The sequence below is a fragment of the Haemaphysalis longicornis genome, unplaced genomic scaffold (genome assembly GCF_048455015.1).
Source record: "Haemaphysalis longicornis isolate Haplotype H1 unplaced genomic scaffold, Haemaphysalis longicornis Haplotype H1 scaffold_6, whole genome shotgun sequence".
Lineage (NCBI taxonomy): Eukaryota > Metazoa > Arthropoda > Arachnida > Ixodida > Ixodidae > Haemaphysalis > Haemaphysalis longicornis.
Genome location: NW_027526407.1, coordinates 96,591,285 through 96,735,463, shown reverse-complemented (window position 1 = coordinate 96,735,463; position 144,179 = coordinate 96,591,285). Strand labels below are relative to the sequence as shown.

The following is a 144,179-nucleotide window of genomic DNA, read 5'->3' as shown; positions in this document are numbered from 1 at the left end:
GCGTCATCCCCGCCTTGGGGAAGTGGACGTCAAGGGAAGCTGTTGTAAAGCACTAAAAATGCTGATGGGTGGGATATAAAATGTTTCTCGTCGTCTCTGGCGGCTTGTCGCTTGCACTCTGCTTCTCTGGCGGTAAATTCTAGGTCCTGCCTTCCCTGACGCATGCGCTTGGCGTCTTGGTCAAGAACTGCTCTATGTATTAATACTATAGTCGTCCCCAGCCTTCAAACATATTCTCCAAACATAATCTTTGCAGGAACACATGATCGGGGAGGCGGCAGAGGGGAGGATTTTTATTGTTCATGAGCGCCTTATCATCCATAATGCGGTTTCGGTGCTTGTTTTGTGTTTTTCAAAAAGAATACTTCGCACTATGCTGCGTGCCTGATTAGGCATACGCATGCGCTCGGTATTTTCCAACCAACTAGATGCTAGCAGCTTTTTTGTAAAAAGAAAGCGGGATCGGGCACAAATCTGCACAACAGTGGATCAAATGTAGGAGCCACTTCATCATCGAGAAAGAAAATTGTGACAAAAGCGTGTGAAACACAGCGTCAGACACGCAATCAGCCATATTACTTGGTAGCTTATTCCATGCACCATGGATTGGGGAAAATGAACCTACGTAAACACCAGCACGGTAGCCAATTAGCCGAATTTTCTATTCATGGTCGCGTAGCTGAGAGACAAAGTGAAAATAGTAAGAAAATGTTAGGCTCAATGCCAGTCTGTCAAATAGATCCGGTAAAGTAGTTCAAGTTTTGATGCAACCGTTCTTTGCTTAGTGGTTCCCAGCCAAACTCTTTTAAGGGATGTAATGATACTGTTAAAACTGTAATTTTTACTTACAAATTGGTCGGCGCGGTTCTGCACTCGCTGTAACGCTGCACAAAAGTTGTAAAATTCCTTTATCCAAATGGTGCTGCCGCACTGTACAACTGATCTTCCGTTGGTGAAATATGAAAGTTCCTTAACTTCCAAAATTGAAACACTAAAGTTACGTTTTAAAAATTCAGCATGCGGGAGGCTGAAAAGGCAGCCTGTTCAATCCCACGTTTCCAAGGATAGGTTTGATAAAAAATAGACACGAAGATATTTATACTTCGACACTGTTTCAAAAGGCAGGTGTCCCAGAGTGTATTTTGATAAAATAGTGCTGCGGCTGCGTATGAAGGATAAGTACTGACATTTAGCATCATTTAAAGTAATTTCTATTTTGGACACCACTTATGAATATGTTTACATCACATTGAGGATAGTCACTGTCACCAGAGATTTCCATACCTTGATCAATAACGCAATCATGTGCGTAAACGTGCACATCGCAAGTCATATTCCTTACAGCATGGTTAACATATATAAGGAAAAGCAGGGTCCTAACCCAGACCCTTCCGCAACCCCAAAATAATACGTACAGCGCCTGATGGACAGCCGTTTATTAAGACAGGCTGGGTTGTACTATGCAAATAACCAATAACACACTGGACTGCTTCATGATGTAGACCAAGAAAACCCAACTTATGGAGTATCATCGCGTACGGAACGTAATCAAATGCTTTTTATAGTGTAAAAATACGCAGCCTATCTGCTCTTTCTTTTGAAATGAAGAGAAAAGACAATGGCTAAACTTGCTAGTGGCGTTCTGCAGAAAACACCTGTCCGAAAGTCTTGTTGGTAATATATAAACTATCTATTTGATTCCCGGAGTTATATTATTGGGCTATATAAAACAGGACATAGTTTATAAGTTTCTCAAAAAAAAACGCGATGGAGAAATATACAATCTGGAAAAGCATATGATCCGACGAAGGACAAAAAGCAATCGGGAGACGAACATGAGCATTTGATGGCCTTTTTCAGCTGTACATGCCTGTCAACGTCTGCTGGCACATGCTGCGGCCCTTTCAGAGGAAGAGCTTCTTTTCCAAACATTGCCGAATTTTGTCCGCTCTGGAATTGCATTCGCGCGAAAGTAACTCTGCACCGCTTGCAAGCCGACTACGGCCTGATAGTTTGTCGCTGCCGGAGACGCCACCGCTTCCTCCCCGTCATCACCGCCATTTTTTTTCCGGAGGCTTCGTCCAGCGCCGGCGCTACTTCTTGCCATGATTTTCCACGATTTCTTCCAAGGTTATCACCCCCCACGTTGGGACGGCGTTCTACAGGCGACGTTGAGTAAAGGCAGCCGCGTTACCAAGTGACACCGTCAAGCCCAGCATTGCGTAAAAGTCGCCACGCTCACCCAAGAGGCCCTGCCGCCGCACGGCGCCTGCTTACTGCGCCCCGTGCTCAGGCTAAGTCCGCACGCACGTCAGCACGTTTTTTGTTCATTGTAAAACAGATCATAGGGTCGTGGTCGGATAAACGTTTTTAATTTTTAATTGTATTTATCGGGAAATCGCGTTATTTATCAACGTAGTAACCAGGAGGAAGCACCGCAACGCTATGGTCACAATAGAAACCGTAGTAACCGGGAAACTGTGTACACCGGGACGTATAAACGGGGTTCTACTTTATTATATGTTGTAAGATTTTGCTACAGACGCCTGTGAGAGATAGTAGCCTATAGGTCTTAGGATTGCTTTTCGGGCCTCATTGTAAATGGACACGACTTTTGCAATTTTTGAACCCTTGCCATTTACTGTGGCTCTTACCGAGCAGTGGTTTGCGGAGTGGTTTCTTGGGACAAACGAAGTGGACGGGACACGGTGCTTTATTGGAATAGAGCGCCGTGTCCCGTCCACTTCGTTTATCGTTGTTCCTTTTGTGCTTACTTATACGATGAGTGGTTTACAGTTTTGAGGGTATTTTAGCAAGTTGTTGAAACGTTTTGCAATATAACAGCTGCGAAGATCATATCGCTGTCAGTTCCGCAAGAAGGAATGACTGCGCGAACTGTGTTGCGCTGAGGGCCGACATGTCTCTATAGTTCATACCACAAGCTGCACGCAGCACTGTGGAGGTTACATTGTTGTTAGTAGAGCGTCAACTGAGGGCGCTTAAATCCCCATGAAGGGGTTTTTGAAAGGACATTCCAGTCTCCCCTCTCATCAGGTGGAACCGAAAGGCCCCGGCGCCTAATCTCGCGTTCCTTCTTGGTAAGTTAGGCACCTCTCAGTGGGTGCGCTGTTGACAACAATGTAGCCTCCACAGTGCTGCATGCAGCTTGTGGTATGAAGTATAGACACTTCTGTAGTCGAGGAGCGGGCTTTTGGAACAGGTTTTGGCTCAGTATCACAACACAATAGCAGCAACGATAGCAAGGCATAAAAGCAGCTGCAAGCATTCGCGGTGCAACAACTGGAACTGGTCACCGCTAACAAAGCGCCGCATTTCGCGTGCTTCGAAAAGAGCGTACAAAAGCTTTTTACTTGTATACGAAAGAACCGTACAAACAGTGAAACGTTAAAACAGTGCGTTACGAATGATACTTCAAAAAGAAAACACACGAAACTAGCACAGGACATTTTTCCCTTAGTTGGTAATTCCGTCGGTAATTGTTGTGGGTGATTGCAGCTGGTAATTCTATTTGAATGTTGTGTTTTCAATTTACTGGCTAACACCTGAGTTGAGCGTACGTGCCGTGGTCCGAAAAAAAAATTTTTGATTATTGTTCAGCTCATTAGAAAGTAGCGGAAAAGGAATATTTGCGTTAGCTGTCTTAGCAGCGCACTCGAGAAGTCAATCACCAACAAAGTCGCCGAAAGCGTTAAGCACTAAGTTGCTCGTTTAAACCAAGCTTGCTTCCACGGGAAGTAATAACATCGCTATTGGAAGGCCAAGCCCTGTAACATTAGTGCACTCATGATGGGTAACTTCGCTTTCACTTTGCCTTCCAGGCTGAGGAAGAATCTCCAGAACTTAGCATGACTTCGTTCCTAGCGGAACGTTTCACCACAAAATCGGGTGCCGCTTTGTGTCCTGAAACTGGCTTTGATACGCCCTAATTTCCGTGTAGACCTGCTGGAACTTCAAGTAAACGCGGTGCTGTCGCCCTTTGTGGCGAACGCATACAGTGAAACATTGTGCTTTTTTGAGCCGTTTTTACCTTGTATCCACCCGGGGATTCCATTTCGACATTGTTTTCAAGGTGTTTCGAGGAGGACAATTTGGCATCTGCTATGCTAGCAACCATGCTTGAAAGTGAAACATTGGTTTGTTCTTCCTCGAGGCCAACCCTGTATCTATTCGAGTTAAGATATGTGACGGTAGTGTGATCCCGCAGTGTGCTTTGTTTGTCTTCATTGCAAAAAATACTGGGTAGGGGTCACTGCACCAAGTAACATCGAATGCTGTCCACTTTCGTCTAAATCTAGGATTTGCCCAGCTAGGTCTCGTGATGCGTCTGTCTCACTGCTGTGCATCCCAATCTGTGTGGGGATAAAACTGTTGGTTCCTAATAATACGATGGCTACATTGAAGTGCACGTTCTGTTTGTTTTCTCTGAGTACGGTTTTTTGATACCTCTATAGTGTGCAGCAAGCAATTAAGTTACCGCCGACCACTATGGGTCAGCCAAAACGAAGAGTAGCAAGATGGAGAATCCAATCATTACCTTCTCGGTACACAGTGCCACTTTGCGGTCGATACAACAAGAATGCATTTTCCTCCGGCTGGCTGGATCCGAATCATTAAAACTTCTATATGTTCATTGCTTCCTTGGTCCTATTGGTAATGTACGGCTTCACAGTCTCTCCGAAGAAGGATGACTGCTTGGCTTTCCACTTAAGTGCTACCGTACTTGGTGTCCAGAATTTTTAGGTCCACGATTGTTTTGTGATAACGAATGCTCACGATCCTCTTGTCGTCCGTAAAAGGATTTCAAGACCATTGAAATGTCGAGTGGCACTCTGACGCGAGCAGGACAAATCCCTCAAGAAGGCATACATGACTGAAGGCAGGAAGGCGCGCCACCCAGGTATCCGCTTTCTATAATTCCTACAGTATACGGGCCTCCTCTATAATAAATATACTCAATAAATCAATCAATCAATTTGTTTATTTATTGTAAAAGCTCGTCAACAACTCTGGGCTCATCGGAGGGAGTGTACATGACAAATATGAAATAAGAACTGACAACATACAAGGAAGAACAGTAAATGGAAACAGGGGTTAAAGTAAATGTGTAAAAGCATAGAAACGTTCATTGTCAACAAAGAAGGAAAAAAATAGCCTTCAGAACAAAAAGTCTCAGGTCGTGTGCACAAGTTAACACATAAACCACATGTGAGCTATTGCCCTCACCGCCTTAAAAAGGTGGTAGGTCAATATGGTGTCAACGTCGTGCTTTGGGCGAGGGGAAAACGAGCAGTGAAGCGCTCAGCTGTAAACGGAGAAAAAAAGAGCAACCCCTGTACTGAGAGGCATACAAAACTGTTTGTTCGCTGCAAATTAGGAGTTTCATACAAGGGGCCAGTTTCCTGGTGAAAACATTATGCACGCACGTCACGATGGTGCATCAATGGCAGGCTACAGAGCACCATGCTATCTCGCTATCGGCGGGAGGGGGATTTATCTGACCATAGCCGCTGCTACCCGTCTGTTTCATTTTTCTGCAAAAGACAGGTTTAAGGCACTAAGCTAGCCGTAAGATATTGAAAGAGTGGTGTATCATGAATGCAAAAGCTATCGGTTTAAGGACAGAATCTAAGACTCTGTCAAAAAAGAGAGAAAATATAAATCAGCACTTGCGATCTGGACGTATCTGAATCACCGACGTTTGTCTTAGAATTTCCTCGGATCACTTCTTTCGTATGGCGTATTCGCTGTTTCTCCAACTTTGTGCCTGAGGGAAAAAAGCTCTATTTCCATGTTCACTTTTTTGAAGAGGCCATGGAAACAAACGCAAGTTTTCTTTATTCGAATGATTGAATCGTTAGTATAACACTGGCACCACTTTTAACGCAAAGTTCACTAAAATAAGCAATAGAATTCGTAAAAGAGAAAGTGGCCAAGGAACCCAATAGCTCATTTGCCACATTAGAACCTATCACATATTATTGAGAGCTGGGTGATTGGCTGGGGCGGCAAAACAAACACTAGCTAAGCAGGGCCTAAAGATTGCAGCACTAGCTATTTGCGCTGACATTGAGTGCAAATTCTTTTTATGGCAGAAATAATGGTGGAGAAGGCATGGATATTTACGAACACCGTAAAAAATTAAAGCCGTTCCACTCAACGTGAAAGCTGTCGTAAATGCAGAGCAGTGATTCGCCATAACGGCCTGTGGCACCGTTATCCGCTTACTGCTACTACCCATCACGCTCTTCGCCTCCCTGTCTCACTTCTCTCTTGATGAATTGAACGGAGGTTTGTCCAAAGCAGTTCAAATTTCCCGCCTTCGCAGTGCTCGCGCGCCCCCTGCCTTGAACGAACAGCGCGAGCCGTTCTCGCACGTGCCGGCACCTTACTGCGCAGTCCACAACGCGTTGTTTTTGGCGGTCCCATCTCTCCGCGAGGGGGACTCGAGTAAATGCGTCGCATAGGGGGTGGGTGTATTGCGTTAACGTTTAGTGTTTGGGGAGTTGGTGGTAGTGAATGCGTTGTATCAGCAGCTTCTAGACGTAGTTTGAATGAGTCAAGGATATAAGGCGCGTTCGTAGCCTCTCATTCTGTGTCGGCTTTGTGGCGCAGTGGGAAGAGCACCATGTACATTGCGTTCCGCCCGCAGGGTCGAGGGATCGAAACCAGGCGCCGGATAGTGTTTTTTTTATATAGTGTAGGGGGAGCGGTGCGGACTACGACGGACGTCAACGCGGGTGACATCGTGAGTTACTGAAATGCTCTGCATTTAAAAAAAGCACCAGTGCGTACAGCGCGCACTTTGACGGCCGAAGCAGCAAAGGCGCCGAGTGCGTTGGGCTTGTCTGACACAACACTGGCCAACTGGGATAGGTGACAGCGCCACATGCGTGACCCCGTTTGTCGAGCATACCGAAATTTTCACGAACGATTACATTCAATTGTAACAATAGGGAGCCAAGTAGAATCCGGCCTCAAAACGAACAAGAAAGGAGAGCGAAAGGAGAGCGAAACGAGAGCGAAAGGAGAGGATTGTGGTGCCATCTGTGAAATAATAGAGCAAACAAAAAGACGTTTCCCTGTCCGCAGCAGCTCATTAGCACTTTATCTGGATAGGTCGTACCCGTTGTCCAAAAATACATAATCTAGCAGCTGAATTAAATTTTTGTTTTAAAATATTTTAGGTTCTCGGTGAACAAACCGTTGTTTTATGCCGGTCGAACGCTAGGGTACCATAAAACACCAAATCTGTCGAATAAAAGTAACTTTTATTTGGTCGGCATGGGGCATTTAAGGTTTGTTCGTAAGGCCCTTTTTATTATGTTTCGCTTCCCCACCAGCCTAATCACTTACACTAATTTATTTAAAATCGTTCTACCTTGTGCGGGCCGTTGCTGACGTGTTACTGTTAGTAATGCTTTTATCGGGTTCGGTACCTGTTGACCTGAGTGCAAGGGTATCAGGAGGTACGGATGCACACGCGAGATAATTGGATGGCCTTCACGTGGTACTGCGAAACAGGTCGCGTGTTTGACAGTCCTGTCCGCCTCGACGGACTTAGCGCCATCTAATGAATCCCTTGGAACACACAGTCCATCCTCTACCATTGCGCCCCTGAGGCCTAAAGTAATGTTCCCACATTATTCTTGGGACTGGGTTCGGCCGCAGGAATTCCAAGGATCCCTTGCATATACAAGCAATTTCTACAGCTTCCACAGATTTCTTAGGAAAGCAACACGTATTCTTTTCAAATAAAGGATAATTTAGTATGTTTTAGGCACACTAATTAATACCTGTGGTAAACAGCCGATTGTAATTCATTCCGACCTGCCGTGTTTGCCCAGAGGCTATGGCGTAGTGCTGCTGAGCCCAAGTACGCGGTCTCGATTCCCGGCCGCGGAAGTCGTTTTCTTGATGGAGACGGAGTTCTAAAACATCCATGTGTTCAAGATTGCGGTCCATGCTAATGATCCCAAATTGGTAAAAATTAATCAGGAGCCCTGCACTACAGCGCGCCTCATTGCCTGTGTGGCGTGGGCGCATTACACTTAATACGCATTATAATCAACACCTTCCGACGGCCGTTGCAACGTTGATTTATTGGTGTTTCCTTAAAAATATTTTTGTTTAGATAGGATAATTGTACTCGGCAAGGGCATTTGTGTTTGTTTTAAAAAGGGGGTGTCTTGTTTTCGAAATTGTTTCGGCACAAGAAGACAGAATTGATGCCCAAATACACAAGGACGATCTGTCTTAAGTGAGTACGTTCCTTTGTATTGGAAAATTTACTGCACTTCTATGGCTGGTGCGAAACCGATGCAAACAAAAAACTAGGCGGAAATCAACTGGCCAAAAAAATATGGCTGTAATATAAAACATCAAGTGAGCGCTTGCAGTCTATTAACTGCTTTGCGCGTGTAAGAAACCATAATAGGTGAAGAGTTGAAAACTAATGCGGGGTACTGAAATATGTGGCAACTGTTGCAATTGAGTGGACAGGAATTCATTTACAATGAATATCCACAAGGTGTACTGCTGAACAGTTCTATACTACTCGCCAATTAAGAAAAGGCGGGTGTGAGTTACATTCCCTACGTCAGGTTATTATTAATTATTCGCACGCTTTCGTACACAGTACTGGAAGTTGGAGTGTTTCACGCGCAGCTGCTGCTGCCTTGCCTGCTCCTTTTCTGCAATTTACGACACTTTCTAGGTACCGAAAAGTGGCGCCATTCAATACATGCTAGTAGACAAGAAGAATGATCCCACTCAAGTGAGTCACTTCAAAGTACTAGTGGGAGCGTTCTCCGCCGCAGTGCGGTTTTCGCCAAATACCTTCAGTTTCTGCTTCGATGACGAATTCCCACGCGCAGTGTTGCCGACCGACTTAAACGCCCACGCGGTCAGTCGCTTGCCGGTTTCCGGTGGATAAACAGTGCGACGAGTAGAGCGGCCAAGACAAATTCCAGCAGGGCGACCGAGGCGGTCGGCTAAAATTTCGTCCCTCCTCTTGCCCTAAGGTTTTGGGAGGATTCTGAAAAATCGTTTCTACTGGCAGCATTCGAGGCTTGACCGGTACTCTTCGTTGCGCTGTGGACGCTAGCTGACGGAGTCTTGTTTGCTCTTGGCTGTTAGGTTCTTTCAGAGACATTGTCAGCAGGAGACTCTCATGCTCTTCATCTCGAGGAAACGCTCTTATTTTCCACTATTCACGAAGTACTCACGCGAAAATTTCGTGTCAGTACTCCTTTAGGCGCAATATCGGGTATTCTGGCAGCTGCCTTAATACACGTCAAGCTACTTACCGCTACGATCAGTGCTTGTAGAGGAGGTGGTCGTTCCAGAGTCAGTTTCCTTTGACCTGGCTGTTGGGAAATGCTTTGTACATTATTTGATAGTAGTGGCCAAGGAGGTTATACAACCTCCTTGGTAGTGGCACACTTTGTTCTTCAGTGAAGTACTCGAATCTTTTAATTGGGCTCTGAAGCATTCGACAACACTTTTAAGGGTTATTTTAAAAATATTTCTCTCTAATACCTTATTCATACTTCCTAATGCAAACTGAAAAATTTGAGGCGCTAAACAACGGGGACCAGAAGAAACACGTAGACACAGACAAGGCGCCTCCGGTCCCCTGTTTCTTCTGGTCCCCGTTGTTTAGCGCCTCAAATTTTTCAGTATGTTCAACCAACTTGCCCTGATCAAGCTTTTGTTCCTAATGCAAACACATGAGAATGCAAGAGAACAATGCAGACAAGCCAAGCGCTAGACTTCAAATGAATGTTGTGAAACAAGACACGGAAAAGTAAAATCGCGGTAACCCAAAAACACGTGCTTCTGCGCACATGACATTAATATGCCCATCACTACTTAGGATAATTAGGTTCCTTTGTCCACATTGCTAGTCCGGAGCCACTCCTAACAATGCAGAAAAGTGTCAAATCTAAATTTCCCGTTAAAAATGTGTGTGTTTGTTGTAATTGATAAAGATTTGATGGTTCCATAATTTTAAGCGCGAAGGCGTGATTATCCTGCCTCGGCTCTGTTCAATGTAATTACTTGAAGCGTGCTACGCTATCCTCTATTACCGTAATTTCTAGTTTATAATTCTCTTGCTCTGAGCGTGATCGGCTGCAGAGGTTCGCGGAGGCAGAGGATGATAGCATGCGGCAGCACAACAGTAACCCTAACGTCAAACTCTGAGGTCTTACGTCGGGAACTAGTGAGACCTCAGAACGTAAATTCCTTGAACAGAACCTAAATTAGTGATTCCCAACCATGCATCACCTAAGCTGTGAACGCAGTGCGTCTTCCTGCGCCTTAACAATCCCAACAGAAACATTCCAAGAAATGTGGGCGTTCTTAGAGAGGTGAACAGATTCTCTATTCCTACCGGACTAAGAAAAAAGATGAAAAGAAAAGCCAGGGAAAAAAAAGGAAGTTAGTGTTGTGAAAAACAAAACCGTTGACTACATGTAGTATCGAACAGATGACAAGGCCAAGCCAGTGTGACAGCAGGCCGCTTTATGCATTGTATATGTTTAATACCACGTTTAGTTAGTGGTACATTTTTATGTCTGTTACGTGTGTTCTTTTACGTTCAAGGCAGGCAATAAAGAAAAAAAACAAGTTCAAAGCAATCGGCTTGTACATCGGGCTGAAACTTGAGATCTGTGTTCGTGCCACACATCAGAACTAACCGTGTTTTTCTGTTTATTGTTTAGAGTGGTGGCCCTTTTGCTGGGCCAGACAACACCACCGGACATTTTTTTCTGAAATTGGGACCCTTGAAGCTTTAGCCTCAATACATAATATTCCAGTGTTCCCCCCTGCACACATCTATCGCGATGACCCATTCCCGAGGTAAAGGGTAAATGTTTCCCGGTATTACGCACATATATCAATATAAATATTTTTAAACCAACACAGTCGCGCATCTAAATTTACTAACACATCTGTTGCTTTCTTCTGTGCAGAATTTCTGATTTTTCAGCATTGAGATCCCCGGGCTGCACGGACCAGGATGGTATTCCAAGGCGTAAGTTGAGAAGTCGTTCTGTAGACTTTTCCTGGACAATAGTGTAAATTCGTGTCCGGAGGGAGCAAGCTATATGTGTCCACCTGCTTGGACGTCTGGGTCGTTCCGTTGTGGACCATCTTGACCGGGTAATATGGGGAAGTGAATTTCATATCGTCGGTGCATTGGAAAATCTTTATCGAGTGTTTACGTGTTCTTCTTGCGGCCAACAGGGTGATGTATTTTTGATAATGTCTTGAATCGTTGAAGCTTCTATTTTATAGTTCCAGTAGGCCAATTGCCAAAAGAATGGCTCAAATTTCCTCTTTTTCCGTTCTTGAGTTCATGAAGTCACGATTGCCGCAGTGGTTCACACCGACAATGGTTGCCTTCCTATTTTAAACCATGCCGCTGTGTGGGTGAACCCTAATTTCAATGTTTTGAAGCTTTCGTCAAGTGAATTTGACCCTCGCTTGTTGCCTCTCTTCGTGTTATTTTGAGTCTATATTTCTTTCTACTGGGAGGGCTTTCTTAGACAGACGCTTAATGGTGTAGTGGTCGCTTGTGTTCAGAATTTTTTTAACCGAAGGTGGGACTATATTAAAGAGTACGGGTACCAATTTTGTTTTTCCCAGGTGTGAATTTTGGGTTTAAAGAGGGGCCTCTCTGCCTTGTGCTAACGTATTGAAAAGAAGAAAGTTCAGTGCCTTTGAACATTAGAGAAGGTTGGGTGGTCGGGGGCAGCCCTATGAGTTTCCTTAATGATGGTGTTTATCCGTATCTGTTCCGTCAGTGCAGTTTTGTACTATGGTAGGCTGTGCGATGTCCGTCTCATGAAAACTGCCTGCGTATGTCTTGGTGCTTATTATTCTCATAATCCTGCTATGTGGGATCGTAAAAATGGCCTCCTAAGCAAATAGCAAATAAAAAACAGGAGTGTTGTATTGGTATTTCAATACGGACCAGAACAGCAGCAGCCCAAGGCTCTAGTAACTGCGCCATCTCCGCACTTTGCCCACATAAAACAAAAGTTGTTGTTGTTTTTTGCTTTTTTTTTCGTGGCAGAGACACACTTGATATATTAGTCAGGTACCGGGAACTTTAAGGTGCCATGTGTCTGTCTCAAAATTTGAAAAATCAGTCAAATTAAAACGTTAAAGTGTAAGTGTGTAGAATAGCCAGGGCCAAGTGACATCTGAATGGAATGGCACGTAAGTAGAACATGTGCACAGGGAGCTTTGATGTGCGATGTGCCCGTTTCAAAATTTAGAAATCGGTTAATTTAAAACGTGAAAGTTGTAGAATAGTAAGGGCCATGTGACACGTGAATGGCGTGGCACGTCCGTCTTCCTTCGTCTGTTTATATCTATTTAGCACAAGTTTCGTGATACATAATGCACCAACTAGCCCAACAGCACATTATACACGTAAGTAGAAATGTGCACAGGGAGCTTTTAGGTGCGATATGCCAATTTCAAAATTAAAAAAAATCACTCAATGTAAAACGTGAAAGTTGTAGAGTAGCGAGGGCGATGTGACACCTGAATAAAATTGGACGTAAGTAGAACATGCGCGCACGACCCACGCGGAACCCTAATTGAAAAGAAGCTGTCGTGCGTGCCATTCTGTTTGCTAACGTTATTTGCGCCATAATAAATCCCCTAGTATAACAACTCTAATTATTTACCCAATATTATTGAATTGCTGGTCACGCCAATCGACCCTCGCATAAATTTGGGCTTGATTGCAGTTACAAATGTTCCTTTTTTGGGCAATCAAAATTCAGTCCCCCCAAATATAATGTAAGTAGGGTAGAAAGAGTCAGCTTAAACGTAAAATGGATCCCTCAAAAGCACCTGCCAATCCGTGAAGAAAATAGTCAATATTCAACAGCCAATCTGTGAAGAAAATAGAGCGTTTCCGCTACCGGTAATCAATGACAGTTCTGCAGCGGAAAGGGATGCTATGCTGGGATATATAGTCAGCCTCGAAATACTGCCGCGCAGCTCAATGAAGGTTACTTCGGATTGCCTTGAAGCGCAAAGGCGATAATCCCACTCGAATTTTAAATGCACATAATCTTCGTTTGATATAAGTGCATCTGGACAAGTACCGTCTATATGCCAAATTCATTAGCTTAAATATGCCGAAAGAGACAGATTTCAGCTATAAATATCGGTTTTGGTAAGGGTCTTCCATACAAATACAAACCCAGTTTGTATTTCGCGCGTTCGGTTTTCTGACTGCCTTGATGGTAGTTCGCGTCGCCGCTGACAAATGGCGCTACCAGTCCACGGCACGCGCGCCGCTCGTGGGACCTTGTTCTCGGCGGTTGCACTCGGTCTTGCAAGAGGTAGCGTCAAACATCCCCCTCGCGAGGGGCACGATCAAATGCAGAGCATTTAAGGGGCCCACGACGTTAAGTAGTTTGCGTTACGTTAATGTTGTTGCACTTGTGGCAACTGCTGACGAGAGAGCGCTCGTCAGCAGTAATTTGAATGAGTCAACGATGTAAAGCGCGTTCATAGCGTCCCATTCTGTGTCGGCTCTGTGGCGCAGTGGGTAGAGCACCATGTACATTGCGTTCCTCCCGCAGGGTCGAGGAATCGAAACCTGGTGCCGGATAGTATTTTCTTTTAAGTGCAGAGCATTTCAGTAACTCACGATGTCACCCGCGCTGTCCCGTCGAAGTCCGCACCGTCGTTGTCCGCACCCCTCCCCCTACACTATATAAAAGAAAATACTATCCGGCGCCACGTTTCGATACCTCGACCCTGCGGGCGGAACGCAATGTACATGGTGCTCTACCCACTGCGCCACAGAGCCGACACAGAATGGGACGCTATGAACGCGCCTTATATCGTTGACTCATTCAAATTACTGCTGACGAGCGCTCTCTCGTCAGCAGTTGCCACAAGTGCAACAACATTAACGTAACGCAAACTACTTAACGTCGTGCGCCCCCGGAAACGCTCTTCATTTGATCGTGCCCCTCGCGAGGGGCATGTTTGACGCTACCTCTTGCAAGACCGAGTGCAACCGCCGAGAACAAGGCCCCACGAGCGGCGCGCGCGCTGCTGACTGGTGGCGCCATCTTTCAGCTGCGACGCGAACTACCATCAAGGCAGTCAGAAAACCGAACGCGCGAAATACAAACTGGGCTTTAACAAAAGAACGCTGTTTTTGTATAGTGTAGGGGGAGGGGTGCGGACAACGACGGTGCGGACAACGACGGTGCGGAGTCGGACTACGACGGGACAACGCGGGTGACATCATGAGTTACTCAAATGCTCTGCATTTAAAATGAACGGAAGGTCTGAGAATATGATCAGCTACACTGACCGCCATTTCCTTGCTCCCGACGCCCGTATGGCCAGAAAACCCTACTAAACGCACTGTGAAGAGGTGTCGTGGAAGTGCGGCGTCACGGCGGCCACTCTGGCAAACAAAAGGTGGAAAATCTGCGAGCCAGGAATCGTCGCCGAGGAAGGCAGAAGGAGAAGAGCAAGATGATGCCAGAAACAGAATAGGGCTGCAAAGCGGACCCTCGCTGGATTGGCAAGAGTTATGTTTCTGAAGACTGTCGTAGGACGGCCAGATCAACAGTGTCGTGCGGCTGTTGTGGGACGTACAGGCACACCGTCCCCAACATCTACCATATGAGCCTCTACAACGTGCCGAGGTGTGACCATCCTGCCTCCTCTCTTCGACTCTGCTGCTTACCTGAGGTTGAGCTCGTACCGCAGCTACTGCCGTCATGCCTGCAATGCCCAGTCGTCGCCTGCGTCTTCGATATCAGTCATATCTTCACTCTGGAATACTGAAACAGCTTTTTTTTCAATATTAGGTTGGACTGCGGCGATTGGTAATTGTGGCTGCTCTTTTCCTTTTTTTCTTGCTACCTGAACGTTCCACAGCCTACATTGCTGTGTCCTCTTTGGCCTTTCAGGGTCTGTGTCTACCCCTGCTGTTCTAAATTCTCACCCGTATGATTTCCGCAGGAATTGTTTTTTTTTTAAACCGTTAACCACCTAGTTAGCTACCATTGTAATTCTTGTAGAGCAATACTTTCCACGACAAACAGTAAATATCATGCGGTATTTATTCTGTAAACGATCCCCTATGACTGTATTAGGTGTATTTTTGTGAAATTAAACACACGTCTACGGTAGCAATTATGTTAGGGAAGTGTCGTCAATCACAATTTCTGTTTTGAGGTAAATCTTAGAAGGCACCCCCCAACTTTGTCTTTCGCTTGTGAACGACGCCGTTCCGTCATGAACTCCCAAGGCCAGCGCCGCAGCATTACTGAATCGGCTGCATACACCGACTTTTCAGGAGGATTTAGCGGCAATATATTCCCGATACAACAAACTGCAGGCAGGCTTGAAAAATTTGCACCAAGGAAAGGACTTGCACTTCCATCTTGACTTCCAGCTTGGCGCATTGAGGGTCGTTAGCTATTTCTAATTACTGAGTTGGGCGTAAATCACACCCACGGCATACGTAGTAAAGGTCACTTCCACGCTTAAGATTTACCAATATGAAAAAATTTCTTGTGATTACCTTCGCTTTGCAAGCCGCACCGCTGCAGAACGACAGAAAGCCATGCACAACAACGCTGCGCTGACCACCACCGGCATTCCACTGACGTGTGGTTTTGCACGGGCGGCGCTGTTCGCTGAAGCGATGGTGGTGCCATACAACAGCCGCCCGGTCCCGATAGCCGCGTTATATCTTCCTTTCGTTTTAAGGTGAGCCTCATGCGCAAGCGTGTGATTTTCGCTGGCGTTAAGCCATATTCCCAAATATATGTAATCTTTCACCCGTGCTATTTCTACTTGTTGCACCGATACGGCATTGTGCTCCGCGCCGTCGTTGAACACCGTGGTCTCCGATTTTTCTCTGCTAAAGGATAGCCCTAGGTGCGTCGCTTCTTCACCGCAAATATTCATCAAGCTCTGCATTCCTATCCTTGTTATCCGCCATCGACAGTATGTCGTCTGCTTACAGCAGTCCAGGAATCCGTTGTTCCACCAACTGCCCATTTTTTATGTACGATAAGTCAAACCACAGCGTACTGCCCACTAGCTTCCTCTCTAACTTTACCAGGTAGGTCATGAACAGCAGTGGACACTACAAACCTCGGGATGCCTTCACCGTGCAAATTCTACGCCTGACATTTTTTGTAAAAAAGCGAAGTTTTCGCTTCGCGCTTATTCGGGTCCTACCTTGTCCATCCCCGGATTAGCTCTGCCTCGATTATGGGTTAAGGACCCCCTGGCCTGGCTGCAGTTGCTAAGCCACTCAAGGGCCTTGGCAAAGCTGTTCGAAAGCCTGTCTTTCGTTCGCCAATTTTACTCCTGCGGAATATCCTGGTAGGAAGCTGCTGCTTGGAGTTTGTACGTAGTCTTCTTAAAAATTTTCTAGGCCAGGTCAAGGCTTTCCGGGCGACAAAGAATTCACTCAATAAGCGAAGTCTTTAATTTGTGATTGAAGTATTTATTACAGTGAGAAAGAAACTATTCTCGCCAAATTTAGGGTATAATACGTTTCAGCCTCTCTCAAGACGTAAACTTGCAACTTAAATTTCTTGCGGCCTATGCGCTTCCGCCATGGCAGACAACGTGAACGTTTACTTTTCCCGCAAAGCTTTGCTAAAGCTGTAGGGCCAACGCTTGAAGGAACGAGGTTCTAGTGCATGTTATAACCCATCCTGGCCCTGAGAACGACTACCGTGTTGAACACAAAGGTCTAGAAGGACTCCTTCGCGTCAACAAAACAAAAGCATCTTTCAATTGCAGGGCGCTCGTACAGAGGCTGTCCGTTTTACAACTCTGGCGAGAGCCTCACCATGGGTATGTGCTCGATATCACTTGCAAACTCTCATGTTCATGAACCCTTTTGGTGCCATAGATCGCTGCTTTACCTGAAGTCGATACTTGAGGCTCCCGTTCGGAAAAAAAACAATTCAAGCTACAAAATTAAGACTGCAGAACAATGGGAGACTGTTCTGCTCAGCTCCACACCGGAGGCACAACTGACAGCAGTCCGGATGGCCGAAGCCGCCGCGAGGATCCAAGGAATCCTGGCTGACGGATGAGGGAGGGAGACCGTCCAAATCGTCTACCCTTTAGAACCCATCTCGGGCATCAAATAAAGTCATCTCTCTCTCTCTCACCCCCCCCCCCCCCCTTACTCAGCTGCTAGCCGTCAGCGACAGATGAAATAGGCAGGTTCAGCTGGTGGGGCGTAAAAAACGGGAAAGAGAAAAATCCGGCTAGGGCACCTTGCAGCCTCAATGCGCCAAGGTGAGCTCGCATCTGTGAGCACCGCGTAGACGTTTTAGACAAGAGCCAAGCCGGTTCATTTTAGAAAACACCTAAATATACTTTAGATGCTACTTTAAAGGGGCCCTGGAAGAGGTTTTACCGATACATGGGTGTTCACATTTTCAGGTAAATCACTGTCTTAGTAATCACCTCCTCCAAGAATTTTGTCTGACCTACCAGTATTAGCGGAGTTTTCGCAAATCAAAACAGGCCATTTTCGCCCGCGCCGCGATTCTCCCTTGTTTCGTCAACTTCCTCGCATCGCGCTAGCGTGACTGCCCATGATTATTCGCTTCTCGGGGACATCTGCAAGAACATCCGGTTGCGGTCGTAGTCTGCTATTGCGATACTCTGCGCCGCAGTATCGCTTTGCAACGGGGCTGTCTGCCTTTCTGTGCTCCGTTTGGGCAGTTTTTTATCATAAACCTATGTATCCTGTACTACGGACACGGATAAAGAAGCTGATGGAACAAACTGGGGCGGCACTTTTACGCTTCCACACCACTCCGAAAGATCACGCGAAAAGAGAACGACCCTGTCAACGCGCATTCGCAGCCGCGGCAGATTTTACATATGGGAGGGTGATATATGTGAGCATATGAATAAAGAATGGACCCAAGCTTGAGCTGGTAGATACGTTCCGAACCGACGTCGGCTCATACATTTCTGAACAGGCAGCTCGTTCACTGCAATCTCGAGCTTGGTCGTGCTGTGGAGACGCCTTGCACGCGCGTAAACAGGCAGTCACAGTATTCCATTCCGTTATTTTGATCGGTTCTAAACATTTATAACAGTAATTAAAAGCTGCGAAAGAGTTGCACGGTACGGCAGAGGGAGTTTTTTGGAGTGCGTCGTGCATTACATTTACCCCTCCTCCCTTACTTTTAAGGATACGTCTACGCGACCGTGTACTTATCAACTACTAGACAATTTCGACGTAATAGATATTACGAGCGTTCTCGGAAGTGTGGTGTGAGTTTTGGAGCCCACCACACCTGCCTCTTTGCTGGACTGTGCATATGATCACAGAAAACAATTATTCCACCCTAGCTTTTTATATTGATGGTCTGGAGACCACTTTGTCTCTCTAAAGGCTGTTCGTTTATTTTTTGCGTACGCATTGCGGCCGAATGTGCAATGGGAAGGGTCGCGGCCGAATGTGCAATGGGAAGGGTCTGGTTGCCAGCCGTGGCCCTATATTCCCCATCCCCCCTTCCCAAATCCTACCTTGTGTCTTGTTTAAGTGGATGGGAGGGCACTATGTGTACTCTAAATAACTACATGCCAGTTTCGTAAAGTACACGCATCATTATTTCGTGATATAAAAGTACAATTGCCTTTTTTATGTATATAAAGCTCGAGTTTAAACCTTAAAACTAAGTACGTCGTGCCTACGACTTGTACACGACGCATAGAGGTTTGATATGGTAGTTCCACAGTTCAACCAAAACGCTTTATTTGGGACTCGCGAATACGATTCGCAAACCATGCTACTCAGAAGGCAGAAAAATAGCGACACTCTGCCGGTATTTGAAGTCGCGGCTCTGATTGACTGCGTCACGACATAACGGGATATGCCATTGAAATACATTTAGATCCACCGTTCGTGTAACATACACGCTTTGTATCTGACTTCAACCATTCCTGTCTGCTTAACTGAGCATTTATTGAATAACAGTGGCGCAGTAAGCTCCCATAGAGCCCCCACAATAGGTGACCTCCAGCAACAGCTTTGCTTCGGCTTCAACGGTGATTTCGCCCTGCGGCGAATGTGCTGGCCCTGTTTTTGTCCAGCGCTTTACGCTAAAAACTTCGGTCGATATCCATTCCTTATTACCTAATAAACCGTCCATCACTCCTCTTCTTCTCTTAAGTAAGCTTGTACTTTTTACAAGTTGTTCTGGCCCCAACGGATTGGCAATTAGCTAATCCCGGAAAACAAATTCTCGCAAAAGCGAGCGGCCGAAGCGTCGTAAGCCGAAATACGAATCGCATTAGCACTAGTGTTGAGTCCTATTGGCTTCATGAACCTTACTCTATTTATTACAATCTAGAAATATTACAGGACATAGCCGCATTCATTACAGCACGAATGTTGTAGGGGAGCAATTTACGCTTCTCAATAAATTCCTGACGCCCACTCGGTTGATGGGTACTGTGGGCGCCTTCGGTCGGCAAGCCAGTCACAGCACGCGTACTTTAGATCGGCCGACGTGTTCACGTCACCGTCGGCATCGTGTGAGAAGGCGCTCTGCGAACTGGGAAGTCGGTGTCGCAGTCACATCGCCGTCGTGTCCGCCTAGCCAGCGCGCCTTAACAGGAGACGTGGTAATAGAGTAAAAAAGACGCGTATGGATGAACCCGATGGCGTTAAGCGCGCTGCAGGAACCGCTAATTAACCAGCGAAACATAATAAAAAGGGTCTTACGGACAAAGTCTAAAGGTGCCTCGCTGACAAAATACCAGCTACTTTTATTACCAAGTATAGTTAAAGACCTGTTCTCATGATGTCATTGCAAACGTCGTACAAACACACGTTTTTAAGAGAGGATCAAAATATTTTAGCTTTAGTTGTTTAATTTCGCAGTGAATAGAGCATCGTTTGCTTCCGCACAAGCGTTGGGGTCCCAATATAACACGAAATGTATCGATTAAAATAAACTTGTATTTTGTCTGCATGGCCCCTTTAACTCTTCCGGGCTATCTCACACAGCTAAGCGAGAAATGTCACCGTAGTGAATCGTTTGAAGGTCACAATAATTATTTTTTCGAGCAAAAACCTGCAGAAACATTATCAGTGGTGCCGCTCCTACCTGGGGTCCGAACGACTGAGTATATGGCGTACTCTGAGGGAGAAGTCATGCATTGCGACCTATTAGTATACCGCAGACAGAACAATATTAATTGCGGAATAAATTTGCTTAAGCCCTGCCCTTCGAGACCCAAATATTCTAAAAAGAATTGGCAGCCGGTAGGCTTGAAAAAGATGTATGACTCCTAAGGGGCATACGCCGGCGAAGGAAAGGTAAACCAAGCAGCAGGAACAAGCTGTAGCAATTTTTAAAAATTAAATTGCAAGAAGGTGCAACGTAAAAATTGCTTTCCTTGCCCAGTGTGCCTGTGACAATAGCTCAAGTTTGAAAACATCGCTTTCGTGGCGTTACGCCCTTCTTATGGGTACAGTGTTATTGCCTTCATGCATGACACCATATGAATACGCAGGGTATTCCTATTTTTACCTTTTATATAAGTAAAGAGATAATTTATAATTCGTCGATAAGGAGCATCGTTTTTTTTTTCTCTTTTTTCCAACCGATTTGTATCCGCGAGTTTAAAAAACTAAAAAGAGGGAACCCGGAAGAAGACTTGGTCTAATTTCCGGAGGCAACCTAAAGATGCTGTTCAGCGTTTACCATATATATACTACCACTCCAGCTATTCCGAAGAGCTTTCACTGATCACGGGAACTATCAAACCATTCATGTCCGGATTGTGACTTTTCGGCAACCCAAACGTGACCGCAGACGCAACTCCCACCGCCGTCACTGCGTCCTCCTGATATTTTCTTTCACTGCTGCCGCCGTTGTCTATCTAGGGGTGACGCATAGCCGATCCGGAGAACGGGGGGTGTGGTGACGTTCGGTACAGCGGCTGGATCGAGAGAAGGCGCCGGATCATGGAGGAAAAAAAAAGCTTAGGAGAGGCCCCCAGCTATCCCCGCTCATTGGCCAAAGTGTGGAGGAAGTCACGTGTTTTCGGCGGCCATTGGAAGTAGCGTTAGCAACGGCGTCCTAGCAACGGCCCGCCCGCCGTCCGCCAGTCATGGAGGAAAGGAATCGCCTGCCTTGTCGCCCGATTGCGAAGATTGCTGCTTCGCTTTGCTGCGTTGTCGTCTTGCGGAACTCGAGAAGGATGTTGAGAGTTGTGACATCTGCGCCGATGTGAATACGTTATTTAATTTCTACTTGCAAGTGCACCTTGTACCTCGTCAAGCTTTTTCTCCGGTCGCGATCAGTACGCGCCTATTGAAGTGCAGATATCGTGAACCCGCCGTCCCGTCGTACGCGCGGACACCCGTCAAGTAGATTTTCGGGAAGTGCAGTGTGCAGTGCAGTGCGTAGGCGACTACGCTGAACAAGTGCGTGGGCGACTTGCAACCGAACGATTCGCAACTGAATTTTTTGGTTATCGCCGCTGCATGTAGTTTCCTAGGCCGGCGATGCGCGGTAGTGCCTTTACAATTGTTACAAGGTAGATTCCAGGTTGATATAATTCCATCGTCCTATTACCTTGGTAGGTGTCCGTCTGTTGACTGGAAGAGTGCTGGATCTTGAATCTGTATCTTTTTTGTGGTCTTGCTCTGGATTTCGCTTTTCAACGCTTCAGACTGCGAGGTTAGTGTATGAACGTTTTCAGCTCATATCACCTTGAATTTATTGACACTGAGACAAGTTGAAACTTGGCGAAAAAAAGTTTATTGACGCCACCCACCCTCTTCTTTTTTTTTTTTTTTTTTGCTCGATAAAACGTTTTGCCTCCTCCTCCTCCTCCTCCTTCGCAAAAAATTCTATCGAAGGCACGCGAACAACGGTAAAAACATTTCACAATTTTTTAGCTTGAAATCTGCGTGAAGTGCTGCTTACCTATATATATAGAACGGCCGTTTAATTGACTAGTCATCTCTGGGATTGCTAGTGAAACTGCAACGCAAACTTGGGCACTTTCCGGTCCGGTAGCTGCACGGAGTTCGCCCACTGTTTGCGGCGTTCTCCATCGCTTGGGAACCTATAAAGGGCGGCGATTGCAAACAAAGGATGAATGCACACCAATGTACAGCAATACTAGTCAGCGGAATGATGCGTTCACCGGTGGAAAGTGACGCCCAATTCCTTGGGTACCGATCGCGACTTGCAGCCTGGCACCGAGCATTGCGGCATTGTTAGAGCGAGCCGCTTCGCAAAACTGCTGCGGCCACACTGAAGGCCGTGTAACCTCGCGCTTAGGTTCACGGTCACGCGCTGCAAAACGGCCTTCTACCTGCCTCTCAGCTGATTTCCGCCGACTCGGCGCTGACAGATGCAGACGACAAGAGAGGCGATACAGCCCTATGGATACAGGACGGAGGAGGCGGAGAAGGTGCACCGAGAGAGAGTGAAAAAGAGTCCGCCATTCGACTTACAAAAATGGCCTTTCCGGCTGCGCTGGGTGTGACGTCAGGGCCTCTCCTAAGCTTTTTTTTTCCTCCATGCGCCGGATGAATTCATGCGTCAAATGAGCAACCGGCGGCTCCCCGACGAGTCGATTTCCGCCCAAAAACGAAAACCGAGCGCGTTTGGTTTGGTAATCACGTCAGTCGCCTGGCGGTTGTGATAAACAAGCGCAATGGCCTCGAGGACATACCCTTGCTGCACCGCTGAGTGACGACACTTGCTGGACGCCGGGTCCGGTTGGCGTCTGCTACAACACATTTCCTGGACGTATGCGACCGCATGTTTTTGTGTGTGTGTGTGTGGCCACCGCCTCTCCCCTCCTTGTGTATTTAACACATATTACCAAAAAAGTGGTCTGCAGACCGAATAATCCGGGCGAGCCATCAACGACTCGCTTGTTCCCGGCGACACCCCCACGTTTAAGTAGTACCGTGACCCACAGCTCGTACCGAGCCAGCGTACGCCAAGGACGATGCAATTGAAGCCGAGAAATGTACGCTGTCAATGCATTATGAAATACTTGCGACGTGACATGTACGAGAGTGTTTGTACGAGGAAACACGTTATAACAGACAGGGAAACGCGTCGCCCACTTCTGATCTCCCCGCGCGTACTCCGCGCATTGCCAGGTAAATGAATGACTACGTGAGAACGCTAATCGGATTGCTTAGCTGCACATACTTAAAAGTGCGGCTACAATTTGCAGTTTGGCTTAAGCAGTGCCTATTTTCCCTACAATGATTTTCATAGTTATGCCAGGATTTGATTAACTATCACTGCCGTAGCCTGTACTCTGCACGGCTGATAGGTTTGCTTTTCGAGACAACTTGTCCGCAATGTATGAATGGTATGAACGCAAGTTTTCAACGCCTTCGAGCGGGTTTGGACATAGCTATATTTAGTTTTCATTATGACGTCGGCGTGGGAATTTATAATTGCAACGTGGGCTTTTGTCTGTTTATAGTGAGCCTCCCTGTCTCTAGCATCAATTTCGAAATTGATGATTGCTCACAGAACGCGAGGCTGTGTAGGAGGCGAAACACGTCGTTAATGATTTGGGGTAATGTGGATCCAGTTTTAGAATAGAACGGAGCGTTGGGTGTTCCCCAAGAAGTTAGGGGATCCCAAACGCAACACGAGCGCGCGCGACAAGAGGGTCTCGTCCAACAGCTCGCCGCCGGCTTAGGGTGCACGTAATCGAATGTTCGGCACATTAGGCTTAGCGTCGCGGCGGATATTTAATTTCCGCTATCGTTACAGTTGCGAATGACAGTCCATAATACAAATTTTTACCTCACTGTCCCCCCCTTTCTTGTATGTGTAACCTTCTATCCGACGTGATTGCCGTTTAAGCGATCGATAATCAAGATACCTGCCACGGCCTCGGCCGATGCTTGCGCGCACGTATCGCCATCCTTAGGCCATTCGCCACGGCGTGCGAACGGGCCGGCGGCGCCGGGACCGACCTCCGCGGCCCATCGGCGTAGATCTCGGCAGATATTTAAGCATCGCTTTGAAAACCACAGCTGATGACACTCCCTAGCACAATTTTTCACCACACTAACATCCACTTTCACCAATGTAGAATTACACGACTAATGTGGCATTAAAAAGCGGCGACAAGTTGTTGCTGCCGCAACCTCCTTAGGTTCGTGCTGCCCCGTCGGCCGTGCGGGCATGCACGGCGTGTGTGCGGAGCGTTTCTGCGAGCAGTAAACGCTTCATGTTTTCGTGCTTTATACATTTGTTGCAAACAAGGGAAATATAGAAACCTAGCTCGGTGATCATCGTAGTCTACATTGTCGATCGGGGAAACGAGGCGCAGATTACTCTTCGGCGGCATACGTCATACACCACCACGCCCAAGCTGTTTGCGGAGACTGCACCACAGGGTTATAAAGTCCCCATGAGGTCAAATTGTGCTTGACGCACTGAGAAGTAACTTCAAACGAGGGAAATTACCCCAAAATACTTTTATAACGCGCTTCCCTAAGCGAGGTGTCACGCGCTGCAAGCCAACTGGGCAGGATAGGAACGGTGATATTGCAAGTGACGTCAAAGCGATCGCAGCGCCGGCTTCTCCAGTGGTGGGACTCGCTGCCAATAGAAAAAGCCCGCTCTCAAGCGGCATCGCCCCAGTGCCAGCGTCTCGCGGGTAGACATAACAGGTCTGCCACCGCCGGCTTGGAAGTTCGGTCGTCGTCGCCATTGTAAAGGTAGGGAAGACACATGTCAAAATTTTGTGCAGGTTTTGGTGTGCGTAGTTTGTTTGTTGGTGTGCTTATAAATTCTGTGTTCATAAAAATTATAGTGCCAGGGCCCCTATTTTGACACAGCTTTGGCAGTCTAGGCCTTTTGAGCTGCTGCAACCGCTTCAGGGGCTAACAAATATAGCATCGTCGCACTGTGCATGTGCAACTCATAGGAGGGTTATCTTATTCACCTTGTTAGCGTTTCGTGGAAAAAAATGCGGTATACATTTTGTACAGCATTGCGTGAGAGGAGCACTGAAAAAAAAAATTCAACTTATGGCTGGATAACTAGGGTGGCCCTAATTAATGTCCACCCACCACGGTGGCACAGTGGTCGCGTGGGTTTCACCCACCACTGGCACATCGGGAGGGTGTCTACTGTTCATTGGACAAGGTTAAGGTACAACTTTTGAAAATATGACTTCCAGCACAAACGCACGCCTAGGTAATGGTTCGTGGTTTTGCATTGACGGGGAGTAAACGGCGTATCTAGTGCTTGTACTCGCCGAATAAGATGCCAGGTAGGATATCTTTTTCCGTAACCCGCCGCGGTGGCTCAGTGGCTAAGGCATTGTGCTGCTGAGCACGAGGAGGCGGTTTCGATTCCCGTCCGAGGCAGCCGCTTTTCTGATGGAGGCGAAAAGCAAAGACGCTGGTGTGTACGATATTTCGCCGCACGCTGAAGATCCCTACGTGGTCATAACTAAGCCAGAGCCCTCCGCGGCGCGCCTCATCGCCTGCGCTGCGTCGGTGATTTAAACCCTAGAATAAATCAATCAAGCAATCAATCAATCATCTTTTTCAGTAGTGGGGAGCCTTATTGCAACAGTGACGAAAGTGTTGCCGTGTTCGGAGACTTCACTCTGTTTATGCATAACATAAGACCAACACTGCGCAATTTTGAGATTCAAGTATTGTAAGTTTCTGCACTATGGTTAATAAATGTTGCTTTTTGAGGTAGGAGAGGCAGTTGGTTAAGCAGGAAGGATGTTCACTCATTTTCAAGGCTGCAGTCACTCGACAGTTGATCGAGCGTTTGTTTCACTCGAAATTATACCAGAATGTAGAGATTACAATGGGCAACCGGTAACTTTCTGTGACCACTGTTGGGTTACTTTTACCTTAGGAAGCAAAAAACGCAAAAGAATCCACATGGAAACAATGTGTTTTAAATTCCTACCTAACAAGTGTAGAGATTACAATGTGCAACCGGTAACTTTCTGTGACCACTGTTGGGTTTCTTTTACTGTAGAAAGCAGCAAATACGCAAAAGAATTCACATGGAAAGAATGAGGATCAATATCCTACCTAAGAAGTGTAGCGATTAAAATTTGCAACCGCTAACTCTCTGTGACCACTGTTGGGTTGCTTTCACTGTAGGAAGCAAAAAACGCGAAAGAATCCACATGGAAACAGTGCGTTTTAAATTCCTACCTAACAAGTGTAGAGATTACAATGTGCAACGGGTAAATTTCTGTGACCACTGTTGGGTTTCTTTCACTGAAGAAAGCAAAAAAACGCAAACAAATTCACACGGAAAGAATGAGGAATAAATTTCTACCTAAGAATTGTAGAGGTTACAATGTACAACCGGTAACTTTGTGTGACCACTGTTGGCTTACTTTCACTGTAGAAAGCAAAAAAAAAAAAACCTAGAAGAATTCACACGGAAAGAATGGGGAATACATTTCTACCTAAGAAGTGTAGAGATTATAATGTACAACCGGTAGCCACTGTGACCACTATTGGGTATATCTCACAGTAGAAAGCAAAAGAATGAAACTAAAAGAATTCACACGGAAACACTGGGGATGAAATTCCTACCTAAGAAGTCTTGACGTTTCCGAAACTACGGCCACAGGGAATTGAAAAAAAAAATAGAAAAAATACCGTGCTTGCATTGGAGCCCTTCATCAAAAAAGCTTAACTGGAAGCTCTAGAACAATCACCAATACTGAAACATTGAAAACAACATGAACGAAAACATTGTGCGACAAATTTACAGGAGCTCTTAGAATAAAAGTATAGGCAGCTTTGAGCATTTAAATAAAGCATTTGTTTGCTTAAGAAGAAACTAGACGCGATAGCCACTGAGCGATACAGTGGGGTGCTAGTACGCCTTATACCTGAGAAGACAATTTCAGGAGAGCAGCCAAGAAAGCCGACATTGAGAGTTTACATAGAAACATGTGTTACAGATACCACACACGTTCAGCAGGCATTCTGTGAATATTCGTGTTGCCTTTTGGCCTAAGGCACAGTCAGGAAAAAACGTACCAAGAGCTTTGTACCGCTTGTATTTGGGCTAGTTGGTATTGCATTTTTAAGAGTGGAAAAACGGCCCCTATCTTCGTCCCTTTCTTACTGTCTTGTCTCTTACGCGCAGTTTTTCCACCCTTAAAAATGCAATACCAACGAGCCCAAGTACAAGCGGTACGAAGCTTTATTTCTTCTGCCATGGGCTTTTTTAACTGTGTCCCCTCTTCTTCCCATCAAGCGTTTGTTATAGTCAGCAACATTGCCATAACCTCGTCTGCGCCCGTCCTCTTTCTTCCTTATTGTCTTGTCTCTCATGCGCAGTTTTTCCACGCCTAAAAAAGTTCCAAAAGGTGTTTTACCGCTAATGCCAGTATTACACGCAAACACCACAGAAATATTAGAACAGCCCATCACAGTAAAAAAAAGGTAGAAAAAGCTTTAGAACAATTGAATCCAGGTACGTCGTCTGGCCGAGATGGGTTAACGGACGGGTGTTTTACAAGAAATTAACGAATGAAGCTTCCCTGCTGTTGGCAAATGTTTTGAATGAGGATGAACACGTTAACACTCCCGCACTTATTTTCAACCTCTCATACAGTTCGTATCCCGAAAACGGAAGATGTGAACAAGGTTAAAAAGTCAAATATTACGGTTCCGTGCGCTAGGAAAGCTTAGGTAAACAAATAACTACGAAAACACTTCATTGGAGGCTGCAGATAATGATGAGCCATGACAAACATTTAGGGCTCCAAAAATGGTGTGGCGTAAACGGAAGAACCATATGTTCCAACTACCACAAGGCGCGACGTCTAGAGTGTTGCAATGCTGCAGGACGGGTACGTGTTGCTATGATGAACTAACACATAAAAAGCGTTCGATACTATCTCACGTGGCCTTCGAGTCGTCGCTGTAGAATATACAAATGCGGGTTACGTGATTCCTGAAGGATTACAAATGGCCTACAATAATTGTACGCCACCCTTGATGGAAAACACTGTTGCAAAAAAATACGAGTTGAGCGATCTGTGCAGCAGTGCCCGCTTTTGATAGCCTAACTGACTGACTGACTGCTGACTGACGGACTGACTGACTGATTGATTGATTGATTGATTGATTGATTGATTGATTGATTGATTGATTGATTGATTGATTGATTGATTGATTGATTGTAGGGTTTAACGCAACGACGCAACGCAGGCGATGAGGCGCACCGTAGTGGAGGGCTCCGGAATAATTTTGACCACTTGGGCTCCTTTAACGAGTTTTTTTTTATGTATGTATAGGGCGTTTCGGGGAAGCCTTTAGTAATTTTAAATTATAGGCTTCCGGAGGTAACATAATTTTTTTTGCGCGAACTGGTCAAGGGCCATGGCAGACGCAATATAATGAGTTCAAATTGCTGTTTACCGTAGCGAATAATTATTGCTTATTAGTAATTCTTCATTATCGGAGTTAGGCATGTGATTGTAACGTGAAAATTGTGGATCATCACTAGAACTGATATACACTGTTAGATTTGGGGAAATGTAATTGCCCGCTGAACTATGGGCTGAGTACTTCAGCCCTCCGAACGCGCGCTTCTGTAGATCGGGGCCTGGATAGCGCCGCAAAGCCATGCCCCGTGTTGACGTCACGTGTCAAACGTACGCCGCGCTTTGTCCATGACTCTACATTCCTATTAATCTGTAGGATCAAAATACAACGGTAGTTGCTAAAAACTGGCTCACTGAGAAAGAGCAATTGCGGATATTTTTGGTTAGGGGCAAAGGAATAAAGTACGGTTTTCGGGAATTCCTTACTGTATCTCGTGTCCATTAAGATAGCGCAGTCCGTTTTGCCCATACTGGTAACCGATAGAATTTTTCTTCTGGAAGCAATTTTATGGCATTTTGTCCTCAGCAACCCCGTGATAAAGGTAATTTGGACTTGGGGTAAAATACGCGATTTCACTGATTCGTCAGTAAGTGTTCAGAGCGTTGATTATCTAATTGGTTTTACTTGTAAGTGTTCGCCGGAAGTCCGAATTACCTAACAAATTCCGAAAACCCATTTCCCGACATGGTCCTATCAAGCATGTAAAAGTGTGGGCGGGATTTTTGAAGTTGCTCCCCTCCCAAAGTTAATGACTAAGATGTCCTATCAACACCCAGCGCAAAATACTCTACCAGCCTAGATGAAATTTTACGAGTACACCCCTGGTATGGCGAAAGAACTCAATTCAGGTCTGTGTATGGGCTTGCTTCGCTATAATTAATCAAAAAAGAGATGATCCTTCAGCTGCCCATCCCACACGACTACTGCTCCAATCTCTCCCTCCCACCGCTGGCGCTCATTGCCTGCACCCTCCCAGCTGCTGTCGCCAAACTCGAGCGGATTTCATTCACCGCATATTCTCCTTCAAGAACAACGCAGTGTACAGTCGGCAGGAGGCTAGTCTAGAACGCTCGAGCAGCGTGCTCCGGACTGCAGAGAGGACATCTCGTGACAGCGCCTGGTGTGAGACCGGGAGAGCATGGGAGAGTGTGAGCATGCGTGTCCCGTAGCGCGAGAGAGAGAGAGAGAATCAACTTTACTGAGCTCGAAAATTCGATGGTGCGCGCAGGCACCAGACGGGGTGGTTCCCTATTCACGGGACCCATATGTATCCAGCAACTCCTGGCCCCTGGCCGTCAGTGCTAGCTGAGTTGGCAGGGCGGGGCTGGACAACAAGGTCTCCCATCGCTCGGGGGGTTGGGGATTGGGGGTGTTGGGGGGAAAGGGTGGTGGGGGGTTCTTGAGGTCTTTGCACTCGGCTATGATGTGTGCCAGAGTGCCTATTTCCGTTTTGCAGAAAGGGCAGAGTGTGTCGTGCTGCGCCGGGTACATTCGGTGTAACAGAACGGGATGCGCTAGCGATCCCGCCTGCATGCGCCGCAGGATCGTTTGCTGTTGCCTGATTAACTGTGGGTGCGGTTCGGGAAGTTTGCACCTCGCGTTTCTATACATCTGAGTAATCTCCTTAAAGCTGGTCACGGGATGCGGTAGCTCAGCCGGCTCGTCCTCGGCCCGGATGGACAGTTCTCGGGCGTGGTGGTCGGCAAGGGCGTTGCCTTCCACCTTCGAGTGAGCCGGTACCCACACGAGCTCGATGGCTCGTCCCGGAGGCTTGTGCTTGGAGAGAATGGCTCGCGCCGCGGTAGAGATCACTCCTCTTCGGAAGCTTCCGTAGGCTGACTTTGAATCTGTGACCACGGTGTCCACGCTCGGTTGCACGAGTGCGAGTGCCACGGCTGCTTCTTCCGCAACGGCTGGGTCTGTCGTCCTCAGCGACGCGCTGACGATCAGCTTGTCGATGGACGTGGCTACCGCCGTTGCTCGGTCGTCGTGTTTTCTGAGCGAGGCGTCCGCGTAGAGTACCCTAGGGTTCTCCTCCAGCTGTCGAGCCAGGGCCTTGGCTCGCGCGGTCCGCCTCCCTTCGTTCTTCCCCGGTTGCATGTTCCTGGGGAGTGGCTTGGTTTGAATGGCCTCTTTCCACTGCTCGGGAAGGGCTGCCTTGGTTGGCAGTGGTTCTATCTGCCATCCTATTTTCCGCAGGACGACCCAGCCATGCTCCGTTTGGCTTAGCCGTACCCTTTGGTTGGACAGGTGAGCCTCGATCAGCTCCTCCACCGTGTTGTGGGCCCCCATGTCCAGCAGTTTCTGCGTGGACGAGTAGATCGGCAGGCCCATTGCCTGCTTGGTTGCTTTACGCAGCATCGTGTTCAGGGTGTCTCTGTTTGCCTTCGTTAGCTGGAGGTACGGGGCAGAGTAGGTCACCCTCGACACGACGAATGCCCGCACTAGGTGCATTGCGTCGTCTTCCTTAAGGCCTCTGTTACGGTTAGAGACCCTTCGGATCATGCTTAATACCTGCTCCGAGGTGTTCTTGATCTTCGTGACGGCTGCGGACGCTCGTCCGTCGCTTTGCAGCAGCAGACCCAGGATTCTGATCTGTTGCGCCGGTTTAATGGCTGTGCCGTCAATGGTGATGGTCACGTTCGGCGGCAGTTCCTTCTTGGGTCGTCCCGGCTGAACCATGAGCAGCTCAGATTTCTGGGGAGCGCAGCTCAGCCCGCAGGTCTTTGCATATTCGTGCACGGTAGTTGCCGCCCTCTGCAAGGCTTCCTCCGCCCAGGCATCGGACCCGGCTCGGTTCGTCCCCACCGTAATATCGTCGGCGTACAGCGCGTGGTCCACGCCTTCGATTTGTCTGAGTAGACTGGGCAGGGGCAGGAGGGCCAGATTAAAGAGCAGGGGCGACAAGACTGACCCTTGAGGGGTGCCTCTCTCGCCGAGCTCGACACCAATCGAAGAGGGGAAAAGCTCTAGCCAACACCATGGAGGACCATGAGATGGCCCTGTTAAACGAGCCAGACGTGGCCACCAGAAGGGGCAACAGTGCCAATAGGGACATAACTCCGGATCTGTCATGGCTATCGGGGGCACTGGACGTGTCCTGGAGAAACGAAGACGTGGACCTGGGCTCCGACCACAGCGTAATCGGCATTACCATCAAGGGACCCCAATACCGCGCCATGCTGGGGACGGCACGCGTAACGGACTGGGACAAGATGCGGAAATACACGCACGAAATCGAAGAGGCTTCGGAGAACGATCCCGTAGCGCGATGGCCGCGTCTCTGCTCACCGTGTCCGTCGCCTTGGCTTCCCCACTTTCTTTCACCCTGAGAAGCGTTGCCTGCGGTGCCGGGCAGGGAAAGCAAATGGCAGATCATTCGCCCTAACGCGCGTCGCGCAAGTTTCCCGTCTGCATTAGGTTTGGCGCACAGTTTTGCATTGCGTCACGCTTCTGCCAATTTGCAGCGTGGGTATCGCTTGCATCATTATCCGGTTTCGGCGCTCGGCTTTGCGCCTCACTGCCGATGGGCCAACGCAAAAAAACCAAGGCAGTGTGCAAGCTGTCCTCGAGCAATGTCTGAACACTGAAGAACACCGTCAGCGATGCGTTTTCGGTGATTTCTGCACGTTTTTTGCACTTAGAAAAGTGAAATAACACACTGCCAGAGCATACGAAATTTAGTTCTGTATTCAAAACGAAACAAATTACCGGAATGTGGTGGCATAACCAACGTTCAAATATAATGTAGGCTCGCACAAAGCAAAATAAAGTCCGGATGACTCCGCCCTGTGGGTTTTATTTGGTAAACGGCACACTGTAAGCACATATCACAATGTTTGTCAATTGAAGTATAGGTGTGAGCTTTACACTTCGATTGAAAACCTAAATGCAACCTAAATAAGTATGCAAAGTTTCTGAACTGACGTCAGCGTTCTGAAGAAGCGAGGGAAGTCGACTGGTTGATATCTGCGATGACGTGGGTTACAATCCGTGTACCCACTTGGGATGCAAGTGCTCAGGACGTCGCACTGCCCATGGCGGTGATACTAGACACCTAGTACCTGGTTTGTGCTCCATAGCCAGTTTGACGCTGTGGAGCCTTCCGGGAATAGAGTCGTAGAGCGCTTCCAAGAGACTCGCGTCAGCGTGGAGGCGCTCCCACTCTCTTTCCATGGCGACCCACAGCTCGTCGTATTCTGAGATTGATAGCCCCGGTTGTTTAGACAAATTGCTTTTCATCAACCCCGCCCCCTTCCCCTCCCCCCCTCACGTTTTCTATTATGTTCAAATTCTTGCTTGTGGCAGGCAATGGAATGGTTGTTACTGCTAGGTTTTTGAGGAGAACTTGAATAACTTCGGCGGTGTGAACGCACGCGTAATCTCGTTGAAAATGATACAGCCCGTCTGGAAACGGTCCACCCAGTCCGTATGGCACAATGACATTTTGAACAATGTCGGCGCAGGTTGCTGCCGTCATTCGATCAGTGACCCCGTGGAGCGGTCCTGGGCATTGGTGGCTGAGGGCTTCCCACACGGTGATTATTGTTCGCCCGCGGGAGCGCACCTTCCAGTCATATTTGTCGTCATACGTGAGTGATGGTGGTAAAAAGCCTATTATCCCAGTAAGAAATGTGATACATGTCTAGCATTTAAACATTACGTTCAGGAAAGAGCGATCGTATTTCATTAGAAGCGAGAATGCCCGTGTGTTTGAGATTTCGGCGCACGTTAAAAGCCCCCTTTAAAGCGGCCAAAATTAATCCATAGGAGATCTCCACTACTGTGCGCCTCATCGCCTTACAAGCTTCGGTGAGATGAACCTCCTAATCGGTAAATTATATCAGTAGGCAAAATTTATTCTTATTGGCATTTATCAGGGCGCCACATCCGTTTTTTCTGGTCCCAGCGGGTACAGAACGCTGCCTCCTCGCTGAAGACCACGGCCCTCGAAGTATCCGGAAGCAATTCTTCTACAATGGAAGCAAGCTCCATCCGCTGGTCCCAGTGATTTGGTCTATTGTGCAGCCGTCATTCCTTTCATGTTGGCTTCGTGAAGTCTCGACCAGATGAGCTGGGCTGAAACGTCCAATCCTTGCACGTCTTCAATTTCGCAAGCGCTGCGGAAGGAGTTGTCTACTGCCGTTGCAATTAAACTATCCTCCTCATCGGTCGTCACTCTAGGTGGCCTGAAAGGGGGAGCATCGGCAATTCAACTTTATTTAACGAAAGCTCCAACGCTTCGATTGACATTGGCAATGGATGCCTTGCTACCGCACATATGGCTCTTTGGGACATCTTGAGTCCCATCAGAGCGATGGCTTCAATTCCTGAAAAAATTTAAGCGCGGCGCCAAGTTAGGAGCCCTTACTGCAGCACATGTTCAATCTCGTGCTGTATATACAGGATTCCCTGGGTGCGCCTTGAACATCTACGCATCGCAGAAATAGCCAGCCCCAACCGCAGGTACCACGATCAGTCACCGCCAGCCGCAGATTATCTGTCCAGCGCGAAGTGCGTCGCAGTTGCGGATTAAGTGTGATATTGAACGCAATAAGCAGAAAGATACTCCCTGCTTCCAGGTTATTTAAACCATTGCCTGAACAAACATTTCCTGAAGTGACCAGACTTGTTCCGAAAAGACATTTACCACCCCTTTGTTGAAATAAATTGTTCGGCGCACGCTTGCCCCGACTGTATTGTTTTGCTCAGTAAATTCGTAGTTTCTCTACGTTCCATCAGTTATTTCACTACTGTTTAAGTCGGCAATATTGCATTTGATGTCTCAAAGGGGGGTAAGTAATGTTTTCAAAATAAAGGCTGTCCACACTATAGTGGCTGAAGACATATTGCTCCTCATTATTCACCGCAACATGGGGATGTCGGTGTGATATTGATAAGGAACAATGTCTGTGTTGAAATGAAAGAATAGTGAAATATCTCCATTAGTATACTCAGTGTTGGGCAGTAACCAGTTACTAGTAACGCGTTACCGGTAACTAGTTACGTTTTTCAGTAACTTGTAACTGTAACTAGTTATTTTTAAGTTAGAGGAACTTGTAACTGTAACACAGTTAATGTTTTGTGGAGTAACTGTAACGAAAAATATCGTTACAGTTACTTTATTTCTATAAAAAAATATCCAACGGCGACACTCATTAACGACCGATGTACAGTTTGCGCGTTTCACTTTTTCGGCCTTTCTTCCGCAGAATCTTCGTCTACTTCATCTATGCCAGCTCACTCCCTCCTCATGGGTAAAAAACACCTGGACTAGAAATATTTAGGCGTGCACGTCTGCGTGGTGTCCAACGCGGTCTACTAAGGGCTCGAAGTTTCTAAGTCTAAGCTGCAGTATTTTCCTCAGCAGTGCGACATCGCTCTCACCCAAGCCATAAATAACGCTGCGACACGCGCCTAAACGCACGTGGATGCATGTTGATGCGCCACAGCCTATAGTCCGGCGCGTGGCAGCATCATGTCCGCCACATCTGGAGTGCAGTAAAAGTGTTTGAACCGAAGGAGAACAGGAAAACAAACGCCCACAAACGCCTCACAAAGCACAGAAACCTTTGCACTTTCGCGGAAGCCTAGAAAACTCCGGTCAGGGCGTCGCTTTCTCATTAGCGACGTGCAGCCCCGTTTGCAGGGTCATAAAATGCCGCGGGGAGTCTCTCGGTAACCTCACGCTCGTCCAGCCCTGTGCGCTATGTAGAGTGTTCGATTCACAAGTCGCAGTTGCTTGCGATCATTGTTCGCTTTAGAGACCCCTGGGCGTATTTGGGACCACGTGTTTGGGACCCCTGGTCTAGAGGCTTGATCGAGCTGTACCAAGTGCTCGACCGAGGTCGAGGAAGTAATAAATTTCATGCCCCTCCACACATACGACGACCCCAACGATGGTGGCCCCCGAGTGCCCTCACACCAGCCAGCATCTTGGCCGGCAGACGTCTAACCACACTGCCACTGCACGAAGAAATTTTCTTGGGAAGCCTCGCGACTTCGTTTCGGAGGCTGTGGCCGAAACGAAAACAGTAGCTACATCTGCTTTTGAATGTTGGGTGCAAAAAATACTTGGGTGAGCTTCGTTCGGCCTACGCCTCATATCAAACGAAGGGAGGGGTTCCTGGGATCGGCGACGTGATTTCTGTAGAAGGCTGGGATTGTGAGAGCAGTTTTTTTCAGGTCGAAAATCCGCCTTTGTGAGGACGGGGGGGGGGGGTTGTAAGGGGAGGGAGAAAGCAGTAAAGCGTTCCTTTCAGTTTCTATTCCCTTTAGAAATATCTTGTCTCATTCCGGGGATGGGGGTGGCTGGGGGTTGGGGCGGGAGATCGACTCCGAGGGCCCACGGACAAACGTCGCTTCGACAATGGCTCAAATTGGTCTCCGTCTCCTACCACTAGTACGAAATAAAAAGTTAACGAAGCGCTTTTTTTTAGTACCTTTCAAAAACACCTCGACAACCGATGTACTCCCATGTCCGTTTCCCCTTTCCTACAAGGGCCTTCCGTCGTTCCGCCACCTCCGCCCCCTTTTTCCTATTGTCTCTCACTACGCGGGGCGGTCAAGAGACGGCATTGTAGGCGAAAATAAATTAAGTTGACATTGAAATATTGTTTCGGCTGTGTTGTCCTCCAGCTCGCTATAGTATAAGTTCGGCCTCTCTGATTCAAACTTTGAAAAACAACTAATTCTATGCTACACTGATGTTTGCAAATAAATTTCTCGCATTGAGAGTGCAGCTACCAAAAAATGAAGTTCCTTATGATGGATAGCAAAACTTCCGTAATAAAAAAGTGAGGCGTAAACAACGATTGTTTCTTTGGGTATGAGATTGCATCATTTTAGGTTTCCCTCGTGTATAGCTTTACTACGTGTAATTTTTACTACCTGCATGCCTTCGAACGTTTTTATTAAATAAGCCAAATCTTTTAGCTATTACTTAGTTTTATACAGTAACGGAAAAGTAATGAACTTACTTTTTTGCAGTAACTGTAACTGTAACTAGTTACTTTTGGAAAATTCGTAACTGTAACTGTAACAGAGTTACTTTTTTGGGTTCTGGAACTGTAACACTGTTACTTTTTTCGGTAACGTGCCCATGACTGGTATTACTATTATTAAATCTCAAAAAGGCGAATGTTATTATTTTCCTACTGGATATGGTGAATAAATGTGTTATGATTTCCCATAAGATGACGTCATTATCGCACAAATTTAAATAGCAAGCCTGTGAATCCCTCGCTACAGAATCCTTCGTCAATGCGGTGAGGAGCCTTTCACCCTCATGCTCCCTCAAAACTCATACCGCTTCACAATTTTGCCTCCCCAGGTTTCGTCAGTTTTGTTGGCACGCCTAATCACTGGAGAAAAAAAATGTTTCAACCCTTCTTTTGCTCACGCGGAGAGCAAAACTGCATGAGCACCCGCATTCTAACGCTCAGAAACAAAAAGTACGAACATAACCTGTCGTCTTCTTAAGAATGGGTTGTAGTACACAAACAGTTCATTTGGAAATTTTGATGTCAGTTTCCCCTTAAATTATATAAAAAAAATATCATTCAAAACCCAACGTTGTGTTCTACAAAATTTATTGCATTTAATTTACAATGGTGTACAGGGGTATATAGCAGCGAGTTTTAAAACGCCAGTTTGTATATATAGCAGTTTTTTTCTGTATGCGAGAAAACGAGGACGAATCTCTGAAAACGCATCGCTGACGGTGTTCTTGAGTGTGCAGACATCAGTCGATGACAGCTTGCACAATGCCTTGAGTTTTTTTTTTTTTTTTGCGTTTGCCCGTCGGCGGTGACACGCAAGGCCGAGCGCAGAAACCGGAGAATGGTGCAAGCAATACCCAGGCAGCAAATTGGCAGAAGCATGACGTAATGCACAACATTGCGCCGAAGCTAATGCAGACGGGAAACTTGCGCGGCGCGCGCTAAGGCAAGTGATCTCCGATTTGCTTTCCCTGCCCGGCACAGCAGGCAGCGCGTCTCACGGCGCAGAAGAAGCGGAAGCCAAGGCAACGGGCACAGCGAGCGCAAACACAGACATCGGGCTGATACGAGTCGCACGTGCTCACACTGCCGGTTTCAGACTAGGCGCTATCACTACATGTCTCCCGCGCAGTCCGGAGCATGCCGCTCGAGCGTTATTGGCCGCGAGGCCCACCACTAGAGAGGCCGGCGCTGCGATCGTTTTGACGTCACTTGTAGGATCACCGTTCCTATCTTGCTGCGTAGTTGGCTTGCAGCGCGTGACACTTCGCTTAGGAAGCGCGTTCTAAAAGTATTTTCGTGTTAATTTCCTTCGTTTGAAGTTAATTCTCAGTGCGTCAAGCGCAGTTCGTCCTAATGGTGTCTGTATAACCGTATAAACTGTGGTAGATTATCCGCAAACACCATGAGCGTGGTGGTGTATTACGCATGCGACCGAAGTGTAAGCAGCGGCTTGTTTCCCCGATCAACAATGTGGACTACGACGATCGCCGAGTGAAGTTTCTTTGTTTGCAAGAAATGTATAAAGTAGGAAAGGGTGAAGCGTTAACTGCTCGCAGAAGCAGACGCACCCGCCGTGCCTGCCCGCACAGCCGACGGTGCGGCTCGAACCGACGCAGGCCGCGGCAGCAACTTGTCGCCGCTTTTTAAAATCACACAAGTCGTGGAAAAGAAGTTCCAGATTGGTGAAAGTGGATGTTAGTGTGATGAAAAATTCTGATAGGTAGTGTCATCAGCTGTGGTTTTCAAATCGATGCTCAAATATCTACCGCGATTTACGCCGACCGGCCGCGGAGGTCGGTCCCGGCAGCGCCGGCCCGTTCACGCACGGTGCAGCGAGCGGCCAAGAAGCCGTGCAGGTATCTTGATTGTCGATCGCTTTAACGGAAATCACCGCGCTTACAGAGTTCCCAGCGCGGTGAAACGTTCTGTTAGGGACTGTCACTCGCAACTTTAACGGCGATGAAATACCTGCTGCGACGCCAAGCCTAAAGTTCCCAACATCCGATTACGTGCATCCGAAGCCGGCTGCGCACGCGCGTGTTGCGTTTGGGTTCCTCTAACTTCTTGGGGGCCCCCAACGCTCGGTTCTCCTATTCTAAATATCCCCATTACCCGAAATCATTAACGACGTGTTTCGCCTCGTACGCAGCCTCGCCTTCTGTGAGCAGTCGTGAGTTTCGAAATTGATGCTTGAGAAATGCCGGCTTACTGTAAACATACAAAACACGCTGCAATTATAAATTACCACGCCGAGCCCCTAATGAAAATTAAATACAGCCTTGTCCGAACCCGCTCGAAGGCGTTAAAAAATTGCGTTCATACCGTTCATACATTGTGGACAAGTCGCGAAAAGTAAACATCAGCCGTGCAGATTACAGGCTCGGCAGTGATCGTTAATCAAATCCGGGCATGACTACAAAAACATCGTAGGGGAAATATGCACTGATTAAGCCAAACTGCAGACCATAACAATACTTTTAAGCATGTGCGGCGAAGCAATAGGATCACCGTTCTCGCGTCATTCATTTAACAGGCAATACGAGCAGTTCGCGCGGTGAGATCATAAGTGAGCGACGCGTTTCCGTCGCTGTTACAAACTGTTTGCTTGCACACACATGTCCCTTCAAAAGTATTTCATAATAAATGGACAGCGTACTTTTCTCGGCATCAGTTGCATCGTCCTTGGCGTTAACTGGCTGCGTATGTAAGAGCTGTGGGTCGCGATGGTAGCAACTATCTAAACGCGGCGGTGTCGCCGGGAACAAGCGAGTCGCTGATTGCTTGCCCGAATTATTTGGTTTACAGACAACTTTTTTGGTAATTTGCATCAAATCCACAAGGAGCGGGCGAGATGGTGGCCACAACAAAAAAACACGCTTCCGCATACGCATGAGAAATGCGTTGTAGCAGACGACAACACGATTCGGCGTCCTACAAGTGACGTCACTCGTAGGTGGCGCCACGGTATGTCCTCGAGGCCAATAGACTAGCCTTCTGCCTACTGTGCGTAGACGCTACCACACAAGATATAAGAAAAGGCCGCAGCGTGGTTGTAGTCATAGACTCAGACCTCCATATTATCTCCTGTGGCTCGCTACGTCATTGCACCGTGACAGACGCCGCGGAGCAAGCTGTCGCTCTGGCAGCGGCAGAAGGCTTCCGGACGGGCCGGCCATTTACAATAATTTCGGACTCGCAAGAGGCCCGTCGACACTTTTTGAAAGGACGAATAGGCCATTGCGCACTCCGTGTACTCCTTCCGACCTAAAGGCGCCGTAACCCAGCACCCTGACCATCCACCTAAGATTCAACGCGGGATCCTGTGAGACCCGGTGCACTCTGCAATAGAGGGCACATAGACGCGGACAGGGTAGCTCGAGCCTTTACTAGAAACTGATCACCGGAAGATTCCGACCTCGAAGAACACACGCCAGTCCCTCCGGAATACTCAGCCCCGTAGGTATACGGCAGGGGTATCAGGAAACGGTACCCTCCGCCACACAAATCCCTGAGCAGGTCAAAAGCCACCAATTTGGGACATCTTCTGTAAAGCATTAGATAGTGTCCTGCACAACTTATCACCGGAAAAGAAAAACGTTGTCGTAACTGGGGACATAAACGTCAACCTATTGGACTCTACCGTTTTTTCTTACATCGAATACACCTACGTTATAAATGTTTATGGTTTTAAATGCCTTGTTATCATTTCAACTCCGTTTTACAGTTACTTATTACATTTCGAACCTTACGTAGTACGTTGATCGAGCACGCCTTATGCAATCTTGTTCCCGTACCCTCCTCTGAAATGATCGAAGTAGAAATAACGAACCATTACCTTATATTTCATGAACCATACATATCCTCTAGAAACGATGGTGTGCTGTTCATCAAAGTTTAAATGCGCCACTATTTCTTGAAGAAACAGAGCCAAATCTCTTCTCAAATAGGCGAATAAATAAAAAAGCGTTGTATCTATTGGCATATACTTTGTTTAAAGCTCTTAGAACACGATGTACCAATGTCAAGTGCAAAAACAAAAGATTTGTGGCTCCACATTATTCATGGTTACGTGATAGTCTAGTGAAATGACTTAGAAAGAAAAAAATCTTTAAAAGAAAACTAAAAAACAAATATTTAACCAACGTCTGGTAGCTCGCTACCAAAAGTACTCTAAAAAATTGCGCATTTTTCTTAAAAACGCTAAAAAACCATACGCTGAGAGCAAACTCCACTGTGCGGGGAATGACGTGAGAAAGCAAGGGAAAGTCATAACCCTCTTCCTAAGTAAAGCATCGATGAATCTTTCCACAACAACAATTAATTCGGACAAGCACATTTGACAACCTATCTGACATCGCTAATGCTTTTCCAGATTGTTTAATACCGAACCTGCCGGTTCCGCGTGAATGGCTAAACACAACTTTTTATCGATTGTCTTCAAGTTTTTTTCTGCCAACCTCGCCTGAGAAATTGTACAGGGTTATTCAAAACTTCAATGACACGGGTCGAGGTTTTGATAACTTTAAGCCTTCATATATCAAGTTGATTGGGCACCTAGTTCCTGGAAATTTGCCCACGTTATGAATCACATCTGTAAGACTGGCGCATTCTCGTCCAATTTGAAAAACCGCAAGCTAACACCTGTGTTCAATAAAGGGAACAGTATTCACATATCAGACTACCACCCATAGCCGTGTTATCTTTCTTCAGCTAAATTATTGATAAGCTACTTGTTTTATGGCTCACAAGTTATATATCAGAATTTAACATACTGTCACCGAATCACTTCGTGTTCAGGGCTAGGTATTCTACTGAATTTGCCTTAATGTCGCTGATAAAGTTAAAGCCATTGATACGGGTTATCTGGTTGGTGCGCTGCTTATTGACCTTTCAAGGCTTTCAACTTTTGAAATGTAACACATTGTTTGAAAAATTAAATGCAATCGGAGTGACTGGCCCCGCTCTAACCCTTATAAAAAGATAATAATACGTGCTATTCCTAAACGAAACTCAACCGGAAAAGTAAATAACGGGGTCCGGTTCATGACGAAAAGGTTCGGCCATCCGCAGTAGATAAACCGCTGTCAATGCCATGGATTCGGGGCTTTTGTTTTTGACGCACCGTCAACTTCACAACTTATCACACACTTTCCCCTTCAGATCAGTCACAACACAACCACCATGTTCGTCTTCACAACATGAGGAAAGACATGCGCATAAATGGTGCCAAGGTGTTCTACTACAGCAAGCGCGAGTATAGTGCAAGGCTGAGCAAACGAAATGTCACACCCGGAAGTCTGAGGGCGATATGAAATGTCGATACCGCACTTCGCTCGCTGTGACTGTCTAATGAGAATCGGCCCGCAGAACTGCTGCACTGCGCAGAGGCGAGGGCCAACACCCCCGAAATGTGCATGCTTCTTGCGTTTCAAACTTCTCTTAAAAAGGCCATACACCTAGAGAGTGTAAATACGTGAACTGTGACCCTCAAAAGCTACTCGGTGTGAGCCTTTATCTACTGACCTCAAGGATGCTGGTTTGATCACCGCACCCGGCTGTCGTTTTTCGGATGTAAATGGAAAGCGACAACTTCCATGTGTGGAAATTTCGACGCACGTAAAGATATCCCAGGACCCCCCGTGGTGGCTCAGTGGCTAAGGCGTTGCGCTGCTGAGCACGAGGTCGCGGGTTCGATTCCCGGCCGCGGCGGCCGCTTTTCTGATGGAGGCGAAAAGCAAAAACGCCCGTGTGTACGAGATTTCGGGGCACGATAAAGATCCCCAGGTGGTCAAAATTAATCCGGAGCCCTCCACTACGGCGCGCCTCATCGCCTGCGTTGCGTCGGTGCGTTAAACCCTACAATCAATCAAATCAAAGATATCCCAGGTGTCTGAATCGCTCTGCCGGCCTTCAATATACGGTACACTTTATTGCACAGCAGTGGCTTAGGGAAATGAAAGGCGCCAATATAATTTAACAAGTGTGTTTCCGCGGGCTCGTCTCGTGGTTTTAAATTATTCCGCGTCGAGTTCAGGCATAAATAACGTACCCCTTTTTTGGTGTCATCTGCCATCGATTAAGCGAAACACGAAAAGGTACATTTTATTCTACACATCCCTTACATTGTCCAGCCTTTAGCTATATCAAATGTGTCATTACTGAGAAGGCCGCGGGCACCGTGGTGCCTGGTATGACCTTCAATTTTCCCGGACGCGTACAGCACACAACTTCCCGTTTTCTAACGGATCCAGTTAATAAAAGACATACCAGCGGAAGCATTTCGTGTACGGCATGCAATTTGTCTTCTTGAAAAAAACTTATCTCCCGGCCATGCAGGCGCTATGTATTTCGTTTTGGATAAAAACGTCACAAAAGAAGTAGACGAGAATGCAGAAAAGCAGGCTGGTCTCGGGTTGTTGCATTTGCACAGCGCTAATACTTCCGATTTTTTCTGTTGTTTTTTGTTTTCAGGGATGCTTCGTTTTCGATATGGGCTTCATTGACTAGTTTAACTCACTGCTCTGCTGCTGCTCCTACTGGTTCCGGCGGATGTGGCAAAACTGCCTTCGACAATTTAAAGAGCACCTCCTCAAGAGTTCCCTCCCGTGGTTTACGAGTGCCTCCCCCTCTCCCCCTCCTCCGACCTGGGGTGCGTGCCGGTGAGCTACCTTCTGAGCTACATAATATTCCCAGTGCCTTTAATTTCCTTTCTCCTATCAATCAGACCAAAAACACTGTAGTATAATCACACTTTAGTTTGCGATCGCATAATCGGTTATACGATTCCTCGGCTTAGTGGACAGAACGGGGGCGATGCTCAGGCGTCAGGGAACGCATTTATAGTGACGCACACTTTTGTCTCATAATGCATCCCGGAGATTTACGTAACAATGACTGGCTTATCGTTACCTAAAGCTCACATCTAGCAGTATTTTTGCTGAGACCCTCGAGAGGGGGCTACTAACCGGTTATCTTAGGTCACCCAACAGTCCAATGCACTGAAGCATTCTCCTTGCTGCTGAAGGATACTTTTTCTTACCCTACAACTGACGAAAAAAGTACACCGCTAGGAATTACACACTTTGTCTGCTAATGTACGGAGGGAATGCGACATACGCAGGCCTAACTCTAGACGTTTATGTTCAAGGTGATGGATGATTCCACAGAGAAGGTTGTGCGTTCAACAAAACAAAGCAAGAGGGATAGTGTATCCCACAGACATGTTATGACCCTTGTTTCCTTTAAGCAGTCCCAAAAACAACATAGGGATTGGGGGCGAAAGTAACTGGGACATCTTGACTACTTCATGTGTTGTGTTAATTATCTGGCCCTTTTTACCACTGTTCCTTTTGAAATTGCGCAAAATGTAATGGGGAAAACCAGTATTTTGAATGTACCAGAATTCTCTTTAGGTTTAGTGATACCTTTAAACTGCAAAACAATTTTTTGACTCCCCAAACCGGTTCGCGAACCAATTCTGGTTGTGATATAATCGAACCGGAACTAAGCCGGAACAAAATGAATTTATCCGAAACCGAACCTTAACCGAACCGGTAATTTTTTCGGTTCGATAAACTGTTTTGCCAGCACGGGAGTTTTCCCGGTTCCGTACAACTCCAAAGTGAGCTAATTGACACGTAGGGGGTAACTCGATATAGCTTATGCCTGTTTGTATACTGGCCCACATGGGCTCCGCAGGGTACTATCTGTACTAGAGTAGCATGATTTCTTGCTCGAGTGCTTGCATATTTTACTCGTTCCGTAGGACTGGCACGTTGACTGCCTAATTACTTTTCGTAAAGCATTCTCTGCTGTCCCTGGGGGTTTCTACAGCAGTATTTTTGTGATTTACGTCTGTAGTAATAGCAACGTGCTGTCCATGAAAAACCTACTATAGGTATCAGAAATACCGCTTCTTTGTGTTTCATACAGAAATTTGTTCTGCACAGGCTCTGTCCCCAGGCTCCTGAATCCTGTACATTACCCGTCCCCTTAAGCCCGCGTTATCAGATTGGCGCTGGCTATCAACCTCAAGTGTGAAAGATACAGCTGTACTCAACATAAATACCCCCAAAAGTGGCAGACAAAACGGCAGCCCAAATAACAGAATTGAAAAGGCATACGAAATGCAATCGGGAGGCGCGGGTTAGCCCCACTCTGAATGAGTGTTTTCCAACCTTTCTTCGATAGCATAAATAAACAAAACAAATAACACTTCTCAACATAATATCACTTAATACAGTATGACGGCTTGCAATCGATTGACTGAAATTCTGTGCTTTACTTTTCGAAACTACACCGAGGCTGCGAGGCCCGGAGTTCTGGTGGGCTCAGGTTTACTTTTTCCACCTGGGGATTTTAAACTTAATCGAAATCTCAACAAGTGCGTTTTGGCATTTTCTTTTCATTAGCCAAACAGCCGTCTCGACAATAAACGCATAACTCGCATAAGTGAATAAGTATTAAAATGTGCAGAGAACTGTACGTCAGAAGTGCTCTATTCCCACCTTTATTTTAATTACAGCCCTTCCTCTACACGCAACATATTTCCACCGCCGCACAGCAAAATAGGAATTTCATAGCTATTCGAAGAAGACGGGGCCATTTGGCGCTATGGCTAATCACAGAGAGATTGGTCGACCCATCCAGATTCTGCGGCTCGAAGATGGCAGCCGTTTTAGCTTCGACTTCGATGCACTGAAGCGAATACTGCTGGCTGGACACGTCAGGAACCTGCCCGTCGTGGTGATCTCAATAGCAGGCAAATTCCGGAGGGGCAAGTCTTTTTTGCTCAATTTTTTTCTCCAGTACATGCGGAACAGGAGACAATACGACTGGATGACGGACCCTAATGACCCAGAACTAGGATTTCGATGGCGCAGTGGCTCGGACAGAGAGACTACTGGAATTTGGATCTGGAGCGAGATCTTTGTGGTGAGGCAATCGATTTCTGTGAGCTGGTCGACTGCGATGCCATCGTTCGGCTTTTGCAGGTGACCACGACCGAAGGAAGGAAAGTCGCAGTGATTTTCTTGGACTCTCAAGGCACGTTTGACTGCGAATCTACGGTCAAAAGCTGCTCCACAATATTCGCCTTGAGCGCCATGGCAAGCACGGTGCTGATATACAATCTTCAGCAAAACATAGATGAATCCGACCTGCAGCACCTACAACTATTTACTCAGTATGGACGACTGACTATGGAGGTGAGCACATGGTTCCGTTCTCATGTATATCTCGCGTGCTCTATGGATATTAAATTTTGAAATGTTTGTTCACTTTCATGGGTAAATAAAAATATATCTGTTATTTACTTAGCCTCGTGGCCACACCTTTAATTACGCAGTAGTGAATACTGAAACGTCTTTGCATAAGTGTAAATGCTTTAGTGTTCTCCAAAGCAGAACATAGCAAACAACACAATAACGCCTCAAAGAGGTACGGTTTCTAATTTTTGATACATTACTTCAAGTGAGATGACGTAAAACTAGAAACAAGGGGCGGTTTTGTTGAGGCAGCCAAAAGATCACATACCTCGGGAGTGGTAACACAGTTTTTAATAAAAGGCAACTGGGGTGTACAGGTGCCGTCATAAATGGAAGGATTTGTGAATAACACAAAATATTACTTACTGGCTTTATGACAACCATTACTAGTTTACAGGAAGCTTTTCGATTAGGGAGGGCTCCTTTAAACGCACACCAATGAAGAAAGCAGTCTCTGGAAGAAGAAATTCTTGTAAATTTATGAGACCGTGTTCCAAGTAGTTTTGACGGCACCAGTACGTAATGTATAAATGGAGAGTTAGCATTCCATGACGACGACAACAGCGCGACAAAGAGCCTTTAGTAAAAGAAACTTGCTTTGAGACGTTACAAGGGCCAGTTCCGTTAGTTAGATCAGTTACGTTAAGGTTAGGTTGCATTATGTTCTCTTTGTTGGTAAGGACAGGATACGTTAGCTTAGGTTGTGTTAGCTTAAGCATAGCGTGTTTTGATTGGCCGGTGCAGAATGTTGGGGAGTTTAAAGTTGTGCTAGGAACGGCGTAACGAACGATAATGCGAAGGTGCGTCACTTCAGTGAACTGGTTATACTGACATCGAGCGGCATTGCCTAGACAGGATTTGGTGAATCGTTCGTCAGTTTCGCACGACAGAGGTTATCCAAAATCCCTCAGTATGTTAATTTTGCCGCAGGATGCGAATGGTAATTGAATTCAATAAACTTTTTTGCTCGTTGCTTTCTCGCGGTGGTCTTGTGTTGGCGCCTGCATAAAGTGCCTCCTGCTTTGACACGCGGTATAGAAGCTCGTGTTTCTGCTCTTTCTGGCTGGATAGCACCCGTTCCCACCGTGCTGCACTAAGATGTTGTATGTGTGGTGTAAGTAGTGAATTGGTACATCCCCACCTGACGTGGTGATTGATTGATTGATTTATTGATTAATTGATTTGATTGATTGATTGATTGATTGATTGATTGATTGATTGATTGATTGATTGATTGATTGATTGATTGATTGATTGATTGATTGATTGATTGATTGATTGTGGGGTTTAGCGCACTGACGCAACGCAGGTGATGAAGCGCGTCATAGTTGAGGGCTCCGGAGTATTTTGACCACCTGGGGATCTTTAACGTGCGCCGAAATCTCAAACAAACGGGCGTTTTTGCTTTTCGCCTCCATCAGAAAAGCGGCCGCCGCGGCCGGGAATCGAATCCGCGTCGTCGTGCTCAGCAGCAGAACGTCTTAGCCACTGAGCCACCGCGGCGACGTGGTGTAGTGTGTGCGCGTTTCTGCACCATGGACCGACCAGACTATACTTTTGGTCGATTTACTAAGAAAATATACTACTTGCGGAGTACCTTAGGACCGCACAATGTTCGTCCACGTCCGTGCGCAGAGAATTGACAATCGCAAAAAAACACACACACAAGCACCGGCAGGATTCGAGACAGTGTCGGGTAGACCAGAGTTAGTGGCAGTCGCATTACCCATTGGGCTACGACCATGTGTTAGTACCTGAGAGTCACACGGCTTACTCCCTCGCCTGTAACGGTGCGGAGTACCTTAGGTCCTCCCAATGTTCGTCCGCGTCCATCCGTGGGCGCACCAACATCAAGCGAAATTCAACCAAAATTCAATTTGAGGCGTGAGTTGCAGTTTCATTTAGGGAACAATCAAGGTGCAACTCACGGCTCATATCGAATGACGGTCGGGGCGCAAATAGGATGTTCCGGGGGGTGCAACTTGGATGACATTTCGAGTCCCCGCAATCCGCACTCTCACCATCATCCACGGAGTCGAGATGCTGCCATTTTTGCTATCCGTTCGTTAGGATTTTTATCCATGCTACAGCCTCTTTTTTTTCGTGTTGTTTGTGAGTTCTGGACATCGGCTCCTAGTGTGTGTGTTTGTTGAAGTTACTGGCTTCATCTGAGGTCATGAGGTTCTGAGCGTATCCTTGGGCTACATCGTCAGGCCTGCAGTTTTCTTGTTTTCTGGCGTCTCCCGACATCCACTGTAACACGCCTTTTTTGTAAAGTTCGTATACGGCTTATTATTAGCCAGGCGATGGGGAGTGTATATTCATTTTGGCACACACACTAAGCTTTTTTACACCCTTTTTGGCAAAAAAGGGTGTAAAATCTTCTCCCATGGCTAACACCGTTAAAAGTTGTTTTGGCAAAAAAAGGTGTACGGATAAAAAAAGGGTGTAGAGCTCAACACCCTTAAAAAAGGTTATTCAGAATGCACAACACCATAAAAAAGGGTGTTGAGCCTCACGCCTTTTTTTAAGGTGATGGCATGCGCAGTGGCAATGTAAATCGGCGGAGCGCGCAGCATTCAACACAAACAGTCAAGATGCACAAGTTACAGTTGGAACACAAATGAATTGAGCAAGAAAACCAACGAGATGCAAGCGGCACAGAGAGTGCATACTTACTGAGTAATACATGTGCACTTTTTGCTTTTATATCCAGCAGACGAAAGCCCCCGATCGAGCCGGTGGGTAGTGACCAAAAACATATTTAGCGCTACTTTTGGAAGCATGGATTTTACTATGAGAATATACAAATCAACACGCGGATTTTCAAAAACGTTTCAATTACGAGGTAGTATTTGTGTTTCATAACTTCTAGAATGGTATTAAATACCAAGCAAATCTTCCCCGCCACCTCAACACCCTTCAAAAGGGTGTTCATTATTTCAACACCCTTTTTCCAAGAAGGTTGAGGTGACTGTGAGAGGGAAAGAGGTTCCCAGCCTGCACCACATCCCAGAAGGGTATAAAGCTGCAAATTAGGGTGTTCGAAACTAAGAAAAAGGGTGCAATGAAAAAAGGGTGTAAGACAAAAGGTGTACGAAAAGACCGCCAACTCAGAAAAAAGGTGAAGTGATCTCCAACTTTGGAGGCATTTTGTACCTGTTTACACGGGTGGACTAAACATTTTCTAGAAGCGGTGGGTGGTTTGCACCTCATAATATTTAAAGCATTATAAATTGTCATAATTTGTTACCAGTGAACCTCTTCAAACTTGAGGTAGTTTGGGGGGCCTTAGCAAACAAATACAAAGAAAAAGAACTGCGGTGCCTGTAAAGGGTGCACCACCGCAGATAGGGTAATATTACCGTAAAGTCGGCTTTCGAGCTTGTTAGAGTGTGCGCAAAAGGGGCGTATGCGTATGCGCACCTCTGACTGTACCATTTCAAAGGTACTAGTCTTTTGTTGATTCTAAAAGGCAAAAAAATTGGCGCAGCTTAAAAAATGGTGCGAGGCTGAAGAAACAGCATGGCTGGGGGCCGACGTTTCCCCCTTGTATCCCATGGCAGTTGGGGGGGAGTACACACACACTGGAACAGCCTTGTAAAATCCGGTTAAACTTGGCCTCACCCCTCAGCGGTCATCCTAGTTTAGATAGAACATTGCAAAGCTTAGCAAACATAACAAAACTTAGCAACACCAGAAGAAACTAGGTCTACCCCCGCTCCTCTGTTCTTTTTTTGCAACTGAATACCTATTTCACAACGTTTCAACAACCTACAGAAAGCCAAGCGTGTTGCAGTCGGTAAACACCCTTTTCGCCACACGACTATAGTCTTTTTAATTTTGAAGGTTCAAATTGGTGTTTCACGTGCCAAAGATATACTTGGGGCATGAGGTGCACCGCATATAGAAACAAGCGATCATTGCATAAGAGCAATTTTTTTGTGTTTCGAAATTTATTGCGAGTAGAGGGGCACATGACGGGATGTCTTCTTTACAGTGCTATTATGCCTCCAAACATGGCCTTATTCAATGAACAGCTGGACACCTTTTCCACACCTTTTCAACACCCCAAGCGAAACCAAGGGTGTTGAAGTTAATCAACACCCTTTTTGCACACAAAAAGGGTGTATAGCTAGGAAAAGTGTGTTGGAATTAATGAAAAAGGGTTTAAAGGCCTCCCAACACCCTTTTTTTCACCTATGCTACACCCTTTTGGCTAAAAGGGTGTAAGTCAACTTAGTGTGTAGAATAAACAGGATATCTCCTGGCGCGTGCGCTTCTGAGCCATCGGAGTTTGCTTTTTTTCATCATTGCTATATCCCTATCAGTAAGTACTATTGCGGGTACGCTGATACACTTGCGAGTTGTTTCACAGAGCATGCTGGTGGCCTCGTTCACTTCCACAGCATCCGGTCCTCTGACAGTCGCCACAACTGCAGGGCCCTCAGGAGTCCACTGGACTAAATGCAGATGCAAACCGAAGCAGGAGCCAGCAACAGTGCTGTCACGCTCAAAATTCAAAGGAATCGATTTAGCCTTCCAGCATGCTATTTGATGCCCCTGGCGAATGGATCAGCGTTGCCGCCACAGCGCTAATTCATAAGGCTATCGCAATGATTATGAAAGCGAAATCCGATGGCTCATGAGCGCACGTGGAGTAAGATATACTGTTTAGTCCGTTTCAATATGAACGAAGCAAGATTATATAGAACAATCGAACTTTCAATAAACCAGTTGCTAGTCTGCGCGACGTCAGGTTTGTCGTTTTCAACTGTCGATATCAAAATAGGCAGCACACGATAAATTTCGTTTCAAAGATTGTAGCGCTACAAAATTCGTGCAGCTTGTAGTTGGCTACGGCCGCCGCACACCACCTAGCGAAAGCAAGTCTATCATTGCATACCATTTCTTAGAAATCGGTGTACGGGGAGGCAACAAAATTGGTAAATACGTTCAACATTGTACCATGGCGAGAAGGAAGACGGAGGAGAAGAGCAGACTGGGAGACATTCCGCCTCCAAATAAGTCAGGCCGGTCTGTTGTGGAGCAACAGAGGATTTTATTTAGCATGGTGCCAGGCTCCTGTCCAGACCTAAACTGGCCTAGTTGTACTAAATCAACGATATTGATATAAAGTACCATATCACGCTTGTTTGTCAAAAGAATGCATGTAACTGGTCTAGGGTGCATTCCCCCCAAAAAACATGCAAAAAATAATAAAGTACTTGCTCGGACTTGAACGTACGCATGTAAGGGTTGGAAGCCAGGACGTTACCCGCTGGGCCACAGAGGCACAAAAGCCAGCTGGTTTTACCAGTTCGCGTGCGTTCGCGCCTGAAGTTGGGAGCACCAACGCCGAGTTCCCTCTGGAGACGCCTAGTTTGCGAAGAGGGCTGTCGCGGGTTCTAGCAGTGCTGACGCGGTCTATTTAAGTATAGACGTGAAAGGCTGCGAAAAAAACGGTCCTAGCCTACCAGTCATGAAGACCTTTCAGTGGCAAGTTCTGAAATCCATGCGAGGTCTCCGACAAAGGGTCTCTGACAAAGTGAGAGAAACCCCCAGACCGGCTGTTTTTGCAGCCTTGCACCACAGGGGCAAGCCGGGCGAATTTTTTTCAACCCTGTCTAATCTTTCCTTCCTTAACCCTATGCTGTTCTCTCCCCGATCTTTATAACCCTGCAACGAGTTGTATGCACGTCACTTGCAAGCTGAGCTCATATTTTAACTCAAATCACTTCTCTCTCTCCCAGTGTGTATGTGTATCACTCTAGATATCCTCGGTAATGGAAAAATAATGTGCTACCATCTAAACGGAAATACTCCAGATAGGGAGTAAATTGCTTGTCCTCTAGCGTGCTCCGTATACGAAGTTTTATTTACTCCACTGAGAGGGAGTATTTAATAAACTCTCCTGACGAAGGGAGCTTTTTCAGGCATTTAGCGGAGTACTTTTGCTTTGATTACTCCGCTGAGGAGGGAAGCTTTTGCGGGTATTTTGCAGAGTATTTCGCTGTATATATTACTATATTGAGGAGAGGAGTTTTTTGTGGCATTTGGCGGAGTATTTTATGTAATTAACCACACCCTGAAGGAGGGCGTGTTTATGCGTCCGGCGGAGCATTTTATTTTACCTGAAGCTCCGCCCGAATAAGTGTTCTTGAGTGTCTAGTGAAATATTTTGTTTCTAAGAACCACGATGAGCAGGCGAGTACCGAGACTTGCAAAGAACCAAACAAACATTTATTTCATTGTCCGAGTACGGCCATGTTAACTTCACAACAGAACGAAATATTTGAGTTCAAAATACATCACCCGATACCCAAAAATATATATGCAACACGAACAAATACGATAATGGAGACTAAGTCACATCGAGAGATATTTCGCATCAAACTCATATGAAATACCAATCAGTTAAAACATAAAATATGGTAGAAAATATACGCGGCTACCAGCCATACGGTGGCCCACTGATGTTGTGCTACTGAGCCCTAGCATGGTGATACGATCCCGGCAACAGTGACGTTTTTCTGAATAACGCGATAAACAACAAATCTAGTCTGCTGATATTTTCGCCAAGTAAAAAAATTGGGCCCATCTCCCCGTAAGGGGGACTCGAGTAAATGCGTCGCATAGGGGGTGGGTGTATTGCGTTAACGTTTAGTGTTCGGGGAGTTGGTGGTGGTGAATGCGTTGTATCAGCAGCTTCTTGACGTAGTTTGAATGAGTCAAGGATATAAGGCGCGTTCGTAGCCTCCCATTCTGTGTCGGCTTTGTGGCGCAGTGGGTAGAGCACCATGTACATTGCGTTTCGCCCGCAGGGTCGAGGGGTCGAAACCAGGCGCCGGATAGTATTTTTTTATATAGTGTAGGGGGAGGGGTGCGGACTACGACTACGGACGTCAACGCGGGTGACATCGTGAGTTACTGAAATGCTCTGCATTTAAAAAACCCAGACTGCCAAAAATACTCCATTACGGTGCCCCCCATAGTCATACAGATTGGGCTTGTTGAAATCCCAAGATATTTTATTTGAAGCTCCAAAGTACACCCATCACATCTGCGCCTGTTCTACTAACTAATTAGTGCAAATTCCGAAAAAAGGGAAAAAACGTTGCAAAGCAAAAAACATATATTCCCTCTTTAAAGGAGCCATGAAGAGAAAACACAAGTTTGGTTCATTCGAAAGGTTGCCTCGTTAGAACCATAACGACACCACTTATAACGCAAACTTCGCTCAAATAAGCTACATAATAAGGAAAAAAGGAAATGACCATGCGACCCACCAGCTCATTTTCCCCAACAGAACCTATGATGTCACTCGAGAATGCTCTGCGATTGGCGGAGGCCGGCAAAAGCAAACGCATGTTAGGCAGGGCTTACAGTTTGCATAGCGAGCTATATGTCCGTGAAACATACTGCACATTCTTTTTATGACAAAGAACGGTGGAGTAAACTGTTGAAGTTCCGAATGAACACGCAAGCGTGTGTGCCAATGCTTACGAAACAACCGCCGGCCGAGCTCGACATCTTGCCGTCGCGCAGACGAATTTTCGGGTTCGAGGCTCTTAGGGGCCAACGAACCGTTCCAGCACGTACAGCCGCGACCTTGCTTGGTATCTTTATCCCTTGACAAGAGGTTGGCCGTCATATCACCAACCAGCAAAGGTAAAAATATAAACGAGGGGAGTAAGGAACAGCAAGAAGCGACGAGATAGTGCCAGTCGTCGCATAAGTTTCGAATGGTGTTGGCTTGCTGTTGTCGTTACCAGCTCGTTTCTAGTTTACAACTACTGAAAACTTGTTTGTTCGAGTACTTTACAATGAAATTTCGTTGCTGCGTTTTGAAATGCCCATGTAGTACGGGCAAATCGTCAAGGGAGTGCGACATCTCCGCCGGTGAAGATATCTCCTTTCATGTGCTGCCAAACGACGAACCGCGGCGAAGCAAGTGGCTACGTTTTGTGAACTTTGCAAACGGAGGAGAAAGGGAGCTAAAGGAAGTACGAGTGTGCTCGCTTAATTTTCGACGAAGTGATTACGGCAGGGACACTTACGTTGGCTCACTCCATGGACATGCTGGCGCTCGTCGCCAACTTCGTCAAATCGCCGTCAAAGCGCTCTGACCTTGGGGCAAAAATGCCGTACACAGCGTGCATTGACGCTCGTATCTTTCTGGTCGGAGCAGAGAGCTCGCGCGAACGGCTTTCCATACACGACACTGGCCAACTGGCATAAGCGATACTGCTACTAAAGTTGAACTATTATTAACCGTAATAGAAATACGGCACATACGTACCAGTCTGTATTCGTCCGTCGCGACGGGGCTGACGAGGCAGCGGTGCCGACGGCAGGGCGTTCGTCTGTTATGGCTATCGCGGAATGGTCGCTTTCCCGTCCACCGGGTATCCCACAACTCCTGCCGCTCGTGCACTTAGAAGCATTGAGCGTTCAAGTGGTGTGAGGTGGTTAAATGCGATCCCTTGCTCCTCGGCGAGAGTTTAGTTCTCCGGATCAGGCGATTCCATGACTAGGGCTGCGGGTGCACTAGCTTTTACTAGTATTTTTAAAATGGCCGCCGTCTTGGTTTCGGCACGAGTTTCGGTTCCTGTCTGATTCCCGCGTGTGGGTGCTATATGGAGTCGACATACTAAGTATCTGTTTCATGGACCGGCTCGTATGACGCCATTGTTCACGTCATCAAATGTGCAATTTTAGCGGAAGATTTAAAATTTTGTCTTAAATTGCCTTATTTCTCAGTGAATAAAGCATCATTTGCTTCCGGGAAAGCGCTTGGGGTACTATGAAACACCTAGTCTTTCGAATAAAACAACTTTTGTTTTCTCTTCATGGATCCTTTAAACCATGCGATTTCTGTAAAACACAGAAATCGATAGGGAAATCAGCACCGTATTTGGCGATTATCCTTATCACCAAATTTGCAAGAGTTTACAAGAATGACATGACTAGCCCCGTTTGAAAAAGGAACCACGGAAAAGTTAACGGAATTCAAAAAAGCGCAGTCGAGACGGAAAGGCCACAACCATACGACATCTCAATAAAAAAAACCGAGAACTCACTAAAAGAAAAAAATTTTTAAGCAGGGTATTCAGAGATGACGAAAATGAAGAAATGTCACGAAGCCCGAAGAAAGGAAGATGTTTAACTACCAGAATGTAAACAAGATGACGACATTGGAAAGGGCATAGGAACTTCCGTTACGTGCACATGTTTTCGGTGCAGTCAACTTGCTTTCTGTGCGTATATCCCTCCTTCTTGTAATCGCCTTCCCTAAACGGCAGGGGCGGACGGCAGCGCCTTGGTGTGCACGACACGGCGTTCGTGAACGTTCCCAGAAAACGACGGGGAGATTTTCTCCCCGAGTGACGGAGGGCGAACGGGCGATGTATGCTTGAAGCAACACCTTCGCGGAGTGTTTACGGCAAATTTAGAGCTTTTGTAGCACTGGAAACTCATGATTATAAAGGATGGGGGACGATTTTACACAGGAAAACAAATAAAAATAAATAAACATGTGTAGCTACTTTGTACAATCATGTGCCGTATACAATGTAAAGAATTGTGAACTGAACACTACAAGCGATGGGGCCATTGCGGAAAAGGCTAGCTTCTTTTTGGCCGACTCCTGTTAGTTTAAGCAAAGTGCAGCTCCTGGAATATTTTTTAATGAAGAATGAAGGCATTAGGCGGGTCGGTCTTAGCAAATGATTGCAGCCAGACACAAACATGTTCAGGTTTACGCCACCACCACCGCGTCACAGTCCGCGACGGTAGCATCTTCACGGCGTTAGTTGACTACATCGACCCGCCGCGGTGGCTCAGTGGCTAAGGCCTTGCGCTGCTGAGCACGAGGTCACGGGTTCAATTCCCGGCCGCGGCGGCCGCTTTTCTGATGGAGGCGAAAAGCAAAAACGCCCGTGTGTACGAGATTTCGGCGCACGTTAAAGATCCCCAGGTGGTCACAATTAATCCGGAGCCCTCCACTACGGCGCGCCTCATCGCCTGCGCTGCGTCGGCGCGTTAAACCCTACAATCAGAATCGGTTGACTACATCGAGTATGCACGTACCAAATTACAAAGTACAGGCCAGAAAGCCTCCCTACCGTTTTCGACATCCACCTTGCTCTGTAGGAAGATTGGTTGCTTTCACACCGCAACATTTTTATGCGCGGACGAGTCCTACGCTCGTTGTTGATCCGATCGGCACTTGAAGTATCCTGTTCGATCTTCTGCGCGCACCCACCGCCCCATTCCACCGCCGCGAAGCGAACGCGCGCACCCTACAAAGCGTCGGGAACTGTCTTGGTTAATCGTGCTGAGACATCCCTTTCTTGTATGCCCTTTAACCTTCAAGACTGTCATATTTTGGAAACTGCAGGCGACAGGCCACGCTTTCTATATCTGAGCGGTCCACCGGCGAGCAGCGGCCATCTTTACGACTGCCCTCTCGTTTGCGCCGAGATCTCGCGAGAGGCTCTTCCTTTAACTCCGCTCATGGACGGAGCTTTTCCGTGCATGAATCTTTCCAGCCGGAGTTTTTTGAGGTTATGTGCTTACCTGCGTCCTCGGTTGGAGCAATGGTGTGTTATCGCTGCGTATTTACGCCGTCACTTGGTTGACGGCGCCTTATGCGTAGGTTGCTTTACACACTCCTCAGTGCGGACTAAGCATTGTACTGCTGGAGGATTTACCAGACCATACACCCAATGAATATCCCCACCCGGCTCGCTTTCATTTACTGTGTAGTGGCGTATTACATTGCATTTGTGGCAACCGTGTCTTGTGTCTGGAATATCTTTTATGTGCGATGGATTTTCGCATGAAACATGGGAGCTCAGGGTTCAGTGCTTGGGTTAGTCTGCTAATCGTTGCGTGAGAAACTAGCGTCCCTCAAATACCGAAAAAAATTAAGCACAGCAGCAATACTCGTCGATATAGCTTGCTATGCGAAATTTAGGTCAGTGGTCCACACCTCGCTTGAAAGTTGCATTGTAATTGCAAACTGTTTTCATAAGTGGCACTGCCAAGAGTGGCCGGCGGAACAAACTGCTCATTGCATTGCATCTCGTGTTACAGGCTACAGGGAAGAGACCATTCCAAAAACTGATGTTTCTCGTCAGAGACTGGCCATGCGCTTACGAGAGGCAATACGGCTTTGAAGGGGGTCGCAGCTTATTAGAGCAGCGCCTGATGGTTTCCGAGAAGCAGGAACCGGAGCTGCAGAATGTACGGCGTGACATCCGGTCATGCTTCTTGGAAATGTGCTGCTTCCTGATGCCGCACCCTGGAAAAAAGGTATACCTAATGTTTTTAAATGGCACCAAAACAGGTCTGGTGCTCCGCAGGTCGCGTCGACGAAGTCTTTCGTAGGGCTCCTATCAGACATTGACGATGACTTCAAGGAGGGGCTGCGGGAGCTGGTGCCTTCAGTGCTACACCCAAATATGTTGGTAGTCAAGAAAAACGGTGACTTTGAAATCACTTGCCAGGATCTACTCGTTTATCTTGAGGTATGTTCGCCAAGTACGTTTGTCCCTGTCTTACCTTACCGGTTGTTCCAGCGGCAAGTGGAAATATTCAACAAAGGTGCCCTCCCGGAGCCCCGATCTATGTTCGAGGTGAATGACCATTGTGTGTTTGTGATCGTTTAGTTGTAGCGTATTCTCACCTTCCAGGCAACCGCCGAAGCGAATAACTTGACGGCTGTGAGCAAAGCTATTGAGCACTACAGGAATGGCATGGAGAAAGTGAGTTGTCGCAGTACGCGGCATGCGTTCTCAATTCATATGCTTCGTATTGACACACAGGGGCTTCGCGGAGACAAGTCGTACCTGGATAGCAAGAGTCTGCTTGACAAGCATCAGCGAGTGGAAGAATCAGCACTGGAGCTTTTTGATAACGCGCCCAAGCTCGGAGGGGTCACTTATTCCAAGCATCACAAAGATAGACTCAAAAAGGTAAAATATTCTTCCATTAAATGTAGCCTTTCCTTTTTGAGGACGAAGCGAAACTCTTTATTGAGCTCCTCAAGTCTTGAATGTAGGTAAAGGGCATTACAGATTCTTCTCGTGATACTTTGGAGGAGGGGAGGAAGAAACGTGTCTCAAAAGCAGACAGCCCTGTGGATACGTCCTCATTCCAGGACCCCTTAAGTCCGTCTGGCTTCTTGGGCTCACTGTCCCAGAGCCAAAGCTGGTCGTCAGGGTCCAAGCTGGACACTGCTCTCTCACAGTGCTCAGGGGAAGGAAGGGCAAGGGGGTAGGGGGGGTTCTTATCACAGCCCCACATCATATGGTAGAGAGCGCCAAGAGCCTCGCAGAAGTGGCATTGCGAGGAGGACAGGAGGCTGGGGGCCAGAATGTGAGCTCTAGTGGGTTGGGAAAAGTTTTGTTTGGATGCCTCGGAGGCGGCGCTCTTGTTCTTTAGTGAGGCTTTTGTGTGCAGGGGGATATAGTGTTCGTTCCAGGCGATAACGCTGGGTGATTTCTTGGAACGACAAGAGGGGGCCGACCTGCTACTTCTCGCTGAACTCCTGGCTTGCCTGGTGGGTCAACTCTCGGGCACGCTCATGGGCAGCTTCGTTACCAGACATGACGGAGTAGGCTGGAGCCCAAATAATCCTCACGGGATGTCGAGGAGAATGCTGGAAAAGAATTGTTCTGGCAGGTCATGATATGCAACCACTTGAGAAGGTTCTATAGGCTTGCTGGCTGTCTGCGATAAATATTTCTGCAAAGCTTTGTGCAAAGGCTAGGGAGATGGCCGGTTCCTCCGCCTGCAGAGAGTGGATGGTGGGAATTGATAAGCATGTTAGGGAGATGGGGCGTAGATTTTCTGTGCTCGATAACCTTCCAGGCTTTGGAATAAGGCGCACTTCTGCCATCTTCCATTCTTCCGGGAGTCGACCTGACCCCCACACTGTGTTGAGATGGCCCGTGATGTCAATATTAATCTCGTTATCTAAGTTGCCAAGTAGCTTATTTGTTATGCCGTCCCCACCTTGAGCCGTGTTGTGCTTGATGATGTGAAGGGTCGCCTTGACTTCGTGGGTGTAAATGTCTTCATCCAACATTTCGCTGTCCTGAATAGGAGGTAGTGGGATTTTTGAATAGGCTGGGAGGTTTTTCTCCTAGAAGGACTTCATGAGGTCAGCAGAATTTTCTGGGTGGGTCTGGATTACCCTTCGCATGGTGTGATTGGATTCTGTCTTGCTTTTGGAAGACTCTATTATATATCACAGCAGTCTGCAGGTCTTTGATGTACTTAGCGTGCCCTGTCGACTGTCACAAAGGGATAACCAACTTTCTTTACACAGGCGAGCCGCATAGCGGGCTGCTTCCGCCGTCAGCAGAGCTATCCTTTTTTTCAGGCGACGATTGAGGCGCTGGCGTTTCCATCGTTTGATTAGGATCCTTCTTGCTTCTTATAAGGGGAGAAGGTGTGGATCTTCACAGGGATCCGTCGTGATAAGGTGAATATTGTTTGTAACGCGATTCACGTCTTTGCGAATTTGGGTGGTCCACTCCTTTAGCGTGAGGTACTGGGTGGCTGCACATTTTAGCCGGGCTTCGTCCCTTTGTTTGCGAAATTTCGGTCACTCCGTTAGCTTGGTTGTACCTATTGGGGCAGCGTATAAATTTCCAAGTATTGTGGTGGCAAGGACTGAGTGGGCGCTTCCCAGAGTTTCCTCCGTGGGAGACCACATAGCGTTGACGTTTCCTGTGGTAGTCGTGAGATATGGACGTTTCTTTGGAGACACTATTGCCCAAACACGTGGGAGCATGCGGGTCTGATAGCAGAATCAAGTTTTACTCTTGGAGGATGGAGTGCAATGTGGTCCTTCTTTTGTTAGTGTAGCTGTAGCCCCATAAGGTGTGTGTCGCGTTAAAGCTTTTGTGATAACAAGTGGATGAGAGAATGCAATGCGTTTTGCTTCTTTGATGACATGAGAAAGATTACTTTCTTGGCCTTGGGGGCGAAAATATATGTTTAACACGTATAAGCTCTGTGCAACTAGGTTTACTTGGTACGATTTTAGTGAGTATTCCAATTTGCTCCGATTGCTGGAGTGAGTGCTGTATAGCTGTGAGTCGGTTGCTTATAGCGTGGAGAGAGAGATCGTGGATCCATCTTCGTAGGTGTCGAAGCGAGGAATTTTCGCGGGGGAGTTTGTTTCCTGAAGTGTAATAATATCGGGTAAATCCTCAGTGGTGGAAATGTACTAAGCTAGTGAGCTTAACTTCTTCTTGTAGCCCCTACAGTTTTATTGCCATATGGTAAGCTTTGATTGCTGATGGGAAGTGCGCCTATTTTTTGGTAGGTCCATCTTGAGAGGTGGCGTCGTCTGTCAGGGTTGACGGCTTGCTGTAAGGCTTGAGGTCTCGGGGACAATGACAAGCATGGACTGCCTGCCCCTGTCCTACTAATTTATCTAACCATTGTGTGATTTGTTTTAAAATGGCTATCATTTGCTTTACAGTTTCGGCGATTTGGGTATTCTTTTGTGCAGGCGGGAATTCTGCCATATTGGCGGGTTGGGAAGTTAAACTTAAAGGGGGTATTTGTGCGGGCTCTCGTGTGGTGGGTTCAGGTTTTTTGCGTTTTTCTGGCGTATGGTTTATCCCTTGCCTGATTTATGCCTTCAGTGTGAGCAGCTTATTATGGGGTTGTAGGTTTGCCTCGCATTGTTGTTTAATCTCGGCACGAAGCTGAGCGTTTAGTCGTTTTAGCTCCGCCAGCTCCTTCGGTGGATTGGGGGAGAGCAGGGGAGAGACGTGGAGAGAGCATCTGAGCCCAGCTCACCTGCACCGACGTGGCGTCTTGAGCGGATCTTCGCTTGGCGCTGGCTGGTCTCTCTTAGGACGTGGAGATGGATCGGGTCTTCCTTGTCCCCCTGGCGGGTCCTTTGGATCTGGAGCGGGATCTTGACTCCCAGCTTGTGCGGCGAGCTTTGGTGACCTCGCTTGGCTTTTTCTCCCACTGACTGGTGGAAGAAAGCGTTTCGGGCACTCCCTGCTAGCCGCGACGTGTTCCCGCCGCAGAGTGCCGATTTGGGCTGGCAGTGGTGCGGGACGTCCTTTTGTCAACAGGCCACAGCGCTTGCAGTGAGTGTCTGTGAAAGCGTTAGGCTTGGGGCAAACATCGGCTCTGTGACCTGTTGAGGGGCACAAGTGGCAGAGGGTGTGGGTGCGCTTTTACAGTAAGCACCTGGTCTCAACTCCCTTGATGTACACAAAAAGGGACGCTCTTCCAAGCAAATGTGATCAGTATTGTGCCCGTCTCGCCAAGTCTTCTGCACGTGAGAGGCTCACAACCAGGGGCAGAGAGAACCGCCATTATTTGCTCTGCTGTGGCGTCAAGACAGATGTTGTGAATCCCCCCTTCAGGAATAGTCGGGTGAGATTCCGTAGCTGGTTACTGGAAAAATTGTGCCTGCAATCTTAAGCTCTTGAAGTTTAATTAGCGCTTTCACCGCCGCTATTTACGGGGTACTAACAACCAGCGTGTTTTGAACCTCATTAGTTCTGATCTTCAAATCCGCTTCTGGCCACGTGAGCTTTGCTTCGTGCAGAATGCAGCTGGCAAGGGTTTAAGAGCTAATTTTAAATGCAGAGCATTTCAGTAACTCACAATGTCACCCGCGTTGTCCCGTCGTAGTCCGCACCGTCTTTTTCCGGACCCCTCCCCCTACACTATATAAAAGAAAATACTATCCGGCGCCTGGTTTCGATCCCTCGACCCTGCGGGAGGAACGCAATGTACATGGTGCTCAACCCACTGCGCCACAAAGCCGACACAGAATGGGACTGTACGAACGCGCCTTATATCATTGACTCATTCAAATTACTGCTGACGAGCGCTCCCTCGTCAGCAGTTGCCACAAGTGCAACAACATTAACGTAACGCAAACTACTTAACGTCGTGCGCCCCCGGAAATGCTCTGCATTTGATCGTGCCCCTAGCCAGGCGGATGTTTCACTGCGTCGCCATGCGAACAGTTTGCCACGCTTTAGTTGCAGTTCTTTCTTTGCTGGGGTGCCGACGAGTGGCGCCACCTCCTCGCACTTCGCCGTGGGAGTATCCGCGGCGGGGGCGAGAGATGGCGCTGGCGTCTCCGCGGCCGCGTCTGCGGACTTTTCATCAGTGCTAGGCCATTTTGTGGGCAAATGACCATCTTATATTCATTCTCCTGAAGTGGAGGTGGCTTTGGCTCCCTTGAAAGTAGGCTGGAGTTCCTGGTCGGTTTCATCGCCGGCTTCAGTGGGGTTGTGCCTTCATATGGAGTTGGAGGATTCTGCTTCTTGCGTTGAGCACGTCGGGTGGCTTCTATTTATGGTGCAGTTTTGTTTTCGTCGTCTTCTTTAGAGCGTAAAAATGCTTCCGATGACTGCTGGTCTATGTTGCCGACATCGTAAGGCAATGGTATTTGGCTTGGAACGACGAACGACGAAGCCCCTGGGGCTACCGCATGTGGTGACGTGACATCCATAGGCGACGCTGAGCTACGCTGGTATTAGAGGTAGTGGTGCACCACCACCTCGCAGCTTCAGAAGACCGTAAAATGGCGAAAATTTGACTTACGGCCTAAAGTATGATATTGGCGCGATCCAGATGAATTCACGTGCACGGTGGCAACGCTTTTAGGTGACACTCATGGGCATTTCGCCAATTCTCCCAAGTTTTCTGTAGAGCTCTTGAGAACTGGCCAGCTCTCCTCTTCTTCTTCCGTCCATACTTTGGACGTACACTTTCGATGCTTCTGTGAACCAGCCCATACGGCAAGGAGAAATCGTAGCCTCTTTTTCAATTGCCGATGCGCTAAGAGCCTGTCTTGCTCATAGGCTTCGCCGTGCGGGAACCATATTGCTTCACTAAGCTTTGGGTACGAATTACAATAATTTGACAAATTGCATGCATTTTGTTAACATTTTTTTAATTGAAACTATAGAACCATTTCAGAGAGCTTGTAACTTCCTCCGTAGTGGTACAAATTTCTTATTTCATTTCATTATTCCCCACTCTCACTGCCCTAGCGATTGATGTAAAAATAACCTAAAGCCAAGTTTTATCCCCATCTTTGACTGCTTTTTGGGCGCTTTTGCATATGATCGAGTTTCTATGCTGAATAAGCCGCGGGATGCCGCAGACTACTCGCCTCCGCTCCGTGGGCTAGGAAGAGCAAGACGTACTGTTGGGCTAGTTGGTAGGACATCATTAGAATACTATAGCGCAATGAACGGGAACGAAAACAAAAAAGACGACGAGCGAATAGCGCTCGTCCCGTCGTCTTTTTTGTCTCCGTTCCCGTTCTTTGCGCTATAGTATTTTAGGAAGAGCATCCCGGCACTTACCGGCAGTTTTCTACAAAACCACCATAGAATGCTTGTCTTCGCGAATATCGGCCACCGCCGCCGCTGCGGGGGAGGCTTTCGCCGTTTGTGCGTTGCTGTGCGCTTGGAGCTGGCGCGAGAAGTGTATCCTGGTCACGGTTGCTTAGGGTCGCGTACATTTGCACCAGCAAAAAGACTAGATAGCCTTTCCCCGCATGGGGCACCTTGAGTATTCATGGTGACTGTGAGCAGTGACACCGCGGACCCCCCGCTTCCATACATAACACGTGTTCAACTGTAGCGAGGTGCTGCAAGGTGAAGGGCAGAAGCCGTAAACGGTGGCCGTCGGAGCCTTGGTCAAGCTCCGGCCTATGGGCTCCCTGTCTACCAGGCAGGGAGCACCGTGACCTCTTTTACTGCCAGGGTAACGTCAAAGGGGAAAGTACCCCTGTTCCCGGTTCTGTACTATGGCGCATGATATTTTTAAAAAGTCCTTTCCAAACTGATCGTGTCCCGAAAAGGGTACGCAGCGAAACAAACAAGTCACTCCTCAACAGACAACTCTTTTGTGCACCACACAACTTTACCAAAGTTCTTATGATTCACTCACTCGAAGCTGAAATTGTACTCACGATCAAGTCCGTGTTCAAATTGGCACGACTCCTGGAATTCATTGTCGCTAGCAAATATAAGGCAAAAAAATTGTCATCAGGGGATGTACACCAGTATACACCAAGAACCAGTGAGGCAAACTTCTGAACCAGACTAACATGTGTGATCTCAAAAAAGCTGTCTCAGCGTACCGCTCCCTGAACACTTCACAGGGGGTCATCTCTGAATTAAAATTATTGAGCGAAACACAACGAGATCTTGTTCAAGCCCTCCATCACCAAGGTGTAACAGCCTGGAAGCGAATTACCATTAGATACCGATGGAAAAGAGATCAAAACTAAAACTTTTGTCCTGACCTTTCACAGAAGCACCCTTCCTCAGACCATCAATGCTGCGGTTCTTACGTTGTCAGGTTCGACCATATATTCTTAACCCGCGTAGGTGCTTCAAGTGTCAGCGTTATGGGCGTGGTACGAACACATGCCGAGGGAGGCTGACATGTTGGAAATGGGCACAGCATGGCCACCCAACTGAGAACTACACCAGCAAGACATTCCAATGCTCAAACTGCGAAGAACCCCACTAAGCCTTTTCCAGGTCTTGCGACGTCTTCAAAAATGAGAAGAAAATCATACACCCGAAAGTATCTGAAAGCGTCACTTTTCCGGAAGTGCGCAAAAAACAGTCTATGTTTTCGTTCAGTGCATATGCCGACGCAGCTCGCTGGGGGACAATGCCGCGTCTTGTCTCGGCAGTGACCTAGTACTGCAGTGCAGATACGGTCCTTCCCCCTCACTCCCGCTGGGTTGCCGAAAGCAGCCCAGGACACTGCTGCACCGACTGGGGAACCTCCAGTGGCAGTGGCGTCCAGCAGCACTGCTGGGAGAGAATCTGCGGTTACGACTTCTGCTCCGCTGGCCCCCGAAGGCACGGTGAGCAACGATAATGAAGTCGCCGGTTCTGTTTTCGCAGACACTGCGCTGCTGCAGCCACCTGTAGCACGCGCAGCCAGCCTTTCTAGGGGGCACGGCCGAAAGAGCCTGATCCGTCAGATACTCCTTTGCCATCATACGATGAGATGGAGGTGACGCCGGCGTGACGGCTTCACAAACCAACAAAGAAAGGCGCCCATCCCTTGAGCGCCAGAAAAGGCCACATCCAAGAGTTGTAGCACCCAAGAACAAATGATACATAAGGAACACAATAACAATACAAATAAGAAACGATCGCATCCATAGTCCGCTGGAACTTCAAGGGATTATTACATAACTTAAATGATCTCAAACACATTTGTCGCACGCTCACCTCTGGCGGTATGTATTCAGAAACAAACTTGGGTGCTAAGCACAAAACATCCTGCAAAAATTATCAGGTCTGCCGCCGTGACCGAAAGCAGACAAACAGATTTTCTGGAGGTGTTGCAATAATCGTTCAAAATGGCTTTGCAGCTCGAGAACACAACATTACAACTAGAACAGAAGCAGCGGCTGCCACCTTGCTTGCATTCAAAACAATTATTTTGATGTGTGGACTTGGAGCCAGAGCTCACAATATGCCGCAAGATTTAAAAGACACACTAAGCCAGCTTCCTCAACCAGCTACCTGAGCAAGGTACCTCCGCTGCAATGCCGAGAAAGCCTCATGGCAAAATTGTCTCCTCCATCAACAGCTCAGTTACATCAAAAACCGGTATGGGAGCAAGTTCGTCAGCTAAATTTAACTCACTCGGCCTACACACTCGCTCTGTTAACAGCACCAGGTATACAAACAAGCATAACAGAGGATGCAGATATACTGACGGAACACTTCTCCATAGTTTCAAGTTCTGCACACTACTCTGAAGCGTTCTTCAAGTGCAAAAACTCAGCAGAAAACCAAAGACTGCCAACATGCGGGGGCACAAAAAAAACATACAGCACTTTAATTGCACTCCAATAAGTAAAAAGAGCTCTGTTGGCCAGTAAGAAGACCGCCCCCGGCCCAGATGAAATACATTACGAAACACTCGCATATCTCTTCGGTCCTTCTGTCGAAGCACTTCTGAAGTTTTTTAACAAAATCTGGGCACTGGGAAGAATGCCAGAAGGTTAGAAAAAAGCATTTATTGTAGCATTCTTTAAACCTGGGAAGCCGCCAACCTCTCCTAGTAGTTATATACCCATTGCCCTTACCAGCTGTCTAGCTAAAACGTTTGAACGCATCATAAGTACCAGACTAAGCTTAGTTCGGAACACAAACAAACTTCTCGATGTTCACCAGTGTGGTTTTCAAAAAGCCTGTTCAACAACTGACTATCTTGTCCGCATCTAAAGTACCATATGAGAAACATTTATGCACAAACAACACTGCCTTGCTGTCTTTTTGACCTTGAGAAGGCGTACCGCACCACATGGAGGTTTGGAGTCATGCGTGATTTATTAAAATTAGGCATCCGTAGAAAAATACTGTAGTGTCTAAACCACTTCATGGTAAACGGTTCATTTCAAGTGCACCAGGGCTCAACCGTCTCAACGAACTTTGTACAGGAGAACTGGGACCCTCAGTGGTGTATTCTAAGCACAACACTGCGTGTCCTAAGATTGAACTCTATATCCAAAATAATTCCAAAATCGAAGATCTATTATCTCTATGTTGATGATTTTCAAATAGCATGCACATCCTCCAATGTAGCCACATGTAAGAGACAGGTACATTTAACCATAAACAGACTAGCTTGGGCAGACAGAAATAGTTTCCCGTTTTCACCACACAAAACAGTGGCTATTCTTACTTCACTCAAACGAGGCTTACAAACGAATCCCACCATACATCACTGGAAAATTGACTTACCCATACAAAACGAACATACATTATCTGGCGTAATGTTTTATAAAGAGCCCACTTTCCTACCTCACATCAACATATTGAAAAGCAAGCATCCGGAGCTCTAAACATGGTAAAGCCCTGTCACGCGAACACTGGGGTTCGGACAGGGCTTGTTTTTAACAAATTTATAACTCTGTTGTACGTTCCTCCTTTGACTCTGGTAGCATTGTGTATGCCTCAGCCAGACAATCCTATTTGAAAGGATTAGACCCACTTCACAATTTAGGTCTAGGTCTCTCGTCTGGGGCATATAGGACGTAACCCATCAACAGTTTTTACGTCGAAACCAATAAACCACCACTCACAGACTGAAGAAAGATGCTGGCGCGCTCATACATCCTTACGATCTGTTCACTGCCAAAACATACCATAGTTACAAAATACTCGTATAGGACACTGTTTATTAACAAACCCGAAGCAATTAAACCATTACTTCACGGGTTTGAAGAAATATGCCAGAAGCTGTACACATTACCTGAAATTGCCAGAGACATATGACCGACTACCACCTTGGTGTACTTTTCGTATTGTATGTAACTTTTCACTAACAGATTTTCAAAAAAAGAAGTCACCGCGTGAATACATGATATACCAGTTTTTATCACTAAACGAGACATATGAAGGCGACATCTTTTTTGCACAGATGATTCAAAAACATCACGCTACATTGGGGCTGTAGTGGCACAAGGAAAGTGTGAGAAAGTAATCAGCTGCATCCAGGTGCCGCAATTTTCGCAGCTGAATCTTACTCCATTGCTCTGGCTGTAAAAAGAGTGATCCAACAAGCAATCAAAAACAGTATTATCTACACAGACTCGCTCAGCGCCGACACCGCACTGAGTTGCAGAAATCTGGCCCAGCCTATAGTAGGAGACTAATACACAATGTAGTAACAGCCGAAGCTCTAGGACGCAACATTAAACTTTGCTGGTTACCTAGCCACGTGGCAATTAATGCGAACGAAAGAGCTCATGCATGCGCCGCACAGCCCAGTATTGGAACAACAAATAAAAATTCATCACAGTGACTGCATGAACTTTATACGCAGTAAACTCGCAGCCAAATATCAGTCCTCATGGGATACCGAAACTAACAAACTTCCCACGGTTAAACCCATTATATCAGAACGGGAACAAATCAGACCGGAAGATCGCCTCACAGAAGACATTCTATAGGACACACACATCTGACACATAATTTTCTCCTGATGAAACAAGATAAGCCTATGATGTGAAGAATGTGACCAAGATGTTACAGTAAACCATATTTTACTCTCATGTGCGAAATTTGCGATCTTGAGAAAAAAAGAGGTGTTTCTCTTTTTGTTTTCCTCTTTCATTTTCTTTTCACTCAAAGTGCCGGCGATATTACCCGCTGCATCTAAAATGGGTAAGCTAATGTAAACTGGATACAGAGGCATTTGAAAAGCATTCATACCCAGTTTCTGATTTTAATGGCGAAATTACCCAATCGACTGTGGTGTACAATAAAAATTGTGGCTGATCCCTGTTTTACAGGAATAGATAACTCACGAAAGTTCAAAGTGCCTTCACAGTTTAATTAGAATGTAAAGGGGACCTCCTTCATATGCGAAGGGTTCGCAAGCCTGCCCACGGAGACGAAGTGACGCCGGCACGCAAGAAGCAGAAAAGATAGCCGGTTTATTCCGGGACAACAAAACTAAAAATCACATGCATAGAAACAGCAGCTTAAAACACAATGGTCATGAGAACAACGCCACAGATGAGGGTGCCTCAATTCACGCGCGTCTTCCATGAACGAAGGCGCTGGCATCGAGACGCCAACTGTCGGCGCTCATTAGCGTCATGATGCGCTACTTCCCTTCGCCTCTCCTAGACGACAGCACCATCCGAATGAGTCATAGGGAAGACCATAAGGCGCATTCGCAAGTCTCCGCTCATATTGCAGTCGGTAGAGCGCCACGTACCTCCTGTTGCAGTAAGAGGGCCCGAAAGTGCATGGGCTCAGATCCGGGCGTCGCAGCGTCAATGGAACTTTTTCTGGCGACATCACTTCTGTGACGGATATGACGTGACTGAAATATTGGTGCACCCGAGCGTAAAACACTTCATAATTAAAAACATTTTAAACCCTCCTACAACGAACACACCGCCTTTCACACCAGTGTACTCCTGGAAAACGATGTCTTTGTTTGAAATACCTCTGTTTTTGGTTTTTTAGAAGAAGCAAAGCTCCTAAACAAGCTCTAAATCTCCTAGGCACAAGTAAGAACACACAAAAGTAAGCACACAAACTTCAGTTTGGCGCATGAGGGCCTTGGTCGCTTATGCGCCATAAAACTCGACACAACACAAACGCAACACAACTAGATAGCCTTTCCTCGGAGTCTAAGGCATGTGTTGCGGAAATAAGAGTCAGGCTTAATATACACGCCTGCACCACGCAGCAAAATGTAAGATGGGAGACGTCGTAAGGACTGCGTACATAAGCGAGTAGAGCTTGCAGAATAAACTTAACTACAATCACTAAAATGTGGGCTGGAGTCATCAGTCCAGGACTCCATTGTACACTCCTGTTACAACGGCCCTTTACACCAGCCGACGGTAGGGCTAGGGACCGGAGCTTGAGAGGTGTGCGGTATTCTTGGAATCTAGTAGTTTTAAGAACACTTGCATCGTAAGATTTACTGAGTCCGGTAGAACGGAAAACTTTGCACAGCGGGAAGTACTTCGTATGATAAAAGCAGTGCAACTTGGTCAGTTTGGGAATTATATGTGTTTGGAGGAGCTGTAGGGAGTGCTGCTTCCTTTTGCTTAAGGATTTTTGGGGGCGAGGATGGGCCCTTCTGTCTGACTTATATTGCTCTGTTCTTCCTTAACAGTAAAGCAAAAATTACGCAGATTTTACTCCATCAGGTCACTTGGCGTGATAGATCCCTGATGATTTCGGGGCCTGTCATGTTGCTCTGAAGTTGGAGTGGGCTGGTGTTTATGCATTGTTGACTCTTCGTTAGAATGACGGTGCAGCCGGATATCCAGAGCCGCCATGAAACTCACTTCACACAGAGAGGCTCTACATGCACGCGGCGAGACCTTTACGACAGTCTCTTCATTTGCTCTGGGGATGGTCTGGGCAATGGCCGCTTCCTCGTCCTATGTAGTCCCTGAAGGGCAAGGTGATACTAGTGATGTTTCATGGGTAAAGTAGCTACGGCATTCATGGGTCCCTTTGTGCCATAGCCGGCAGAACCGGTGCAACTCATGCGGTCTCTAGTCTGGTGTGGTTCCTGCACGCCCTTGCCTCTATCATCCCTGCTTGGTGAATATGATCCATCTTGCGACGTATATGGATAATTTGAATATTTATTCTTATCTGTGGAAGTACGTCTCATAGTTTCAACGATCTTTATTCGTCAAGCCGAAGAGACATTCCCCACGGACATTCGTCTCATCCCAGTTATGTCGAGAAACCCGCCCGATATATTGAAAATCGCATCACTTGAACTCCATTGCACAGTTCAGAGCACTGACGTTAAAAGCGATGTGAAAATCATGAAAAACGTCGCTTTACGTCGGTACCACATATATTTGGGATCCTCCCGTTTTTTCTCCTGAGGTCACTGGAGTAGGCGAAGGGGTGTTTTTCCTGCTGCTGGGAGTTTTGCGGTCGAACTAACGGACATTTGACGCGTTGCCCTGTCTTTGATACGATAAGGTGTTTCTTAGGCGGAGCAATTTCTGGCACTTCGATGAAGGCTAAGTCCGCCTTAGCAAACACGTGATACTTACTTAGAGCGCCTACGAGAACTTGCTGGGAACACCTGGGGCTTATAGTGGCCGTGTCACTGGCGCTTCCAGTTTGGAGAGCTGTTGCCCTATGCATACGTCGTGTTCATGGACGTTTCTACACGCACCTGCTCGCGGAAGCTGATAGGGGGTTTCAAAGTGTAGCGCCCACAGAAAAAGCAGTCTCAGATATTGACACCAAAAACGTTCTTGTCTTCTCCAAGGTATTCTTTGCACCTAGATTTGTAAGAGTGGTGCAGCGAGTGTCATGTTAAGTTCATCGGGAAATCAGCACGACGTTGTGTTCTCAAATACGTTTTACTAGCCATCGACCGGGCAGCTACAGTTGCGTACAGCACTGTCAGCGCCAGACATCACAAGTTGCTGTGGTAACTGTGCCGCGACACACACCCTGGATCTTTCTCACTGCCCTTCGCCACCACCTTGCAAGCCTTCGATGCGAACTGCTCAGTTGCGAAGAGGGAACAAAAAATGAGCGCAAGAATTCAAGGTGACCCTTCATGCACCGGGCAAGATGAATTTACAGTAGTTATTTTCACTGCTACTCTGCGATTGTGCCATGAAGTTAAAAGACGTAGGCAATTTTTCACTAGGCATGTGTGATTTGTAAAAACATGCAGCACACACGTGCAATGATAAAACACGTGTCTCAAACCATTGGTAAATTTCCCATACTTCGTGGAGTCATACGAACTGCCATTTCTCTACATTCTCTTTACATCCAAGCAAATTGCGCTCCCATACATCGTATCGAGCGCATCATGACAATGTCAGCGTCTACACAAGCGGGAGATACACAGGCATCGGTCACAAACGAAGATATCTATACTAACCTAATGTCTGTTAAAACAGGAACTTGAAACTGCGCTGCCATTTTTCAGCGTGAAAGGCCTCCTAGCAACCACGGAGTCCCTCATCTTCCTTCTTACGCGATTGACATTTTACGAGCGCCTCTCGATCTCTGCCCCACTTTCCCTGCACTTACAGCCTGACTTCGTTATGCTCTCCCCTTATTCACCCTTGGGGGAGAGAGAGAGAGAGAGAACGTTTATTTGAGCTTTCTAAAGTGGGAGTGGTTCCCTAGTCCGGGAATCCATCAAGTGAGCAGAGAGCCTTCGCTCTGGATGCCAGGAGCTGCTGGACGTCCAGACGGCCGCTGGTCACCAGGTTCTCCCACAGCTCAGGGTTAGGAAGAGGGGATCGGAGAGGTGGACGTTTGGGATTGCACACACACTGTATTATAATATGAGCTAGAGTTCCGGGTTGTGAGCAAAACCGGCATACAGCAGAGTATTGAGTTGGAAATATACGATGCAGGCGAACTGGGTGAGGAAAGGTATTGATTTGTAGTCTGCGGAGCAGCGATTCTTCTTCCTTGGATAGTGCAGGGTGAGGAGGAGGGAAGTGTTGTCTGTCGGACCGGTAATATTGCGTGATGTCCTGATACGTTACGAGCGGGATTGACGATGTGGTTTCCACGGAAGCCTGGAGAGAAAGGGCGCAGGCTTGCTGATGAGCAAAGTTGTTGCCCGTCAGGGAGGAATGGCCAGGGGTCCAGGTGATATTACCTTCCGGCTGGGTTGGTGTGGTAAAAGTAGCTCTAAAGTAGAAGGGGCCACCCACCCGGCTAAGAAGCTTCGGCAGGCAGCTTGGGAATCCGTGATAATGATTGGGTACTTCGTGTGTATGAGGGCTAAGGCGATAGCTAGCTCCTCGGCAACCCAGGTTGATGATGTCTTCATTGATGCACAAGTAATGAGGGCGCCATTTGTGGTGACTACGGCTACTTTGTGTTGACCGTTAGGGTAGGTACTAGCATCCGTATAGGCGACATCTGTTCTTTTTCCATAAATATTCTCATGTGCTTGGCTTCGGGCTTGTCGGCGGCCGGGATGGAGGTCAGGGTGCATATTTTTGGGTAAAGGGCGAACTTGGATGTTACTTCTCTAATGGTCAGGGAAGGGCTGACAGACAGTCGATTGCGGGCATGGGATATGAAGGCTGTTTAGGAGGGCTAGCCCTGCAGGTGTTTGTGTTAAACGGAGCCGTTGGCTTGATAGGTGGCCTTCAATAAGCTCGGATACCGTATTGTGGAGGCCAAGTTGTAGGAGCCGGGCCATCGAAGTGTTCATAGGTAGATTTAATACTTACTTAAAAGCTTTGCGGATTAAATGATCAATGCTTTCTGTGTCACTTTTGGTGAGGGTAAGGTAAGGTGTTACATAGGTTACTCGCGAAATCAGGAGAGCTTGAACCAGTCGAATGAGATCTTTCTCCTTCATGCCCCGGCAGCGGTTCGAAACGCGTCGAAGCATGTTGGAGACTTGCTGAAACGCCTTGAAGAGCTTCATAAAGTTTGATCATTACGCGTGTTGGCCTAGATGATAAGGCCTAAAATTCGAAGTGAGGAGCTGGGTCGTATGGTATGGCCGTCAAGGTGGATACAAATCGGTTCAATGTGTGAAGCAGGGGGATGTTTGCGTATGACGATAAGTTCCGATTTTTGTGGCGAGCGTTGAAGCCCGACTGATGAGGCATATTTGTTAACGACATCCGTAGCCTGTTGAAGGGAGTCTTGGATTTTTCCTATGGAGTCAGTGTCTGTCCATATTGTGATGTCATCAGCGTAAAGCGTGTGATGAACGTGTGGGATGGCGTCGAGTTGATGGGGTAAGTCCAGGAGGGCCAGATTGAAAAGTAGTGGAGAGAGGACGGAACCTTGAGGCGTGCCCCGATCACCAAGTGCAATAGGCTAAGATTGAACGTCTCCTACACGGATAATAGCGTGGCGTTGAGTTAAGAAGTCAGCAATGTAGGAGTACGTGCGGTGGCCGCAGCCTGTTTGATTTAGACGGGATAGTATGGATCAATGTGACACATTGTCGAATGCGCCTTTCAAATCTAAGGCAAGAATTGCTCGCGGGGAGTGACGGGTAGCCGGGGCAAGGACCTCTTCTTTAATTCGAAGGAGAATATCCTTGGTACTCAGATGCTTCCTGAACCCATACATGGTGTTGGGAATGAGACCCTTGTTTTCAAGGAAGGTTTGAAGGCGCTTCAATGATAATCGTTCAACCAATTTACCCACACAGGAGGTTAGAGAAATGAGCCGAAGGTTATCTAGGTCAGGGGACTTATTAGGCTTGGGTACGAACCGGATCTCAGCTGTCTTCCACTGGGGAGGGAGTTGGCCTGACCCCAGCATAAAATGATGTGATGGAGCAGATGATCGAGAGAGTCGCCATCCAGATTGGCAAGAAGCCGGTAAGTGGCTTGGTCTGGACCGGGAGCGCTATTTTTGTTGCACTCGGAAAGAGCTGCTTCTAGTTCGTACAGTTGGAAGTCCTTATCCAGGTCATTGTTTGTCGACCCCGTGTAGGAGGATCGGGTGAAGTGGCGGGAGGTGTTGAGGTATTTAGCCGTGAGCGCTTGTATGAGGTCGTGGGCCGATCCGTTGAATGAGTGTAGGGTACGGGTAATAGAGCGCTGAGTTTCATTCTTGCTGTAAAGTGGGTCCATAAGATACCTTAGCAAATGCCATGTTCGGCGAGTGGTTAGGGTACCTTGGAGGCTGCCGCATAACTGAAGCCAGTTCTCTTTGGAGAGGTGTTTGGCGTATTCAGTGGCTTCTTTGTTAAGTGCTGCAATTCTGAGGCGGAGTTTGCGGTTATGTCTTTGCCGTTTCCATCGTTTTGTTAAGCTTCAACGGGCCTCCCAGACATGTAAAAGTTTAGCATCCCCTCTAGGGGTCTCTAAAGAAGTGGCTATGGTTTTTGTGTTCAGTCGGACTGTTTGAATTATGTCATCAATCCAGTCGGCCAAAGGTTGGTCCGGGTCTATGGGGCGCGATGAATTGGCCTTGCGAAAAGCATCCCAGTTGGTGAGGCGGATGACCCCTGTCTTGACGTTGTAATTATGGTTGCGAATGGTGAGTTGGATAATGTCATGGTCAGATCCAAGGTTCTCGTGAGTTGATGATCATAGTACATCCAAGGCGCCCTTGAGGAAAGAGAGGTCTGGAGAAGTGTCCCTCGCTGTGCTGGTTCCCGTTCTTGTTGGTAAGCCGGGCTGATTAAGCAGCAAGATTTGAAAATAATCGACTGCTTGCGCCAGGAGGACGCCCCTTTTTGTTTTGTACGTGTAGCCCCATTGGGGATGTGCAGCATTGAAATCGCCGAGAATAAGTAAAGGCCCAGTTTTAGCAATAGCGATGGCATCGCGTACTGTGGATGAAATATCGGGGGCATCTTGGGTAGGGCGGCAATAAATGTTCAGAACGTAGAGGCCTGATTTACGTTTGATCGATGGAGATAGGAGCTCGGTGAACACATGATTACATCCTCGTTGTGGGGTGACGTGTGCAACTGCAGATATGGTGTTACGAATTAGTGTGAGGGTGGAGCAATTATTTGGCGGGCCGTAGGGGATATACCCAGGGAGCTTGATGTGAGAATTCGCTTCCAAGAGGACAATGACTGCTGGTTTAGAATCAAGGGTGGTGATGTATTGAGTAAGGGCCACAGCTTTTTGTTTGAAGCCTCTACAATTCCATTGTAGGAGTGTCGTTGAAGGTGGGTTAGGCTGTCTCCGCGCCTTCAGGTAAGGAAACTGGGATGGCATTGTCGGCATTTCGGGCGTATGGGACGGCGTGGGTGTGGGTCCTCAAAGAACCTTTTGTAGTCCTGTCCTGCCAGATGGGGCCGAGATCATAGTTGTGCTCGAGGGAACTGGATGGAGTGCTGATTGAGGTGACGTCTTTCCTGAATGTGTTATATTCCGTGCGAAGTGATGCAATTTCTTGCTGTAATTTCTGATTTTCTTCCCGAATATTGTGAAGGTCTTGGTTTATGGTGGCCAGCTGTGTAGCGAGTGTAGAAAACATGTTTTGGATTTGCGGTGGTGGCGGTGGCTGTTGGGTCTGTTTTGAGGGGTGTGAGTTACACGGTTCTGGCGTTGGACTAGGAGGGTTAGGTTTCTTGCGCTTTTCGCTAGCAGTGTAGTCAGCTTTCTCGAGGGCATCAAGGCGAGCCTGGAGCGAGGCTATTAAAGCGTTTTGCTGTTCCAAAATTTGAGTAAGGCGCTTACATTCAACACAGGCAGTTGTGTGCTCGGATTGTTGTTGAGGGGGCGTCGATAGGTACTGGGGTTGAGCTGTGGGAGAGACCCTTTGAGCCCAGCTTACTTGTTTTGGCTGGTTGGACTCGGTCTCGGGTGAAGGCTTTGAATCCCGGGCCTGGGCGACTTGTTTGCGTCGAGAATGGCTGCGTCTCCGTGCTGAAAGAGTTGTTGAACGGTCTCGCTGACGGCCACGAAATGGGGAGGAGGCTCGAGAAGTATCAGATGTGCTGGCATGGGCTTGTCTGAGTCGTCTTTCGAAGAACAAACTGTTCGGCATAACGCTTAGGACAGCCAGGTGCCCCGGACAGGTGGGCGCCAGCACAAAGGTCACAGGTAGGCGAGCATAGGGGGTTCGGTCGAGGCTCTTTGATCCCGCAATTATGGCAGACGGGAGTGGTTGGGCGAGGACAAGCCGTGGCTCTGTGGCCGACGGTATGACATGTAGAGCAGACTGGGATAGTTTTCCTGTAGATAGAGCATGGGTATTCGGCGCCGTACACCCGGACTGTGTAAGGAACCCTGGGCCCTGCGAAGGTCAGAACCACTGTAGATGAGGTGCCAAGTCTTCGTACTGTGTAGATTTCATCCAAGGACTCATCAATGTTGTGGAGAATGTGTACTTCAGTGAGTCGGACCGGGACACCACTGATGACGCCTTTGACGGAGTCGTCGGGGGCCAGGCCGTAAAGTTGGACGGGGTACTGCTTGTTTTCAAGGGTTAGATGTTCGATTTGACTGAGAGCTCCTGCCGCGTCAGAACACGGAGTAAAGATGGGGGCAGTGTTTTGAGTTACGTCCACTCGGAGGCGCAGATTTGCCTGACGCCACGTGACCTTGATGGCGTTCAATAGTGCCAGGGAGAGATCAGCATATGAATGTTGCCAAGCGGGAGTCCATCCTGGGGACGCAATACTAGTTTGAAATCGTCCTTGGGCAAGGGTTTAGGCCTGACAGAAGGCTTACTTGTGGATGCCGGGGCTTGCTTGGTCTGTGGTGGTGACATGGGTGCGGCAGGGTTTCCTGCGGCGACACTGCGCTGCCGGCGACGTTGAGCTCGGGAGACCACATCGATGAAGTCATGCTCGTGATGATTACATTTAACTGAGTGATCTTCGGTAATACCGGGGTCCAGTTCAGTGTCCGAGGCTGTGTTGGTTGAAGGCTGAGGTTCTTGATTACCGACTGAGCGACCTTCTTCTGTGTTGTCAGAATCCATATCTACTTCCGAGGAAGTGTTGTCTAAACGCACAGGCACGGTGCTAGAGGTGTCTTGCATGATGAACTCCTTGGCTGCGCCTACCGAATGGCGGTAGGCATGGCTCGGGAATTATGAACAGATAAATCAGGAAATATTCAACCCACGTGGTCAAGGCGGGTGTCCAGATGATCACAAGAACTTGATGAGTCGGGTAGTCTTGGATGCAAGGCAAAACGAAACGAAATTACCACATTACTGGGCGAAAATGTGTGGAGCCAGTGGAACACACGTCAGATCAGCGCAGCTCTTCTTCTTCTTCCCCCCTTGGGGGGGACAGTGGCCGAAGGAATGACGTTCTACAGTATAGTAGACAACAAAATTACCAAAAAGGAGGTACTCGACCAAAACCGACCTGGAACAAAATGTTCATGAGACACTTTATTATTCTTATGTGCGGTTAGGCACAAGGCGGGCGTGCAATTATGACGGGTGCCTTCTATACATACGTCCGCACGTCGACTCAGCAACTAGGTTATTTTACCGTCGTTATTTTGTGTGAATCCACTTTAATCTTTTCTAACCCACCTTAATCAATCTTAATCCTGCAATCCAACCTTAGTAATCATTACTCTCAAGCAGTATCAATCACTATTTACCCAGATATACTTATTCCAACTTAATTCATCCTAATATATCTGAGTTCTCCTTAAGTTAACATTTTTCAACCTAATAGTTCATGTCAATCATCACAATCGATCCCTTATCACTCACTAGTCAGTCCATGCTTTGGCCACCATTAGCCATCGCTATACTCTCCTGACCTGCTTCGATTTCCTTGTCGACTAGCTTGGTTCACCTAGGCTTCTGCATCATTGGGATTCGGCGTCATTAGGCGTCAACCTTCGATATCGTACATGTAACGCTTTCGCCCTAACGAAGAGTGTAATGACGAAAGTTCAGTTAGGTCCGCCTATCGAGGACGGTTACGATGACCCGCTGACTGCAACCACAACCTTACCATCAGACAAGAAGCTAGGATCAGCAACTAACCAATAAAATTCTCGCCATTCTCCACGATTCTCCATAATTCCAGGAACACTCCCGGGCAACGCACCTCATTTCATTTTATGTATATAGTACGCAAAAAGCCGAAACAATCACCTAAGTGAACGCGACTAATTGTGCCGTTGTGGCCGCTCCTATTTGCATCGAGCTTGCTTGTATTGCAGGTGATCAACGAGTTGTTCGAGTGGTTTACCCTGCGCAACGAGGGTGCTCGGATCGCAGCACGGAGCCAAGAGATCATGGAGGAGGCCCGCACAAACGCAAAGCAGCTGCTTGATGAGGCACGCGCTGAACACGAGAAAATATTGGAAAAAGCCCGTGCTGCGAGCTCGAGGGCAACTTCAATGTGCAAGGCTATGGGACTGGTAATCATAACCGCCGCAGCCTTCCCTTGGTTGCTACCAGCCGCCGTGGCAGGAGCAGCCGGATTAGCAAGCGGTGGAGCAGCCGGTTTAGCAGCTGGTGGAGCCGCCGCTTGTGCTGCCCGGGTTCTGCCCTTGGCTCTGACAGGTGGGGTTACTTCGTCCGCTGTTTTTCTGGCGAAGATGAGGTCAGTGCTCCTGAAATGTCTCCGCAGCGGCAGGAGCAGCCGGTGCAGCAGCCAGTGGAACCTCTGCTCGTGCTTCCCAGGTTCTGCCATTGGCTGTGACAGGCCTGGCTAACTTAGTCAGCCGTCTGGGTAACAGCGAGGTGAGTGCTCTGAAATTGTCTCCACCGTGGTCCAATATCAATCAAAGGATTTATATGCGGCTGTTTCTAATACAACGTTGACAACGGTGAGTACATTGTCAAAGATATCTGCTAGGGTCACGAAGTGACCGCCTGCCCTGATGGTAGTGCACTTAGGCAAACGGCGCTCCCGCTGGAGCAGTGTACTTCGAGGGGTTTTCGTAAAATTTGCATTATAGCTACCATACCTTCACAGAAGGCATCAACGTAAGCACAGTCATGACCCTGTAGTCCGGAACAGAATTACAACATTGTGCAGTATATTGAATTGGAGAGCACGAATGGGGCTCGAAACAAAAAGAGCAGCGTGGATCGGGAAGGTTGCAGCGCGTGAAAAGGCATTGGACAAGGCGTTGGGCTGCTGAGCATAAAGGATCGAATTTGATCCTGGCCCCGCTGGCCGTTTTCGTGATGGAGGCGGGAAATAGAAACGCTGGTGAGGAAAAACTTAGGGGTGTATTACAATTCTCCATGTTGTCGATATTTTTTGGCAGACCTACCCTAGCCCCGCCTCACCTCCGAGGTTGAGCTTAGTTCCTTAAAACCTTCGAAACGGTTGATTGTGTCACCAGCGATGATGCCTTTTCAGCTGCAATAAAACAGAAAACGTGTCCAAGACAGAACCAGGGTATGGATAAGCTAAGGTCTTTTCCATATGGTCGTACTCTACCTATCCAGTGAGTGCCGCTAATACAGTCTCTATTGGCACGCAATCTATCCCTTTGTGATAGTACAATATTAATATTATATTCTATCAATCAATCAATGTTCATTAGTGGGCCCAGGAACAGCCGAAGTGCCGTGGGATGGCACACGGAAAAAAAAACAAAAGGAAACAGGCGACGGAAGACGTGCACATCTCACACACAAAAAATACCATTGGTTACACCGAACGACCACTCTACGGCATGCCAAGAAACGAGGCACACTGCGATTGAGTGCAAGAAAACTCTTCAATAACATGGAGCTCACACTCAGTACAGCATCCGGACACACACCAGAAAAACCCCCTGGCCTCCCGAGTCCGAGTCACCACCAGACGCTTCTCTCACCCCACTGCCTGCCCCTCCACATCGCTGCCCGCTGCTCCGTGTCCACCAGCACCATCTCTCAGGCGCCGGTGTCTCCAAGTCTTCCGGCCCGGTGGCCGCCCGGCAGGCGAGGAGGGCGAGGGAAGGGAGCTCGCGGTGAGGGGGCTCTGAGCAAAACCCTCCAGCCAAGAAGGTGTCGTGCCAAGGCGCTTCCCACAAACAAACACACACGTACACACACATACACACACACACACACACACACACACACACATATATTAATATATATATATATATATATATATACAAGAGAAGAAAAACTTCGAACAAGGTAAAAGCACGATTGTGGCCTACGTTTCAGCAAAGAGAACTTGCTTTCCTCAGGTAAATAAAGAAAAAGCGGACGCTCCACAATCGTGCTTTTACCTTGTTCGAAGTTTTTGTTTTTCTTCTCTTGTGTTCTCTACCAACTTCAAAGTTCTACTACTCCCTATATATATATATATATATATATATATATATATATATATATATATATGTGTGTGTGTGTGTGTGTGTGTGTGTGTGTGTATACCAAGGTTGCCGTCGCCATTGCCGGTGCTATTCGGCTGTTTGCGAAATATTTAATAGTGCCGAATGACGTGTGTTTGTGATGTTTCTTTGATACAGTGATAACTAAGCAAGACTATAAGTCGAGAAAACTCCGCCGTTTTTTCCGGGAGCGGGAGTCGAACACACATCTGCGAATAACGCGTGCGGTGTACTGACCAATTATGCTATCCCGCAGCGCTTCTCTCTCGACTTTACAGCGGGGGTTTATATTTACAAGTGCTCTGAGGACGGACAACTACCGCCGCCCCTCCACCACCGCGGGAGACGTTGAACGTCTTTTTTCCCAGCGGCCGTCACGTAAGACGTGGTCGGAGGTCGGGGTTAGCAATTGGCCTATTCGAACTGTTGGAGCCAGAGCCCTCGTAATGCATGCAGAAACAGAAAGATACGGGACGACGGACTCGGTAACGACACAATCAAGGTTGCAGTCGTCATTGCCAGTGCTATTCGTCTGTTTCCAAAATATTTAATAGTGCCGAATGATGTGTGTTTGTCCCGTTTCTTTGATACAGTGATAAATAAGCGAAAATATAGGTCGACAAAAAATCCGCCGTTTTTTCCGGGAGTGGGAGTCAAACACACATCTAAGCATAACGCCTGCAATGCACTGACCAATTACGCTATCCCGCCGCGGCTTCTCTCTCGACTTTACAGCGGGGGTAATATTTACAAGTACATTGAGGACGGACAACTAGAGCCGCCCCTCAACCACTACGGGAGACGTAGAACGTCTTTTAGATGCGACTGCATCTCATTCGCTCGCCTTGTCCATGCAGCGTCGCCGTCGTTGTCGTCCGCCACTTCCCCCTTCTCCTCGCCGCGCGAGCTGCGCTCTCCGCCGCTCACCCCCTCTCCTCTCCGATGCCCCTCTCTTGTCCACACCCCTCCTCCTACACTATAAAAAAATAACAGTTAGCGGCGCCCGGTTTCGACCCCACGACCCTGTGTGCGGAACGCGAGGTACACGGTGCTCTTCCCACTGCGCCACAAAACCGAGACAGATTCAAATACTACGAACGCGACTTATATCCTTGACTCATTCAAACTACGTCAAGAAGCTACTGATACAACGCATGATGGGGCAATGAATAACACTTGCAAAAAAGAAAAGAAGCTCCCACTTACAGCAACAATGATGTAGTAAAGGTCGTTGCGACAGCGAAGCCCCAAGAATACCACATAGAGAGATTGACCAAGATTGTCCAATAAAACATAATAATAATCGTAAAACATTATAATCATACGCGTTCCCTACACGTTTCACGCGATGTCAGAATCAATCCAACAGAAACACCAGGTAAACCCAACGATGCGTGGCATATACACAGGGTTCCCCTCGCGGGAAGGTGGGCGCAATTTTTTTCCTAGCGGCCACCACGTAACACGTGGTCGGAGGTAGGGGTTAGCAATTGGATATTCGAACTGGTGGAGCCAGAGCCCTCGTAATGCATGTAGCAGAACAGAAAGATACTGGACGAGGGACTCGGTAAGGACACATATCAAAGTTGCAGTCGTCATTGCCAGTGCTGTTCGGTTGTTTCCGAAATATTTAATACTGCCGCGTATTACATGGCGGCCGCTGGGAAAAAAGACGTTCTACGTCTCCCGCCGTGGTCGAGGGGCGGCGCTAGTTCTCCGTCCTCAGAGCACTTGTAAATATAAACCCCCTCTGTAAAGTCGAGAGAGAAGCCGCTGCGGGATAGCATGATTGGTCAGTGCAGCGTACGCGTTGTGCGGAGATGTAAGTTCGACTCCCGCTCCCGGAAAAAACGGCGGATTTTATCTCGACTTATATTTTCGCTTATTTATCACTGTATCAAAGAAACATGACAAACACACGTCAGTCGGCACTATTAAATATTTCGGAAACAGCTGAATAGCACTGGCAATGACGACTGCAACCTTGATATGCGTCCTTACCGAGTCCCTCGTCCCGTATCTTTCTGTTCTGCTACATGCATTACGAGGGCTCTGGCTCCAGCAGTTCGAATATGCCAATTGCTAACCCCGAACTCCGACCACGTCTTACCTGGCGGCCGCTTGGAAAAAAGACGTTCTACGTCTCCCGCCATGGCCGAGGGGCGGCGCTAGTTCTCCGTCCTCAGAGCACTTGTAAATATAAACCCCCTCTGTAAAGTCGAGAGAGAAGCCGCTGCGGGATAGCATGATTGGTCAGTGCAGCGTACGCGTTGTGCGGAGATGTAAGTTCGACTCCCACTCCCGGAAAAAACGGCGGATTTTATCTCGACCTATATTTTCGCTTATTTATCACTGTATCAAAGAAACATGTCAAACACACGCATTTGGCACTATTAAATATTTCGGAAACAGCTGAATAGCACTGGCAATGACGACTGCAACATTGATATGTGTCCTTACCGAGTCCCTCGTCCCGTATCTATATATATATAGATATATATATATATATATATATATATATATATATATATATATATATATATATATATATATATATATATATATATATATATATTCTATTGCCTCTAGCAATAGGGCACTGCACCCGAATGGCTATTGCGCATGCACACATATTGACAAGATAAATATGAAGTATGAATACTGCTAGCCGCACAAAAAGGGAGTGATGTACGATGGCTTTCTGTTGCAATAATAATAAAGTCAAACCCGGTTATATCGAACTCGCAAAAAAACGCCCGCGGGTTCGATATATGGCATAATTCGATATATGCATGCTGAAGAATTGGACTGCATAAAAGCACCTACCGTTTATGAAAGCACTTTATTAATGAAACAAACTCACTTCCGCACGAACTAGTCATGAATTTTCTTCTGTTTAAGCAGCTTCGCTACCTGCGAAGCTGGCAGCGAAGCGCGTCGTCGAAGCGCGTCGTCGACTGCGAAGCGCGTCGTCGCGAAGCCGCGCCGACGACGGACTTCTCACCACGTTCCACTCTGTTTATAATTTCCAGCTTCACGGCGAAAGGCAGGTTCTGTCGCTTCGCGCTAGCCATCACGGCTACACAGTACAAGTCCAACACATGCCGACAATTCGAACACTCCGAACGCAAAAACAGCAAAAAGAACAACGCGCGCCTCTCCAGCGACCAGAGAACTGGAGTGTCAACAACCGGCGATTGGCTGTCTTAGCAAATGGGGCGGGAGGGCCAGGATCTTTTTTATTTGGGGGGTCGACGGCGGCTTCCCGACGCGGAAACAGCCCGAGAGAGAGAGGAAGAAAGAGCGAGGTGAAGGAGCTGCACAGGAGCTGCCGGGCTAAACCACTTTTCGAGGGGGTGTCGGCGGGTTTCTCCTCCTCCGCGAGGGAAAGCCAACTTGGGGGAGGGGGGGGGCACTTTTGCGCCGCTGGCGTTCGATATATCGGTAGTTGCTGCTATTTCTGTTCGATGTAAGCGTAATTTTTGCTATACATTCTCATAGAATACATTCCGTGCGCACAAATAGTTCGATATAGAGGATAATTCGATGTAAACGGGTTCGATATAGTCGGGATTGACTGTAATAGTAATAATAATAATAATAATGCTTCCGCAAGTGCTTAAAGACCAGTTCCTTGCGGCCAGCAACTTATGCCCCAAACACCTGCATCCAATTGGCACAATCACTATGGAATAATTAACCGAAGAGCAGCAGTATAGCTAAAAGTATCAAAAGTTATTAGACAACAGTTCTACACTGAAGGAAAAAAGCATCACTAACATTGACAGAAGTAAAATTACTTTTCATCTGCCTTCAAGAATTTATAGAAAACAGGTCGTGTAGGAAAGAATGGAGGACAATTGGGACATAGTATACGGGAACATGTTCACCAAATCGGCTTCTAGTTAGTGGAAACATACAACGAGTGCAAGGGCGTAGATAACGCACAGGAGTGTAGAGTTGACAGAATTGTCTGGACCAATCCAACAGTTTGCTTTAGCATTATGGTAAAATTAGGCATCACAAAACAAGGCTGACATCGCTATTATCAAGATCTTGCGTACATTTGAAACGTGGTGGAGTATCTGTCGCGCACAGAACGCCAGACGAAACTACATAACGGCCCCCGACTCTCAAGCGCGTGGTGTGTTTACGTTTCCGGGGATGCGGCCTCTGGGATGCTCCCTGCGCGGCGGACTCTAGGAGGGGGGCTTTGCCCTGCCGCGTGAGCGGCAAAACACCGGGAGAGGCAGCAGGCTGTCGCCATTCAAGCCGCAACGAAATTGCACCATTTGTACAACGTTGCGTTCCCTACAATAAATAAGTTGTTTGAAACCACAGAAAACGCAACGCGTATCTGTCCACCAGTCCTATGCCAACCTGTAGAAATGCTTGTTTGATATCTGCAACCAGCGCGACTCGGTGTCTTCGGAAGTTAAGCAGTAGACCGACTAAATCGGCGGTCAGATTCGGCCCGCTTTCCAAGTTCACCAAAACCGGGTGAATCACTTCCACCGATTGCGACTTGGCGCATGACCCGTGTACCTTTCGGAACGACGGCTAGCCCAATTCTGCAATTAGTCCACACCGCTTCAACACCACTTGATGATATGCGAAGAACGGTACCCTCAAACTGCGAGTCTGGTCAAGAACAGTCTTTAGGTGGATGACTTGTTAACGGAGGCTGAAAGCGAGGAAGCAGCAATGAAGCTCTACAACGATGCGACGGACATTTTTGAAGCTGCGAAAATGAAACTGCACAAATGGTCGTCTAACAGCGAAATGCTACGCCAGCAATTCCAGCGTGACTCTCGGGCCGTCATTCATCTGGGCTATCTGTCGGGAGTACTGAAGGTTTTGGGACTTACTTGAGACCCATGTGCTGACCAGCTAACGTTCTCTACATGCACGAATCGCCTTCGCAACGTAGAACCACCCACAAAATGGTCAATGCTGCAAACAACGGCGCGGATATATGACCCACTAGGGTGGCTTTATCCTTTCATTGTGCGGGCCAAGATCCTATTACAACAGCTGTGGCGGAGGAACGTAGACTGGGACGACACGTTACCTGACGACATCGCGGCGGCCTGGACGGAGTGGATAGACGGACTTCAACATCTTTCCGAGGTTCAAGTACCAAGGTACTACGAGTCGCAAGCAAACGGAGGGAGGACAGTCTGCTTTCACATTTTCGCCGATGCCAGTCCACTGGCATACAGAGCGGTCGCCTACCTCACCGTCGAAGTTGAAAACGGTACAAGCTCGACAATCCTGATAAGTTGTTTAGCTCATCAAAAGTGCATATGTTTCTGTTTTTTCTTAACGTCATCATCACGAACAACAGTATCTAAGGTGAAAGGAAGTCGGCCTTTTTCCAGAAATTAGAAGGAAAATAAAAGCAACCAATTCCGTACTAGAATGGGGAATCGGACAACACAAAATTACTTTCTTGGCGCACAGTTACGGGACAAAGTGCTCTTGACCCGTACATCAAACAGGCGGTTTACCTCAAGACAGATTACATGAAGGCCAGATCGGTGTTCTAAGGCATGTTAGAATTTAAAAAATATCCCCTTGTATATGACAGAGCCGACACGCAAAATGGGCAAGCATTTACAGGTCGAATATCCGGGGCCGCGCGGAAAAAATTGAGAGAGACACAATCAGCTTTTACTGAGCCCTTAAAAGGTTAGTGCACGCAGGCACCAGAAGGGGTGGAACCTTCTTCTCAGGTCCCATATATGTCCAGCGGCTCCTGGCCCCTCGCGGCCAGCGCGAGCTGGGTCGGTAGGTCGGGGCTGGACAACAAGGTCTCCCATCGTTCTATGTGGTTCGGGTTGGGGATGGTGGGTGGTTCGTGAGCTTAGTGCACTCGCCAAGGATGTGTGCTAGAGTGCCTTTGGATCGTCTGCGAAACGGGCATGAAGTGTCATACTCTACTGGGAAAATCTTGTGCAAAAGCACGGGATGCGCTAGCGACCCCGCTTGCGTGCGTCGCACAATCGTTTTCTGCCTTCGGCTAAGTTGCGGATGCAGACCGGGAAGCCTACATCGGGCGCTTCTGTACATTTGGGTAATGTCTTTGTAACTCGTCACAGGGTGCGGTAGCTCTGGCTCGTCCTCGGCCCGGATTGACAGTTCTCGGGCATAGTGGTCGGCGATTGTCTTGCTTTCCACCTGCGACTGAGCCGGGACCCACACGAGCTCGACGGCCCGTCCCGGTGATTTGCGTTTGGCGAGAATGTTTAGTGCCGTGGGAGAAATCTTCCCCTTGCGGTAGTTTGCGTAGGTGGTCTTGCAGTCGGTGACCACGGTCCTCACTCCCGAAAAATTTGACGTAACAATGTGTATTGGCTTAGACCTGTAATGAAAGGAACCAAACTGCGATTCAGTGTTTATTCGAATGTCATTCCCAGTAAACCATTCATTAACTGTACCAAATCATGCTGTAGATTTGCCGCGGCGATATCGTAAGCACCATGCCTCGAAAGCAGCAGATCGTCTTCTGCGTACCGAAATGCTCCTAATGAAGCACATGTCGGTATAATATTGGCGTATAGATTCAAACGCAAAAAAGCCAGCCGCCCTTGCAGAACACCACACCTTGATACCTGCAGGGAGCTCATAATTTTATCTAATACTGTATTCCGCCGACGGTCACGAACGTAATTTTCCAATATACCCATGAAAGGCCCGCGAAAACCGTACTGGTACAGCTTGGTTAACTTTATGTCAGGATGTAATTAATCAAATTCTTTTGTCCAATCGAAGGAAACCAAAATGATCATTCCGATCAATAGCATTGTAAAGTCCATCAGAACAGTCCTCTATGCATTTTGTGTTCCTCGACCAGCAATAAACGGTATTGCGTAAGCGAAAATATGTCGTGTTTTTCGATAACTGAGGTCATTGTAGGAGGCAAATATTTTTTCTAGTATCAGGGAAACCTTTGGCAAGGTAAATAAACCTCGGTAGCTTTCGACATAATTTCGTACCTCTTTTTTGCAAAGTGGTCAGCCAAGTGCACCTTTAAACCTCGACACACGTTTTGTGTTGGGATTTTTAGGTAATGATAAGAACAAGTATTCCAGGCCATGAAAATGGTTACAAATTAAATCAGCGTATATTCCGGCTAGCCCTGGCGATTTCACTGATTAAGACCTGAGAACATGCTCCTTAAGCTATCCGGGGTGTATGGGCGAAGAAAATCGGAATTTACAGAATTAATATTTTGTGGCGCATGACTACTACCCGTTCCATAAATAACGGAGGCGAAGAAACGGTTAAATTCGTTATTGAGGGTGCATTACGCCGCTCCAAAGTTTTGAGAAACAAGGCAAGTTTAGTGTTGCGCCTAGTAATCGAGTAATTGTAGACCATGTTATAGCCGGTCTGTGTCTGGAATCCTTGAAGACCTGAAAATATTTTTTTGTACGAGCGATGCACAGCCTTAGCTTTGTGAAAGGCTCTTTTAAATTGCGCTCCTATAGGATAATTCTTGGATGAAGGTCTGCAGCGGGCCCATGGCAGCTCTGTTAATGCTATTGATGCAGGCACCGAAGGATTATTCACGCAACAGTCAACTCCGTTTTAAAATCAGTGTTTTTAATACTCCGAGAATACAAATCAAACGTGCAGCAAAGCAATACTAAATATCAGCCAGAAGAGTAAAAACTGGGAAACAATTTTAGTCAAAGTTCACTAGGGTGCCTCCATGCCAGCACCACCATGCAGGTTGGAGACAAACTTTGAGCGGTCCCGTGCCGCTGCTATTGGGTCAAATTGCTCCACGTTCTGTTCCTTTCGTTTCCACAAGGTCGAGCAATGCGGAAGACATTAGATTATTCAAACCCCGTTAGTACACCGCTGTGCGGCGATAATTATGGCGGGGTTTTGACACAATGACTTGCTGCAGGGGCGAGCGAGTGACCCAAAATGGCGGTGTCAACGCATACGTGTTTTCACCCTGCACAGCAGACGCGCGTGAATCGAGGCATCCCCAACTTTACTACAGTTAAGTCTAGTTGCTCTGTGTCGACGATTACAACAGAGGGGGATTTCTGCGCATCACCTACCGCAATATTAGGCACAAAAGATACCCGTCATCGTCGAAAAGGGGTGGACATTGTTTTCTCGAAAAGAAGAGACTAGTTATTATGTTCGGCGGGGATATTCACGTAATCAATGCATAATGACGCTATCTCATCACCTCCGTGCTCGACACGCGTTGGACTGTTGTCGTGGCTTCAATTCCCCGGTCGGACAGTGTTTGAATAATCAAGAACTAAGGGCTGCTTACTTTGTATTGTGCTGATGTTTACGTCACCGACCATATAAAAATAACCGGATGGAAATCGTAGTTCATATATTTCTTCAATAAAACATCGAAGCTTTAGGCTAGGAAGGCGATAACTAGGGAGGCAATACCATGTGTCATATCAGGCAAGCAGCCTGATATCAGACATAGTATTGTAAAAATGAATCTAGAGAGATACGGCCGTCGTAAGCAAGAAAGCGAGCTGTACAGATGGCCAGCTATTCTTCACAAGTCCGCCCCTTGCCTTAAAATTACGAGTTAGATGCATACTAGCGTATACTGCTGGCGATAACTGCTGGGGGATATTCTCCGGCAGGCCTATTTTGGTTAGTAGGAAAACATTAACTGTATTTTAAATTATATATAATACCGCACAGATCTCTCGCCCTAGCGCTTGTGTAACCTTGAAATGTTAACATCGGGGCATGTAAAATAAGCAGCCGCGGTTGAAAAATATGTTAGAAAATTTTGAAATCCTTGAAAATAAGAAAATGTAGTTTTATATTAAGGATCTTGTAGGCAAGGCTACCTGGTCGAACTAAACGGTCTGTTTGAAGACTGCTGAGGGCATAACCAAGATGCTAGGATCACCTTCTTATGGAATTTGATGCTGTTCCTAACCCGGACGAAATGATAAGATTTTTTTTTTCTTTTTTAGGCTTACAGGCTACATTTTCCAGGGTAAAACTTTACAGGCTCCAACCTTCGGCATAATGATGGACGCTATTTGGCTAAGTGGTGAATGTAGCTCTTTCGCTCTGCGCAGTTTCCTCTATAGGAGCCAGTTCTTTTGATTCCTACGATTACGAATAAACAATCGTGCACTTCTTATGGGGAATTTTGAGTATCGCGGTCGTTGGTAGACCCACTAGTTTATGATGACCATGATTGCATTACCTCTGTGTTTCTCTAGGCAACTACACAAAGGAGATACACCCCTTCGGCAGTCAATCCCCCTTTCAGAAGAAATCGGAGCGACAGCGAGGATGATGCCCACAGCCACAAGGACCATTCGAAGCACAAGCAGTCTTGGCATAAGTAGTGTCGACATGAGAATCACTGAAACGCAAGCCACGAGCGCGTCCACCTTCTTGCTGAAACAATCAAGGCGTAACTTAGCAACCTTCGTTCCACACAAGCTACTCGCATAAATAAATATTCAAGTTTATTTGCAACATGGTCTGGTGCTTTGCTGGCACTACGTTGTGCCACCGCTCCTATTTTACAAACTTACGTACGGCTCAACAGCCCATCAAACTGTCCATGTAAAAGTGTCATCTATATGTAATATACTTGAAGAACCTTGCATCAAAGTATTGGTTGTATAGCTTCCTGGCGATAAATTCATGTTCCCTCGTCTTATAAGTAATGTTCAGCGAAATGAATTTGTATCCCCCATAAAATGTTAGTTAAGGTGAAAAAACGAGCGTTTATTGGAGCAGTCAGACTTCTTTGCTTGATTAGCAAGTGGGAGCATCCTTATTTCAGAGGGTCCAGATTCCCGGGTACCCCTCTCGCCATTTGGTAAGCCGACCCTCCAACTGCTGAACCGAGTGATCAGGATTTGGGACACGGTTTGTTGTATGTCGGCGTTCCCACATCATATGAAGGAGAGTCTGTGACCCTAGTCCTAATGTACAATTATCTGTGTATAGTTCGGAAAACGATGTGCAGTGATGTACCATGAGAAAATGTGTTGGTCTGGAGTTGCGGATAGGTGACCCTCGCTTCGAGACAGATCTTGAGATGTGGGATAGCGGACGTTCTTTCTTCCACGCGGTAGTAAACCACAATACCAGTTATCTCAGAATAATTTCGCGTATTGGGCTCATGGAAGCACTAGATACATTTCCAGATAACACCCGTATGAACTCTGGCTGCGGCACGAGCCACTTCGTGCCATAGATGAGGTAGGGTAGATATGGTTGTCGCAGCTCTTGATGTAGTGTTTACCACTTGGACGTTTTGACACGTATTAGGGAAGTCTAATATAGAGGTAACCATGTGCTGCTTTCCCGCTCATGGCAGTCCTTTCAACAGTGATTACTCTGCAATTTTTTAGCGAAATGAAAACTTCTTTTGCACAGCTAATATTTCGGGTGAATACTTGTTTTGTGCACAGTTTCAAGTCACGCACGTTGCGCGTCTGGGTTCCTGGGCCATGGGAACTATCCCATAAAATGCATGGGGAGTTAGATTTGACAGCAAATTACACAAAAAACTATTCAGAAACCTGAAATGTTCTTTTAGCGTTTTAATCTTCACGTTGACCTCTAGCTTTATGCCAAATATCATTTCCCTAAAGCGGTTTTTGTAGGTTCCCGAGAGGTTGTATTTTGAGCGCGAAAGCTGAGTATGCATGCCTTTACCGCGTGGTAGCTGGGGAAAACAGCCACCACGTGCTGATGCGTGCTTTATTTGAACATGATCATCATGATGACTATAATGGGCACGAGGGAGGCGAGGCGTCACCTTTTTCCACATCCTCCAACGCGCAAAAATGGCTACAAGTTGATTTGTGTGCCTAGGGTCCATGTCATAGAAGCAGTCCAGGTGGTACGCAAACGTCATTCATGCAAGTAGAAGCAAGCAGTGTCGCGCATCGCCACTTCTGCTTCCACCGATGATAACAGCGCTGCTTACGACGACAAAGCGTAGATCCGTTGCCTCGATGAGCAGTCGCGGAACCTTTCGCGTAGAAGAGAGTCCTGAAACCGACCAATTCTCCACTGCTTGCCGATATAAAACGCTTTGTTTGCCAGCAGGACTGCTTGTTTTTCACAGAAGTTTGCTTTCTTCATTCGGTCTTCCGTTCTGCAGCCTTTCTTGGAATCAAAGGTACCATTTCTTTTTTTCTTCTCTTTCGCTTAACCCTCGCTGTCGCACTTAAGCTCTCGTCCACTCGGTGTTTCCTTTTCATCCTGGCAATCCGCATCCTCTGGTGCCACTTGCGTCTTGAACAAGCCACATTACAATGCAAACCAGTCGTGCGCTTCTTTTTTTTCGGTACGGTTCTTTTCACAAAACATGTTAACGTTGAATTAGTTGCGTTTAATGTTCGATCACTGACCGTCAAGTTATCAACGTCTATTTCTCGTCGCGCATGTCTCTCTGCTATCACGGTGATTCCTGTTCCTTCTGGGCAGTCATTGTACGCAGGATGACATTGGGTGTATTCAACACAGAAACCAAGACACTTGTTTTTGTTTTCTGTTGAAGGTAAATCTTGCCAACTCATTTCTGGTCTACCCTGTTCTTTGCGTTCTTCGGTTACCGGACCATTCATTTCATTTAAAATTTCCATAGCAGTATTTATATCATAATCTTTCCGATGCTGTCCGTAATGTGACCGAATTCGGAATTTGATGGACGGAGTGCGAGCTTGCCGGTTAGTGCTGGACTCAGTTATTTTAATTTCCAATCTCACTTTTGCAGATATTACCGTGCGCTCGAATTCAAATTCAAGTCAGAGTTTTCAACGGGTGAGGGAACTCATGTTTTGGTCGTTGCTGCACATGAAGAAAGTCTTCAGCCTTGCCGAGTCCATCTGTCAGTTTCTCCCGGACGATCCGCCGACCTTCGTATAGGGCCTTCAACGTCCAGAGTCACAGACGTCGATAAAAAAGGGGACCGGACTAACGGGGAAAAGGTCGGCGTAATCATTCCGGCAAGTACGCAGCGGCGAAGGCGCATGTGTCAGCAAAGGTGCAGCACGAATAGGTACGGTTCGCTTCTTCTTCTAAAGCCGGCCCCAAGCGGAAGAAATGGCCATCGCCTTGGCCATAACAGACCCCAAGTGTACTACAGTGATCAGTGATTCGCGAACCGCAGTGCTCCGTTACGCCACAAACAAAGTGTGTGCCAGTGCAGTGAAAGTGATCAGTACCGCAAAATTTACAGACACCCCAGTAACTCTCCGATGGTTCCCCGCACACATGGGGTCCCTACATCTCGGAACGGGTCTCGCCAACCGCAACGAGACGGCCGATGCCGCTGCGCGCGCGCTCACACACCGCACGGCGGCCAACGGCTCGGCCACGTCTCCAGAACGGTACGAGCCTCCCGAGTGCACCCCCCTCACGAGCTATGGGGACATTCTGCTGTGGTATAGAACTAATCGAAGACGGCGACCCCCGCCTCATCCGAAACTTTCACGCGCGGAAGCGGTGACATATCGACAGTTACAGACAGGGTCCCTTCTAACCCCGGTGCTAGGTGTACATGTGTGCCCCGAAGTATACGAGACAGATGTGTGCCGATTGTGCGCGAGTGCCAAAGCAACTACAGCCCACATCCTGTGGAACTGTGAACTGAACCTGCGGGAGGCTGCCACACAAACGCAGCTTCCCCCAAACATTACGAACGCGATGACCTCGTCGGACTACAGCACCCAACACCTGGCCGTCCAGCAAGTGCAGGCGGCTCTCGAACGCCAGCTGCATAGGATCGCACCCACGGGTACGGGACGCCTCTCGGAACTCGGGGCGTGCGGCCTGGCAGCGGCAGAAAGAGCACGCCGGCACGACGTCGTGGCCGCGTCTTAGAGGCTCGCCCCTACGGGGCTCGCTCCTAATTGCAGGCTTTCAATAAATGTTGTTCTCTCTCTCTCTCTCTCTCTAAAGCCGGCCCCCAGCTTCAGCGATGGGTTCATTGAAACGGCGGCTTCAATCGTGTTTTCCAGAAGTGAGAAGGTGGTCGACGATAACGCAAATACTCTCGGAGTGGGTCACCCCTGCAGGTCCCTTGGTCCCGGGTTTCTTGCTCCAATAATGTGGAGAAAGGGACAAGCCGCCTAGACCCGTTCTGATGCGTGCTTTATTTAAACATGATCATCATGATGACTATGATGGGCCCAAGGGAGGCGAGGCATCATCTTTTTTCACAGTGGCTGTAAGGATAATGAATGGCTCTTTGACGTATGAGATGCGGAACCTACTGATTTGTGGTTTCCACTTCATAGAGCGTTGTCATAGCCGCCCCGTGCTGCGGTAGCTTGACATCATTTGTGCAGACAGATTTTTCCGCTGGCATTACGGACCCTTTATTGCAGATGTATATCGGGAGTTACCGCCGGTTGTAGACATTTTGTTCATCTGTGTGATGTCGTAACTCAGATTATTTCTGGGGCCGCGTCGACGCAGTGCTGTCATGCATTTTTCATTGCTTCTGTGTAGGCGTCTTCCTGTATTCCGGCAAATCCCCTGCGGGCGCGTATTGCGATGCGATACGCTTAGTTACAGAGGTTGATGCCTTCGATATGGTTCAACTGAGCTGGGATGTCTCTCCCGGCCAGATTTGAAACCAACCGACATATGACGGCTCCCTGGGGGTTCGACTCGGTAGTTTTGAGAGCTAGTCGGTTCTATGGATTCTGACGCCACTTGTCCGTGTGCCGTGCGTCAAAGACTTTCAGAAAGTTGTATACCCTCTCGCCACAGTAGGCTAATTGTAGGCCTTTTAAACAGCGCGGAATGGCTTTAGTGAATGTTCTGTTGATGTAAAAGGCCCAAATAGCACTTTTGTGTTGGTTTTGCTTGCAGGCGTGTATCTTGATTATAGAGGTGCGAATGAAATCCGTATTCCCCTGGCCACAGTGAACGTTTTCTCCAGTGTATGGAGAAGGCCTATTACGCACCATATCTTATATAGCTTGCTCCCGCATTACCCCAGTGAGACATGACGTAGGTTTGCGAAATTTATTTGTTTTCATCCCTTGCTGTTTAATGGTAACTAGGAATGTTTCCTGTTGCCAGGTGCTTTCCCTTTTCCCTATTGTCGTTTGATATACTGCGGTAAGCATTTTATGCCGTCGGAGTTCACGTTCCTGCGTGTATTGTTCATTGTGTCGTGACCTGGCGTTGTGTTTCTGGTTAAGTTGTGAAGCGTAGCGGTGATCGTCGCTTCCGTTAAGGACGGTGTTAGTGTCTCGGTTAATGTTGCATGAGTAGACCGGAAGCTGACTAGTGATGGCGCGAACAGGGTCTACATAACGGTGGCCAGTCCTCTAACAATGTGTTTGTCGTTTCCTCCATATTGGTGTATAGAACAGCGTATATGATAACTGGCGTACGTCTCAGTCTCTGTACTTGCAGTAGCCTTTCGAAATTTTCCAAGTTTGGTGAAACCTCATTATGAGCTGTAGCATGCCTTGCCGCGTTCGTAGGCGTTCATTTGTCTTTTTCCAGAGTTGCCTTACGAATGTTATGAATGTGGGAATCGTTGCTGTGAGAAGGCTTGTTTGGCGATGACATGTTATATGCTGAGCTCAGTCCCGGACATTGAAATATACCTTAGGTTCAAGCCTTTTTTTAAACGCCACATTCTGTGTTCTGGTCTTTCAGGCGGGTTGAGTGCCATTGGGATCGGTGTTTGTTACCTGCTGAAAGGTAGTGGGTGGTGTGACGGGGGTTATTTTGCTTTAGGGAAATTAGTAAGGCCTCCACGTGGGGGGATTGCTAGCATTTTCTTGCGCTTTCGTCTTTCCCGTGCTGCCTCGTGCCACACCATTTAATAAATGTTACTTCTGATTGTCTGGTGGGCGCCAGTGGTCAGCTAACCTTCTGAGTTTTTAAAGACGATTGTCTTTCTTGGGCTACTCAAACGTGAAAATTTTAGTCGGTCTTCATGTCGGCCTGTCTGTCTTTCAAAAATTGGCTGGCGATCACGATACTCCCTAATGCGATATTTAAGCCCAGCAGTAGTGCGCTAAGGCAGTACTCACTTTTGGGTTGCCTCGACGGTAGGGATGATGAGCCTCTGCGTCGGCGGCGCGAAGTGCGTCTCAGGAAGGGGCCGGTACCTGCGTCTTAGGAAGCCGAACGCACATCACCGTCACGTGCACGCCTCCCGTGACGTTTCCCCGAGCGTCGCGCTGTCGAGCGCCTCGTGCGGGCACAGCACACTGCCCCCGCTTCCTCACCGCACGCTTTCAGAGAGGGCTGGCACGCGCCGCCACGGCAAACCGCTGCTCCCTCACAATTTCGCGAGACTCTCCTACTTTGGTTTCTTTCACTCGTCGGTCTTCCTATTTTTCGCTTTTTCTAAGTGACACCCCCTAGTTATCTCGCTAACATGTCCTCATTAACAAGAGCCGAAGAAGTATTCATCACCAATCTTTGCGCCAATGCAGCTTACACCCCACATATCATTCAGAAGTCGGCAAAGGGCTCCACAACCCCCTCACCCTCACATTGTTCCTACTGTAACACGAACACCAAAGCAGACCTTCACCGCTTAATATGTGTATGCTCATTCTTCGATTCACGTCGTTCAGACACCATTTGACACATTGATGTAATCATACACCAAGGAGCACGTGCCGCAGTATATAAGTCTTTATTACACGCAATAGGCAAATTCGCAAACGAAAGTGGTCTTTTTCGAGTAGTCTGACCAAGGACGACCCCGGCGAAGACTCCGAACAGTCAGTGAATAGAAGAAAAAGTGCCTGAAGCTGAAGCAACCCGTGTAAACCCCTCCTTCATATCACCGACCGCGGTGGCTCAGTGACTAAGGCGTTGCGCTGCTGAGCACGAGGTCGCGGGTTCGATTCCCGGCCACGGCGGCCGCTTTTGTGATGGAGGCGAAAAGCAAAAACGCCCGTGTGTACGAGATTTCGGCGCACGTTAAAGATCCCCAGGTTGTCAAAATTAATCCGGAGCCCTCCACTACGGCGCAGCTCATCGCCTGCGTTGCGTCGGCGCGTTAAACCCTACAATCAATCAATCTCCTTCATATCCCATTTTCCCCACCAAGTGGCTTTGGCCCTCTCTTTCCCAAATAAACTTTTTACTACTGCTACTTCACTCGTTGGTCTTCCCATCGTTCACTCGGGCACGAAAAAGGCGACGTGGCTCAGCCCAGAGACGGGCGACAAAGAGCTGCGCCCTAAAAAAATATCGGGCCATCTACACTAACGTGAAACCTTGGGGTGGTGAATCATGCAGGCGCTTTTGCCGACGGAGATGAAACCTTTGGCAGGTACAGATATACAGCTTTGCTGTAAAAGACCCTTGTCTTGAAGCACAAAGCTCTAGCGGGAGGCGTAAACGAGTGTCCCAATGTTTTTTTAGTACGCGTTACGTTCTTGCGCGAGGCGTAAACGAGGTTCTGTGTTTTAGTACCGTGACTACATGAGACGACGAATACGAAGACGCCAGCAACCCCAGCCCCTAAGGAACTTTGCCCCTTAAAGAATATTTCACAATGCACACAAAGCTTTACACCTCAAACACATTACACTGTACATTCATTCGCATTGCTACACGTATAAGCAGACCCTGACAATGTTCATAACAATTTCGTTAAATACTTGTAGTAGCGGTAATTCATTTTATAACTATATGCACTCATGGTTGTGCCACAATTGATTTGAGCAATGGGGCCACTCGCCCCTCCTGTACGGAAGCCTAAACACATGGTGTCTGTCTGCGGAACTCCTCGTCAACAAGGAAAAAAAAAAGGTATACCGACAGGCAAGACCACTTCCCGCCTTATGAACAGCCCGACGAAGGCAACCACTCGCGATTGCTTTGCAGCGGTTTACTCACTATTAGGAGCACCCACAATTTTAAGCAGTAACGCAAAGCCGCGTCTGGGACAGTGCCTTCCGTTTTTACCGCGCCCGTTCCTAGTCCTCGAAATACGCAGTACACCACACTTTAGAAGAAGGTCAGTGCCACGACACGTTTTTGAACTACATATTCGTTATTTTGTAGGAGTGCGCAGTTGGGGCACACTGAGCTGCGCTTTGCACCCTAGCTGTAAATTTATCTCGTATAGAATGAACAGCCAATTGCAGGCGTGTTATGAAATCCATGCATGTATACGTAGTGTACATGCATGGATTTCATAACATGCATGTACACGTCCATGCATGTATACGTAGTGTTGAGTAGTAATGCGTGCACGTCGTTTAGCAAAAATTGGTACACACGACGCCTCAGCTCCCTTGCATACCAGCCGGATCGCGCTTTATAACGTCCTGAGGATTCCTCGGTTGCTGACGGTTCCTGACTTGAACAAGCGGTTTATATACGCGGATGAGTTCGAAACTCCTGGAGCCGCTGGCATTGGTCATGCAAATCTCCATTATTTAGCGCAAAGGAAACTTCAGTCCAATGTGACGCTAAAAACACGTACTTAACTTGCATTTCCCGCGCCGTTTTATTGAGTTATACATCTTGGAGTTTCTTGCGATATTACGCGAAAACAATTTGCCGCCACTGAAGCAAAAACGGCTCGTTCAAAATGGCGCACAAAGGCAACATGCACGTGCGCGATGAAACCAAGCACAAAAAGAACCTCCGCTCGTGCAGTTCAAAGAAGAACAAGAATCACAAGATAAAGAAAGGGATGCGCGCTATTCTAGGAGCAGGCGCGCAAGCACTGCGAAGGCGGGAAAATTCCACTTGGAAAAAACAGCGCCAAAAAACGATACGACAGGGAGTAAAGACAAACACTGCGCTGATGTAAACGATACGACTCCCTGTCGTATCGTTTTTTGGCGCTGTTTTTTCTAACTGGCATCATGCACCAACTAGCCCGTCTCAGTTCACTTGTGCGGGAAAATTCAATTGCATTGAACATAACTCCGTTGAATTCATTACGACATGGCGCAGACATGGAAGGGAAGAGCGTGAGGAGTGTTAGCGGAAAGCGGACAACGGGTAAGGCGAAAGAGGCGGCAGACGGCTATAGGCTAGCGCGCTGGAACGGTGGCAACAGTGGTATTATTGGTTGGTTGCTAATGGTATTTCCTTTGAAACGGGGTAATGGCGGGTCATCTTACCAAAAAACTAATAAATCAATGGTTTACATTGGTTTATTTCTAGCGATGCTCTTAGGGCAGGCTCAAAATGTTTTTTTCTGTTACCGTTAATAGGTGTCCTAGGCAATATCCCCTCTCTCCTTTTCGTCCACCACAATTACAATCTTCTTTTCGTCGCATCGACAGCCTTGACGTTAACTCCCTCTGCGATACCCTTAAATCCTAGGGCCTCTGGACGTTAACTCCCTCTGCGATACCCTTAAATCCTAGGGCCTCTGGAAGCCGAATATTTCCCACATGTAGATTTGGATGGATACCATCGCCTCCTAACACTATGCGCCGCATAGTACTTAACATATGCATTTGAATTCGGTGGGCGCAAAGTACCCCTTCTATACATCACTGCTATACGCACCTAGCATAACTAAACTTGCTCTAAAACTTTCTTTCTCGGCGTGGGTATTATCACCGCGCTTACATGACGTTGTTCATGCCACATTGGGGCTATTACCAGCCCCCTTTCAGTTTCAGTAATAAACACTCGAAATCCACATTAAACAAATTCCCTATTAAAACCAAGCAATGGATAGAGGATGTTTCGGCAGCGACGAAAAAATCAGTGCCGCTCTGTGCAAGCAGTAAAAATAGCCTTCGCCGGAAGGATAGTAACAATAGAGCGCAAACATTTATCGGGAGTGCTGCAAGGTACCTTTGTGTGGGGAAGAAGTGTGCAGGCCTATGTACATGCGCACGACAAAAGCTAAAATGGCTTGTGCCAACAGCATCGAGACTTCCATCACTGACAAGGCCTCCCACAGAAGCCCTGAGGGGGGCCGAAACAAAACCTTGTCATCTATTGCCCACAGCGCAGTGGATAGTATCGATCGATTCTGGAATGCTCCTAGCCGAAAACGTTTCTCTGGATTGACAACAACGATCAAGGCCAATGTAGAGACGAGTCTTGGTGGTACGGTAAAGCCAGCGCCTCATGTCACACGCCACCACTACATAAAATATCGTCGCAGCCTTGGGTGCATAAATTCTTATAACTCGAGCCGCGGTCGTTTGAATCAAGGCAAGAAATATGGAAATCCGCGCACGGGGATGAGGCCGAGGTAGCGCGAGACGGACCACGTTATTCACGCTGCTGTTCGCGCCTGTCCAACTGTTGGACAGTTGCATTCGTCGCGGGAAGACAGAGCGCCTTCATGCACTGGCCTAGCCTTCGCTTCGAAACAGCAAAAGAAAAAAAACCCGGCGCGCATTCTTCCAGTCTAGGGTTATAGGGGACGTCAACAGCGCATCCGGAATTTTGCAGCCAAAACAATGCTGACTGCTTGTTATAAGACATTCTCAAACCCCCGAATCACGCAGAAACAACACCTTCCACATGAACGTTCTTTCCAACACCACACCACAAACAACGTTTCGCTTCGAGAAACGCGCTGCCTGCGCGGCGGAGTGCAGCCGCAGGTGTGGCGTCGTCGCCGCCGCGGAGGTAGTGCCGCCGTGCGGTCCAAAGCCCACTGAATACACCCTATAAGATAAGAATACACCCTATAAGAACACGCTTTGACTCTTATTTGTCACTCCACACGTCTTCGTCTCTGCGATGGTTTTGAAGCAGTCAAAATGTGGTGTGTTATCTCGGAACGTGCTTGCCCATTAGAGAAGAGTCGAACGCGAGAAGAGTTGGATGCCCACAATTACCTCAGAAGCGGCAGTGCCCGTACGCGCGTTCATCTCAAAACACTCGAAGTAGCCCATGCTAAACTCAGTGCGCCGCCTGGTTCGTCGCATCCATAATATACGCCGGATACCTTAATTTGCGAACATTTTAAGCACTACGTAATGTTTCAAGGATGTGACAAGGTGTGAGGCACGGAGCAAGGTGTGAGGTGAAAGCTTCGACGCGCATTGTGCCAGTGCCCACCTGAAATGAAACGGGCGCAACAGATTCGCTACTGATGAGCCATATCATCGATAAGATCTTCGAAAATTCGTCGAATGAAGCCCGGCCGTCTTCAAGCACTGCTCTACCATTCGCTTAGAAACAGAAAAAAAAACTGGCTTGGTTGCTTTCGTCATGCGGCCTGCTTCGGATCTGCGGTTTTAGAAAGCGTGGACAGCGCATTCGGGAATTACGAAGCGAAAACAACGCTGGCTACTCCTTACAACAAGGCATTCGAAAACCCACGAATCACGCAGAAAAAAAAAACCTCCACACAACAACAACACGCCTTCAACCACGTCTTGCGCCTGGAAACACCGTGCCCGTGCGGCAGAGTCCAACCGCACATATGGAGTCGGCCATGATGATTATGATGATTAAAGGCCCTCCCTTTGTATCGAGACGTCGGTTGTCACCGACCGACTTGCCTGTGTTATTCTACTTGTTTGCCGTTTCCTTCCCTAACCTAATGGGTTATCCACCCCCCGGTTTTAAACTCCCATAGCTTCCCCCCCCCCCTTCCTCCCCTTGCACTCCTGTTTACCTCGCCCCCTTCTGATTCTATTTCGGTATATTGCCCATCCTAGGTCCTACTCTCTTCCCTACTTTTCTTTCAACCCCCCCCCTCCAGCCGCCTCTTCGTCACCCCTGTTGCACTGAAGTTGAGGTTCACCCTCCCACCAAATCCCAAAGCCTCCGTCAACGTCACTTCCCCATCGCCCCGTCGCGGTCGTATTTCTGTGGAGTCTATGACAACAAGCCCTGCGGTTTTCCGATCCCTGCCGCAGCATACACAACTTTCGTCCTGTTGCTTCTAGTTAGCCGTGTATGCCCGTGCTTCAAAAAGCAATGCGCTTTTTCGCGTGTTGCCATAGAAACCCTCCTTCCTGATTTCTAGTTTCTCTTTTCTATAGGTCTCCAGGGTTTTTTTTTCCTTCAATTCTCTGACACCAATTTGTCAGCTCTGCTGCCTTTACCTGCTTTTTAACTGTTGTGTATGCCCCACCTTCCCCTACCGAATTTCCGTACCGCTTGGTCAGCTGTCTGGTCCTCCGTCTCCTTCGCGTGTCCATGCCCCTCATATACAGTTACCTAAACACTCTTGCGGTTAGGGTCTATAGGGCGAGAGGAATTGGCGCTGCGGAACGCATCCCAGTTACTGAGACTGGCGACTCCTGTCTTGACGTTGTAATCGAGATTACGAATTGTAAGTTAGATAATATCATGATAGAATCCAAGATTCTCGCCAGTGGATGACCATGACACATCCAGGGTGGCCAGTAATAAAGACAGGTCTGGGGAAGTATCCCTGGCTGTGCTGGTTCCCATTCGTGTTGTTGAGCCGGGATGGTTTAGAAGCAGGAGGTGAAAATCATCAATCGCTTGCGCCAGGAGAGTGCCTCGTTTCGTTTTGTAAGGATAACCCCATTGAGGATGAGCAGCGTTAAATCTCCTAGAATAAGGAGAGGTTTGGTTCCAGCTATATTAATAGCGTCACGAAATGTTGATAAACAGTCGGAAACCTTATGGGCTGGGCGGCAATAGATATTAATGATGTAACCCGACACCATGTATGGGTTCAGGAGTCATCTCAGCACGCAAGATATTCTCCTGCAAATTAAAAAAGAAGTCCTTGCTCCGGCGACTCGCTGCCCCTCTCGGGCCATTCTTGCCATGGACTTAAAGGAGCATTTGATAATGTTTGGAATTCCTCCATTTTATTCCACCTCACTCAAACAGGCTGCGGCCACTGTACTTACTCATATATTGCAGATTTTCTTACTCATCGGCAAGCTATTGTTCTTGTAGGTGACGTTAAATCCCTGCATATTGCTTTGGAGGACCAGGGCACACCTCAAGGCTCAGTTCTTTCTTCACTCCTTTTCAATCTCGCCCTCCTGGATTTGCTCCAGAAACTTGACGCCATCCCTCACATACATCACGCACTTTACGCAGACGACATCACCATATGGACAGATACAGACTCCATGGGAAACATATAAATGCTACCTTCAACAAGCTACCGACGTCGTTCACCACAATGTCTCCTCCGTAAGACTTCGATTCTCCCCCCAAAAATCTGAGCTTGTCATCATCCGTAAACATCCACCTGCTCTACAGAAAGAACCAGTCTGCATCCACCTCGACGGCCATAGTATACTGCCTGGCTCCTCGCTTAAGATTTTAGGCTTCAGCATCCAGGCCATTACACGCAACAGTAAAACTTTATTTAAGCTCTCCAAGTCCTTTAACCAAGTCTCCCACATGCTTGGACGCGTTTCTAACCACGCCATGGCATGAAGGAAAAAAAGTTACACCATCTTCCCACGTGGGAACCCTGACGGGATGCAAAGCCGTGAAGTAGTAGCGTGTTAATTGGTTGTTAGAGTAAAGACACGTGTAGTAGCGTATTAAATGTCTTCTTTATTTATCGAGTAGTGGGGAACGTTTTGCTTCTTCTCGTTCTCGAAGCGAGGAATCCGCTGTTCGACGCTTGCGTTTCGAAGCGTTGTGACGTTGCCGAACGCCATCTGGATCAGCTACTCGCCCCTGGTGTTTCAAAGCGGCTTCTCGTTCTCGAAGCGAGTAATCCGCTGCTTGACGCTGCCGTTTATGATCGGCGTCGCGAGCTCTCCTCTGTGCAGCCTTGTCTTCGGAGGCACGAGACGAGCCGAGCGGTTAGGAGGAGCGGCGAGGAGGAGAGCGGCGTTATCACAGCTGGTTAGGGCTCCTGGAGCGAAAGTGTTGCCGGTGTCTTCCTGAGCCGGCACGAGACGAGCCGAGCGGCGAAGAAGATCGCGGCGTTATCACAACTGGCGTGAAGACGGGGACGGAAGGAGACGTGCGGACGCCGGACGACGGAGGGTCCACTAAGAGATGCTTTGCATCTAGAAGACATGGTCCGACTGGTCTAGTCTCTCCTTATCTCACGTGTCACGTATGTCGCACCGTACCTTATCCTCCCCAAAAGTGACGCGGACACCATTGACCGGCTTATACGGAAAACATTCAAACAAATGCTTAATCTTCCTATGAACACCTCCACGGCCCGTCGTTTACAACTGGGCCTCCACAACACGGTGTCAGAACTTATTGAAGGCCATTTATCTAGTCAACGTCTCCGTCTCGCCCAAACACCTGCGGGCTTAGCCCTCCTGAAAAGTATTCACGTCCCATGACAATCCACTGCCTCTCAGGCCCTCCCTCATAACTGGAGAAGTGTTATCCGAGTTCGCCCCTTGCCAAAAAATATGCACCCGGACCTACAACCTGGCCGTCGAAAAGCGAGAAGTGCACGAGACCATCTATGGAAAGCGTGCAGATTTCTCTTACACGGACGCTAACTCCTACCCCAACGGACAGCATCAAGTAACCGAAATTCCCAACAAGACCACCCTCGTAGCTTCTGCAACAATCTACACATCACCAACATCGATTGCCGAAGAGTTCACCATCGCATTATCCCTCATTCATACGAAGAACCCCGTAGTAGCCACAGATTCTCAAGCAGCCTGCTGAAGCTTTCTAGCCGGAAGGGTGGCCCGCTGAACAAAAAAAAATGTCAGAAAAAATATAACAAAACTACGTGGCGTAACACGTTACGTAGGGTTGGTGGTTACGTGATTTTTTTCGCTGTTGGGCTCCTTCGCCCTCCTGCAAATGCCGGCCCTCCCGTAGCTTTCCGTCCCGGCATCTCGGGTTGTGACCAGCTAGCTCTGGCTGCGTACTCGAAAGGAAATACAGTAGACTCTCCATAAACGGAGCTTCAAGGGACCGAAAAAATTAGTTCCGTTTAACAGGAGTTCCGTTTACTGAGATGTGTGAAAGTGCAAATTTATGTGCATACACCCTCTTGTATAACATTCCATGGAACTCTAAGCACTAGAAGGTGAATGTAGCTCATAGGTTTTCAGAAAGCAAGAAAACTACAAGAGGTTTAGGCACAGCATTCACAAAGTTGATTTGGCAACAATGAGTTCATGTGCACTTCAAAATGCATCAATTATGTTTGTTTGAGTCTTTGCAACTGCATCTTCACGGAGGCTAGAGGACTCGACTTCGCGAGTGCCTTCGAGACACCTAATTTGAAAGACGGCAACGCGGTATTGAAGCGCGAATAGAACGATGGCATGAACGAGGCGGCAGGAGCTGAGACCTGTAACATCGGGTGTCTTGAATTGAGACCGAACGACGGGAACGGAAACTGCGATGTTGCATTCGTTGCGCTAACACGGCTGACAACGAACAAGACGAGGCTTTCGAGGCCAAGAAGGTTAAAAAAAACATGGGGGAAGAAAAAAAAAACGAAAGGGCCGGAACCGTAAAAATCTGATTCTCATGCCAATGCGTTTCACAAGAGCTCGATCCATTTCTGGTTCCGTTTATACGGTGACGCTAAAATTTTAGTTCCAATTACCGAGAGTTTTTTACGCTATCTGTATACAAAACCAACCAACTTACAGGCTCCTGTTCCGTTTAAGCGGCAATTCCGTTTAAGCGATTTCCGTTTATCGAGATTCTACTGTAACTGTTCTCGGGAGTTGTTCAATGTTGTTGCCGCGCTATTTCAGTTTGCGATTTATTTTATTTATTTATTCGCGATTTATTTGATACCAATAAAAACGACAGCATTTTAAATAAATTTTCACGTAGCAGTAGCTGTCAAGTGGCACACGATTTCGCTTGCCATATGCCAATCGCGCAAATTCGTTCCGGCACGAATGATATTTCCTGATCGCCATGCGCAGCAGTTGCATGCTTTCTTTATGAAAGACATCCGAGTATCCTTCGTAGTTTCAAAGAAATCAAACTGTTCCGCCGCTTACAGCTAACCCGAAATCCTGGATAAATTAGGAAGTTCTGTATTGAGATTTGAATTGCATGTTTCCTGGTTATATTGTAAGCATTAAGAATTTTTGTTTTTTGTTCACTAGTCTGTTTTGTTTTAATAATAGTTCTTTAGCATGAGGAGCTATATATATTCCGTCCTCCTTCGCGCTGTTGTACATTTTGTAAAGGGCACGTGCCCCATGCACGATGCATGTGCCCAGCCTCCTCACAAGCCTCACTGCTAAAGTGGGCTGGAAAATGCCGTACAGCCGACTGCGAATTAAGCAAGTCGACATTGCACCAAAAAGCCCAGCATATGGAAAAAAACACAGCATGTTGACGGTGTCACGAAATGCTTTCACCCGCGGCCGCACTGTTCAATAGCATCCCACACCGAACGCACTGAAAAGGTAAATTTCTCGCGCAAGGGTGAAGACAAACGCAAGCGAAAAGAAGAAGCTCGTAGAGCAGACACGCAACTACACCGCGGTCGAAACTTTCGACCTAGCGGACCGGCCGCGCACACCGTCAACGCTGCCGCCGGAGCGGCCGGAGCCGCGTGTTTCCGTCTCCAAAACGCCGTAACGCCAAAACTTCCGGTGACGTCACGCAAAAATAAAAAACAAAAAACAAATACGCAGAAGCCGTCTATGCATTAAGTAGTAATAAGGATAATCATAAAAAGTAAAAATATTGCTGCGCGTGTAAGCATTTGCATGGAAACGTTTCACGCATTAACGAAAGTGGGGCGGATGCGCCACGAGCGCCTACTAGTGGTAGAAAGCACAAAAAAAAAAGAAAAAGAAAAAGAAAAAGAAACAATGGCGTCTTTTGATGTGTGCGATTTGTCCACGAAGTTTGTGTAGGAACTGTTACGAATGTAGTGCATCATAAGGCCGATAAGGCTCTAAAGTCGTCTGCGCCGTGTGTGTCTTGCCAAGTCGTCATTTGTACGTGAGGAAGTCGTGGTGGGCTGTTTTTACTCGGAGCGTCGTCACCTATCTCCTGCCGAGAACGTCCTGGCTTCATTTGTTGCTGGTGTGTTGTGTGTCTGTAGCAGTTATCAAAATAATAATAATAATAAACAGCGGGCGAGCGCGATCATCGTACAGGAGGCGATGGCGCGCTGCTTGTGTTTACATTCTCGAGTGACAATGGTTGTGATCGCATTGTTTTTCAGCAGTATGCCAAGCTTTTCACATGGACCATTTCAGTGCGGTTGCTTGCCCCGAGGCCCGCCGCCGAAGCTGTAATTAGCGATGTTTTATTGAGGGTATTTACTAATTAACAGTGAGCGGTAGCGGTATGGTAAAAATGCACACAGACTGCCTTCACTGGGAGTTGTGAGCCGGTAACGCTGTTTGGCGTTCCGCCTGGACGGGCTTTCTCGAAATCGAAGTTCACGAACAAAAACACAGCCTCCGAAAAAGTTGTAGTTCTGGGTATTGTATTTCTGAAATGCAAGGGCGGAAAGTACATTGTACGATTTCTTTCTCAGCCCGCTAACAAACGGTGATATAATCGCAGGAATAATATTGGAATAATACTGCAGCATCTGAGTTGGGACCATTTTTGCAGGGGCCGTGCTCACATTTCTCGAAATTTCTATTTCCCCAGAACGCGTATGTGTCAAAATTGGAAGGTTAGCAGCAAAAGTAGATAAAGAGAGCGTTAAAATTAAACTGCACCTGTTTACTGTCATTCGCGAACGGTTTTGTTTATTGTCTGTACCATCTAACAGTGGTTCAGAGACCAGAGTCACGTCACTTTGTTGGTACAGTGTAGGGTATGGGGCATCTCATAGCACCATCCCCTAGTAGGCTGCATTGCAGGTGCTTAAAATATAAATTATAGCCTACATCTGAGAATGTAATTCCCAAAACCTGTGTCACCGAAATCATGCAGGTGCAATTGCCGAAACTTTTTTCACTTATTCTCTACAGCTCCAATGCACTATCTACCACCAGCTCAGCTCCAATTTCTAAAATTTCAGTAACTGGCGACAGTGCCAGTGTTTCAGTAAACTACTTTTGTACTTTATTGCCGCTTTCCAGTTTTCGCTACAATTTGCGTAGACTTTTTGTCCCATTAATTGCAATTTTTGAGGTGAAGATGTGAGCTAGCAGTCCCTTTTTCTTATATTGATTTGATCAATCGTGTGGGGACACAAACCAAAAAAAAATTGCACTTTCCAGCCACCTCATTGCATAGAGGTGATTTCCTGTAGAAGCTGGGTCAACATTTCAAGGGTAGTCACACGCCAGGAGCATCTTCTAGTGGTAACAAGGGCCGAGCACCAGGCTTGTACCTATTTTCTCAATAGGTGCCCGGCACCACCAAGGCACACGAATGCACATGGCGACTTCCACAGCTACGCTGCACACTCTACTCAGTAACCGCCTGTGGTAGGACATGCCGCCAGACTCTTCCTCCCTTCGGCAATGCGGTGTTGTAGAAGGCCGGGGCCCCACCAGATTGACAAAGGTCGGAAGCCCCTCGCAAGGGTAAAGGCAGCTTTCCAGGCGTGAGTTATCCTCTCAAAGGTCCGCACTCGACCAGGGACACCTGTACCCATTAAAGAAACCAGTGAGTGCCCGGCGGTGTGCAGATTCGAACCCAGTACTTCCCCCATATGAGGCGAGTGCAGTACCTCTGAGCCATCGCTGATGAGGCATAGCCACATTACGTTTCTGCAGTGCACTGCAGAAAAGTTGTGCCCACGTAATCCAGGAACACATTGACCGCCAGACTCATAGGGTTTTCTGCAGAGGGTTTTCTGACACCAGTGCTTAAGGCGGTTGCAGACTGCCTCCGTATCAAGTTTAAAAGGCAAAACGAAAGTGCAGAGGCCCGATGAAAACAAGGTGAAAGTGATGCCGTATCTTCATAAGCCGTCGCACAACATAAAGAAAATTATTTCATGGCGCAGTGTTCGAGTAGTGTTTTCCGCACCATGAAAGCTGTCCAGGCTGTGCACGCACATTGAAAACGCCAATACTGGGAGAGCTGGCAAAGGTCATGGTGGAGGTGTGGGCCCTATACAAAAATTACACTTGTGTTCATGAGAAGCACCAACTTCACAGTCTCTGGCATGTTCTCTCACCGCGGCTTCATGGCTGTAAACAAGAGGTGCGCTTGAGAAGCAACCGCTTTACAGCCCGAGGGCCTCACATGAATCCATTCCAGTGTACTACATAAGTCTGCAATTCTTGCCGTAGCCTTCTAGTCAGAAGCAACAGCCCACCTCTGCAAAGGAGCAACATTAGCACCTCGAAGGACTGACATCAAACCATTGCAACCTGCTGGGCAACTGGTTCCTATTCTTACTGCAGCTGTACAGCCAGAATATTCTTGAAATGCAGCAACATGAAGCACTTAGGTCCTGAAATATTCTGATATGCCGCATCATTTTCTATTCTTACCGCAGCTGCATAATCAGATGCAACTGTGCATGCTTGAAAATCAGTGACACAGCACTCTGAAGCCCCTCCAACTCGTCATAGTTGCTAGAACAATAATAACTTCCAAGTGTATGGAAGAGGTGTTGAATCCAAACAAACTTTATATTTATGGGAAGTCTCTGAAAAAATTGTCCCACTTGGTAGAATAATGGCTCTATCGTTGTAAGGGGACGCTGGACACCTGACTGTTTGCCAATACACTTTGTAAACTCCTTTGGAAAAATTTATACTCTACTGTTAAACTGCACAAGCACCAAAATGTAATCATGAAACTCCAGCCATCACTATGAAGCACAATTTGAAAAGCACATTTTTATTGCTCACGAAGGTCATTCTACAAACTCTGAAGAAAAATAAAGGAAAGATAAATTGCTGGGTTCATTCCTCAGAAATGCACTGCACAATTCCAAAATAACTTTAATAGCTGACAACACTTCAGACAGAATCCAACACTGCCAACAAAATAACGGCAATTTGAGATCAGTACACCCTTAGTCGGCCCCTTTGATGCCACCTTCATTAGCAACGGGAACAACGAACCAGCAGCGTAGCAGGCATAATAAAACACTGCGTGTATGTGGATTTTTAAAATCAATTTATCATAAACACGTCAAGTAATGCCGCGGGGCCACATACTTTCAGATTTCTGCAATGACGGGGTCCAAATCCAGCAATGTCTTTGGTTCCTTATTCATACCTTGTAAAGAATACTACTGCAGTGTCCTATGTAGTGGCGCTGTCATCCCGTACTCCGGAAACACAGCCGCGTGTGGAAATTGCGGCGCACAAAACTGACAACTGTCTACCTCCGTAGCCAGCGGTTGAACCTGCTTCACGTGTGGCCACCTCGAGGTCACTTTCCACAGTACTGTCGAAGTTTGCGTCGCGGGCGTGGAAGACGCCCGGCCTGAGTCGCCGAAATTGTTCCAGAGGAAGACACTGAGAGTCATGAACATTCTTACTGTTCACACTGATAATTAAGCGTACGGGTGTCTACTTTTATGTCGGGGTTCAACCTGTTTCTCTGGCATCACCCCGGCGCATCATAAAATTTTTAGTGGACACTGGCTCAGCTGTATCGATAATGAAAGAACAAAGCTTTCAATACCTATTCAGAGACCAAGTTGAGCTGAAGAAATCGCAACCAACATTACTGGATTTTTCACGTCGAAAAATTCCTGTGCGTGGACAGTTCCCTGCCCTCACTGTGCACAAATCGGAAACAGCTGTAGTGACCTTCCACATTACCAAAGGTGGAACATCACTTCTGGGTATTGATGCCGTACAAGCTTTTGGTCTCCAGATTGTGGGCACAGAATTACACTGCCTTACTATGGCCAAACATTGACACAAACCAAGTAAAACGTTGACACAAGGCCCCAAAATGCATCCACAGCACTCAAACAAGTTGTCACCGCCCACCACGAAACCACGCGACTCTGAAGAAATAGTCTCTGGTGACGTCTGTACATCAAGATGAACTGAGACAAGCGACAGTGGAGGATAACACTCTCCGAGAAGTTTCCCGTTACGTGCAGACATCGTGGCCACCCCGCAAGAATCGGGCACCTAAGCTGACTCCATACTATGAAGTCCAAAAGGAGTTGACAGCAGTTGATGGCATGCTCTTCCGTACTAAGCGCATCGTAGTTCCTGTCACACTCACAGCGACTTTTGTACAGCTGGTTCACAAATCCCACCCTCGTATCGTGAGAACCAAACAATGCCTATGAGAGAAGTATGATGGCCAGGGTTAGGCAAACATGATGAAACAGCTATCCGCAGTTCCATTTGTCAGCACGCGGAAAAAAGTGCCAAGACCTCACCCACACCACTTCAGCCAATTCCTCTTCCTGACAAACCTTGAGACAAGATAGCTATTGACGTTGTTGCTCCTTTTCAGCGTGCACCTGGAGACTACCGATTTGCCATTTCAGTAGTTGATTATTTTTCAAAATGGCCAGAAGTGGCTTTTTGCACTGACGTTACCACTCCCACGGTGACGAAGTTGCTTCTAGCACTCTTCGTACGTGAGGGTTACCCTACTGAAATAGTGTCTGTTCCCGATCGACTTCACATCAAGGGAATTTGAGTCCTTCCTTGAAAACCGTGGAATCAACCACATCTTTTCTGCCGTGTACAACCCACAGGCAAGTGATCTCGTTGAGATTTGATCGTGTACTGAAGTCATACATTCAACTGGCTCTGCTGGAGCAGCGTCCACTGAAGGAAACTGTGACTGAGTACTTGGGAGTATACAGAGCCACCCCTCGCAGCACCACCGGTCTCTCCCCGGCCGTTCTTCTACATGGCCGACACATGAGAACTTCTTTGGACGTCATTGGTCAGCTAACAGCTAACTTCAGCACAAATCCTTCATGGGAGATGAGTCCGCTCGGAAAAAGAGTCGCAGAGTGTGAACGAAAAAGTAAGGCATACGCTGAACGACAGCCAGCTGCAAGAGTCCCCAAGTTGCAAGTTGGCACCCACATACGAGTGAAGAAACCAGTTCCTGGACCAGTTCCTGGCTCCAAGTTATGGACCACTATTAAAGATCCTCAAAAAAATTGGCCGCTGGTCCTTCTATCTGGAAGACGGTAGAACTTGGAACGCTTCACAGCTATCAGCGGTACCAAAAGAGGCATCACCAGGGCAAGAAACTAAGGACCACTCTTGCACGTACAACATGCCCCCGTTGACGGACTACCAAAGTAGAGCTGCACCATTGAAGACTTGGATCACTGCACCTGGGGGTCCACCACAAACACAATCTGCGAGTTCATCCGCAGATCAACTTGAGTCTTCACGCGCTGTACCACCACATGTTCCACCGAGCCCACCACAGCCGCAAGGTTCGCAGCCACAAAGTCTGGCTCCAGGCTCTGGCATTGAGGAGTGCAGTGTACCGGTAGAGGGAAACAAACTCAATGCCAGGGCCACCACCTGACCGGCCCAGGAGAAATCGCAGACCTCCAGTGCACTTTCAAGATTACGTGCAGTGATTCGACAGCTGTCAGGGCTCATGCAGACAGTTACTGTATTGGTGATTTCTGCACACAAACAGTGACCGTATTGGTGATTTGTTCAGACAGGACTGTCTAGTCTAATGATTGTGTGTTCCCCAGGAGGGAAAGATGTAGTGGCCCGCAGAAGCACCAGGTGCAGCCATATTATCAGTCGATGCCAACATGTGGTACCACCTCTGTAATATGCGTACGCGCGCGCGCGCACCCCCCCCCCACACACACACAGACACACACACACACACACGATGTGCAGTGCAGTGTATCTGTACAGCCGACATAACTACTTATGCTTACGAACAACCATAGTCCATAGCAGTCATGAAACACTCTATATAACGCCAGCGCATTTGACTACCTGAACAATATTCGCGCTCATTCATACTGCTTTGTTTGTAAGATACGCAGTCTCAGACGATTGTGTACAGGATAAAAACGCATCGTTGCTCCGATTGTACTACCACCCAGAGCAACCTGCGAAACCACTCCGTAAAGGATACCTTCCGTTGTCAGTAGTGAACTAGAATGTGAGTTGTAACACCAGCTAAGTAGGCCTCACGTTTAACTTCGGGTGAGCCCATGTTCACAGCCAGAAAAAGAACCCTTGTAGCTTGTCACCACTGCTGTCGTAGAACAGAGCCACTCAAATTCCATCAGGGAGATTTTACACACACACACAACACACCAGCAACAAATGAAGCCAGGACGTTCTCGGCAGGAGATAGGTGACGACGCTCCGAGTAGTAAAAACAGCCCACCACGACTTCCTCACGTACAAATGACGACTTGGCAAAACACACATGGCGCAGACGACTTTAGAGCCTTATGATGCACTACATTCGTAACAGTTCCTACACAAACTTCGTGGACAAATCGCACACATCAGAAAACGCCATTGTTTCTTTTTTTTTTTTTACGGGTGCTTTCTACCACTAGTAGGCGCTCGTGGCGCATCCGCCCCACTTTCGTTATTGCGTGAAACGTTTCGATGCAAATGCTTACACTCGCAGCAATATTTTTACTTTTTATGATTATCCTTATTACTACTTAATGCATAGACGACTTCTGTGTATTTGTTTTTTGTTTTTTATTTTTGTGTGACGTCACCGGAAGTTTTGGCGTTACGGCGTTTTGGAGACGGAAACACGCGCCGGAGCCGCCGCCGCAGCCGCCGACACAGCGCAACTCGCGACCGGAGCGCCCGCTCAGCGCCTAGGGTAAAGTCGCGCCCGCTTTGGAAGGCGCAGTTCCGAAACTGCAAAAGTATCTATAAACGTTGGTTTGGGCACGGCCGCTCGATGGAAACTAGGTTTCCATCGAGCGGCCGTGGTTTGGGTATGGTCCCTAGAAAGACTTGCCGTCCGCCGGCCGCCAAGCGGGCTCCTACGTTATGCATGCAGCGGCGGCGCTGCAGGCAACCGGAGCGCGCCCGGCACGCCGGCCGGCCGGTGCCGGCGCGGGGAGCAGTGCGGCGGACGACGCTCCGCCGTGCTGCCTTCATAGGTATGGGCGGGTTCGTCCTGTCTTCGTTTCTGTCTACAAAACAGATAAGCCGAATAAATTGGTTCCTACGAATACGAAGAGTTTTTAAATGCAGAGCATTTCTTTAACTCACGATGTCACCCGTTCTTGGCGTCCCTAGTTGTCCGCATTGCTCGCCTCGACATACCCAGCTCAGACGGTTCGCTATCGGCGCGATCAACATTCGATAGCCCGCCCAGGCACGTTTCAAGGACACTGTCTCCCCTCTCTCGTACTCAACGTGCGCCGAGGCTGCCAATTTTACTGCTGACGAGCGCTCTCTCGTCAGCAGTTGCCACAAGTGCAACAACATTAACGTAACGCAAACTACTTAACGTCGTGCGCCCCCGGAAATGCTCTGCATTTGATCGTGCCCCTCGCGAGGGGGATGTTTCCCTGCGTCGCCATGCGAACAGTTTGCCACGCTTTAGTTTCATTTCTGTATCTCCCCGCCGCGGCCGTGGAGAGAAGGCGGCCGGCCGCGACTCTCGCCACAGCGGCGCTGCGGTTGCGAGTTGTGCTAGGAAAGCGAGCGTCGTCTGCTAGCGGGGAGCGGAACGCGTTCCGCTCGGCATCTTCGGGCACTGCACTCGGGCACTCGGCAGCTGCGCACTGCAAAAGAAATAACTTTTAAATGCAGAGCATTTCTTAGCCTCGCCTCTTCCTGCGTCGGACGGCGTCAACAGCTCCGCGTCCGCAGCAGGTGGGCCGCTCCTCCTTCCCTCCTCTCTCTCAACAGCAGCTGGCGCGCGCATGCGTCGTAGTCAGCCCGTTCCCTCCGCCGCGGTCTCGGCGTAACAGGTGCGTGATAGCAGCGCGGTGGGGCGTGGAAGGGCGCCCGCTGCTTGCGCACGCGCGCTCTCCCCTCCGTACTGCTCTCCCTCTACTGCGCGCCTGCAAAAATAAAGCGGCTGGCGGTCGCTCGTGCTTCAGTCACGGCGTTGCTCCTTCCTTTCTTGGTTGACGCTCGCTCCCACGTTTACTCGTGTCTGCTACTCCAGCATCAGGGAAGAAGCGATGGAAGCAACACTGCCTTCAACCAGTACTGAGGCCCCAATGCTCTGCATTTACTCGTGTTCCCCTCGCGGGAAGGCGCGGGAATTTTTTTTTAAAGACGATAGTCTTTCTTGGGCTACTTAAACCCAGAAATTTTGGTCTGTCTGTATGTCTGACTGTCTGTCCGTATGTCTGTCTGTGACTCGATTCAGCCACCCGGCCAAAGAAAAAGAATGCCTGCGCAATAGTCTTATATAGTCACAGCTAAATCTACCCGTATTGGTCCTGTGTAATGTTCATACTTGTCAACATTGTTGAAGAAGAACGAGACATTACGCAAATATGAGACAACAAATCAATACAGAAGTGATATTTACAGTGTTCCTTTATAAAAATTCAAACATGTTTGACTTTTGCGAAATTAAATGCTTCATCAACTGCAGAAAAAGAATTCACTCCGCCATCGCCTGCTGTCGCCCGCGCCACTATAGCTTCTGGCGCCATTTTAAGAAATCAACCGGCAACAGTTACGCAAGGTTCCACTAGATAGTTTCCACGTTCTGCTTGCAACGCACGTGGAGTAGGGAAACGCGGTTCTATAAACGTTTAAGTAGGGTGCCTCAATTAACGCGCGTCTTCGCCGTACGGCAGCGTTCGCATCGAGACACCCGGTTTGGAGTAGTGGAACGCGCAAAATTTAAAATGATTTAAGCAAACATTTGACGTCTTTACCTTGGGAGGAGCGCGACACAAGAGGAACAACATGAGAGGTGAGCGGTAAAGCGAAGGGAGGCATTTACTTCGCAAAAGCCGATAAAGGCTATCGTCCTTTGACGTCCTTTGCAACGAAAGGAGCAGATACGCGGCCAATTTTTTTTTTAATGAAGCATCAATTTATGGGAGTACGTTTTCACGTATTACGAACGATCGCGTCAAACCACGGAATCGTGTCTCTGCGCCCTATCCTCTATATCCTCTTACGGGCAAAGGTTTTCACACACACAAAGTCCATTCCCCTCGCCTCTGGTGCCCCACGCAATCAGAGGAGGCCGTGGTGGAATGAGGGCTGTAGGCGAGAGCGAGAGGCGCAGAACAAGGCGTGGGGCATCCTTCGTCGGTACCTTACGTCGGTTATTCACCTCTTGTTCAAACGGCCAATGCGTTCGGAAAACGTGCACGCCGTGAGGCAAAACGAGAGAGTTGGCGCTCATTCATAACATCCATAAACTTATATACTGACACTCGCAAAGTCTGACACGAATACGATCACTAAAAGGACAATAGACACACAGCCTGCCCCTCGTTAGTACAACAGCGGACACACTGGAAGACCAGCCTAACACGCTCTCACAACACTTCCAACACGTGTCCAGCTCAGCACATTACACTAATACATTCATGCAATACAAAACATCTGCAGAGAAAAAGCCCTTACATGGCAAAGACAAATCAAAAACTCCTTACAACTCTGTATTCACACTCTGTGAGTTGAGCGCTGCGCTGAGCACGTGCAATCCTTCAGCTCCAGGTGCAGATAAGATTACATATACGATGATACAACACGTACACCCAGACACTCTTGAGACACTTCTACACCTGTACAACAAATATGGCTATCGGAGCAGCTTCCAAGGTCTTGGAGGGAGGCCATTGTAGTGGCTTTCCCGAAGGAAGGGAAGGGCCATTCATCTCCCGCTAGCTATCCACCCATTGCCCTGACCAGCTGCCTGTGCAAGCTTCTCGAGAAGATGATAAACAGGAGACTCATGTACTTCGTAGAGTACAATGGTCTTCACGACAGCTGCCAGACTGGCTTCAGAGCGGGGAGATCCACCAACGATCAAATGGTTGCGTTGTAATTATACATAAAAGATGCCTTCGTTCACTAACAGTTCTGCTTACGGTGTTTTTTGACATACAGAAGGCCTATGACGCCGCATGGCGTTACGGCATATTTAGGGACCTCAAGTCGTTCGGTGTCTCGGGTAATATGTTAAAGATCCTTATTAGTTACTTGTCGGAGAGAACCTTTCGGGTGAGAGTCGGTAGTGCACTCTCAAAGATTCACGTGCAAGAAAATGGTATGCCGCAATGTGGAGGGTTGAGCTGCACTCTTTTCATAGTTAAGATGAACTCTCTTGGAAAGACATTGCCACCTATAATCTCTTATTCCATGTATATAGACGACATGCAGATATCCTTTAAATCGTGTAACATGTCCATCTGCGAACGTCAAGTCCAGCTTGGTGTCAACAAACGTTCCAGCTAGGCAGACCATAATCGTTTTAAATTGAATTCTGCAAAAAGCTCCTGCGTTTTGTTCTCCAGGAAGCGCGAAGTCCATCCGGACCCAGACATTATTCTTAATGGCGTGTCGCTTCCTGTGAACAAGGAACACAAGTTTTTAGGTGGTGTGTTTGACCACAAACTCACGTTCATTCCACACATCAAGGAACTTAAGCATAAATGTCTAAAAACAATTAATATCCTTAAGGTTCTCTCCCACCAATCGTATGGGGATGATAAAGAACTCCTGCTGCGCTTGTATACTGCTTTGGTTGGGTCTCGTTTAGACTATGGCAGTGTGGTGTATGGGTCGGCGACTAAAACAGCGTTGCGAATGCTTGACTCAGTGCTACACTTAGGGCCACGTCTTGCGTCGGGTGCTTTTCGCACTAGCCCTGTCGAGAGTCTGTATGTCGAGTGTAACAAGTGGTCCTTTGAGAAGCAACGGACTTACTTGGACTTCCTTTATGCTTTTAAAATTTCGTCGCTAAACACCCATCCTTTTTATCCGGTCTTTAACAATATATCCACATTTGTGCTCTTTGTAAATCGCCCATCCGTGCCTCTGCCCTTTTCGCTTAGAGTGAGAAAGCGAGCCTTAGATCACAGCGCTTCATTTTTAGATGTGTACAGGTCATCCTTTTCAAACATTTTACCGTTTTGGCAAGTTCGCCTTGTGTTCTGTGAACTTTCTTTTATGAAACTTGACAAAACTCGAGTACCGCGAGCTGCTATACTGCAGCACTTTCTCTCTCTGCAGTTTAAATACCCACGTACACAATTTTAGAGTGACGCTTTTAAAACCTCCACTATGGTCTTGGTCTCCTGCGCAGCTCATGGTCCGAATTTTAATGCAAACAGACCCAGGAGCGTGCACACAACAATTTTTTTAGCAGAAGCGTATAGAATTTTACTGATTGTACGACACATTCTTGAAAATCAAATTCCCAATTCCATCATCTATACAGATTCCCTGCCTGAGTGTTGTTCGCGCACTATCATCGCATAAGCCCCCCCCCCCCCCCCCCCCCCCCCCCAAAAAAAAAAAACCACATAGTTATCTTGTATTCAACACCATCATGTCTGTGTATGCGCAAAAGCATGAGATGCTCCTCTGTTGGGTCCCAGGATACGCTGGGATAGCTGGGAACGAGTTGGCAGACGAGAGGGCCGCTGCTGCTCCACTCAGGAACACTTTAGACACAACAACCGTACCATATACAGACCTCAAGCCACACATAAGACAACACTTGCGTAGAACATGGCAAACACGCTGGAGTGAACAGACAGATAACAAGTTACACGTTGTAAAACCACGCTTGAGATCATACACCACTGACACACGAAACAGACACATGGAAGTCGCCTTGGCTAGGCTACAGATAGGGCACACCCATGCAACGCAATCGTATCTGCTCACCGCATCTTCAAGACCCCACTGCAGCAGATGCGGAGAGGCCCTGTCCGTAGTTCACATAATCATTCAATGCACAGCACTTCACATAACACGACGCAAACACTTCCCACAACTATACAGACTACACGTCCCACTACACCCAGCGTTTTTCTTGTCTCACGATCCCATGTGTTCTATCAATTGTGTTTTAAATATTAAGGAGAACTTAAATTTTTAGACCTCATTTCATACCACGCATGATCACTCCCTGGCCCTATACACCCGCCATGCTCATTGTCGTTTTCTGAATTTACTTGTTTTTTTTTCTGACTTATCTTAGTGTTTACGGGTTCACCTCTCATATATAACCATTGCTTTGGCGCTTTTTGCCCCAGTTGGCCTCGCGCCATTAAAATCCAACCATCATCAGCAGTTAGCGGCGATGGTAACTCATCTGGGGCTCTCGAGAAAAGAGCTTAGGGCGTGGGTCGACAGCGAACATGCCGAGTAAAGCGCCGATAGAGCCGGCAAGAGGGAAGCCAGCCGAGAAACTGCGAAGAGAAGCAAGTTGCGAAACGAGCTGGAAATGCTGCAATAAGGAAGAAGGATCTACTATTGTTATCAGAACCGTCTCTAAGAGGGTAGTAGCAACCAACGGAGTGGCGCCACTGGAGTTGAAGCTTTTGCTTCTACGTTTGAGCTCAACCCATTGATATTGCTTCCTCTTTTTCACGAAAAGCGGTACGACTTGCACGCGTGCCTACAACGGTTCGAACGCGAGCAACTGGACAGCACTGGTCGCAAGATAAATGCGTGTTTTCTGTAAACATGTGCTTTAGTGGGGAGGCACCTACCATCGTAGTTCGAAATAGCACTGAAAATGCCCTAGAAAACTGTCTAGACAACTCCCAAAAAGCCCTTGCTCTATATATTTCGGTTTGAAGCGCAAGGTTATCAGGAAACGTTTCATCAGAGTATAAAATAATTAGGCATCACAGTATAAAATACGGGTAGTTCTTCTTCGTATGGATGGCAGAAACCCGCCCGACTTTGGGCTAACAGCTTCTCTGGTAAATAAGTTACAAAACTAATCGGTGCCGGCTGTACATGAATACGGGTCAAAACAATCATTCTCTTGGTCTTTCTATAGGGCAGCATACTTGAGCCACTACAGGGCAAACTTCACGCGACTTCTTACGTTTCAGTAGGCGTTCTTAAGCAGGGTGCCTCAGTAACCTGATAAAATACCGTGAACACAATTTCCGCCATTGAGGCATTTGACACAAAGAGTCGCCTTGGTTCTACGTCTGGGCAACAGAAGAGCTTCGACAGAGAAAGTGAACTTGATAAATTGTTTCGCCGGGGAATGAAGTTTCTTTGTAAAACAAATAAGAGAGCTTTCATCGTACGTGTCGCGGAGCAGATTCTAGGGCTTCACGGGTTCGTTTCTGGTCCTTCTAAAACGCCTTTTTTCATGAACCGCCTCGTATGTAGGCCGGAAATGGATTTTGGTTTCGTTTAAAGGTAGCTGTTTTAAACAAAAGCAGTTGTGAATGAAGTTTCTTTGTAAAACAAATAAGAGAGCTTTCATCGTACGTGTCGCGGAGCAGATTCCAGGGCTTCACGGGTTCGTTTCTGATCCTTCTAAAACGCCTTTTTTCATGAACCGCCTCGTATGTAGGCCGGAAATGGATTTTGGTTTCGTTTAAAGGTAGCTGTTTTAGACAAAAGCAGTTCTCCTAAACAAATAGTGGCAGTAGGCACACGAAGACACACAAACATAACAATTAGAAAGCAAAGTCTCTGTAAAGACGGTAAGGCATATTTTGAAAAGTTTATTACATTTACCTTGTGCCTTGATGCGGGCACAAAACGTCTGCATATTCGCTGAAGGAGACAACACACAGAGGGGAAATCCACATCGTAAAAAAAATCAATTTGTTAGTGCGAGCCATGTGGTCATGCGTTGTAATAGTTGCCATTGTGAACAGGAACGTACGTAAAATTTATGTTCCAATGCTGTGGATCGGCTGCAAAGTTGTACACCGTATGCCAGTTGTCAAATGTCGAGCAATTTACATTCGATGCCACATGGTTTCGTCTCTTAAAGGCATACTTCAAGAGCATGTACAAGGAAAGAAGACTGCCGAAGTAAAGGAGAGCCCAGGGGCTTACTACGGCGGCAACTGTGTCGGACCCACATAAACACGCCCAAGGCGGAGCTTTTCTACAAAAAACGTCAACTAGACTGGTTGAAGAAAACAAGAATCACCAGCAAACATCGTATGTCTTGTTGCGCCGAGTGGGGAATAATGACGCGCAAGTTCGTGTTCCAGACCGCCTGCTGATATTATGTCCGCTACTTTTGTAGAATTTACGACACTCTACAACCACACAAAAGCAGAGCTGTAGGATACATAGCCGTATAAAAAAGGAAAGGGTCCCGTTCATGTGACTGCCCCCAAGGTACTCGAAGGAATAATCTTCATCGCACCGCGGTATTCACCAAATTCCTTCAGTTGAGGTTTCTCCGATGACGAGTTGCGGCGGCTAGTGTTGACGTTTGCTTCAGGTGTCCCAGTGGTTTGTTTCTTGCCTGCTATCCACTGGATGAACTTTCCCACGAGTAGGCCTGCCAAGACCAAGGCAAGCAAGATGACTGCTGCGCTCGCGTAAACCTCCGTCTTTTTACTTGCCCTAACCTTTTTCGACACTCCTGGGAAATATCTTCGACTCGTAGCATTCGAGACTTGATCGATCGTCTTGTTTGGGCTCTGCTCCCGGCTTCGCTGGGACATGTTGTCGGCAAAGGAAGGCTCGACGCTGGTCACTGTGGCACAAGAACTTGTGGCTTCCTTGGTGCTTGTGGTCTGCACGCAAAAACGAACAAAAAAGGGCAATATTTCTGTGGGCCTGCGCACTACTATCACAAACTTGAATCCACAAACTTACTTATGCTAAATGATCATTCTGTACATTAACCTCCGAACGGTATGTAATAGAAGAGCACACGTCGGTCAAATCCAAACGCAAGTTTCCCGCCAAATGTACGTCTTCAGCTTACAGCAATGGTGTGACAGAAAAAAACGACTGCGTGTCGGTGTTGCTTCGAAGCAGCCTGAATTACATTCTATACAGCGTGTTTTCATATCTTAAACGCATGCTTCAAGACCACGCACAAGAAATACTGAAGAATACAGAAGAACATAGTCATCTTCCGGCCCTGTCACGTAAATGCTTTTGTCACCGGCCACATCCCACGCTCTTCCCCCCTACCCCTGCCTAGCCACTGCCACGTAAACAACGGGGAGATTTGCTCAAGTCACTGTTTGCCCGGGTTCATTAGCGTTTCGCCACACATCGGACGATTTTGTTACTATTGCACTTGTGATGCCGCCACAAGGTGTAGGTTCGGGCGAGATCTCTTTTTGTAATTTTGGTAAAAACATTGTTTTACAGGTGTACTTTTTTATTTTCTTCTGGAAATATAAGGCAAACGTCTATTTTCATTTGGAATAGCTGAGCAGTACCCGTTATGTTTTGACGTTTCGCCTTATTCCTAATTGCTTTCTTTTCCTCCACGATGTTGACAAGTTCAATGTGTGGTACCCGACACAATAGTCCTGGAATGTTGTACTTGTATAAACTGCTTCTTCGAAAACTTTTTAACTTTCCGCGGCTGGCTAAATCGAGCCACAGACAGACAGACAGACAGACAGACTGACAGAACGAAAGACAGACAGACAGACAGACAGACGGACAGACAGATGGACAGGCAGACAGACAGACAGGCAGACAGACAGACAGACAGACAGACGGGCGGACAGACAGACAGACAGACAGACAGACGGGCGGACGAGTGGACGGATGGATAAGCAGACAGACAGACAGACAGACAGACAGACAGACAGACAGACAGACAGACAGACAGACAGACACACAGACACACAGAACAGACCTAAATTTTGCACGTTTACCAATACTATGAATTATGTTTTGAAAATTGCCGTAATTGTTTGCACGACGATGTAACCATTACATCAAACAAAACAAGTGCCTTGTGTTCGCAGCTATTTTAAATGTGTATTTATTTATTTATTTATGCATGGTTTCGACCTGTATTTCAGTTTCAAAAGTCTGTATCGGCGTTTTTCACAATATCCTAATGTTCTGTCATTTTCCCACCTCACGGTCCCTTCAACAAAAGTGTGCCTCTTCTTCCTTTCATCCGCCTCAAACCAAGGGATACACTGTTTCCTCAACCCTGCTGCCTCACTCCATTGCATTGAACACCACGAGGAACAACGCGGTCACCATCGGTGTCACCATCAGCGTGTCACCAAGCGTCACCACTGGTTTGAATGGCGTTGTTTGTGTCTACATTATTTCCAGAGCTCCCTTTTTTGACGTTTCGTCACTACCACAGGTGTTTTTATGTATGCCGCTTAAAATGTGCAACTGCAAGCATTGCCATTTACGTAAATATTTTGAGCGATGCACATGGCTTTTGTAGACTATGGTAAAGCGTTTGATTTCGTACTCACCGCCGCGTGCTAGAAGCACTAAAACATCACGGAATAGAGGAGACCTACATAAGACTTCTTGAAGACATATATAAGTAATGCGCGGGTGGAATAACCACTACCATAACCTCCACAAGCAAAGCAGTAATTTTCCGATCCAAATGGGAGTAAGACAGGGTGGTAGCATCTCTCCAAAACTGTCCACATCATGTCTCGACGGGTATTTAGAAAGCTGGAGTAGGAAAGCATTGAATTAAGGGTAAACGGGGAATATTTGAGCCATTGCAGTTTTGCGCACGACATAGTATTGCCGGGTTAGACTGCAGAACACCTGCAAACAATGTTTGATTAACTACAATCAGAACGCCCGTGCGTGGAGCTAGAAATAAATATGAATAAATCTAAAGTAATGAAGAAAAACATTGCCAAGAACGTCCTTATAAGCTTATGAAACAAAACACTCGAGGAAGTACCAGAATATAACTACCTCGGACAGATAGTTAGGGCTGACCTCAACCAAAAGAGAGAAATCTGGCGCAGAATAGGGATGGGTTGGGGAGCACTCGGGAAGCACTGCCAAACAAGAAAAATTAAGCTACTACTGTCACTCAAAAGAAACATCTACAACAAGTGCACAATGCCGGTTAGGACATACAGAGCTGCAACTTGGCGCCTTACTAAACCAGCCGAAAGCAAACGTATGTTAGCTCAACGTGCCATGGAACGAATGATGTTAGGAGTAACATTTACGGACAGGAAACGAGCTACCCGAATCAAAGAAACTAGAGTAGAAGACATCATAGTTCAGATAAAGAAAAAAGAAATTAACTTGGACTGGCCATGTAGTGAGACGAACCGACAACCCATGGACAATTAGTATTGGATTACCAAGACAGAGTGGGTACCGAGAGATTGGTCTAGAAGAAAGGGAAGGCTATTATTTTGACGGCGGGATGAAACAAAAAACTCGGGGGTAAACTGCGGACTGGAGCAGCGCAGAATAGGAGTGGTCGGAGGTCAGTGGGAAAGGCGTTCGTCCGGCAGTTGACCTGAGTAAGCTGCTCCTGCTGCTGCAGCTTGCGATTATTATGATGGTGATGACGACGATGACGACTGACAATTAAATAACATTAAACTGGAATTTTTACTTCCCTTTCGGTGGTGCTGTGATCTCACAGAAAAGAACGGTGTAACGCAAATAGCATACGCGCGATCTGGGGTTAGTGCACGCTACAACAATTTACCTCAGCAGACACCGCAGGCGGTATTTAACCTTGGGTTTTGTTTCGGCTCTGCCAGACTACTTCCCTCATTTCAAATTATATACCCACTTTAATAAAAACTGCAAACACTTTAAAAACCATTACGCAAAACACAGAGATCCCTGAAAGACCCCTGGACGTATGAAGTGTCTAAGTTTCAGCGTTGTAGGCGTTTGGGAAATTTCTTTCATGACACAAACCGCACAGCACAAGCATTATTAAAAGGTTTATTACTTATTAATAAATATGGGGCGCTAGGAAGAGATATCCCAGGTTGAGTCTTCATAAGCGTACGTTTGCGGCTCCTACCAGGTACCTTTATTGATTTAATGTAAAACATTCCGATTGTTGGAGGTTTAACGCGCGGAATTTACATCTAGGCCATGAGCCACGCAATAAAGGGGGGTTCCAGATCCAGAATATTTTTGACAACCATGGGATCTTTACGTGCGACGAAATATCAACACACGCGAGTTAGTTTTTTACTTTTCGCCTCCATCGGAGTGCAGCCAAGGCACCAGGAATCGAACCCGCGTTCGGTGGCGGAGCACGGATTTCAATCTTCTTACCGCTGCCATCAGTGCTATAAGAGAAGGTGTTGGCTCCAAAGTCAGGTTCCCGTGACATTGCTCTTCCGGATTATTTTGTAGGTCAATAGACAGCTGGTCCTCTCTCTCTTTCTCAGTGAAGTCCTTGCATCTTTCAATTGGGACCTGCAGCATGCCAAAATTATGAGGAGGTATTTAAAAACCTATGTCGTAAATCACTTATCCGTATTTCTTCGCGCAAAAAAAAAACGAGAGCACAAGAGAAGAATGCAGAGAAGACAGGTTCTCAGCATCTACTGAATGTTCCAAAACAAAACACGACTGTAGAGTCGGCGTTACCCAAAGGCCCGAGCTTCTGCACACATGACAATACTGCGCAGAAGTCAAGATTATGAAGCTCCGTTTTTCTCTTTTGGAATGGGTAGGTCATTTCTTTGCTTCCGCTCTAATTGGTTATAAAAATTAAAAACAGCCGGGAGGCCTCGATTTCCTCGATGTCTCGATGTCTGCGCTTTAATAGACCAAGAGACGACGGTACGAAAATTTTATTCGCCAAAGCACTATTATCCTACCTCAGGCGTTTCCTGGGGAAATACTTGCAGTGTGCTAAGTCAAGCCACTACTACCGTACTTCACAGTTTATTACTCTCCTGTCCTAAGGGCAATGTAAAATTTAGAGCCCGGCTATGGTAGCAGGCGGCAGCACGACGATAACCATGACGCGCTGAGGTCTATCTTCGTTAACCAGTGCCGACGTAAATCGACGTACATCAAGCACGAACTTGTTTCAACCCAAAGTTTGGCTGAAGTGAAGCCCAACAATATGACGTTAGGCCTACTATCATGCTTCCAAATTTAGCGCCAAATGGTACGTATTGGAAAAATTCATTTTATATCAAGCTGTGTAGACCGCTCCTTCTAGAACCCCTAGACGTAACGTTAGGCCTAATGAACTGTATACGCCTACTGGTTAACACACAACCACAGCGGTGCTGTGAACAGTGCTAGACATCTGTGTCCATTCCGGGGAATGCAATAAAATGAGCGAGGAATTATCGTTTATAAGGTTCGAGCCAAGCACTACGAGGGTGGAAACGAAGAAGTTGGGGCGCCTATCCGAATTGTGTACGTAGTCTCCTGGGCGTAAGTAGGGGGGTGCAAAAGGGGCACTTCCCCCTCCCCCAAAGCCACATCAGCACAATAGCCTTTCCCCACCCCCTCTCCCTGTTCCCCCTCAATACAATGAGTTCGCCCACCTCAAGACAAAATCCTTCCGACACACCTGCGTCTGGAGCTAACCAAAGTTTTACATACGTCGGTGTTGGACAATGTTTTGATAATCATTGTCTAATAATTGACAAAAATATAGATAACGCGAGCAATGCAGGATTGGGCCGCTTCTCGTACTGTGTTTGAAGACGTGCTGTTTACGTGTTAGTGTGGAAACGGCACCACCGGCGAATCCTTGTGATCACTCACGGCCGATATTTCGTTGTGCGATCAACCGTGCGCGTAAAAGTGTGCACTGACCCGGACAACTGCGTATGAAGGGCGTGCGCGAATGATTGGGGGGCTTTTTCCCAGACAGAGCCACCGGGACACCGGCGGAAACAACTCCTGTGCACCACGAACTACAGCTGGGATACTGCCGCTCTTGTCCCTCCCGGAGGGGCACCCGAGCCTTATAAGAGCGCCGGTGGCGCAGGACTACATCCTCCCGCCGTGTGTCATGGACGTGGCGTCATGATGAGACATGTCATCAGGAACGCCTCCTGGCAGTGCTCCCACAACCGCTGCTAGAGAGAGTGAGCTCATACCGGCACTTCTCGAAAGATTACCCCTTCTCAGGGGACCGTCACTGGCTTTTGTCCACTTTCATTCGAGCACAACTGCGAGCTAGCGAATCAACGCTGTTTTATAAAATATAGAATAACTGTTGTGTCGTACCCACTAAGAAACGCAGAATGTAAATGTATGGTCCCGCCCGTCTTATTGTTTATTTGCAAGTGCTTGTGTACGCTGCTTGCCGGTACCAGCAGGCACTAGCAGTTTAATTGTATGCTATTTTTGCGAGATATTCAGCGATTCTCACCGGGAAACCGTATCTAAATTTAACTTCTTTATGGCGCATATTTTATCAGTAACTAACGGCTTTCATTTATCCCATCTTCTCAACCTGCCCACTCTCCTCAATAACTTCATGGATTCCTGACTCGATGTCACCTGGAACGGAGCCTGCACGAAAATGTATTTCCAAGCCCTTAGGAATTCTTTTGTTCTTCTAGGGTGATTCTGTATACACTCGTTTCGAGGTCCTTCACACTCTGCGTATGTGGAGCACGGTACACAGCGAGGCACACTCAACCCGGTCGCGTCCTTGAGCAGGGTAAACGTACTTATTGCGGTATATGCCCACGATGCACCGCCAATAACAAAACAAGAAAAGTTGAGGTACTTCCGAATTCTTAATCACCACAAGCATCGCATTGTTGCGACATTTAAGTACCGTACTTACCCGATTCTAACGCGCACCTTTTTCCGCAAAAATAGGCCGAAAAATCGCATGCGCGTTAGAATCGGATGCGAAACCGAAACTGCCGAAACAGCTGAAATTTCGTTCCACCCATCGCCATCGCCATCTCAAGATGGCGAAAAAGCTTATAGCAATAATTTTTCGGATCTAGGCGCCTGGCTTTTCTCTGGGCGTTCACACAAATCGTCAAATTATTCCACTTGCGTGCTTGATAACAGCAATGACAGCAGCTGCAACGAAAGTGCGCCGCTTCCGCAGCTTACGAGCGGCTCCCACGCGTTCACAACGAGCGGTTGGTTGAAGCGTATGCCTCTGGAGAAGCTCGCGGGATGGGCATACGAGGCGTAGGCCACGATCCTATCGAACATGGTTGAACGTTCGTTCAGAAGTGTGGCATCGCGAACGCGCTTGACGGCACCAATGACGAGATGTTCCGGTCAGCGGAAGGCGACAAGGAGCTCTCGGAGAGAGACGAGGAGTGAGATGAGTGAGATTACTCCGGGGAATAAATCGCCCGTTTCTCTCTCATTCGTTTTTCTTGCTCACAAAGTTCCTTGCGCGTTACAAACGGAGGTGCAAGTTTTTTCGGTTTTTTGCCTGGAAAATGGGGTGCGCGTTAGAATCGGGGGCGCGTTAGAATCGGGTAATTACGGTAGTATTTGTACAAACAGCACTGCGTTCAGGCAGCGCATAAGCCGTAAAAGCGGAGAACACTCGCTATGCTACCTGCGATGATCGCATACTCTTGACACAAAGGTAGCCGTTTTAAACATAGATTGATAAATGTCGCTGCAAAAACAGGTTTTTTTTGCACCGACAACTCTGCAAACCGCTCACCCCTTCGATGTGCTGCTGGATGCAGGAAGACTAGACAAACATTTGGTTTCTGCCCTTCGTTGTTCGGTAATCGCGGTTAAACACGAGAATGTGAGGTAGACGAAGTTTTTCGAGATTCACCGCTGCACATATATAGTCCGTCCAGGTGTCAGCCCACACAAAATATTCCAGGTCATTCCGCCTTACGATGATTGTTGGCCTGTGAAGCTGTACGTTTAGGTTATGCCCAGATATTTGAGGTACTCTAATTAGCGGGGTTTAACGGGACATGTCGCTTAAGTGCCATGGAATCACGTATATTCGACACGTTTGCGTCAGGTGAGGACCCACGATCGGTAACACGAACAAAAAAACTGATCACACGTTCCACACCTTCATTGTATATCCACGAAGCCTCCCTTGAAGATCGCGTACTTTAGTGTTAGGTTTTGAGCTTTGGCCGCATAGTGGTAGAGAGTCCTAGCCGCTTTTTCTGCTTTGTGATGAACGCCATTCGTTTTGACCTGCCGGTCATGTCCAGCCTCCCTAGGGCTGTCTTCAGCGTTCTTTTTCAACGCCAAGCCTTTCATATTCCCGGCACGTTCTCACCGTTCGTCCTCGTGGCGCGCTCTTCTATCCCTTGACTCGCCTTCGCGGTGAAAGGTGACACACATTGGGGATGGCATGCCACAGTGGTCTACATTTAACGCAGTATCGACGGGGCACATCTATCAGTGCGTCACGCTTTCCGCTATGAAAGTGTGACAACATGACAGACCACACGCTACCCAAAAACAATGCCTGCTATCGCAAGCATAGCGGGAGGAGTTTTTGCCCACGGACGTAAAATATCAACGGGAGCCTAGCCGTTCCCAGAATAGCTCTAAAACTTCCTTGCAACTAAACGTATTTTGATGACTGGACCCGCTATTGACTTAAGACGCCGTGCGTCCTCGTGCCACATCTACTCTCACAGGATGCTAGACTGACCTATCCGCGCTCTCCGACCTCGGTTTGCTTGGTCGCACGATAGAGCGAGCCTTTGCCTGCAATGCGATAGACTGCCTGTTGGCTTGTTTATACACTAGATCTGTCGCGTCTTTGCTGTCATGTCTCTTTTTCTATCGGAAGGGTTTTTTTCCATTTCGTGCGCACGGTGCTCAGCCAAGCGGAAACTTTCATTTTTCCACTGATTCCCTGGCTAAATACAACATTACGGCTGCAAGAAAAAACTCCAACCTCCCCTAGCGGTAACCCCTGAGTAGATGCGACGCATAGGGGGTTGACGTTGCAGCGTTGGACAGCGGAGGAACGGCGCTGGAACGATGGAGCGGAGCAGTGCAGGCACCGCGTTTTATAGCGCCGCTCATAACGGTGAGGGGACGCGCCGGCGCTAGTGCGCCTGCCGCGGCTACGACGCAACACAATCCAATACAATCCACTTTAATCCAATCCAAATCCAATCCAAGCCAAGTCAATCCAGTCCAATCCAATCCAAGCCAAGCCAATCCAATCCAATCCAATCCAATGCCCCTCGCGAGAGAGTGTTCGCTTTCGGAGAGGCGAGGGGGTGAGCGGCGGAGAGCGCAGCTGGCGCGGCGAGGAGAATGGGGAAGGGGTGGACGCCGACAACGACGACAACGCCGGATGGATGCAGGGACAAGGCGAGTGAATGAGATGCGTTCGCATCTAAAACCATTCGCCTCATGAGCGTTAGAAAATCGCGATTTTGTTCCAGGAGGCTCATATCGTCTTTGTAGCGGTTCTTTTTTTAAAAATTCGCAAATTAAAAACCGCCAGTCGTCCTCAAGCTCTTTACACGAGTAGGGAATACGACACGGAACAAAGCGACGCTTCTGTATGCAATGGGACAGCAAGACAAACAAGTACAATGTACAGCAAAATGACCAGCTGTCATCCTTGTTAGGTTATGGGAGGTTAGGTGTGGGAAAGTACTGGACGACGTCGTAAGAATCTGGCATCAGGATAACGTGTTTTCCCACGGGGGCACACTGCATAGTTTTTTAGTTGTTTCAGAAATAAAAATAGCCGCTGTTTAGGATGCCGCCGTCTGCACATTTTATTTATTTATCATTTCCTTACTCGTTAAGGAGAGGGTGTGACATTTCTCAACTTCTGTTAGTGTTGCACAATGCGTTGAGAAACGCAACCCACGAGGTTCATTGAGCAGCTGTTTGATAATGACGTAAGCGATTTTAAACAATTAAGAAAAAATACCACTTTCTTTAATTTGAAATGACAATGACTTGGCGACTTAAACGACTGAATTAAGGCGGCGAAAATTTTAAGTAGGATTTGCGCCGAAATAAAAACTTCAGTTTGCTTTACACATCGTCAGTGACGCGTTAGATTTGCTAGAAACACTTCGGAGTGCGTTACCTTCCAGTTAACAACCACGTTGTATTACCAAATAGAACTAGGAACGCTACAAAAATAGCACAGTCAAATTTCTTCGTGGTGGCTTTAGTCGGCGAAAGTAAATGGCACAGATCAGATGCTGCGAAGTCATAAGGACCTACCACAGAAGTTATTGATTTAATTTAGTATTTAAAAAAACAAAGCGTGTATTTTTACGTGGTCTACCAAGGCCTCGCAAAGAGTGTTCCATGATAACCACCATACTCTTCAGCTGCCTTCCCGGCCTCACTGAATGTTCTCCGAGTGCGTACCGCATTCTTGAGGCGAATTTGTTGCTGCGCCCCTACAGTGGACAAGCTCGCTTCGTTAGAAGTTCAGCGAATTAGGGTGCCCCAAATTACTCTTCAGTCCTGTTGTCACTCACACCATCACAGGCACAGTTTATGCACTACACAATTGCTGCTACACTTCAGTGAGCTGTTAATTTGTCACGGTTGTGGAATCGTTCACGCTTAATTGTTTTGTTACCGCTCCTATTCAAAGTCGTTCAATTTGAACGATAGTTTGGGAGCCACTTTTCATGGCGGGCACCGAGCGCGACGAACATTCCCGGATGAAGATACGACTAGGCGAGGTGACAAGATGGCTGTGCTTGAAGCGGTTCTTTGTACATAATGTAACTATATTGCCTCTTCCCAGACGATGGCCTCCTCTCTTGCCTCCCTGGACGTTCTGCTAGAGACGGGGTCATAGCCAGCCACTGCTACCGCAGAAAAAGGCGTGCCGCTCATAATTGCTCTGCATCAGCCTCTGATTGTTGTTATCAGGGCACTAATGGTGAATCAGAAGGTGATTTTCAATCGTCATGTTTGCACTCTCGCAGTAATAATCACTGAAATCGGCTTAAAATATGAAGCAGTGCTTCTTTGCAAAGTTATTTTAGGATTTTAGGCAGTCTTATTGTCTTTGCGCACGTTGTTCTCGGTACTATTGTAGTTCTACTTATTACAGGAACATTTGCAACAGTGTACAACTGCTTCGGTGTCGTTTCTGTATCGCGAAATTCATTTGTGGCTCTACAATGCAGTACCCTACTTCTCAAGCCTATCTGCGACGTCGCCATTAGCGCCCGCTACTAATCCTCGAAAAAATACATGCCGCTCGTGATTTTATGCCACCTTTACCAAATTTCTGCGATAAGAATTTCCGATGCAAGTCAAAACATAAAAACCTGTCGCCAGATATCAGTTCTAACAAGGAAAGCACTTCAAACTGGCCTTGCACACGGCCACTTGTTCGCCGGCCAGTTTCGTTTCCATACGAGGGTATCTAGGGAGGTCTAGCGTTGCTGTCTGTTGGGACAGTCTCCAACAGGTTTGGTATTGATTTTTTCCAAAAAATGTTAGCAGGTGCAGTAATGCAAATGGCTCGTAGTGCTAAACTCTTTCATCGCGCAATCGCTACTCGGTAAAAGCTTGCAAGGCACGGTTCTAGAGCATCGCTCCTTATTCCTGCCAGCAGCCAGGGATACAATAGTGAGTCAGAAGGTCATATTTAAACCCGGAAGTTTATGTTTTTACAGATTACTCACAGTGAACGTCCACAAGGATCAACCACAAAGTTTCATTTTCAACTCCTTGCAGATGTTTCTGCATCGCGTGCTTGTCCAGAATACTGCGCTGGCCGTAAATGCAAATTCAGTGATTGACGAGATGTCTTTACGTCGCGTGGGCGCAAATTGATGCTTCTGATAATTTCAAACCACCACGTTTCTTCCAGGGAGCCACTCAACCGCTGATTTTGAAATGAAGGTTAACATTCACCGCATGGCGTGCGCCCATGCGTGCTAACATTTATATTTGATAAACTGTTCCAGTCAAGTCAATATTTTTTCTAGCGCGACTTTTTGAACTGCTTCCTAAAATGTATATTGGAAATTTTTTCTACTATCGATGGTTTTCTATCCACAACTCTTTGTTTATCATTTTCTACAACTTAAAAAAATTTTGATTTTGATAACTTTTTCGCAAATATAATGTATGAAAGCTTTTTAAAAGCCGCGTTGTTGGAAAGGGCGTTAAATCATCTGCATTTTATGTTGCTCGATTACTCCCTAACCAATATGGTTATCAGCAAGAAAAGTTACCTTAGATGCAAAAAAGTCGATATATTTCCCGCAGTAACGAAAAAAAGTCTTGCAGGCAAAGTGAGAGCTCACGAAATGCCGAAAAGAGGACACGTAAATGTAGCTACAGCACATAGTGTCATACGAAAAACGTACAAAGCAGAATGATTTGCCGTAAACAGCAAGCATTTACAAAGCACTGACCTTGGCGGGATCAAGGTGGGCTAGATTACCCTTACGTATACTTGAAGTCATAGCCATTTGCTCCAGGCAGGTAATGGCCAAGTCGGACTCCGGCGGAGCGATGCACAGAGACATGGCCTCTTTCGCCACTCGACTCTTTCCTTTCGTTGCACGCGGCTTCTTATTGCTTCTCGGCTGGCCTTTCTTGCGATCAGCAGGGTTGGCTTTGTAGGGCTTTGGCTCCAGTGCGAACAGCAATGGAGGCAACTCAGCCTCGGCTCGCGGAGTCCCGGATCCAGACGGAGATTTACTTTGCTTAGCACCGCCACGGATAACAAAACGGGGACTACGCTGTCCAGAAGTCCCCGGCGTTGCTTTCGGGTCGGTTGGAGCCCCAGTGGTCGGCCTCGGTCCGCAGTACATGGTTAAAACTTCTTCTGCGTCGTGCAATCTTCATGTCCACAGGGTGAATTACGCGCTGGAAAATTGACCACTTGTCGTACTAAGACGGTTCCTCTTGGAGCACTAACTCGTTCTTAAATCCTTTGAAGGGATCGCAACAAGAAACTCTCCCTTTCGATTTCAATACCTCAGTTCGTCTAGCACAAACGAACGTTCCTAGGAAGCTGTTCCTTCGTGTTAAAAACTCCACCCTCACGGCACTAATATTAGTAATGCAGAAGCCCTCAAAGGCGAGTTTGAATCATTGAATGAAGCAGCCATGTGCACCATTATAGACAAAAGACCTCATAGAAAGTAAGAGAGGGCATATACCTTTATTGGGCAAGACATTGTGGCAAATTGGGAAAAGTGGGGAAGAGATTGGAACAACTTAAAGTGTGGAACTCGAATCATGTGTTCCTGAAGCAGCTGAATCTCCCTTTTTGCCTTCTGACTCACCACGCACTGATCTAAAGGTGAAAACCGAGACAAGAATGCGTCTCATGACTGTATAGAGGGGGAAATATTCCTCGGGTAACTTAAGTCTGCTGACGCGTTCTGAAGGCAGATGCCGGGTGATACTTTATCACATCTCGTTACAACGACGTGGTATTCCTGTCGTTTGCTCAATTTCGTTTCTGTGTTTTGCGGCGCAAATTACGCCGATCAGCTCCTCATATTCCGGTCACGTGGCGTAACGATCAGGTGTCACGCTGCACGCAATACTCTACAACTTTGAAGGGCTCAGTTTACAGTCTTCTGAATTTTGTGATGGGGACAGATTAGTACCACAAAGCTTCCAATTACATGTCAATCCCCCAAAAGGGTATGCGCTGCGAAAAAGCAAGAACGACAACATTTGTTCTACTGATGGCAACGCGCAGGAGGGGGGGCGCGTCATCATCACCATCATCAGATAGTATATTTTGGAATTAAAACAGTCCGGAAAAGTACCGCCTTCACGCGTTGCCAGCGGGGGAACAACAGTTTTGTCGAAGTAATCATCCCACAAAACTTTGTAAAGGACCAGAATATTTATCGATTTTTGCATGTAACGTATATTCCGAACAATGTGCAAGCCATTTACCAACCGTCTTGAAAACGTGATTCAGCTCCTAGTTGAGGACCATCAGACATCTGGCAATCGCGGGTGATCTCTCCAAACTAACATGCGTATTGCAAGGTACATACTTGAGTCTAATATGTGTAGATTTGGAAAAGCGTTTTATTTGTGTGAGTCACCGGTTCCTATTTGTGCTCTACGGCATGTAAACGTAGGCCCATGGCTTAGAGATTGTGTGCGAATCTGTTACGTCAAGAGAGTGAGAGAAAGCTCTTTATTAGAGGAAAGCAGAGAGGCTTGCCGGCATGTTAACGCCGACATTCTACTCTGCGGGGTACGGGCGGAGGGAATAAAGTTGCTATAGGAAGAAAGGCGGAAGGGAGAGAAGAAGAAAATAAAAGAAGTAAAAAAAAGGAGGTAGCGTGTGCGTTGGGGAACGTCAGTGCGACACGTGAAAAGTCTATGGACGGTTGTACAGTGCAAGGATGGTCTGGTCCTATATCAGCTCAGCGACGCCGATGTCATTGAGGTATTCAAATAGTGCTGTTAGCAGTTTACGCTGAGAGGAGGGAGATGGCCATGATCCCAGAAGTGCTTTTATAGTCAAGGAACTGTGGTTGAGGCACTCAATCTTCTGTGCGAGGTTGTTCCTTGCTTGACAGTATGTAGGACACTCCAGCAAAATATGCTCGACGGTTTCTGGTGAACCGCAGTTGTCACAATAGGGGTTCGAGGTTATGCCAAGGCGATAGCGGTAGGTATGTGTTAGCGCCACGTTGAGACGTAAGCGATGGAGCAAAGTCTCTATCCGACGTGGAAGTCGCTCCGGTAACCTCAGTGCCAAAGTTGGGTCGACGTGATGCAGGAATGGGTGCTGGTTTTCCGGGAGAGACCAGAAGGTGCTTCTTTCCCTGAAAACAAGCTATTTTGCTAGTCTCGAGGCATCGTGCTTCGTGAAGAAAATGTTCCTCACGTTCCGCAGTCGTAATCCTCTCTTGGCAGCCTCATCTGCTTTTTCATTGCCCATGATGCCGCAGTGGGCAGGGATCCACTGCAGTATCACGCGGTGCCCGGCGACACAAACTAGATGATTTAGATAAGAGACATCGCGGGATATACGTTCGTGAGTGCTGAAACATCTGGCACGTCGAAGAGTTTGCAGTGCTGCCTTCGAATCCGTGAAGATTGCCCCCTGTGCTGGCGGCTGCCGGAGAATGTAGCGAAGTGCTTGTTTGATGGCATGAAGCTCAGCAGACGTAGATGACGTTGGGCGCTCAAGACGGTATGAGAGTGCTTGGCCGGTGGATGAAATGAAGAGCCCAGAAGAACTGCAGTCAGGCGTAGATGATCCCTAAGTAAAAATGTGGGTCATATGAGAGTATTGGTCACTTATATGGGCACGTTTTAATTGAAGGAGGCATATCTGAGGCATAACTTTTTTTTTAGATGAGTCCAGGAATGTTTAATTTTAAGTCCAAGGCGGGAAATCAGATGGCATGAATTGTCGTTGGATAGGTACAGAGATGTTTGTAGTATTTATACTTTCTACGGAGCTCGAAAATTTGTTGCATCGTACAATACCTGTCAAGAACTTGGATTTTGCGTGCAGGGTATGCCTCAAGTATATTCTAAATGTTTCCTGCATTCTAATAATATATAAATGCAAGCAACCAGCCCCTGCGGCAGTGCCAACACACGATGAGCCCTTAGGAAGGCCGAGGCAGGTACGCAGGCAGTTAATCCTAGCCACATTGAGTTGCTTTTTGCATGTGGGCGACAGCCGTTGCAGAACAGGCAGGCTGTAGCACAGCAAGCCGTCTACATATGCTTTGCAGAGAAGCACCATGGATCTGCAGTCGCTGCCCCATCGACATCCAGCAAGGTACCCAATAACTTGTGCCACCGCAGAGAGACGAGTACGTAATCGCTTGACTTCCGGCTCCCATGATAGATTTCTATCTACGATGATCCCAAGGTATTTTTGGGTTCGTGCGTATTGCAGACAACGACCGCCAAGGATTACAGGGTATTGGCTCATCCGCTTACGGGTGAACGCCATGGCAACGCTTTTCTCGGAAGAAAGGCGGAGACCCTTGGACGAAAGGTACGAAGACCCATTGCTCAAAGCTTTCTGCAGCCGCTGTTGCGTTGTACGACGTGACTTTGCCGCACACCAAATGCAGTTGTCATCCGCATAAAGTGTGACATTGACGCCGGGAGGAAGCGCGCCTTAGGTGAATAAGCGTAAGGTTGAATAATAGAGGACTTAGGACGGCTCCTTGAGGCACTCCTTTCTGTATACTGTGATGGGAAGTAGGACCTCCTGGCGTGCACATGAAAATTTCGGTCCTTTGAGGTAGCTCGCTAATCCAGGCGTACAGCCTTCCACCAAGACCAAGGACAGCTAGGGACTTTAGAATTGCAGTGTGCAAGACTGAATCAAATGCTGACTTTATGTCAAGAAATACCACCATCGGTATGTGTCCGCTTTGTAGTTCTTCTTCCAGTGAAGCGACGAGAGTGATTATGTTGTCAATAGCGGATTTGTTTTCCCGGAAGCCATTCATTCCAGGTGGGTAAAGGTTTCTGCTTTCCAAGTACCACGTAATTCTCTTAAATAACATTTTTTCCATGATTTTGCCAATGCAGCTTAGTAAGGCAATAGGCCGGAATGAGTCGTATCTTGTCGGTTGCTTCCCAGGTTTTAGGTGACGTCAGTGGCTATGCAGGACTAATAGTCAACAATAGATTAACCCATTGAGTTCACCTTCTTTCACCGGTTCGTCAATGTTGTCCTGAAATTGGAGACCTGTGGCTTTTCTTTGGGAAAATAGGGAACGACACCCGGTTGTTTCACAGGTATGAATTGGGATAGTGCCCTGACGTATTGAGGTGTTCCCCTCTAGCGGCTTGGGAACATCGAGCCGCATTTGTTGGAGCAGGCTGTGGAAGGTGCAGCGCCAAACGATATACTTGCTTGGAAGGCAGCTGTCCATTTTTCTTGTGGTCAGGCGTGACACGTTTCTTCGAACTCGCCTTACTTAGGTCCTACAGGTTTTGCATTGGTCTCGCCTTGGGATACAGGTTGTTCACCTGATTTTCGTAGCCTTCACAAGGTGTAAACGCAGTGAGCGTATCTCTCGTTATAACCTTTTTGTTTTGGTCGTGCGAGGGGCCTTCGGGCTTGTTCATTTTTATTTTGCAGCTTGTTTCTCGTCTATTGTGTTTTCGAGGAGTTCAGCCTCCATTTCTGGGAACTGTACTGCAAATACGTATTGCCCACTTTCTCCGTGATAATTTTGTATCTTCGGTGTCTGTGGAAGCCCTCTAATTCCACGGAATTTCCATAAAGAAGCGAGTGACACTTCCCGCTTCTTACAGGTGTCTTTTAACATTGATTACATATATATTGTTTCTCATGAGTCTATTGTGAAGCCCGTATTTCGGCATTTTTTCATCTCTATTGAAACTAAGGTATTACCTTGGGCTTGTTGGTTCTGCATCAAATGGCGAGGAAACAGACCTAAACAAGGACCGTGAAAAGAAGTGAATACACATACATGAGCGCTGCCTAAAAGCCCGGTGATGATTAAGCAGATGCGCTTGTACATCGAAAATATGTTTCTGTTTTAATGTATTTTTTCTAATGTTGTCTGACGTGATTCTATTTTTCCGATCGCCTCCTGTATTTTTAAATGCCGAACTCGTGAGCTCCGACTGGCCAACATAGTCCATTCCTTCCCTGCCGGCCACTGTCCAATTGCGAGCCTTCCCAGCCACGTGGCCGGTTAAAATCGAGGCGACGCGTAGTGGAAAGCACCAACGTTGGCAAAACGGGCTTCGCCGCGGCGCTCAGTTTTCTGTTTGTGCCCAGAGCGCCGCTACTTCGGAACGGCAGTTTCAAACTTCGGCTGCCTTGACAACCAGGCACAAGCTGCTCTTGGCTTCAGATACGGCCGGGTGGTCCCGGTTAAGCTCAGGGCCCCACCTTGAGACATTTGTGCGAAAGAGGCGCCCCACTCGCTCCCATTGAGGAGTGGGCGATGTGTTTGGGGTTAAAAATAACAGGAGGCAATGATTTTTCGCTCTATATGGAAGAGAAATAAAGATTGCTCAGTTATTCGTCAGCGCTCGTGACTGTTTATTCTTTTTGTTTCTTGGTCCTTGTTTAGGGTTGTTTTTTTTCGCCATAGATATAGTATCGTGTGCCGTACCTACATTTCTGATACAAGGACGTATTACAGGGACACCGAAGTGAATTCGTCAAACTCCTGTTTTTGCTTGCACTGCGTACACTGGCTCAAATAGACAGACTTTTCTTCCTTTATCCGGGCGATAAGGCGGAATATAATTTTTTTTAAGCTGAAAGAAGAAAAACTACCATGCGCGGTTTGTGGCGGCCGCACCAACAGCAGCGACGTAAATACAAAGTGCTGCATGATTGGACGATGTCCGATTAGAATAACAACCAGTTTCTGTTTGGCTTCTGTGAAACAACATGCTTCGCATCCGAATTTATCCTTTGATGGTCATTTTTGATATCTCACTGACGTAATATCCGTAACAGAAATTATGCCAGTACCCCTATGCCGAAACGACCCGCAAAAAAGGACATCGCTGACCAAGCACACCCACAAGACAGCCGCCGAGGTGGAAATCATGCGGAGCTGCAGATTTCACTGCACATGTCACTTTCCTGTTGTACCGATTCCTATTACAGAGGAATCAATCATAGTTTATTTTTCTATTTTCCCCGGGATGCAGACCGCAAGCTTCAAGTAATCCGCAGTATCTTGTGCTACGCTCGACAAAAGGGGCGTCAAAATCCCTTCCCCAAACGACAATGTCTCGCAAAGAAGGCGAGAATCAAGCCAAGACAAGAATTCTTCGGCTGGGGGGCACAGTTCAAAGAAGACTACTGACCAATCTTCATCGTCGCTGAGCCACAGAGCTACGGCAGCAGCATTTAAATTTATCAGAACAAACGACGAGGCGTCTCTTTTCGTAGTGGCCTCAATCGCCTTCCTGGCACTCGCATTGTTCTCTCTCCTCGTGGGGATGCTTGGGGGGGCGTGCAGCTGGCAAGAAACTTCACGCACGTCATTTGGAGGCAAGACACAATACCACCCGATGTGATTCGTCATCTGCGGAGCCCTGACTGTCGGAATCTGGCAAACACCTCAATTCGACGATGAACATTCCCGAACGAAAACTGGGAGCTATCACGTGAACGGAACTTTTCCCTTCTAGCACTGCATATGGTACAGTCCCGCGGTTTGGGGGCTTTAGAGCGATGTAAATCGAGCAAAAAAAGTTGGCACTTGCTCTTCGGAATGAATGTGAAACCAGGGGTTAATAAAAACGCTGCGAGAAATTTTAACAGCGACGCTGGTGGGAAAATTGTTTGTGCTGTGTGTGCACAGTTAAAAATACCATGAAAACCCCGAGCGCTTGTGCACGTGTGCCTCGCACGCCCGCTTGTGAAGCTAAGCATACTAACGTAGGGAGATTGGCCAATATTGGCCAAAAACTCCAGCATTCGCAGCGTGCCTCGGCTGCACGTTCATAAAGCCAAGCTTACCCATTTAAAGGGATCGGCCAATACCGGCCTCTAAAAAACTCCATCGTTCGCTGTATCCTGGCAACACTTGTTCGGAACGAGAAAGACAGTTCCTTGCGTACGCCCCTCGTTCGTCATTTTCGTGTCGTCGTACGCATGCGCCGCGTGGCATAGAAGAGCCGTGACTTCAATGTCAAAGCTGCTGTAGGGGATCATTGACTCCACCTGGCCCGGCTGTGGGTAGTTCGCACAGCCGAGGAAGAGGCCGCTCTGCTTCGAGAGGCTCCGCTTGCAGAGCATACGCTAGAGATGATAAGTCGCGCTTGCAGAGTGGCGTACAAAAACGTCGACCACACGACGAGCTCACTCTGGCCTTGCTCGACATAAGGTCATTGAAATGTGCCGCCAACGTCAACCACGACACCGCAACGATGCTACAACTCAATTTTGTATCCATCAATGAACACCTACAACAGCTTCGTCATTCGTCTTGCGGGTTAATGCTATCTTCCCTGAATGTTTTTTAATCACTGACGTTTTTTTGATCGTTACTTGGTGTTGCTGGACAACTGCACATCAGCGCGTTCACTGTTGCGGCTCTACTATGCTTCCGGCACTGGTAATATTTATTGACTTTTAGACTGTAAGGTATGCTATGCTGTGTATTTCAAGGTCATTCATCGCGTCGCATTGAGCTTCAGCCGCCGAGGGCAAGCTGCACCTTCCTTTCTTATCCCTTCTCTGCCCAGAGCATTAGAGCTGCGCTACCACGTGACTAGGCCACCGTAAAGCGGCTCCTGGATGCGCTCGATCGCTGAGCGCCGGCTGGCCTGTATTCTTGCGCTCCAACCGAAGCCAGCCACGTGAATAGGCAAGGTTTGTACGGCTACGTCACCGGCGGTTGGAACCATCAAGGGATAGTGAATTAGCATTGTGTGGGCGCGCCTTTCGGCGTAGGCGAAAGGAGGCGTCCAATCATGCAGCAATATAGCTAGACGTCCGGCTGCAGAATCTCCAGCAAAGGCAAACAGACACGAAACACTGAGGGCGCAGTCCTTGCTTTTTGCTCGTGACAACGGGGTGTATGAGTGTAGACGTGAGCCATTTTTTGTGTATCCCAAAGACAGCGTGCTAAAAATGGGCGTTTTTATCGGTAGTCAACTGTTACCTGATTAATAACTTTTCTGCGGTGTGCGACAGAGCGGAAGAGTTCCGCATTAGTTCCGGTCGCTATTTTAAAGTATTGAAACCTATTTTTTTTTTTTTGCAGTTAACTTCACCTTTCCAGTGCCTCAGTAGCCTCGCTTACCAGAGAAGGCTGATTTAACAGCGGGGCTGTTGTGCAAGTCATAAGTTCGCAGTAGCAGAAATATATTCCAAGAAAATGACGAGCGCTCGCATGCGCCTGCCCCCGCGGCGACCGCCGAACGTCATCGGAACGCGCAGTGGCTTTAGCAAAAAAAATCTTCGGGGTTTTCAAGCGCTACCGCGCATGAAAACAAACTCGAGCGCTAACGCTAAAGATGAAAAAAAAAACACCTTGCTTGGGAGAGGTCACCGCGGCCGCCGCATTCTCTAGAAGCAATTTTGGAAAATTTGAGACGTGGCTACGAGTGTGCCACTCCCTCCCGAGGCGACTTGCCGATTCCGCCACCGCTGCCTCAAGGCAATGAACAAGAGCTGGTAAAAGTGTACAATGCTGAGGATGACTTTTCATCCTACCCTGACAGCTAAGAAGAAGACGGCGACCTCTGGGATGTGCATGACGACGATTACTAGCACCGCAACTATGCAAATAACTAATGATACTGGAAATTAATTTGTGTCCGGCAATGCTCACCTAACACAGCTTCGCCATTCAAGTCTTGCACGTGAGTGCCCGCTCTTCGGAACTTTTCTTCTTATCGCGAAGGTAATCCTGATCTCTTTTTTTTTTCACTATTTTTCTCACCAGGTTTCATATAACTCGGAGTTTCAAATCAGCAATGGCTGTGCGCAAGTAGACTCAATAAAATTTCAGAGTACAAAACTCCTTTTACCAGTTGACGCCCACATTTCACACTGTACTTGAGCAGCCGCTGTTTCTTTTCGAGAGATTACGATAACGAATAACCCGGTTTATAGAAGAAACAACGGCACCTTTGTCGACGTTCCGAAACATATATGAAGATATTTCGAAAGTCATTATGCACGGTATGTGCTAGTAAACCTTCATCTACCTAGTTATAAAAAAACTGTCAAATTTTCCTTCTCTGCGAAGCCATCACGAGGACAGAAATGCTGTTTAACCCCTTAGGAGTTTCTACGAGCAGAACTCGTCCTAGTTAAGGCTCGCCAAAATTGTTTAGGATTGCCTCAGCTCCTCCTAGCGAAATAGGTTTTCATCTTTGAAATACAGGACGACAGATGTTGGTCTACGGCGCAGATGCCGTGTCGCCCACCAGGTGCAAGCACTGGCTTGAAGATTTCATTTTTTTATTTTCATTTTGTTTTTAAGCGAAAACAGGGCATTCCGTGGTGGGAACACATGTATATTTAGCCGTTTAGCCCGCCGGTGGTTGGTTGGATGGTATACACGATTTATGGCACTTATCCCAAGCGCGGGATTGGCCAAGAAGGTGCCTGTAAAGGTTGGCCTGCTTTTTGTCTTCCTCTTCTCTCAATAAAGAAGATTCATATACTGCGTTTAACTTGTGTCTGGAACAAAAAAGGCCGCGGTGCTGCTAAGTTGAGCCGTTCTTCTACCGACAATGCGGACATCTTTGAAGAGAACATCGCGAGTGCTCGTCAGCTGCTCTGTCATTCGCTGTTCGAAATTTACAACACAGCCTAGATGCATCCGAAGTAAAATAGCCAAAGGTTAATGGCCCTACACAAGTGAAGAATGATGAGGTGTTTACGACAGTTTCCGTTTTTGGTTGTGTGTGGTATTAGAAGCAGGCAGCTCGTTTTGAATGCAATGTTCAGAAATAAAGCGTAGTGTGCTGATTGGGCGCACATTTTGTTCTCAACCTCCAGTAGTATTTCAGCCTCCTGACATACCAATGCCGAAATAAATAATAGGCACTTTTGTTTACAAAATTTTCAAACACATGAAACACCTAAAGGAGCCATAAAGAGAAAACATAAGTTTGGTTCATTCAAAGGATTGCCTCTTTAGAACCATACTGACACCATTTTTAGCGTAAAATTCGCTCAAATAAGCTCCATAATTAGGAAAAAAAGGGAATGGCTATGCGACCAACCAGCTCATTTCCCTCAACAGAACCTATGATGTCACATGTGACAGCTCTGCGTTTGGCGGAGGGCGGAAAAAGCGAACGTAAATTAGGCAGAGCTTATAAGCTTGCCGAACCAGCTATTTGTGCTTAAATTTGTGGCACATTCTTTTCAGAGCAGTAAGAATGGTGGGACAAACAGTCGAAGTTACGAAAGCACACATAAACAGAAGTGCCGATGCGTACTGGTGTTGGTACTGCGCCCACTATGCTTGGTTTAGCTACACAACACTGCGGGGCTTTGGGGTTGTCTCAAACTACCCTTGCCGATTGACGCAAGGAACGGTGTCTTACGTGACCATATTTGTCAAGCGTGCACTATGTTTTACAAAACGAATATTTTCTCCGTGAACAACAACAAGCCAGGTTTAAATGCGGTAAAAAACAAACCAAAGGCCACGAAGAAAGAAATGCTTGGTCGTGGCAAAAGCATAAAACGCCTTGCTACGGAATGGTGGCGCCATCTAGGTTCACTAACGGCAAACAAGGCCTCCCAGTTGAATGCAGAGGGACCATAGCAGAGCACTCGGTTCCTGTGATGTCATTGCAGACCACGAAAATGCGTGATCTAGCGGGAACATCAAACTTTTAACGTAAAGTAACTAATTTATTTGTGAATAAAGCATCGTTTGCATTCGGACAAGCGCTGGGGGCACTATAAAACAAAAAAATATTTCGAATAACTCAAACTTGTATTTTGTCTTCATGGCTCCTTTAAGTGGCTGGGATACCTGCATTCGAACTAAGTGGCAAGTAAACCTGCGCGTAGGCCTTACCCGGCGCCAGGCTCGACTTGGGCAACCAACACCTCCGCTTCCCCCCTCCGAAAAAAAACCGCCTGATGTTTGTCTGCTACTTCCGCTAAGTCTTCCTGCTGAGGCTTCCACTTCTTGTAACGTTACCACTAGAACACATTCATGCTTGCCGCTCCCACCAGCATGCGCCGTTTGCGGATACGTATCCCTTTTGTAAGCCCCTGCGTATAACATCCCCAAACTATGTTAGCGACAGTTCACTACGCATCTGCTAGGGACGTGAACTGCACTTCATATAGCATGCAGGCAGCACCTATAACGCACTGGTCTTGATCTTGGGACACCGCCCCCCCCCCCCCCCCCCCCCGTTCTCCAGCGGTGGACATGAGGCCCCCAGCACGGGTCTCTTCTCGCTCTTTTGAGGCAATCTGTTCCGGTGCAATAGCGAAAGCCTATAAGCAATAAGAAAATATCTCAAAACAAACCCAGAAATGCGCAGTGTAATCCCGCGTCTGCGCCTCCAGCGCTACATTTGTATTTTTATACCTAGAAATCAGCGCGAAAACAAACGCAAATAGTTTCCGGTAAAAGATGCTCTAATTTCGTACACCTGTTTGGATATTACTGCCGATGGTTAAAATTTTATTAGAATCAAAAGGCAATAGCCTAGTTGGGCGTTCTGTTGCTCTGCTTTGGAACGTTGGTTTAGTTTTGTAGCCGCGTTCGTCAGCCCTTGAAAAACCCCTGCAAACCATCATGCGAAGCTCGGTTCGCGTACTCGCCATCCCTGGGAACCTCTTTTTGGTTTGCTGTTCAATACCATGTTGCACTTTACGGCCGTTCCCGTCACCACGTGACCAGCATCGTCAGATTGAGATATAAGAGAGAGAGAGAGAGACAGAGAGGGAGGGAGAGAGAGATACTACTTTATTTGGCCCAAAAATTGAGCGTGGAAGATCTGCTACCTGCGTTAGCTCATTGTGGCTTCTGCTTTCGTGCTAGTTGCGGGCAGTTATTTCATGGGTTCTTCAGCGCATTTAAGAGCGGAGTCATTTCTGTATTTCCTGTATTGACGCCAAGGTTCACTAAAGCTAGTCGACTCGTTAAACTGGGAATTGTTAGTGCATTCTCCCAC

General features: G+C 47.4%; 1 protein-coding gene across 1 annotated transcript; it reads left to right on the top strand.

Annotated features, from left to right (window-relative positions):
* The first annotated feature begins 24,721 nt into the window (after window positions 1-24,721).
* On the top strand, window positions 24,722-89,512 carry LOC144141785 (atlastin-3-like). The gene is made up of 12 exons (XM_077673281.1): window positions 24,722-24,796; window positions 42,940-43,127; window positions 44,993-45,402; window positions 45,462-45,674; window positions 56,835-57,053; window positions 57,104-57,268; window positions 57,320-57,376; window positions 57,434-57,505; window positions 57,566-57,715; window positions 77,899-78,244; window positions 78,312-78,424; window positions 89,259-89,512. The coding sequence occupies exons 3-12, from the start codon at window positions 45,082-45,084 to the stop codon at window positions 89,385-89,387; spliced, it is 1,785 nt and encodes a 594-aa protein (XP_077529407.1). The 5' UTR covers window positions 24,722-24,796; window positions 42,940-43,127; window positions 44,993-45,081; the 3' UTR covers window positions 89,388-89,512.
* The last annotated feature ends 54,667 nt before the right edge of the window (window positions 89,513-144,179 follow it).

Excerpts from the sequence above, each read along its gene's own strand:
- LOC144141785 (XM_077673281.1), top strand. The coding sequence starts at position 45,082 with ATGGCTAATCACAGAGAGATTGGTCGACCCATCCAGATTCTGCGGCTC. Across the intron at positions 57,377-57,433 it reads AGCCCCGATCTATGTTCGAG|GCAACCGCCGAAGCGAATAA; the intron begins GTGAATGACCAT and ends CTCACCTTCCAG. Across the intron at positions 57,506-57,565 it reads ACAGGAATGGCATGGAGAAA|GGGCTTCGCGGAGACAAGTC; the intron begins GTGAGTTGTCGC and ends ATTGACACACAG.